The sequence below is a fragment of the Pinus tabuliformis genome, chromosome X (genome assembly GCF_031772625.1).
Source record: "Pinus tabuliformis cultivar Carrire ecotype Pingquan chromosome X, CPIR1, whole genome shotgun sequence".
Classification (NCBI taxonomy): Eukaryota; Viridiplantae; Streptophyta; class Pinopsida; order Pinales; family Pinaceae; genus Pinus; species Pinus tabuliformis.
Window position 1 is genome coordinate 1,479,330,131 of NC_142308.1, and position 144,179 is coordinate 1,479,474,309.

The window sequence follows — 144,179 nt, forward strand, 5'->3', positions numbered from 1 at the left end:
GAGATTTGGAATATAAAAAAAAATGTTTTTAATAATGTTAAAACCCTCATTCTTGCATAATGAAAGGATATATATATAAGATGTGACATAGAATCTTAAAATAGGCACAACATTCATTCTTGCTATAAACTTTTATCAATTTAAGCATTTTCAAAACAAGTTATATGTCACACTGTACAGATTGAGATTTGGAATATAAAAACAAATGTTTTTAATAATGTTAGAACCCTCATTCTTGCATAATGAATATATATATATATATATATATATGTTTTGTACAGTTCTATAAAAAAAATTAAGAAAAATATATTGTTAAAGTACTAATATAATGGAAGCATATGCATTACAATTTGAATAAAATATAGCATATTATTGTTAGAATTTGTTGATATAATCATGTAGAAATTCTATAAATACAAATTATATATTTAAAAACATAATTTGATTTCCTACATTTCATCTTTTTATATTATATTCAAATTCATTAAAAAATAAAGAGAAAAATTCCTCGAAATTATCAAATTATTATTCCATGTTTGTATTAATGTATCCTAAGAAATTATCATTAAATTATATTCACCCTTATATATTTAACATGAAATGGATTTTCATAAATTTCAAATGAAGTTTGGTCTATATGTTTTTAACTTGATATTTTATATATATGATTATTAAAAAAAAAATGTGAAAAGAGAGTGACTTAAAAATAATCTAAAACGTGAATTATCATATTATTTTATTATGAACATAATTATTTATGTAATATTTTAATGGATTTTGCTTTTTAAGGAAATAAAATGATATAGTTTTGAACTTTTCATCTAAATGGTTTACGTTATGTTCTCTAGGGTATATTTACACTTATATATCTGTAAACTATATTTCTAAAAGTGTTAAAAAAAATATTGTTAGGGTGAATGTTGTTATTAATAATTAGTATTGATATAATTATATTTTTTATTCATTATTCAAATATATGTTTAACCCAATTTTGTATTAATTTTTATATTTAAAGTTGGAGGTTTTACATTATATATATATATATGATCATTTTGATAAATTTTTATAATTTATAACTTTTTACCATTTTTATAATTAGAAAAATTTTAGTATTTTATCAATTTCAAAAATATTTAAAATATAATATAATTTAATTCACAATATTAATTAATAAATTTAGTGACTCTGGCGAAGTTGGATAGCGAGGGTTGGAGTTGAAGATAGGATTTTGGATTCAAGGTACCATGGTGGGGAGTGCAGGGGGGAGTGCTGCTCCCTCCTACATCCAAGCAGTCACAGGAGGAAGTCAGAATGCAGGAAAGAAACATTTCAAAAGACCACTGGACAAGATCTCAGAAACTAGAAGTCAAGGGACATCTCGAAGAATCGAAGATCAGGATCAAGAAGGGGATCAATAGGAAACGAGTAAAGGAAAGGATATTGAAGGCAGTAGTGAAAAACCAGATTCTAGAAAGACTACGGGAGTCTGCAAGCCCAAATCAGGTATTATTCCTCGGGTTGTATTAAGCGACCCAACAATACAAGATCATAGAGATCATATGACGGAGCATGCAATTATATGAAAGTTCATGGGGCTATGGCCGACGGAGAGGGCTTTACATGTCTGGATAAGAAGCCATTGGAAGCCAAAGGGGGAAATACATTTACATCTAGGATCTAAGGGTTTTTTCGTAGTTGTGTTCGCAAGCCTAGAAGACAAAGACAGAGTGTTTGAAGGGGGACCCTATTTCTACACTGCAACAGGACTCTACATGCGGCTGTGGATGATGAACTTTGTCCCAGAATTTGAAACATTCACTTCAGTACTGGTTTGGATCAGAATATATTACCTTCCTCTGGATTATTGGTTGCCAGAATCTTTGAAAACCATAGGGAACAAGTTGGGGCATTTTCTAAAAATCTCAGACGCAACTCTGAAAGGAATATATACCTCCTTTGCCCGAATATGCATGGAAATGGATTTATCTGGAGCCCTACCAGAAGCGATAATTTTAGAAGTATATGATGAAGAATGGGTGCAGACAGTGGACTATGAGCACATACCATTCAGATGCCACAAATGCCATGAACATGGGCATCTATATAGAGACTGCCCTACAATCAATAGAGAAGATGATGAAAAAACCACTGTCGAGAGAGATCACGAGGGTTTCACCAAAGTTGGGAGTAAAGGAAAAGGAGGAAAGCGTCCACACAAGAAGGAAAATGAGGGCAAGGACATAAGGCAAAACAGTTTCAAGATCTTGGAGGAAGAAGAGGGGATCAAGGAGACAGTCCAGGACATGGAAAATGTAACAAAAGAGTAGGATAGGATCACTGAAAGGGAGGATATCACAGTAGATGACCAGCAAAAGGATGATCTACAAAGCCTGATGGAGGTCAGAAGGGACCAAGAGATGACTCCAAGTGAAGCAGGAAAAAAGGACCATGAATTGCAGGAGATTTTGGATAAGGAAAATCTAGATCTGGAGTAATTTCTGGAACAAGGTAAAGAGCTAGGAGTGGACTCCCTGCCAAAAGAGGATTATGATAGAGTACAACAGCTCTTTCTTTGGAGGTCACAAGCGAAGGGAGTGGGAGTCAAATAAATCATGAAAGCCAAGATCCAAGTGGGGTCAAGATGACGAAGAATCCTCAGGCCCAATCTCCAAAGAACTCAGGCAGCAAGAGAGGAAGAATTAGGCAGAATGAAATGCTGAGTGAGTGTGGAAAACTATTGATCAACTCAAGTAATATGAAACATCTTACCAGTTATTCATTTACTAATATTTATTAATGAAGTTCATAACCTAGAACATTAGAGGAATAGGTAATAGAAGGAAACAAAGAAATCTTAGTAACAGAATGAAAGAAGAAAAGCCAGGCATGGTTTTTATTCAGGAGACAAAATGTTTGATGGAAAAGATAAGATATATTCATAATAAGTGGATATTCAATTATGAGTATCTAGAGGTCAAGGCAGATAATTTGGCAGGGGGATTCTCACTTTGTGGGACCCCTAAAAATTGGGAATTCTGGATGCGGAAGCATCTAGGAACTACCTTTCCTTGATTTTTCAACCTGTAGGGGACAAGGATATATACATGACTACAAATGTTTATGGACCTCAAAAGCTAGCAGATAAGCTCAAGCTTCTCACTTCCCCGGAGGAACTTAGAGAGAGTGTTATGAAACCAGCTCACAAAAAGATAGAAAAGAGAGATCCACGCCTTAGAATTCAGCCTCTTCGAGGGGGCAACCTCCTTTACATTACATAAATGAACAATTCTTGGATGATACAAATGACAAAACCTCCTTTCTATATATAGGAGTCTAAGGAGTCACAATATAATCCAGCCGACCTAACAATAATAATATAAAGCCACAAAAATAACAATAGAGGGATTCTATGGGGCACAGAAATAACAATATGGAGGTAATAGGGCACAAAAATATAAATAAGGGGTATAACTACAATAGTAATGGGGTAATCACTAGTATTATAGGGACCCAACATGCCCCTCTCCTTCAAAAAAGTGTTGTCCTCAACGCTTGAGTAGTTCTGGATACTTCTGCATAAAATTCTCATCCTCCCATGTGGAATCTTCAGCGGATAAGTTCTTCCACTTGATAAGATACTTTGAAATTGATCGATTTCGTAGCTGTCGAGTTCTTGTTTCTGTGACTGCTTCCGGTTCCAATATAATTTTTCCTTCCTCGTCAAGTTCTGGCAATATTGTTTGAATTGGGAGCTTGTCACCTATAACCTTCTTTAAACATGAAACATGGAAAACTGGGTGCAATCGAGAAGCTGCAGGAAGCTCCAATTTGTATGCCATAGTACCAATCTTTTGCAACACCTTGTACGGACCATAATACTTTGGTGATAATTTATTATCCTTCTTAGCTTGCTTTAGGGACATTTGCTTATATGGTTGTAGCCGTAGGAATACCCAATCACCTACATCAAAACTTCTTTCACTGCGATGTTGATCTGCCTGTTGTTTCATTCTATTTTGTGCCAACACGAGGTTATCCTTTAAGAGTTGGAGGACTTGTTGTTGATGTTCGATGTGATGTTCCACTGCCTGAACCTTAGAATTTTCTCTTAAATATGATGTGATGGATGGTGGTTGATACCCATAAAGTGCCATAAATGGGGTCATTTTTGTTGTTGTATGGAAGGAAGTGTTATACCACCATTCAGCCAGAGGCAACCATTTGACCCATTGTGTCTGTTTATCAGATACAAAGCAACGAAGATATCCTTCCAAACATTTGTTTACTATCTCAGTTTGCCCATCAGATTGAGGATGATAAGATGAGCTATGAGCTAACTGAGTACCAAGACAAGAAAATAATTTTGTCCAAAAATTTCCAGTGAAAATGGGATCTCTGTCACTTACAATAATCTTTGGGTTTCCATGTAGCTTTTGAACTGTTTCCATAAATGCAGTAGAAACTGTACTGGCTTTAAATGGATGTGATAATGCACAAAAGTGTGCATACTTGGTAAGTCTGTCAACTACCACCATGATGACACTCTTTCCCTCAGACTTGGGTAAACCTGTGATAAAATCCATTGAAACCTCCTCCCAACGTTGGCTTGGAATGGATAAAGGTTGTAATAGACCCGGTGTCTTAATTGTTTCAACTTTATTTTGCTGGCAAACCAAACATTCCGCCACAAACTTTTGAATATCTGATTTAAGGCCATCCCAAAAAAATTCCTTCTTAACCCTGTGGTAAGTTTTTAAAAATCCTGAGTGCCCTCCTAAGGGAGAAGTGTGCAATTCCATAAGAATCTTTTGTTTTAGCTGGGAATTCTTACAGAGGTATAAGCGATCTTTGTACCATAACGAATCATTTTGCCAGCTAAATGTATCAGAAGTACTGGAATCTTGTTGTAGCTTTCGAATAAGTGCCCACACTTCTTCGTCATTCTTCCATTCCTCCCTTGCTTCGTTTATCCAATCTGGTTGGATAATAGAAATGGCACACAACAATGCTTCCACATCCTCATCCTTTCTTGAGAGTGCATCTGCCACCACATTTTGCTTCCCTTTTTTGTAGATGATTTCAAAGTCATAACCCAACATCTTTGTGACCCACTTTTGTTGCTCTTCAGAGGATAATCTTTGTTCTAAAAAGTATTTAAGGCTATCATGATCCGTTTTTACCTTGAAGTGTCTTCCCATTAGGTAGGGTCGCCATTTCTTAAGTGCATGGAGTATTGCCAACATTTCCTTCTCATAAATAGCTTTGCTTAAAAACTTTCCCTTGATTGGACGACTTTCAAAAGCAATGGGTCTTTCATCTTGCATTAGAACGCACCAATTCCATTTCCTGAAGCATCACATTCCACAGTAAAGGTTTTTGTGAAGTCCGGTGTAGCTAAGACCGGTGCTTGGCACATTGCCTCTTTAAGATGTTCAAAGGCCTTTGTTGCTTCCGGAGTCCATGAAAATGAATCTTTCTTCAATAATGTTGTTAGAGGTGCTGCTATTCTCCCATAATTCTTAACAAACTTGCGATAATACCCTGTCAACCCAAGAAATCCTCGCAGATGCTTTATGGATGTGGGGATTTTCCATTCCTTAATGGCTTTAATTTTGCTAGGGTCTACCTTAACTCCTTCATGAGATACAATATGACCCAAATATTCCACCTCTGGACTCCAAAGAAACATTTGGATCTTTTTGCATATAATTGTTTCTCCTCCAATAGTTGTAGCACCTTGTCAACATGTTCAACATGATCCTTCCAAGACTTGCTGTAGATTAGTATATCATCAAAAAATACTAACACAAATTTTCTAAGGAATGGTTTGAAAATTGAATTCATCAAACCTTGAAATGTTGAAGGTGCATTGGTAAGGCCAAAAGGCATGACCAAAAATTCATAATGACCCTCATGAGTTCTAAATGCCATTTTTGGAATGTCTTCAATCTTCATTCTGATTTGATGATATCCCGAACGAAGATCCAACTTGGTGAAGTAAATTGATCCATGCAATTCATCCAGTAATTCATCAATAACAGGAATGGGGAACTTATCTTTAATAGTGAGCTTGTTGAGCTCCCTATAATCCGGACACATGCGCCATGATCCATCCTTCTTGTGCACCAATACTACTGGAGCTGAGAAAAAACTTTGACTCGGTTGAATTATACCAGCCTCTAGCATTTCTGCAACCATACGTTCAATTTCACTTTTTTGGGCATAGGGATATCTGTACGGCCTGATGTTTGGAGGAACACTTCCTGGAATCAGATGAATAGCATGATCATGATCACGCATAGGTGGGAGACCTTTTGGAGTCTCAAATACCTTGGAATGATTGTCCAGGACTTTTTGGAGATCTGGAGAAATAGATGATTCCAATGTGGAAACATCTAGCGAACATAATTGTGCAATTACACCTCTTTGCTCCTTTTTTAGAAGCTTTGTCATGCCATTAGAGCTGATTATCTTTCCTGGTTTCCCTGCAATACCCCTTAATTCAACTTCCTTTCCTTCCGTAGAAAATTTGATGAAAAGTTCTTGAAAATTAAAAGCTATTGTACCCAAGGATTGTAGCCATTGGACTCCTAGTACAACATCAGCACCTCCCATTGGAATGGAAAGCATTGGGCTAGTCAATACATATTCTCCCATGGATAGCTTGATATTATGGCACTTTCCAGAGCAATTTATTGTTCCTCCATTTGCAATCATCACTTGACACTCTGGTGCTGGATATAGGAAGCAATTCAATTCTTTTGCTACCCTACAATGAATAAAATTGTGGGTGCTTCCTGAATCAATCAACACTATTACCTTTTTCTTCTTGATTTGTCCTTCTATCTTGATGGTTTGAGGAGTGGTAATTCCCGCCAATGCATTACAAGATATGGTCGGATTTATTTGTTCTTCATCTAGGCTTTGTTCCTGGAGTATATCTTCTTCTTTTGACCTTTCTTGCTCCTTTTCTTCTTCCTCTTCACAATCTATGTAGAATAATTTCTTCTCAGCACACTTATGACCTTTAGTGTATTTGCTATCACAACTGTAACAAAGCCCTTTTGCTCTTTTTTCTTCCAATTGTTGTGGTGTCAACCTTATAGGTTGTGGAAGACTAGGGGCAACAACACTTCCGTCTTTATAGTTGTGAGTGGTATGCTTCCTGGTTGCCATAATTTTGCTTTCCATTTTTCTTGCTAACCTGAATGCCTTCTCTAATGAATCAGGTTCCCAAAGGCGAACATCATGTTGGATATTATCCTTTAAAGACCCTATGAACACATCAATCCTATGCTCCTCTGGAATATCTTTTACCCTTATGTTCAATTTTTGGAACTCCTCAATGTGCTCCATTACTGAACCCTTTTGTTTGAGACTTATCAATTGGCTAAAAAAAGTGTTGCTTTTTGTATCTTCATAATGTGCTATCAATTCTTCCATAAAAATTTCCCAAGTGATAAATTGTTTACGAGAGCAAAGCCATTGATACCATACAAACTGATTTGGTTCCAAATATACGATTGCCATACGTACCTTTTGTGCGTTTTGCACATTATTGAGATCGAAGAATTGCTCCATCTGTAATATCCATGTGGCGGGATCCTTGCCATCAAACTTCCTCATATCGATTTTTGGAATATGGTGATTCTTCGATCCAACATTAGCGTCTATGGAATCATGATTAACATTTCTTTTGTTCTCATCATGAGTTTCCTTTACTACCTTTTCACCATTAGTGACCCTTTCTTGTAGCAACTTCTTCAATTCTTCCATGTCTGTCTTCAAATCTATCTTCAAATCATCCATCTTAGATTCCACGCCATTTATCTTAGATTCCACGCCATTTATCTTAGATTCCATGCCACTTGTCTTAGCTTCTGTTAGCTTTTGTGAGCGTGACATTTGTTGCACTTGTTCTTGTAATTTTGATATATCATGTAGCATTTCTTCCTCTTCTTCATGAGTCATGCTAGAGCTTTCAGGTTCCTTACTAGGTGTTTGCATTTTCTTTCCTTACGGCATCAGTTACCGATAATAATGCTTTACTATGCCCTTTGAATTCCGTTAAACCAAGCTTACACAAAAAAAAAAAACTACACACCTTTTTTTCACTTTATAGAAGCCTGATATTGAATCTGATGTATCTCTGTAATTTTGGATCATCCAGTTCTGAAATTGTGGCTTGTAGTAGCTTTCTGTGTCCTCTTTCCAATGCCACAAGTCTGACCCAAATTGGATTCTCCAAGGAAGAGTTATGTGAGATCTCCCACAGTGACTTGCTTTTAGACTAGTTCAGTAGAGCAAACTTGTACGATGTGCCACTAGTCACTGTTTCAACCTTTGAATCTGAAACACACATACAAGAAACTATAGTCTGTCCTCTTTCTGTACCTTCTTACGAAATTTCAATCCGATCCCTAGAGAGAAAGTTATGACAATTTTCCCTAGGTCACCTGTTTTGAATGTAATTCAGGAGTCTGCAAAAAGACCAACTTCCTCAGATCATATCTCCGCAAATATCGCGCGAAAAGCTCTGAAATTCGGACCCAAGGTTCAGCGCGATTTCTTCTCAAATGGGTTTTTTTTGCGACTTCTGAAACGTTACAGAAAAAAGTTATAGCGAAAATGCCACGATGACCTGTTTGGAGCAGCGAAACCCTAGAATCCAAAGCTCTGATACCAAATGTTATGAAACCAGCTCACAAAAAGATAGAAAAGAGAGATCCACGCCTTAGAATTCAGCCTCTTCGAGGGGGCAACCTCCTTTACATTACATAAATGAACAATTCTTGGATGATACAAATGACAAAACCTCCTTTCTATATATAGGAGTCTAAGGAGTCACAATATAATCCAACCGACCTAACAATAATAATATAAAGCCACAAAAATAAAAATAGAGGGATTCTATGGGGCACAGAAATAACAATATGGAGGTAATAGGGGCACAATAATATAAATAAGGGGTATAACTACAATAGTAATTGGGTAATCACTAGTATTATAGGGACCCAACAGAGAGACATCCCACTCTGCCCTAGATTGTTTTAGGAGATTTCAATATGATAAGATCTCTTTCGGAAAAAAAGGAGGCACTAGACAGCTAGGAAGAGACTCCATGGTCTTCCAGAACTTCATTAGGAACATGACGTTGGTGGATACTGAAACAATAAATGGAACCTTCACTTCGAACAACAAATGGGGAGTGGCCCATCAAGTCACTTCCAAACATGATAGGTTCATGATTTCAGAGGACCTCTTTCTCTTATGACTTGCCATGACAGCCTCCATTCTTCCCTTTGGAGGATCAGATCATTGTCCTGTACAGCTGGAAGCCACCTTTATGGGTACTCGGAGAAACATACCTTTCAGGTTTGAAAATGTCTGGCTCTCACATCCTAATTTTACTAATAATGTTAAGACATGGTGGAGAGAGGAGTTGAATATTCAGGGTTCAAAAATGTATATGCTCTAGAAGAAACTTAAACATATAAAATCTCATCTTAAAGTTTGGAACAAAAATGAATTTGGAGATATCTTCAAAGCCAAAAGAGAAACTAAACTAAAGCTCTAGGAGATCAATCAGATCATCATCACAGATGGCTTCACCGAAGAGAGGCAAAAATTAACTAACTCTCTACAGGAAGAATGGGAGAATCGATGCTTACAAGAAGAAATTTTCTAGAGGTAGAAATCAAGGATACAATGGATTAAAGAGGGAGAAAGAAACACAAAATTCTTCCAAAAAACCACCATAGCTCATAGGGTACACAACAGAATCACAAAGATCAAGGATTCTCAAGGCATTGAGCTAGTTTCTCACAGTTATATGGAATCGATCCTTGTGCAACACTTCTGCAACATTGCAAAGGAGCCTCTGGAGGATAGATCTAGGTTCATTGAACATTTCACTCAATATATCCCTCAGCTGGTCACCAGAGAGGACAACCACAATCTCAACAGGCTAGTTTCAGAAGAGGAAGTCAGTGAAGTGATTAAGGAAATTCAGAGTGGAAAAGCACCAGGACTGGATGGATTTAATGTAGACTTCTTCAAAGCCTGTTGGGAAACTATCAAACATGATATCCTTGAGGTGCTGGAAGACTCAAGAAGATCCAAAAAGGTACTAAAGGCTCTGAGTGCATCCTTCATAGCTTTGATCCCAAAGTAGGAAAAGGCCATGAATCTGGATGGCTTTTGGCCCATAGCCTTATGTAATGTGGTGTATAAAATCATCTCCAAAGTGATAGCCAATCAACTCAAACCACTGCTACCCTTTCTCATTTCGGAGGAACAAACAAGCTATGTGGAGGGAAGACAAATCCTCAACAATATCATCCAAGCTCATGAGGTGGTACACTCTCTCAAAAGAAACAAACAAGATGGCATGATCATCAGTTCGACCTTGCGAAAGCCTATGACAAATTGAGCTGGGCTTACATAAGAGCAATTCTAAAAGCCTATGGTTTTGATCAGAACTGGATAAGGTGGGTCATGGCATTAATTACCTCAACCAGTTTTTCCATGCTGCTTAATGGAGCTCCTTCTAGGACCTTCACTCCCTCCAGAGGGCTCAGACAAGGAGATTCGCTTTCACTATTCCTCTTCATCCTCGTGATGGAAGAGCTTAGCAGAGCAATTAAGATGGCAAATGCTGAAGGAAGAATTCAGGGTATCAAACTCACTGCAGATGGAGAGGCAACCGCTCATAAAAAATTTGTAGATGATACCATGTTGCAGGGCATACCTACCATCAGGGAGGCCAGAGAAATTAATTAAAAATATCTTAAATGACTTTGCCATGGCAGCAGACACTGAGGTAAGCCTTAGCAAGTCCAAATTTTTTTTCTTTAATATTAATATTGCTATTCAGAGAAATATTACCAGAATTCTTGGATTTCAAAGATAACAACTACCTTCCAAATATCTTGGCATTCCTCTTATTGAAAAACCGCTAAGCAAGAAAATGTGGGAACCCATTTTAAATAAACTTCAGGACAAGATCAGAAAATGGACTTGTAGATCACTAAATTTGGCAAGACGCCTTATGCTCACACAGGCGGTCCTGCAAGCCATTCCCGTTTTTATATTTTTAGCTCTTCCTGCTACTCAAGGAATTAAGCAGATAATAAGAAACATTCAAAGGGATTTTCTATGGGGCAGAGGGGAAGAAAAAAAGAAGTGGGCTTTAGTAGCCTGGGACAAGCTTTGTAAGCCCAAGAGCCATGGTGGTTTGGGGCTTCATGATATTGAGACCCTCATCAAAGTCTCGGGAGCCAAGCTTTGGTGGAGATGGATTAAGGAACCGAATGCCCCCCGGGCTAAGCTTTGGAAACAAAAATATGCCAAGCACTGACGGGAAAAGGATCATATTAGAATGTCAGGGAAAATCAGGGGCTCCCATATTTGGAAACTTGCCTAGGATAATAAAAAAATTGTTCAACGCCATTGTTTTTGGGAAATTCGGGTAGGGGATCTTGCTCGATTTTGGGAGGATAACTGGCAACAGGAACCCAACCTGTAAAGGGATGAATATGCAGATCTAAAAAATGACACAGACATCAAAGGCATGGTTCTGGTAAAAGACTTCTAGGATAAGGGAAGGAACAATGGAAAATGGAGGGAGTGGAAGGATCTAGGATACAATGATGAAAATCAGCTGAAAACCAAGGCAAAAGCCCTCACCCAGGAGCTCGAGCATAGAAGGATTCTTGTCTCCTCCTAAATGGATCAATTAAGATGGGGAAATAACACTGAAGGCAACTTTAACCTCAAATATGCCAAACGGGAAGTCACATGATTTAATTTTGTAAATCCTAATGATCTCTGGAAGAAACTTTGGCAAAGTCAGCATTGGATAAAAATTAATCTTTTCATCTGGCTAGTGCAACAAAGGAAGATCTTAACTTGGGAGAATATCCTCAAGAAAGGCTTCATTGATCCCTCTAGGTGTTACCTTTGTGGCGTGTATGAGGAGACGATTGAACACCTCCTCAACCTCTATCCTTTCACTTCAAAGGTGTGGGACTGGGTGGCTGCTATATTTAGACAAACTGATAGGGACATTTTCAGCATATCCAACACTCTAAATAACTGGAGGAAGAGCTTCTCAGGAAATGAGATAGTCAATAAATCCTGGATTCTAGTTCCAAGTTTTGTCATCTGGAGTGTATGGAAAGAACGTAACAATCGAATCTTCAAAAAAAAAGAGCACAGGCTCCAACACATAATTGAGCAAATTCTAAGGCAACTCAAAGACACAGTTAGAAGCTTGTTGAGGACCCTTCCCAAAGATCCTCCCCTGCCCCAAGAGGAGAGAATTTTACTTTAATTGGGGCTCTAGTCTATTAATCCTTTGGGAATAATGAAGACAATGAACCCTCTTAACATGAGTGCGACCATCTGGAAGCCTCCTTATGATTTCTTAAAAATCAATATTGATGGAGCAGCTAAGGGCAACACAAGTTTAGTGGGCTTTGGGGTTGCCATAAGAGATGATTAGGGACAAATATAGATGATATTCCATGGTCACTTGGGGAAGGCTACAAACAACATGGCTGAGCTCATGGCATTAGAGCAATGCTTGGAAATCCTGGTGAATTCAAGTTCACACAATGTTTTTTTTTGTTGAAGCAAGAGACGATCCTTCTATTCCAATAAACCAAAAATAATGTTACAACATATACAAAACCCTGACTTCAACATGGACGCCGGAAATATCCAGGGCATTTTTCCATAGATATGACCCTCCATTCTACAAAAAGTTAAGCTGAATTCTCAAATAGTACCTTCGGTTAACCATTATGATTTTTAACCCAAAGTTAAACTTTTCCAACCCTCACATCACAATTTGAATAGCCTGAAAGGACAAGTGGCCCCAAAAAAAAGCACGGCCAAATCTGACCATCGATACCCTCTTCAACATTGAACGGTGCAAAGAAAAATTGCATAGCCAAGATGCTCGAACATTAAAGCACGATGGAGGGTGGTATTCCTTACCACACCCTTGACACGTTGAGAGCCTAGTGAAATCGCTCTCAAAATTCCCATTCCACTTACCATTCAAAAGCCCAATGTTCGCCTGGAAACCGCTTAATGCTTGGTTTTCCATTCCGTACGAGGAATGCAGGAGAAAATCCGCCGTTGGAAATATCCAGATGCCTTTTCTGCGAAAACTTGCTTCGGCACTTGCATCAGATATATCCACTGGCTGTAAATTAAAGCCTGTGTTGCAATTCGAAGGAAAAGTGAGACTGATTAACTTACACCAAAGGATTATGCAATCGCTCTGAGTTTTCCCTTCTTCAAGGAACCAACCAATGTACTGTGTTTGAGCTTGCTTAGAAAGCTTCATTCCATGCCTTTCCCTCTGGCCCAATGTTTAAGAATTTCTTTGTCCTCTACTGCTTTTTCATTATAGAGAGATTTTAATCTAATCTGACATGTCTCCTACCATTTCATCTCAATCCTGCATTGTGAATTAATCACTCCTTGGTTGGCCAGTATATCCGCTAGTTTATTGGCTTTTCAACGAACATGATTGAAGCTAGTAGTTCGAAGACTCAGGAGATGTTTTTGAATTCTTTGGTACACTTGTATTAGACTCCAATGTTTGGAGACCCTCTTCAGCACTATTCCACAACTGATTCTCTTAACCATGTTTATAGAGATCTCTGAGCCTACTTCGGTAATGACATTTGAGCTGTGATTTAGCTTTAGAAGCTCTAGACATTGTTCCATTGCCATTAATTCAGCCATATTGTTGGTGGCTATGCTTAAATGGCAGTGGAATATAAAGATTATATTTCCTTCTTCATCTCTTAACACCCCTCCATAACCTGTTGTTCCAGGGTTGCCTTTTGAAGCACCATCAATATTGCATTTCAGATAACCTGTCGATGGAGGATGCCATAACTCCTTTTCCATTTCAAAATCTCTTTCCTTTCTGCTTAGTACATGGTGAATGATCTCTTCCACTCCCAAAAGCCTGAGAGTTCTCAATTCATTCTTTGTGGGAGGATTCTTGGGATAATTATGAACAGTGGTGGAAATCATCTCCTTAATCTATTTCAAGATCAGATCCATCAGGCGAAGAGGAGTAGTTTTTTCTTCCTTGAAAATTCGTTTATTTCTTTCTTTCCAAACATTCCAGATAATGAAGCTTGGTGTAAAGGTCCAGGCCAAATTAAGGATCTCATTCTTCGAAAAGTTTTTTCTCCACTTGTTCAAGGTATTAATGATACTTCCCTTATCTCTATTTGTCTTTAGAATAATGGTGTCAAAAGAATCCCACAACCAAGTGGTGTAGGTGCAGCTATTGAGAATATGCTCCATTGTCTCCTCTTGAGCTTCACATAACTGAAATCTAGAAGGCCCAATAACGCCCCTTTTCCGAATATTGTCCCAAGTTAAGATTTTCTTGTGATGAACTAACCACATGAAAAACTTGATCTTCATCCACCCTTGGTGGCTCCAAAGTTGTTGCCAGGATTTCGCCAAAACACAGGGATCTAGGTTCAGGATAATTCTTTTTGATTCCTTAATATTAAAGGTACCTTCTTTATTGAGGCCCCATCTTAACTAATCCTACCCATCTGTTACCAAGATCTTCCTTTGTTTTAACATGTTCATGAGTTCCTCTGCTCTTATCTTTATGTGGTTGTCCTCTCTACAATCTATGCTTCTCCAGTTTCTCCACTTTCCAGAGTCATGAGGAAGATTCCAAAAATCTTTAACTTTGATTAATCCTTGGGAGTCTATTTCCTTCTTGAGGCTCATAAAATCCTCTCTTATCAGCATTGGTTCTTGTTGCCATTTTTCTTCCCAGAAGAGAGCTAGATCTCCTGCTTTGATTTCCTAGAAACTGTTGTTTTGTACTAGACTTCTGTTTTCCCAGGCTTTATTCCAGATATAAGAACCTTTTATGTTTCCAGACATTCTTATAAGATCACTTGTTTTCCAGGAGCTTGCATATTTTTCTTTCTAGGTTTTAGCCCATTGAGCCTCTGGTTCCTTAGCCCATCTCCACTAGAGCTTGGCTCCTAAAACGTTACTTAGAATTTCCTGATCATCCAAGCCTAGACCTCCGTGACTTTTGGGTTTACATATTTTATCCCAAGAAACAAGGGCCCATTTCTTCCTTGTTTCCTCCTTGCCCCAGAGGATGTCTCTCTGGATATTCCTGAATTGTTGTAAGACCCCTTTGGGAACTAGGAGGGCTGATAAAAAAAAAAATAGGGATAGATTGCAGAACAACCTTTGTCAGAATCAACCTACCAGCTAGGATCAACGATCTGAAAGTCCATTTTTTGACTTTTTCTTGCATCTTGTTGATCACCAGTTCCCAAATACTTTTGTGCAATGGTCTAGCTATAAGGGAAATTCCCAAATACTTTGAAGGGAGGGAATCCCTTTGAAAGCCCAGAATTCTGGATATATTCCTCTGAATTGCAATGTTAGTATTTAAGAAAAAAAATTAATTTGGAGAGATTAACTTCCATACCTATAGCCAAGGTAAAGTCATTTAGGATTTGTTTGTACGTTGAAGCTTCTTTGACTATGGGAATACCTTGTAGCATGTTATCATCCACAAATTGTTGGTGAGTCATTGCTTGACCATTCTCCGTTAGTTGGAGGCCCTTAATCTTTCCCAAGGCTTTGGCTTGTATAATGGATCTGCCCAGTCCTTCCATCATGAGGATAAAGAGAAAGGGAGAGAGTGGGTCTCCCTGCCTGAGGCCTCTGGAAGGAGTGAAGATCTCTGAAGGCGAGCCATTCACCAAAATAGAAAAGTTGGAAGAAGTTACTAGAGCCATAACCCAACTGACCCAGTTGTGATCGAACCAAAAAGCAATAAGGACCTTCTTGATGTAAATCTAGTTCACCTTGTCATACGCTTTGGCAATATCTAATTGCATGATCATACCAACCTGCCTTTTGTTGGTTAGCATGTGAACTACCTCATGGGCTTGAATAATGTTATTCAGGATTTGTCTTCCTTCCACATAACCAGATTGTTCCCTTGAAATTAAAGAAGGAAGAAGAGGTTTGAGTCTGCTAGCCAAAATCTTGGATATAATTTTGTATACCACATTGCATAAAGCAATGGGTCTGAACTTATCAGGAGTCAGGGCAAAATCCTATTTGGGGATCAAGGAGATGAAGGAGGTGTTGAGGGCTTTCAGAATAGTCCTGTTTCTTCTGGAATCCTCTACAACATTCAGAATATCCTATTTGACAACATTCCCGCAAGCCTTTAAAAAATCTACGTTGAAACCATCTGGTCTTGGAGCTTTTCCATTCTTCATATCTCTGATAACCTCACTCACTTCCTCTTCGGTTACTGGTTTATTTAGGCTAAAATTGTCCTCTCTAGACACCATTTTAGGGATTTTTTTTGTAATTTCCTTAACGCATTGCTCTCTGTCTAGATTAATTTCCTTAGTGATGCCTCTGAAATGTTGAACCAACACAGCTTCTATATTCTTATGAGAGGTTTGGAGCTCCCCATTTTCATTCAATATCGAAGAGATTCTATTGTGTGCTCTATTGGCCATGGTGGATCTATGGAAAAATTTGGTATTTCATTCACCTTCTTTGAGCCATTGAACTTGAGACTTTTGTCTCCAAAAGATTTCCTCTTGTTTGCATAAATTCTCCCATTCTTGGTTGTTTTTATCAGCTTGCTCACTTTTGACTTTATCAAAACCATCTATGATCAGTGCTTGATTTAGTTCCTATAGTTTAATTTCCACTGATTTTTTGTCTACAAAAATATTATGAAAATCCTTCTTGTTCCATTCTTTGAGTCTAAGTTTTATGTGCTTTAGTCTTTTATGAAGGAGGAACATTTTAGTGCCCTGGATCTGCAGATCTTAGAACCACCATTTGTCAATGTTGCTGATGAAATATGGGTGGGAGAGCCAGATATTCTCAAATCTGAAGGGTCTATTCCTTGGAGAATCAATCCCTTTGATCTCTAATTGAATCGGCCAGTGATCAGAGCCCCCAAAGGGGAGAAAACTAGCAGTTATTTCTCTATTAGTGAGCATCAGCTCCTCTGAGATTAAAAATCTATCTAACTTGGAGGCGATCTGGGCCTCACCTCCTCTTTTGTTATTCCAAGTGAAAAGGCCATTGTGCGTTTCAGAGTCAACTAGTTTCATATCTTCTGTGAAGGATTGGAATGCTACTGAATCTTTACTTAGCATTTTGGTACCTCCTTTTTCTTCTAAAAGATATTTAATCATGTTAAAATATCCTCCCATGATCCACGGTATTTCTTCATGTCTGCTTCTAAGATCTACCAGGGAGTCAAGAAATCTGAGTTTCTCATCTCTTTATTGAGGACCATATACGTTAGTAACTAGGAAGGTGTCCAAAACCCCCACTAGTTGAATGATTACTGATAAATAATTTCTTGATGCCTCCACATATATTATGATGAATTTTTGGGGGTTCCGTAGAGTGAGAATGCCCCGAACCGTGTTCTCTGATTTAACTTCTAGAAACTCAAATCTATTAAGCCATTTGCTATGGATTTGTTTTAATTTCTAAATAGAGCATTTTGTTTCCTGAATGAAGATTATGTCTAGCATTGCTAGTTTCATTCTGTTACTTAGCATTCTTTGTTTTCTTTTACTACCTAGACCTCTGATATTCCAAGATATGAACTTCATAATTAAAGATTTGTAAAGGAGTAACTGGTTAGATCTTTCATCTTACCCGAATCTATCATTAGCTTTCCACACTCCATCAAGAGCTCATTTTGCTTTTTCCTGCCCCTCTTCTTTCCTGGATTTCTAGTAGCTAATCCTGGAGTTAATTTCATTGTTTTCACCCCTCTCTGCTCCAATTTATGAATGTTTTTACCTTTATACAACCCTCCTTCCTGAGTTTTCCATAAAAACAACTGTTGTATTCTGTTGCATTCTTCTTGAGGCAGTGAATCTATTCCTCCATTCGTTCCATGCTTCAAGAATCCTTCCAGATCTAGGTTTTCCTCATCGAGAATTTCTTGTAGTTCATGGTATTCCAGATCTGTTTCACTTTGGGTCATTTTTTGGTCCATCTCTATATCTGTTTGACTTATTATCGCCTCTTTTTGAGGACCAATTTCCTAATATTTTTTGTTGTCCTCTTCTTTCTCTTTTTCATTAGAACCTTCCTCCTGGTAATGGTATTCTTTTTTGATTTCTTCATTCTCTTCCAGCACTTGAAACTTGTTCTAACTGACCTTCTACCCCTTGTTATGTTGTTGCTTTAGCCCCTTTTTTCCTCCTTTTCCTCTACTTGCCACTTTCTGAAAGCTTTCACTGTCCTTCGTTGTATTAAGTTTACTTTTTTTGTCTGCTTTATTGAGAGGGCAATCTCTGAACAGATGTCCATGTTCATGGCATCTACGACATCTAAATGGGATATGCTCGTAGTCCACTATCTGCACCCACTCCTCATCAAAAAATTCCAAGATGACTTCATCCGGATGCGCTCCTAATAAATCCATTTCCACACATATCCTTGCAAAGGAGGTATATTTTCCTCTTCTTGTGGCTTCAGAAGCTTTGACGAAACGTCCTAATTTATTGCCAATGGCAGCTAATGATTTAGTTTGCCAATAATCAAGAGGTATAGAGTAGATCCTTACCCAAACTAGAACCAAAGAGAACGTCTCCCACTCTAGGACAAAGTTCATCCTCCATGGCCTCATATAGAGATCAACTGCTGCAAAAAAGTAGGGTCCTCCTTCGAATTTTATGTCTTTACCTTCGATGTTTGATAACACCACTGTGAAGAATCCCTTTGAACCAAGATGTAGGTCATTGCTCCCTTTGGGTTTCCAGTGATACTTGATCCACATTTGTAAAGATTTTTCAGTGGGCCATAGCCCCATGAATTTACAGATAACGTTGTAGGTCCCCATGTGTTCCCTGTGCGCCTGCAGAGCAAGATCATTTAATATTACTCTAGGAGTGATTTCTGCTTTTGGTTTACAAGGTCCTTTTTTTTTTTTGTCTCTTGATTCCTAAATTTTGTCTTCTTCCTCTTTGTCCTTTATGCTACTATTTTCCTTGGTTTTGGTCCCATCTATATCCTTTTCATATCCCTGTTCCTTTCGTTCGCAAAACCTTTGCTATTCACCATCACTATTTTACCTCTGCTGGAAACCGCATCTTTGTAGGAGGGAGCCAAGATCCCTCCTCTACCGCCCTCCATTAGAGACGATACCTACAATTTTCTATACCCTAATCGCTTCGGCTCTCCCACGTTTTTCACTTCAACAACTGCTTTTCGCATCCAGGTTCACACAATGTTACTATTGAAACAGATTCAGAATTAATTATTAGAGCGGATAAGAAGATCAATAATGGAACCTCTTCAGATAAAGTGTCCAAGCACTGGAAGCTCCTGAAGGTTTTTTACCGCATCTATTCTCACCTACGAACCCTCAAAATTGTCAAATTTTCTCATGTGAAAAGGAAGGCTAATATGTTAGCGGATTGGTTGGCAAATGAAGGAGTCACAAATAGGGATAGGGATTCTAGGCATGCTTGGGATTCACTTCCCCCAGGTAAATTGTAGGAAGATTGTTTATGTAATGCTACCCAGGATATGGAACTATGGACAAATAGGGAGGATCATAGAAACCCTGAAGACCAACAGGAGGTTGGAGAACTCCATACATTCCAACCCACTATGGTTCGGTAATTTTCCAAGGTCAAGTTTCCCTTGGATTGAATGAAGAATGGTAGCATTCATCATTTGGCTTAGGTGGTGGTTGATAGAGAATCCAGGTGAACGGGATTGGTTCAAGTACTGTTCGTTGGAAAAAATTAAGGGTCAGCACGTGGTGAATGGTCGGTTGGGCTTTTTCGCGAGTCAACAGGACCAATACCACAAGTGATATATCGGGTGGGGTCTGAATAGTTTACAGTTTTTCTGTGTTTGGCTCCGATTCCACTCATTGAGCGACACATTGTGGAACAAGGAGAGAGAAAATCGCCCGATGCTCGTGCTTCTTGTCCTTCCGATATCCATGATGACTGTTGGATCTTAATCATTGGATCAACAGTGGAAATTGCGTGTACGCATTGGTCGAACCAGAAAATATTTAGAGTGTTTTTCTTTAACTTCCTTCGGGTCCATTTAGTTGTTTGTCAGTTTGTTAGTTTGTTAGTTTTCAGTTTGACTTATGGTGGGACCTCTTACTTTGCTCCTTGTACCTTGTTTGGAGGTTCTCCTTGGTTTTCTGGTTTAGTTTCTCGTAGTTTTGGCAGATTGGTTGGCTTGGCCTGCCTGACTAATTGTTGAACTCTCGCAGAGTGGGTGGCTACTTGTAAATTATGTATTTTGACTAAGTTTAATAGAAGGTCCTGTTATCACCCCAAGAAAATCTCCTAGGTTTTATATCAGAGATGCTCGGGAACATTACAAACTCAACAAAAATGTTGGAAAATGGTGGATGAATGCAAGGAATGATGCATATTCAAGCCAGATAACCACTCCTACTATGCTTGACCCTAGACATGGGTGAACACCCCCAGAATACAAGGCTTTAGACCACTAATTACTCATAGTTTAAGGAAAATGTGATGATGGAGAATACTGATCACACCAGCAGATGCATAGGACCCTATGATGGCTAGCTGCAACCAGTTAAAAGGTCTATAAATCTATTTCCTATGCATAGACAGGATGACAGCTCTCTGGCATTAAAATAACCGAAACCTGCATACAAATTCAATGATACAAGCTAGATTCTAACACAGAGGTGGGATGACATCCCTTCAAATGTTAAACATCAACATCACATGAATAAATGCATAACAGGCATAGCCTGGAACAAAGAAGAAGTGGAAAGTGAGCAATTAACAACAAAAGAAGCTTGTATTAGCTGAAAATGAAGACCAGATGCTGCAGGTATCACAATAGTTACAGTCTCCAAAAGTTGAAGCTTACATAAAAATAACATTCATCAACCCTCAACAAATCTTTTTTTGGGTATATATGGAGGTTGATTACAAAAAATCTCTGCTAACCTATGCGTGGAGGGGTCATAACTGACAACCAACCGCAATTACAATCAGATATGGTCTTTGATACAATTTGATCGTTTTAATGGACAAAATGACCTTTCTGCTGCTTTGTTGTACTTCACGAACAGGTGAAATGCCATGTTTATCTGCTCAAGGTTGTCCTTCTCATCCTTGGCCACGCTGCTCTTTAAATGTGGTTGCTGGGGATTCATTGCACAAAGTACCGGATCATGGTTCCCTTTCTTCTTCATGTGCACCGAACAGGCCCAAAACACCGAAAATGCATTGAAAACGGACAAGGAGTTGAGAATGAAGGCTGACTGTTGGATGGCTCAGACGAATGACCGAGATCTTTTGGCGGGCAGCGTCAAGAGGATATGGAAGCACGATTGAACATAAGCCATTAGATCTGACAAATTGGACAGCGGAGATCAGAGTATGCGAGCTATCATAAGGCATATGGGTGGGAGGAATGTGGACCGTCGGATCATGGTTGGGCAGATCTGACAGTTGACGAGTGGCAGAGATGCGAGAGGGTTCGCGAGCGGGGACCATACTGGATGGCGGTAAGCGGTTTCCCCGCACTGCTCATGGGAAAAGGTGGTTTACGTACATGGAGGGGCGATTGAGTACGAATGAGACACGTGGCTAAAGGGATGGAGGGGAAACCACTTTCCCCGCAGGATATCGCATGCGCACGTTTGCGAGGCGGGAGCTATGAACACCATCAGATCTTGTGGTGGATGATCAGATGGTTAGGCTCTAACGCACACATTTGTTAAAGGATGTGACATGGGAAGGCTCCGCGACATTGATTTTTGTACACACGGGGTTATGAAGGACTAAGACCTTAGCGCTAGGGTTATAAGACCATGGTTTGATGTGTTAACCTTGCACCCGGGACCGAAGGGAAAATGAGTTAAATGGGGTTTACAGGTTTTATAGAAGACAACAGGAATAATGGAGTTAGGAGTGTAAGGAGAATGAAAGGAAAGAAGGAAATGGAGGTAGCGGGGTTATAAGGGAATAATGCAAATGAAAGAGAAAGAATACAATGAACTGCTATGAGCTCTTTTGCAACCAAAATCAGTATTGCCCAACCTGTTTTATCCATCAAAAATTGAAGAACATGGCAGAGCTAACACTGGCTCCTTCTGGGGATGAGATCCTCCCTGTGAGGTCTCAAGAACCTGTAGACCACTGCCTTTCCAGCTGAAAACAAATTAGCAAAAATTCCTAGTGTTCCATTGGGCATGGAGTCTACTGCACTTATACTAAAACTGATAAAAACACAATATTTACAACTTTTAAGGCCAAATACCTTAAATCACATAAACTTTCAAAAACTGCCCATTAACTGGGCCATCAAAAATTGCTTCTCCTCCCATACCTTTCAGCATGAAGGTGTTGTTCCCTTGAATCTGTGAAATAATGAAAGGGCCTATCCAAAAATCATCAAACTTACCATGATTGCCTTTCTTTTCCTTCAATGCATCCCACTTCAAAACCAAGTCTCCAATCTGAAAATTATTTGTTTTTGCTTTCTTGTCAAAGGCTTCCTTGATCTTTTTCTGATGTACTGCAACCTTTTCAACTAGTTGTTCTCTAATCTGATGTATTTCTACTAAATCAGTGATCCTCCTTGCCATGTCTTCTTCTTCATTCTGTTCTGTTTGAAGGAGTTTTTCCATCGAGAGAGTTAGCTAAATTGGGAGTACAACTTCAGTGCCATATACTAGCTTGAAAGGAGAATTCCCTATGGATTTTTTAATGGTCACTCTGTCAGCCCACAGTGCATACTTGAGCTTGGAATCCCAATTCTTTTTATTATCTTCCAGCAGCTTCTTAATTATCCTAATCAGGCTTTTATTTGAAGATTCTGCTAGACCATTTCCTTGAGGATAATATGAGGTGGAATCAACAAGTTTAATACCCATTGAATCACACATTTCCATCAATTCTTTTGCCCTGAACTCTGTTGCATTGTCCGTGACAAATTTGTGTGGAAAACCAAATCTGCTGAAGATATTTTCAATTAAAAACTTCATGACCACACTGTGATCAGCCTTCCTAGTAGGGACTGCTTCAATCCAGTTAGTGAAATAATCAGTGGCTACTAATATCCATCTATGATGGCCACTGGAATGTGGATTGATTTCTCCAATAAAATCTAAACCCCACTGTTGAAAAGGTCCTTTTGTTTGAATTGGTTTTAGGGGCAGGGATTTCAACTGTTGTTTTCCTTCAAATCTTTGGCACCTGTCACAAGATTTAACAAAAGAAAATACATCAGAAAATAAAGTGGGCCAATAGTACCCAGTTCTGAGAATTTTATCGGCAGTGGTTTTCCAATAATGATTCCCTCCACACATGCTGGAATGAAATTGCTGCATGACTTCTATTGACTGTTCTTTGTCCAGACACCTCAAAATCACTCCAGATGGATCCCTCCAGTAGAGCAGATTTGCATTGATGCAATATTTAGCTACCCTAAGCTTTAAAGTTCTGGCTTGACTTGCGCTTAAGCCTGAAGGGATTTCTAGCTTCAACAAGAAATTAATTATTTCAGCATACCAATTACAAGAAGCTAGTTTCTCGGTCACTAACTGCTTTCCCTTTGTTTTAGCTGCTTCCTCTTCTTTATCTGCCTGACCATTTTCTACAATTGTGCATAGAAAATCAATATCTAAAGATCTGCAATTTTCTTCAACCAATAACTTGGCAAGACCCTGACCTTTGACTAGTTTAGTGACCTACAGTTCTCTATTAAATTCTATCATCTTTGCAATCCATTTTTCCCTTCTTCCATGAGCATCAGGTTGTGTTAAAACATATTTCATTGCAGCAGAGGGTACATATGCAATTATCCTGGAATGCAGAATGTAAACTCTGAAAGCTTTCAAGGATTTGATAAGAGCATATGCCTGTTTTTCAATAATATCATACCTTAGTTCAAAATCCCTCAAATTCTTGCTGAAAAATGCTACTGGATGTTCTGAACCTTCTTCATGTGGCTGCAATAAAACTGCTGCAATTGTGTCTTCGGAGGCAAATGAGAATACATGGAACTCCTTGCTGTAATCTGGACTTATCAATGTGGGAGCCTCCATAATGGCTTGTTTAATAGACTCAAATGATTTTCTTGTTACATCAGTCCACCTGACCTCTGCTCCTTTCTTACACATGGAGGTAATATGTTTCACCAATTCTGCAAAATTTGGAATAAACCTCTTTACAAAAGTAAGTTTGCCCAGAAATGACTGAATATCTTTTTTTGATCTTGGGATAGACAAGGTCTGTATTGCTTTTACTCTTTTTGGGTCAATTCAGACACCTGCAGCAGAAACAACATGTCCTAATAGCTTGCCTTCCTCTAAAGAAAGTTGTTATTTTTTAGGATTGACTGAAATCCCAAACCTTCTGCACTTCACGAACACTTTTTTCAAATGCTGCAAATGATTTTGATGGCTGCTGGAGTAAACTGTTATGCCATCAAGGTATATAAGGACAAATTTATCCTTCTCTCCTACGAATTCTATATCCATAGCTCTCTGAAAGGTGGCTCCAGCATTCATCAACCCAAAAGGCATCTTGGCATACATAAAAGTGCCCCAAGGAGTTGTGAATGCAGTCTTCTCTTGCACATCAATCTGATTAAACCCTGAAAAGCCATCCAAGAAAGACATCACTTTAGCTCCTGAGACTCTTTGCAACAAATGCTCCTTTTTCGGTAAGGGATAATTATCTTTCTTTGAGCATTTGTTTAAATTTATGAAATCAACACACAGTCTGATTTCTCCACTTTTCTTCCTCACCACTACTAGATTGGCTACCCATTTGGAATATCTAAGAGGAACTATGATCTTGGCATCGAGCAATTTTTTAATTTCTTTTTCAATTAGAGGAAGAAACATAGGATTTATTGGTCTTAGCTTCTGTTTGAAAGGAATGGTGTCTTTCTCTAAAGGGATTTTATGCTGAATAATCTTCTTATCATATGTTTTCAGATCACTATACTCCTAGGAAAACACATCAGCAAATTGCTTCATTAAATTACAATATTCAGCACTTTGATCAGCAGATAGATGAGTGGACAGATATATGTATCTAGGCTGACCTGGACTTCCTATATCATTCTTACAGACTGCAGATTGGTCTTCTTTTTGGGCAGCCTTGTAAGGTACATCATTCTGGTTAAACAGTCTTTCTAGAGGAATTAAACCCTTAGGAATATGATTGCTGGGAAGCTGGACAATGCTTTCTTTACCAATTTTATTTCTAAGCTAGGATTTGGGGTTTTCTTCCAAGGCATCATTATCTTGGTCAATTTGCATTTCGGAAAACTCATCAATGACTTGAAGAAACCTATTTATCTCATCATCATCATTAAAAACTTTCCAATGCTGGACAATATCAGTCAAGGATGGTCTATACTTCATTTGGACTTCATAAACTAGTATGGGAGGAATGGGAGGAATAAATAGACTAGCTAACACATCAAGCTGATTTTGGGCTCTAGGAATATATGAAATACAGAAATAATCAAAGGAATCTCTCATTCTCCATACCTCATCTCTGTATGCTTTAAGCCTTGGGTGCTTTGCTTGAAACATTTTATTTACTTGCTGAATAATCAAATCAACATCTCCGAATACCTTCAGATTCTTGATTCCTCTGTCTTTTGCTACATTAAGGCCCAACAGTAGAGCCTCATACTCTGCTATATTGCTTGTGACTTGAAAAACCAGCTTAAAAGACATCTGAATGCTTTCTTTTTGTGGAGATACTAGCACCACCCCTGCTCTTGCAGTCCCTCTGGAACATGCTCCATCAAAGAACATCTCCCAAACTTGACTTCCTTGCTCTTCTTCGGCCTGAACTGTTGGTTTCCTGAGCTGCATTAAGGCCTTATGAGATTCTTCTATTTGGAGAATACATGCTCCAAAATCAGTGTGCACTGCATATATGCGGTGATTGGTAGGATTATTCTTATTACTGATGATGTGTGCCAATTATGCTTCTCTATACAATCTCCTGCTTTCTCCTCCAAACACTGGGACAGTGGCATAAGATAGATCATTTTGTAATGTCCCACCTAGCCTCTTAATCCATCCTCTGGACAATAGCATGCCAAACTTAGGAGGGACATCTGCTACCACAATATCCATCATCATACTCTTCATGGGCAGATGAGTTAGGGTAATGGCTAGATCTTTAATCAATCCAAGACATTTCACCTTCCTTGAATCAAAAGAGAATAAATCATGATAGGGTTTGGTGATATCAAGGCCTAACTCTTCCATGACAGCTTTAGGCATTAAATTGTGGCTGGCCCCTGTATTTAGTAGGCAGATGTGGAGGATTTTGTCATGAATGGTCAATGAGACATAAAAAGATGGAGAATTATTATCAGCAGGTTCAATCATAGGACTGAGCACAATGGTAGGCTTGTCATCTTGCAAATTGACAGAGTCGGTGGAGGTTTGTGTAGTTTCTAACCCAAGGGCTTCAAGGATAGGCTTTCTAAATACTTCACTCTTCACCAACTCTACCAGAGCCACAGACATTTTCAACTTCTGAACTTCTGACTCTAAGCTGAAAGAAGAAGATAACTTATCAGAACCTTTTACCTCTTGAACTGGAGCTTTGAGGATGATTGGATCAGCTACTGGTCTTCTTTACCTGGTATTCTGTGACTCTATTTGGACAGCAGCTCTTTGGGCAGGATTCTCTTTGATATTTTTTACATTTGACCTAAGGTTATATCTTCGCTGCTCCTCGGCTTGTTGGACAGCTTCTCTATCCCATTTTTGATTGTCTCGTTGTTGAAGCAAAGATTCTTCATAAGCTGCCAATGTCAAAAATGCATCGCTGCCTTTATCTTCGATGCAGTGAATTTCATCCTTATCTTCTTCAAATTGATTCTCCTCCATGTGTACATTTTGGAAAGGAGCTTTAACTTTCTGATCTTCTTTTGTTTCTTCACCCCTATGCATTACTTGTAACTTCTCATTTGCTCTTCTGAATGGATTGTGATTTCTTGGAGCAAATGTGTTCTGCTGCTTTGTTTTTCCTAAATTCTGCTCAACCTTTAGCTTAGAAATTTCAGCAGCCAATGACTCTATCATCTTAGTCATTTTGTCTAATTTAGGCTCTGAAGATGAAGCAGAAGAAGTAGAAGTCTCACCTCTCTGCCTCCTTCTATCAACTTGAATTTTTAACTTTTCTGCAGCCATGATATTAGAATCTACTTCTAGAGCTACATCTTGCATGTCTGCCAACGTAACACATCTTGTTTCTCTCAATAACAGGCATAAATCAGAGTCAAAAGCATTGGCATAAGTGAATTTGGCAGAGGTGGGAGTAGGCTTTACCTCAGCTGGTATTTTACTATACATACAATTGAATCTTTTATTAAAATCAGGCAAAGATTCACCATTTTCCCTCTTCAGGTTACCAAACTCAGTATGGTAATACAACAAGTCCTTTTTATCTCCCCATTGCTTCAAAAATGCATCATCTAAGGCTTCAATATCTGTTATAGATCTCTGGGGTAATTCTCTGAACCACTTCCTGGCCTCTCCATCAAGGCTCTGGACAAAAACTCTCATCCATACATCATTTCCACTAATATCTAAATTATCAGCATAACTATAAAAAGTTTCAAGGTGTTCTTCAACTGTTACTCCCTCTGTGCCATTGAATTTAGGCATACATTTTTTATATTCTCCCATAGGCATAGGATTCAAAGGAACAGGCAAGACCAAGGGTCCATATCTAGCAGCAATAATTCTTTATATCTTCGTGGGTGCTTGCTGGCCTGCCATGATTGGAATATGTGGAAGAATACCGGCAGATTGAATAGCAGGAAATAATGTGATGGATGGCAGAGACAAAGGGATATTTTGGATTGAATGGGAAGCTTTCTTTGGACTGAGATTCAAAGGGGAACGAATTGCACAAGGGGCTGAATTAATCTTTGCATGTATTTATTTATTAATAGAGCTGGGTTCTAAATCTTCAAACTGAATAACTTCAGCTATAAAATTATCTTTCAGAGATGAATGAGATTTCTTAGGCTTACCTAATCCTGATGCCCCTTTCTATGATGATTTCTTCGATTTGACAGTCCTCTCAGGGTTAGGCACTGATTCAGCTGGTGATTTCTGAGGATTTCTTCGAGTATGTCTCACAAACTGAGCCAGAACTTCAATGTGGAGTCACCAAAGGATGGTCTTCCTCCAGTGGAATCGCCAGATAGATGATTACAACCAAAAACTGTGTTCAAACCTTATCTATCATCAAAGTTTGAAACTGTGTCGTTCTCCCAGGGAAGTTGAGCTTCAATTCTCCTCTCCCAAGCAACGACGCCAATTAATGTTATCACCCTAAGAAACTCTCCTAGGTTGTATATCAGAGATGCTCGGGAACATTACAAACTCAACAAAAATGTTGGAAAACGGTGGATGAATGCAAGGAATGATGCATATTCAAGCCAGATAACCACTCCTACTATGCTTGACCCCAGACATGGGTGAACACCCCCAGACTACAAGGCTTTAGACCACCAATTACTCACAGTTTAAGGAAAATGTAATGATGGAGAATACTGATCACACCAGCAGATGCACAGGACCCTGTGATGGCCAGCTGCAACCAGTTAAAAGGTCTGTAAATCTATTTCCTAATGCATAGACAGGATGACAACTCTCTGGAATTAAAATAACAGAAACCTGCATACAAATTCAAAGATACAAGCTAGATTCTAACACAGAGGTGGGATGACAGCTCCTCTAATGTTAAACATCAACAACACATGAATAAATGCATAATAGGCACAACCTAGAACAAAAAAGAAGTGGAAAGTGAGCAATTAACAGTAAAAGAAGCTTGTATTAGCTGAAAATGAAGACTAGACACTGCAGGTATCACAATAGTTACAGTCTCCAGAAGTTGAAGCTTACATCAAAATAACATTCATCAACCCTCAACAGATCTTTTTCTAGGTATATATGGAGGTTGATTACAAAAAATCTATGCTAACCTATCCATGGAGGGGTCATAACTGACCACCAACCGCATTTACAATCAGATATGGTCTTTGATACAATTTGATCATTTTAATGGACAAAATGACCTTTCTGTTGCTCTTCTGTACTTCACAAACAGGTGAAATGCCATGTTTATATGCTCAAGGCTGTCCTTCTTGTCCTTGGCCGTGCTGCTCTTTAAATGTGGTCGCTAGGGATTCATTGTGTAGAGTACCGGATCATGGTTCTCTTTCTTCTTCGCGTGCACCGGACAGGCCCAAAACATGGAAAATGTGTTGAAAATGAACGAGGAGTTGAGAACAAACACTAACCATTGGATGGCTCAGACGGATGGCTGAGATCTTTTGGTGGGCAGCGTTGGGAGTAAACGGAAGCACGATTGAATATAAGCCGTTGGATCTAACAAATTGGACAGCGGAGATCGGAGTATGCGGGCTATGCGCGGGAAGAATGTGGACCGTCGGATCATGGTTGGGCAGATCTGACGATTGACGGGCGATAGAGATGCGAGAGGGTTAGCAAGTGGGGACCGTACTGGATGGCGGTAAGCGGTTTCCCCGCACTGCTCACAGGAAAAGGTGGTTTATGTACATGGAGGGGTGATCGAGTAGGAATAAGACACGTGACTGATGGGACAGTGGGGAAACCAATTTCCCCGCGGGCTATCGCGTGCGCAGGTTCGCGGGGCGGGAGCTGCGAACGCCATCAGATCTTGTGGTGAATGATTGGACGACTGAGCTCTAATGCACACATTTGGTAAATGATGTTACAGGGGAAGGCTCGGCGGCATTGATTTTTGTATGTGTGGGGTTATGAAGGGCTAAGACTTTAGTGGCGGCATTATAAGACCACGGTTTAATGTGTTAACCTTGCACCCGAGACCGAAGGGAAAAGGAGTTAAACGGGTTTTATAGGTTTTATAGAAGACAACAAGAATAGTGAAGCTAGGAGAATAAGGAGAATCAAAGGAAAGAAGGAAATGGAGGTAGTGGGGTTATAAGGGAATAATGCAAATGAAGGAGAAAGAATACAATGAACTGCTACGAGCTCCTTTGCAACCAAAATCAGCATTGCCCAACCTGTTTTATCCATCAAAAGTTGAAGAACATGGCAGAGCTAACAGGTCCGTTTTTTACTTGATCAAAAAAATAAATCTAAATCTAAATAATATATTTATCAACAATTAATAATTTTTATTATTATAATTGGGTATACATAATAAAGGATATTGGTTATCAAACTTCATATTATATGACATTCCCATACAAATTCTGATATTTTTTTAATTAATATAATTATATTTTTAGATATTTATTATTTTCTCTTTTATATAATTTTTTTTTACTAATTTCATATTATAAAATTATATTCACTAAAAGAAATTAATTTTATATTATAACTTATATATATTAAAAGAATAGTTAAGCTAACATTATAAATTTTATATTATAACTTATATACATTAAAAAAATAATTAATCTAACATTATAAAAGTAAGTTTTAAAATCATGAATGATGTTTAAAAAAAACAAAATTAATAATTAAAAAAAAAAAAAAAAAACAAAACAAAAAAAAACAAAACAAAATTTTGTTTTAAAAAAAATAATTTAAATTTTTTTTATTGGTTTGTTTTTAAACAAACAATTAAATTTTAATTAAAAAAAAGAAAACACATATTTTTTATAAGTTCAAAATGTTTTTGTTTTTGTTTTTTTTAAAGACATGTATTTTTAAAATTTTCATTTTTTTGGCATTTTTTTTGATATAATTTTAGTTTATTTTTTATTTTTTAGCATGGGGCGAGGTTGCTATTCTCCCATATCCTCTCCTTTTTCTGCCTGATTTCTTCCCTATGTTTCTAGCCCAGTGCGGACAAGCAATCAATTACTTTGCCCGGTGCGGACAAGCGACCACGTTCCTTACCTTACCTTCTAGCTCTTTTAGGGGAATAAAGAAAGGGGACCTTACCTTCTATAAGGTACAAGATACCCTTTTTTATCTCAATCTAGCAAAAAAAAAATCGTTAATTTTCTAATTTTTTTTTTATAATATAGTTTGTTTTTAATTTTTTTTTTTCTTAGTTTTTATCAATGTTTTTCTTAATTTTTTATTTTTACTTATATATATATATATAGATATAGTTTTTGTTTTTCCAAATTCTTTTATGGTTTATGAGATAAATTTTTTTTAACATTTTTTATTTTTTTTGTTTGTCTTTATACATATATATATATTTGTTTTTTTAAGAAATCAACATTTTAAAAATAAAAAATAAAACAACTTGAAAATTAATCATAATTTAAAAAAAAATGGACATAATAAATTTTAAAGTGTGACAAATAAGTTCTCTAAAAAAATGTATGCATCAACATGTTGCATCTACACGTTTCAAAATTAGCATGAAAATCGCTAATATTTAAAAACAAATATTTATATTTGATACATAAGAAAATTTAAAATGTCAAATATATGATCCCAACAAAAAGAAATGTATTCTGCATAACCACTTTTGAAAATCGAGTCACGTTTTTACTACCCCTAAGAAACGGGTAATCGTATCGGTTATCTAAAGTGCCAAAAACTATACTCTAAAAGAAATATGTGTGTGTTCTGCATCGCCCCTTTCAAAATCAGGTTAATTTTTTACTATCTCTAAGAAACAGGTAACAGTATTAGTTCCTGTTTCAAAGTTTATGTTGTTTATTGTGTTCATTGATGATATATCAGTATATTCTAAAAATGAGGAAGAGGATGACGAACATTTAGCAACTGTGTTGAGGTTGTTGAGGGAGCATCAATTGTATGCTAAGCTCAACAAGTATAGTTTCTTTCAAATTGAGGTGGACTACTTGGGACATGTTGTCTCCAAGAAGGGAATTGCAATAGATCTAGAGAAGATAAGGGCCATCATGTAGTGGATAGCTCCTAAGTGTGTGGATGAGGTGAGATATTTCATGGGTTTGGCAAGCTACTATAAGAGGTTCACCAGGAGCTTCTCGTAGATTTGTTATCTCATTACATTGTTGCAAAGGAAAGGTAAAAAGTTTGAATGGACTGAGGAGTGTGAGGCTAGCTTTGATCAGATTAAGCAGTTGTTAGCACATGCACCAGTACTACAGATTGCAGATCCGGACAAAGAGTTTGCGGTATGCACATATGCTTGCAAGAGAGGGATTGGTGGAGTCCTTATTCAGGATGGACATGCGGTATGTTATGAGTCCCGGAAACTAAACGAGCACGAGAAGAATTACCCGCCACATGATCTTGAGTTAGTAGCGATTATACATGCACTAAAGATGTGGAGGCACTATCTTCTGGGTAGGCAATGTGTGCTTATGAGTGATCACATTAGGTTGAGATATTTGTTTGACCAGCCAAATCTGAATGCCAGGCAAGCTAGATGGTTGGCCACAATCAACGAGTTTGACTTTGAGATTAGGTACATCAAAGGTAAAGAAAATAAGGTGGTAGATGCTCTCAGTAGATGGATACAGGTACACCACTTGGCAGTTATGAGCTCTTATGGGATAGACTTACAGGATAGGATCTTTCAAGCAGGATAGCAATATGTCAGGTATATGGATATTGTGCACAAGTTGCAATAGGGTGATAATATAGGTACAGGGACAGGTACATGTAGTGGTACAAGTACATGTGGTAGTACTTGTAATTGAATGATCAATGTATCTATGACCTAATGGATGGAATGACAGTTGATGTGTTGAGTCATCAATGGTTCTTAACGATTCCCAACTAAGTATGAGACCCCTATGCTCAAAACTGTTAATTACACATGTAGATTACACATTTGCAATATGTTTGACGAAAATGCCTGTCATGGATAGTAGGGGTCTAGTTAAGGTCTTGAACAAGTATTTTCTTTAGTACTGTCACTTCCATGTTAATTTACTGATCTAAAGAGATGGTTCGATCTTGGGCAGTGAACAGGGCTCTGGGCCTGAAACATTGGCTCAAATCCTGGAGTCGTTGGCATAACACTAACTATTTTGGTCTTTGGTTGCTAGTAGGCAAGCCTGTGAGAAAGATTTTGAGTTTTTGGTCACACTCATGCCTATAGCATGCGATAAACTGAGCCTCAAATTGTCCAAAAGCTTAGTGGGACCACAAGGCAAGATGTCTAAAGTATTGGATTGGTTCTTGAGGGTCTTGTAGCTGATAATTAATGTCTGTATGTTGTGTTTCCATCAATTCCATTTCCTTAATGTCACTTGGGAGGTCGAATCATATCATAATGGCCTCTCGTCACATGTTTACCCCGAGTGGATGGGTGCTTGGGTAGATGTGGGAGGAGGGTATTACAACTGCCAATCTGGGTCAAAGTCATAGCAACAAAGTTCAGAGCATGTCATTCATACATCACTAATGAACTCCATGAATAAGTAACTGATTTATCTATTTGAAATTATTTTTTCTTATTAGGAGTTTTTTCTTATATAGCCACCATCCTATATGTATTTTGTATTTTGTATTAATTTTAATGTAATGGAGTCCAAGACACACATGTGGGACGTGAAAAGACACATGTGGAATATAAAGGTCATATATGGAATGTGAAAGGTTATATAGAAGCCCATAGGACATAGAAGTTGAAAAGTCATGAGGAAACTCAAAATTCATTGTCATTTATTATAAATAGTTGCTCAGAACTCAATAAAGGGGCTTTGATTCTTAGTGCTTTTCCTTGGCTTCTCTTGTCTTGCATAGGAGGTAAATCATTCTTTGGAGAAACAAGTTGAAACTTCATGTTCCACTACTCGATCTAGTGTTTCACCTATGTAACTGTGTACTTGGAACCTTTCATTAATCATTAGAAGCTCTTTGAGCCAACACTTCTTCATTCATGTATTGTGAATGTAGTAAGACTATTTTTGATATGTTTGCAGTATATGTTGGCATAACACATACTAAGACTAATGAACTATTTTTTTGCTTAGATATGGATATTATTGAATGAGTGTTGTTATGCTTTTACTATTGTTGTTTATCTTGTGAAATAATTTGTATGTTAATCAACAAGTTTTTCTCCTCCACTCGCAGGTCTCTCTTAGGATTGTACTATTACTTCCCTAATCAGAGGCTTATCTATCATTACAACCATGCAAGTTTCCTGTACATTATGCATTCGGTGTCACACAAAGCTTACATATTTTCTACCGCAAAGAGGTGTTTATGATCTCTTGTGTATGTGTGGTAACCAAGGCGCACCTCTAAAACCTTTCGCAATGGTGGCTGAACTATATAATGAGACGGGACTCCTACACCAAACGGTGTGAGGTCTAATTGGGACCTCATATCGAGGATATCCCTGGTATGTTGGCAGCATCTAACATCGTCAACAGTTTTGTAAATGATATGCATGCTTTGTTTGTTATGCTAGGCACACCAAGGGGGTCAGTTAGGGCCCCCAAATTTGAGGTTTATAGGAGGAAGCATTTAACCACATATTTTGGGATGTTCCTTCAAATGTTTAAAAATTATTATAAATTAATGTGCATTCTTGGAAAGTTTGTGCATCCTTTTTATTTCAATATTTTTGGGGTGGAAGTGACAACTCTAGTACATGCATGTTAGTTAACCTGGTTTCCTTGGATTTTTTTGAAAAAAAAAACTTCGTAGTTTTGGTTGAAAATATATTAAACCTCAATTTTTCTAAATACCTCTCAATAAAACTAATTTTTATGTTAGTTTTACCTAAGCTATACAAATTTGTCACTAACAAAATTGTAAACATATGTAGGGTTGCTTATAAAAATTTCATATATGTGTGTGTGTGTGTGTGAGAGAGAGAGAGAGAGAGAGAGAGAGAGACATAGAATCTTAAATTATGCACAACATTCGTTCTTGCTATGAAATTTTATCAATTTAAGCATTTTCAAAACAAGTTATACGTCACACTGTATTTGGAATATAAAAAAAAAAAATGTTTTTAATAATGTTAAAATCCTCATTCTTACATAATGAAAAGATATATATATATATATATATATATATATATATATATATATATATATATATATATATATATATATATATACACACACACACAATTTTATAGAAAATTTTAAGAAAATTATATTTTCAAAATAATGGAATGGAAGCATATGCATTATATTTTGAAAAAAATATAGCATATCATTGTTAGAATTTTTTGATATAATCATATAGAAATTCTATAAATACAAATTATATATTTAAAAACCTAATTGGATTTCTTACATTTTATCTTTCTATATTATATTCAAATTCATTAAAAAAATAAAGAGAAGAATTCTTCCAAATTATCAAACTATTATTCCATGTTTGTATTAATGTATCCTAAGAAATTATCATTAAATTATATTCACCCTTATTTATTTGACATGAAATGGATTTTCATAAATTTCAAATGAAGTTTGGCCTATATGTTTTTAACTTGATAATTTATATATATGATTATTAAAAAAAATTGTGAAAAGAGAGTGACTTAAAAATACTCTAAAACGTGAATTATCATATTATGAATTATCATGTTATTTTATTATGAACATAATTATTTATGTAATATTTTAAAATAAAATGATATAGTTTTGAACTTTTCATCTAATTGTAGTAATGTTTACCTTAAGTTCTCTTTATTTTTAAGAGTGTATACTTACACTTATATATCTGTAAACTATATTTCTAAAAGTGTTAAAAAAAAATATTATTACGGTGAATGTTGTCATTAATAATTAGTATTGATATAATTATAATTTTTATTCACTATTCAAATATACCTTCAATACAATTTTGTATTAATTGTTATATTTAAATTTAAAAGTTTTACATTATTAAAATATATATTTAACACACACACACACACACACACATATATATATATATATATTATTCAAATTATATTAAATAATTTCGATAAATTTTTATAATTTATAACTTTTTGCCATTTTTATAATTAAAAAAGTTTAATATATTTATCAACCATTAATATTTTTTATTATTATAATTGAGTATACATAATAAAAAATATTGATTATCAAACTTCATATTATGTAACATTCCCATACAAATTCTGATTTTTTTAATTGATATAATTATATTTTTAAATATTTTTTTTTTCTTTTATATAATTTTTTTTATTAATTTCATATTATAAATTTATATATACTAAAACAAATTAATTTTATATTATAATTTATATATATTAAAAATTAATTAAACTAACATTATAAATTTTATATTATAAGTTATATACATTAAAAAAGTAATTAATCTAACATTATAAAAGTAAGTTCCAAAATATTTTCTATTTTCTATTTAACCTTTGTTTAATAATTACTTTCCATAGTAATGATTTTCCACTTTGACATAAAAGTTGGTTTATATAAACAATATCAATACGTAATATAATATAGCTGCAATATAACTTTAACGATTCGAAAAAAAATTGTTTTCCCTGTAATTATTATGTATTACCTGTAACCACTCAACGAGAAATTTCAAAATTTAATGTATCGTGAAATTCCTTAAGTTTCATTGTAACTCGTGCAATATAACTTTAAAATTTTGAAAAAATCTGTTTTTCCAATGATCATTATGTATTACCTATAACCATTTAACCAAAAATTTCAAAATTTTATGTGAGATTCTTTAAGTTCATTGTAACTAATGCAATATAAAAAAAATTATTTTCGAATGACTATATATTACCTATAACCACTCAACCAGAAATTTCAAAATTTGATGTATCATGAAGTTCCTTAAATTCATTGTAACTAGTACAATATAACTTTAACAATTTACCAGAAGAAAAAAAAAAAAAAAACTTTAACAATTTACCAGAAATTGGAAATTTTATCGTATGAGTGATCATTACCCTGAGATTACCTAAGTTCATCGTAACTTCGGTGAATTATAACAAGTGAAAAACATCACCACTTCATGAGTCGTAAAAGCGATATCACATTTACAAGGTTGAAAATTTATAAAAATCTTCTGGTAAAGGACAATCATGCGTATTCGTGACCTTTGCTATTTTGAAATGATGCCAACATTGACACCTTTGAAAGAGCAAAAGAATATGAATATGGTGTCTTTGCCACTTATATTTTTAACTCTCTAGCATTTAATAGCCTAAAATGCGACAAAAATATTACAATAGGAGATGAGACTGGGCAAGTGCTAGGGTACTGTAAACTCCCTTGTGTGGAGTCAGACAGTCCGATTGCACATTTACTCCACAATTACTGGAAGTTAAACCGTGGGCGATTTTGTCGTTGTTGGGAAGCTGTGCAAGTTCGGATCAGATGACTCCAGCCGTTCCATCAGAGCCCTATGCTTAGCGGCTATGTAAACTGCTTTGAGCAATTTACCCTCCTGGAAATCTTGTGCCCATTTAGTGCAGTTATCCATTAATGTGGCCGATACACTCTCTATGCAATCACCTATAATGTCTGCTAGTGCACTCTGCAATTCATTCACGACTTCCATAAAATTCCCTGTTGAACTGCAGTTTATACTATTACATAATTTGTACAAAGCGTTCGCTGCTCCTGCCTTCTTCCAATCCAGAGAATCTCCTCCATCTTCAATCACCTCAACTTTCGCTTCGCTTTCTTTGGCAAGATTCTCGATTGTAGCAGCTACACCTTCCATGCATACTATGCTGCTAGTATCTAAAGAATCCTCTGCAGTTTGTTCCTGTAATGTTTTGAATACACTATCTGCCGCTTTACTCTGCAAGCTATCGCTTGCCGGATCTGAGTCTTCAACCAAATCCATCAATTCGGATGCCTCAGCGTATGCTTTTAAAGCAATTCTCCCACATACAGGTGACAGCCGAAAAATTATATTGATCAATGAAACCGCTGTCAGCTTCGATGACGGTTTGCTTGCATATATGTAATCCTCTTCCACCTTTAACCCAGGGGCAGGATCTCGTTTCCACCAGAACTTCAAACCTGTTCTATTTTGTGATGTTGCAGGATCCAAACTCCGTATACCCACATTTCCTGTCGACTGTCTATAGTCTGTCAGAAATTCGATCAGGGTATCGCAATTGCTGCCATCCTTGTTGCCCTCTTCCATAAGCTCCTTTGCTTGCTTGATGGAATTCCGATTCGTTACAAACACGGTCCGAGGAGCCCCCCACAGAAGGTCCACGTTCTCCAAAATTGCTTCGTATTCTAAAAAAGCTTGGTCCTCTGTTTCGCCCTGCTTTGATAAAAACTTTGAGGATATGCTCTGCATACACCAATTATCCAGCACAAACTCTGCAATAAACCAACATAGTTTACTAGTAAAAACCATAAAATATTGTAGCCAATACACACATCGCAGAAAAGCCCCTAAGAAAGGTATTTCCATTCCTTCCGAGCCAATCATTTTATTTACTTTTTCATCAACTTTACTCTTCTCCTTCGTCGAGGCTGCTTCCTGCAACTCAAGAATATACCTGGTCCAAAAGTCCTCTACCTGGAAATAGGTATACCATCGTTCATCCGGATTCCAGCTTTGCCATCTTCCATAGTAGGCTACAGAGGTAAGAGATCTCCAGCCAAGGATTGCCCATCCTACAATGATGAATATTACTTCCATGAGAGTTGTTATGAATTTGAACCGGGCTTTGGGATCAGGAAACAGGTGTATGACTGGCCCCTGAATAATCCATCCAGCGATTGAAGTCACACTGCATATTGTGACTGCTACTGTGGCTGCTGTGGCTATCACCGATCTCGCAAAGATGGATTCAGTATAACATGCGCGGGAGACCATCCAGGATTTGAGAACATGATCTTCTACTGCTTGCGAACAGTTCTCTGTAGCGTCACCTTGACTTGCAAGAATTATGGGAATTTTTTGAGCAATGATATCCCGGATGCTTTTATTGGCTATTGTTGCAGAGCTGAGGAGGAGGAGAAGCCATCCTAACGTAAACGTAAATGATATTATTGCACTCGACACTAAGAAGGAAAATTGAGTAACCTCGTTGGTGTATGACCAGAAATAGAAGGAATAGGTGACGAGAGGTACGCGAGACTTAGCCAAACGACGATGCACAGTGAACAACTCGGAGAAGATGTGGACGAACATAGTTGGTCCCAGAGCTGTTAATTTGCCCCATGAATCTTCATAGCCGGGACGGGCCACTCCTGGCAACAAGTAAGCTAGTATAACACATAACATTACCCTACTGCTATGTATCATATACAAGTAACCCTTAACTAACTCACCGTACAATGGCTCAGGATTGTCCAATATCTCTTTTAGTATAGTGCTCTGTGCGTTCAGCAAGCCCATAACCTGGATGGTGAGAGCACTGAGGACGAGCGCATGCCCAGGAACCCAATGTGCTCTCTTCTTTCTTGCCTTCACTATATCCACTCCCAGAAGAGTAATGAATACTACCACTCCGATGAAAAGCCCTAGTACCTCTGCAAACTGATCCAAGGTGAGGGGTGGCTCCTTCGTGGGTTCCTTATACACGCCCCGAACTTCCATGATTCAGGGGAACACAACGGCTGATGAGATGAGGATGGCGGTGAATCGATGGCTTCAATACATCTACCACACCATGTGCCAAATGTAACGGCTTCTTCCATCTCTTCTAATGCTTTTATGAACCAGAAAATGCTGACGTCCTCGGATAGACAATAGCGTGTACGATCCTCCGGATTTAGAAAATCCTGTTCCTGGCGTAACGTTCTTAACTTTTGGCTTTTTTTAAGTATTCGATGGCGAGTAAAAAAATAAGGAAACTTGGCCTTTTAAAAATATTTGAGGGTGAGTAAAAATTCTGAAACAAAGGAAACTTTGAAACCGTGATTTGAAATTCAAAATTTGAAACTATAGTTTTGACATCCGAATATTGAAGTTACTCACCATAAATTAGAGTCGCTAGTTTACATGCAAAGATAGAGTTAGACATTTATCATATACTTGGTTACGATATTCATTTTTGTTATCATTTCATCCATCTATTTAATCGAGTGAGAAATTTAATCTAGTGAGAAAAGAGAAAAGAGAATAGAATATTATTTAAAAGGTAATTTAATAATATGAAAATTTTAAAATTCATTATTATCGAATAGAATAAATCGAATATCTGTATTGTTTTTTATTTGATTAATTATATAAATAATTAAATAAAATATCTGTATTGTTTTTTATTTTATTAATTATATAAATAATTAGATTTTAATAAGGTAAGAATCATTTTTATTATTGCAATATGTAAAATTTAGAAATTATATTTTTCATTTAAAGTATGGGGGTTTTACGCAGTGCATTATATTAGATATCATTTTGGGATTCAACTGCGTTAAGTAAGATCATTCACGTATGACCATTTCCATGAGAGGTAGTCGTAACTGACTAATTTCTCATGATTTTTGAATAGTTCACTTAGCACTCATTGCATCGGGTGATGCTCACAGGGGTGAAGAAGTGGGATTGAAACTAGTGAAATGTGGAGAACGAATCACATAGCATCAATCATCACTTCCGGGGCTTGCACCCGGTAACCAGGACTTCCCAGGAGGTCACCCATCCCAGAACTCCTCTGGCTCAAGCGCGCTTAACTGTGGAGTTTTTCCCCACAATCAAGCCCACTTAGCTTGCTACCCCATTTGCAAAACCTTAGCAAGTATTGTGCCTCATGAACCATTCATGTAGAGATCCCTTGACTCTTTTTGAATTAAAGTATGGGGGTTTTACGCAGTGCATTATATTAGATATCATTTTGGGATTCAACTGCGTTAAGTAAGATCATTCACGTATGATTTGTGAACTATTCAAAAATCATGAGAAATTAGTCAGTTACGACTACCTCTCATGGAAATGGTCATACGTGAATGATCTTACTTAACGCAGTTGAATCCCAAAATGATATCTAATATAATGCACTGCGTAAAACCCCCATACTTTAATTCAAAAAGAGTCAAGGGATCTCTACATGAATGGTTCATGAGGCACAATACTTGCTAAGGTTTTGCAAATGGGGTAGCAAGCTAAGTGGGCTTGATTGTGGGGAAAAACTCCACAGTTAAGCGCGCTTGAGCCAGAGGAGTTCTGGGATGGGTGACCTCCTAGGAAGTCCTGGTTACCGGGTGCAAGCCCCGGAAGTGATGATTGATGCTATGTGATTCGTTCTCCACATTTCACTAGTTTCAATCCCACTTCTTCACCCCTGTGAGCATCACCCGATGCAATGAGTGCTAAGTGAACTATTCAAAAATCATGAGAAATTAGTCAGTTACGACTACCTCTCATGGAAATGGTCATACGTGAATGATCTTACTTAACGCAGTTGAATCCCAAAATGATATATTTTTCATTTTAATGTATAAGAAATAAACAACTACAAATAACTAAACATATTTTTTTGATCATACACAAAAAAAAATTATAATTATATTTTTTAAATCATAACTTCTTAATAATTCACAATTTTTATAAATAAACTTTAATAATAATTTCAAGTTAATTTATACAGCTTATTGTTTTATAGTTAAAAAAAACATTCTTCATGCTTTTCTGTTATATTTCCCTAATTAAAAGAATGTTCTCATTTAAGCCTCGTTTCTAAGATGTCATAACTTTATAAATTCACTTATATTTAAATATTATTTTTCTTATTATAAAACTAGATTTATAAATAAAAATTTTATATTTAAAAATATAACAAAATTTTAAATCATAAATATATATAAAATAATAAATAATAAATAAATTTAATAAACTAATAAATATAAATGCCTCTAGAATGCTCATGAAATCACGGTAGTCGAATTGAGTCTATCTAACACGAATAACCTACTTCTGAAAACATAGATAAATATAAAATATAACAAACATCAAACAAATAACCTATTTCTCAAAAGATCAATAGATTAAAAATTAAAAATAAAAAATATAACCAACCTTAAAAAAAACATGAGAAACAAATGGCCACCATTAGATTAAACCACCTCGATTAAAACGTTTGACGAAGTGAAAGCGGTTGGCGATTACATACGGTTGCGGGTTACCTAAGTCTCCCCTTGGTAGTGTTTGTGTATTATTTTCTTTTATCCTTTGAATATCATAAAAACTTAATCATCATATGTCAAATCAATCATTAGCGTGGAATATTATATTATTCACCGTGTGGATAATAAGATATTAAGATCCCGAAAATTATGATTTATATGTTTATATGTTAAATCAATGATCAGTGGAATATTATATTATTCACTATGTGTATAATAAGATATTAAGATCCCGAAAATTATGCTTTATATGTTTATATGTTAAATCAATGATCAGTGGAATATTATATTATTCAAAATTTGTATAATGAGAAATTAAGATCGAAAAAGTATGCGTGATGTGTTGAAACAATAATTAGTGTGTATTATTTTCTTTTATCCTTCAAATAACACCCAAAACAGGATAATATATGATAGGTTAGATGAGTGATGAGAGTAAATCATTTTCATTTAGTTATTAGATATCATAGTATTCACAGTGCAGATGAAAAAGTTAAACTATTTATCATTACTTTAATACATGATATATATATATATATATATATATATATATGATTTACACTGTACCTTTATCTTTAATAAAAACCATTTCAACACTCGTAATATTCCATTTAAGCCTGACGCCGATATGTTCGAAACAATTTCAACCAACATTATGAGAAATAATAAAAAATAATAATAATTTATAACATAAAGAGATTCCATACAGATTGATTAAAATCGTGAATGACTACGACTGATCATAAATGTCCGAAAAGATCGGTTGAAATAAGATTCTGGGTCCAATAATATGCTCTTCACTCTTGAATATAGACACCCGTGCATACAGAAGAATAGTGTTTTTCGCTTTATTTTCCAGTTAAACGAAAATATTTCTCAACACATATTTTTTTCGGTGGTATCTTAAAGTGAAAAGTACACTCCGGTATTTTCGGAGAAAATTCAAAATTTTGTGCATTGCGCATCACGTTACGGGGAATTTTCCATCGGTAAACGGTTTGTCAATCAACTATGATTAAAAAGTTGGTCAAACGATTTCCCCATCAAATATGACTATTACTAGGATTTCCAATATTCAATAAATAATTGGTCCATGTGTCCACATTCAATATGGTTAAAAGGTGTTCAAATTTTCAATATTTAATAAATAAATTTTCCATTTAATATAATTAAAAGTTATTTATTATTATCAATATTTGTAAAATTATGTAATTTATTTAAAAGATATTTTTATTATGAATATAGATTACAAAAATTTAAAATCCAGTATTTTTTAAATTATAAATAATAAGAATATCAAAATTTTTAATTTAAAATTTCAACTTTAATTTCATTTTTTAATATAAAATTACAAGTATTTTTATAAGAATTTTTTTATCTCAAAATTTATATGTTTATATTAAAAGGTCATATAATTAGTTTTATTTTTACGTCATTATACATATTTTTATAATATGTTTTGATTTATTTGAGTTTGAATTGAGTAATATAATATTTATTGTTTAAAATATTTTAAATAAATATATTTTTGAAAGTATAAATAAATTAAATATGCTAATAATTTTTTAAATATTTAAATTATATAAATTAAATCAATTGAAAAAGTTTAATTTAAGACATCTTCGCAAGAAATTGATATTATGGAATGGGATAGAATCTAAGTTGTCCAAAAGGCTTAGATATGAGAATATTACATCACCACAAATTAGTAGTGGTTAGAGTAGCAATAAATGGCAAGTTGGTGAGTTTAAAGTGATGCCTTTGGAAATGGAAATTTTGGAAGTGCATATGTATTTTTAAATATGTATATGAATTAAAAAATAAAGTTGTAGGTTTTATGTTGTTTTAGCATCATGTACCGTATTTTTATAGAAAAATATAGTATTTTAGAGCATTAGGGTAGTGAATTTGATTGTGATAGGAAAAAGAAAGTTTGGGATTGGTCTCAACAATTTTAGAGATATATTTTTTTTATTCCTTCAAATTTAAGGTAGGTTTTTTTTTTTTCCTAAGTATTATGTTTACGTTTATAAAATTGTATGAGCTTACAAAAGAAATAAAAATGTTTTGTTCTTATTCAGTTGGACTTTATTAATTATTTGATATGGGACATATACATGATAAAATACAAAACCTTATTCTAAACCACTAATTTGAGATGTAACCACAATAACATTAAAACAGTTAAAAATCTAACTAGTTATCTTAGAGAAATAGTGTGTCTTTTTCTTATTTTATCTTTCGAGACAATTTTATCTTCCATTACCCATTTTTGAGGCAATTATCTAATATTTTGGAATATTATAGGACACATTTAGATTGGAACGATGTGAAATATTGATATCACTACTACATTGTAACATGTTTGTAGTGTCATAATTAGCACAATCTCCCACTGGAAATTTCCTACAATATTTTTTTTTCAATTTTGATGATAAAAACATGATTCTAAGGAGTGTGTTACTGTTAGATCTAAGACTTTTGTGATCCATAATGTAGATATTAGTCTTTCGGATTAATCACATTGTTAGGATTCTAAGGGGTGTGTTACTATTTACATCACGTTGGATCACATATACAACATATTTTCCAACATGTGATGTATAGTGTCATATTAATGTGTTAGAAATTATTACACAAAACACAAAAAGAGTTATGATTGTCTCATCATGCATTGGCTATTATTGCACGAGACTATATAGAAGGTATCATGTTCGCATCAAATTTGTATTGGAAGCATATATGTTGCATCGTCTTGACATCTTCAAATTTCATAATCAACGTCATCATTGAGTCATACTAAGGTTTTTTGTTTCGAGGAAATATGACGCAGGAGCATCTAGGCCTAGCCAGTACTGTGATGCTGTGGTCACATGTTGTGGCTAATGAAAGTTTGGAGGAAGAATTGGTTGTTTAATTTGTATTAATTTCAAATAAATGTAAGTGGTTGATTTGTTGCCTAATTCTGAACAGAATTGGGAATAAATGGCAAATGGTCCTTCCTGCATGGAGATCAAGCCAATTAGTTATATTAATTAGTTAGAGTAGGATATGGTTTCTATTAATAGAGTAAATTCCTTCATTTGTGGAAGGAACCTGTTAGATATGACATATATGTAATTTCCTTTGTTTTCTAGAAAGGGGATTCGAGAGAGACACAGAGAGGATTAGAAAGGATTCGAGAGTATTGTAAGCCTACGGGAAACATAGGAGGAGAAGGTTGCTAACTAGAATAATCAGGCCAGGGAGGGGGCAGAGAGCCTCAAACTTGTAATCATTTGTTTATGTGTGTATATACAGAGAAAGGAACGAATCGAGAGTGAAAGAGTGTGAGTAGAGCGAGGAGGAAATGTATGCAAATCAGACCATCAAGGCTGAGAACCATAACTCTGTTAATTTGATATTCTTTTAAATAGCAGTAGTAATAGTGTGTAGGCAGCGTATCTACGTTTTTATGCATTTTCCGGTTGTGTTGTGTATATGTTTGAATCATTTAAAATCTCCTTTAAAGGCATGTTAATCGACCATCGATCACTATAATGATCGATGGCGATACATTGATTAATGGAATGAGTGTTATATATACATATTGTGTTTGAATTAGAGTATGGCAGAAACTTTGTTTCAACACAGAATCCATTAAAAAGAAGCGAAAACATGTTAAGGAGGAGATAGACAGAGAGCGCATAGGATCCAAGGATCTTATAGATCATTGGCCCAGATTCTATCGCATAAAGCAGAACTATAAATATCGCATCGGTGAAGTTCATGCACAAGGGGTGGACTTGAGGTCTTGGACAATCGCAATATGCAATCGCTAATAAATCGCATCGGCAGAAGTGTGATATCGGAGATGGGCTTTAGAACATTGCAATTTTCGATAGCGATGGACTTGAGTGATCGACGATCAGAGTAATCGGTGTTTCGGAGTCGGAGCAGTGGAAAGAAAAGAAGTGAGGAGCGGACTCAATAATATTTAGATTGTGGTGTATAAATTTTGAAATCTGGTCTCAAAGCTTTCAGTCGGGATTTCGATGTATTTCCATGTATTCATATATTCTGATATATATGAGCCTACGATGGTCGTGAAAGCTATATTATGATAAATCAATGGTAAAGGGGAAAATGTGTCTGGATAAGGTGTTTAGCATATGGAAGCCTTAGGGTTGCATGATTTTGGTATCAGAGTAGGAAAAGGGAAGAAAATTTCCTGCGAGAAGGATGTCTTGCGTATGAAAGTTATGATATAAAAGGTATGAAAGTTGTAGTAGTTAAATGAATGGCAATGTTGGGCATAAAAATACAGTACTAAGACTATAGAAGAACTTTTGGAAGTTCTTAGAGATTGTAGCATAACCTCATTCCAGCTGAGTCTTGGAATAGATAGGGATAGAGGAGTCCTTAAGAGAAGTGAGTGGAGCAACTAGAGAGAGAGAAAGAGTGCTCAGTGCAAGTTCTAAAGAAAGAGGACTTGGAGACCAGGTAGAGGAGAAGCTTGGTGAGAAGATCAACTTAGAAGGAAGTTGATTGGTTGCAGGTGCAGAGCTCACTTAAAAGAGAAGATGGCTATGAAAAATCATATGGAAGGTTTAGAAGAAGACTACAAGATGAAGGAGAAGAGTGCTCAAACAATCCATAGCAAATAGATGAGTCAAGCGGAGATTGACAAGGAAATGATTGAGATAAGAAAAGAACTCGATGTGTTAGTGATGTTGTTAGAGGAGAACCAAAGACAAGGTTGGGTCTTGAAGAGGAAGCCAGTGAAGTGGCCTAACTTACAGAGAAGGCTGCAATAAGAATATGTAAAGTGGTTGATGAAGAACCTCATAGAAGCAGAAGAAGAAATGGAAGTTTCCATTTGTAAACTAGAACAAGGTGAAATGTTGGGTGAAGAGGATAATGGAAGATCAACAAAAGATCTCATGGACTATTGGCATAGTTCAGAACAACTCGAAGATATGTTGACAAAGGGAGCAGATGAAGCAATGAAGCCTTGTGATTTTAATTTTCATAGTTTGTGTATGTTTACAGGATATGCAGAGAATGATGGACAATTTGGTGAAACTGCCACAAACAGGAATGAAGCTCTTGAGGTGAAGTATGATGGAGAATGCCTTTTAGAGGAAGAAGGTGTTGATTATTGCAGCAGAGAAAGTTCATAGATGAAATTATGTTTGGTGTAAAATAGTCAGATGAAGCTGATATGGACTAGAATTCTAATGAAAATGCCATAGTGATATTACAAGAAGGTAAACAAATGAATTTTTTTAATGAAATTGATGAAAGAACTTTGCAATATGGTAGTGCAGAAAACAGGATAATTAAAGAGGATTTCCAAGAAAAGAATGAAGCTAAGAATGGAAGTTGTAATGAACTGCTGGAGAGATTTCACATGGAATAGAATTCTTGGAAAGATTTCTCAAGGAACCTAAAGGAGAAATGAAGCTTTCAGAACCTAATAAAGAGGATATTATGGTAACTATGCATGATAAGAATGAAATGTCTCTAACATTTATAGAGTTAAGTAAATTTTTTAGACTCTTCAGATAATGATGTGACTGCAGGTGTGGAAGACAGCATTAATAAATATGATGCTGAAATCAGAGAAATTGAGCAGAGATTATTTGAAGGTGAAATAGAAGATCAAGAGCAACAAGAAAGCTATGTCCTCAGAGACATGAAGGAGATAGAAGTATCAATTCAACAGGATAAAGATGGAAGAAACCAGCAATTTAAAAGAGATGATCAGCAACATGAGAGTGAATTTGAGGAAGGCATTAGATTGCAGGAGTATATCAACTGGCAGCAGAATGAAGAACATGAGATTAGCCTGGAAGTATAAAGAAAGACGAGTGAAGATCGAAGATACAGATGGAGAATGAAGAAAAGGGTCAAATGGAAGCTATTGTAATAGAGGTGGAATGGCAAGCTGATGAACGAGTTCAAGGAACTTGAAAAAATTCATATTGATTTGTTAGAGAAGGAGAGACTCAAAGAAATGGAGTCACGGCAAGAAGGATCTATTGAAATCCAAAAGATCTATGATGGAAGATTGGTGCTTGAAGCAAAAAAAGAGGATGAAGGGTATTGTATTTTGAAAATTGAAATTTGTTGCGTGTTTGCAGGTTATGTAAACTTGAGGGAAAACAAACAGTTATTGGAAACTATTAGATTAACAGGTGAAGAGATAACTACTCACAGCCATGTGAAGAACAAAGAGAAAAGTTGCAATCAAGTGAAGGAAAATGTCCATTCAGATGACATTCAGGGGATAAGTCAAAAGGAGGATGGCAAAGGAATTATTGAGATCAAATGAATGTTTGGAAAGAAAGAGATCCATTCACATGAATATGGAACAAACAGTTTTCTCAGGAAAGCTGATGAAGCTAATACAAAGCAAATGGAGAATCTTATGAAGACCTTGGTATCTCATAGTTCTAAAACCAATCTTTTGTGTGTAAATGCAGGATACACTAAGGTAAGGAAACTGTTTAGTGTTGTCATAAGGTAAAGGAAAAGAAAAGATACGATTTTTCAGAAGTTAGAAGAAGGAAATTCACATAATCTTGTGACGCAGAGGAACGAGCAGCTGTTAAACATAACTGTAGTGAATTATGCAAATATTAGACAACTGTTGAAGACTGAATCCAAAGGAGAACAAATACTGAAGGTTGATATAGAAGACTTAGTAGATGTTAAACAATTATTGAAGATCATTGACCTTGAAGAAGGCCAGAGTAAAGAAGGACTAAAGATAGATGAAGATCATGCAGAGCCCTTGGGATAAATTCCAAATGACATGAAAGATTTGTGGCATGAGTCAAGTATGTTGAAGAAGAGGCAAGAAAATCAAATAACAAGTGATCAGACTGTACGACTAGAATTGAATGAGAATGAAGAAGTTGTCATGGAAGACAAATATGGAAAAAAAGTTGTCAGAACTATTGGCATAATGAGGAAGCAAGGTAAAGTATTTGTGTTTAATGAATTGCCTGAATTTGATGAAGATTTATATGTAGGAACAAGACAATGCGAAGTCAATTTGAACCAAGGAGCTGATTCTGAAGATCAGATAAAATTAATGAAGGGTGAGATCAGAATGTCTCAGAAAGATGGAATGATGTTGAATCTGTGGTATGGAATTGTTCGACTAGAGATGAGTTCAAGAGATGATAGTAACATGATTACTATTGTACCACAAAAATTTATTGATGAAGAAGAGGCTGAAGATGAAATTTCAGAAGTAGACAAGCATGATGCCATGATCCTTAAGTGTGCATAATTTAAGCTACTAGAAGAAGAGGTAATCCAAGTACCTAAGCCAGCAAGAAGGATTCTTAGTCTACAGAAAATTGTGGAGTTGCAGGTATACTGGGAATTGAAGTAAGAAATGATGAAGCCATGAATGAGAAACCAGAAGAAGGAACTGAAATTATTGCAGGGGATCAATGGGCAAGGCATTTGTACATTTCAGAAATGTATATGGAAAAATATTGGCACAGAGATTATGGTGTTCTTATTCAAGGACACATCCAATTGCAGGAGAATAGTATTCATCATCTGAGAAGTGAAGTGGACAAATAAATTGATGAGTTGTGGAAACTCATAACACAACATTCCAATAAACTAAATGGAGGACAAAAGAAGGAAGGAAGATTGACTAGAAATAAAGGAACATGTGAAGGTAATGGTAAACTGCAAATTAAGGTGGAGAAGTCTAGCATAAACCATAATGATGAGCAAACAACAGTAGATAGATGAAAAGGACAATAGCAGAGAGTGAAAGCATAGCTAATGGGGCATTGCATCGTAAAATATGGAGACCTGGAGAACAACAAAGAACAACAGCAGCAACCAAGGACAAACTACCAATCCAAGTATGGGATCTAGGAGGACACAGATTAGAAGAACATGATCAGGAGATCATGATTATTTTTAACCTTAAGAGTCTGATGCAGGAGCATCTAGACCTAGCCAGCAATGTCATGGTGTGGTCACATGTTGTGGCTATTGAAAGTTTGGAGGAATAATTGGTTGTTTAATTTGTATCAATTTCAAATAAATGTAAGTGGTTAATTTGTTGCCTAATTCTAAACAGAATTGGGAATAAATGGAAAATGGTCTTGCCTGTGTGGAGATCAAGCCAATTACCTATATTGATTAGTTAGAGTAGGATATGGTTACTAGGAATAGAGTAAATTCCTTCATTTGTGGAAGGAAACTGTTAGATATGACATATATGTAATTTCCTTTGTTTCCTAAAAAGGGGATTCGAGAGAGAGACAAAGAGGATTAGAGAGGATTCGAGAGTATTGTAAGCCTACGAGCAACGTAGGAGGAGAAGGCTGCTAACTAGAATAATCAGGCCAGAGAGGGGGCAGAGAGCCTCAAACTTGTAATTATGTGTTTATGTGTGTATATATAGAGAAAGGAATGAATCGAGAGTGAAAGAGTGTGAGTAGAGCGAGAGGGAAATGTATACAAATCAAGCCATTAAGGATGAAAACCATAACTCTGTTAATTTGATATTCTTTTAAATAGTAGCAACAGTAGTGTACAGGCAGTGTATCTGTGTTTTTATGCATTTTCCAATTGTTGATGCAGGAGCATCAAGGCCATTTTTCATTTGTAAATATGTGATAAAGGGGGGTGTGACATTTTTATTATTTTATTAATTAATTTGTTATTTTTAATAAAATAGGAGATAATTTGGAAAAGTGAGGATTTTGTAAATATTCTTTTATTGAATAAAAGGATATGAGAGAAATAGTTTAGGAGCAAAATTAGTGATTAGGAATTCTATGTATAGGACTTTGTTGAATCCACACCTAAAATATAGATTAGTTGAGGATTAGGTGGAGAGATATTTTGAGTGAATTAAATACATTATCTATTGTTAGAGGAATTAGTGGATAAAATATAGTGAACATTGTAATAAGAAGGAGACTCTTTGTAGAGGTTTGGGGAGAGGAGCGAAAGCTCAGATTTGAGAGGTTTTCTGATTGGATGCCTTCGGGCAGTTTGTAGATGGCCTAAATGTTGAATATTCGGCAAAGACCAGTGCTGTAAGTATTTGCATTTGTTAATAATAAAAAAACAGTGTGTTTTCAGAATTGTGTGGTTCCATTTATGGAGTGGTTTTCTGTAACTGAGTTTTAAATTGAGAGTGCACATTTTATAATATTCGGTGTTGTGAAATCATTGTTTATGAGTTAAATGCAAAACTGTTGAAGATAGAATACTTTGAATCGAGCGCTGAATCTTGGTGTGAATGAGTGTTTTATTTATATGTAATTGAATCTATGATTTTGATGGATCGTTGGGTAAATAGTAAGGCTGAAAACTGTTTGATGTGTGGAACTGAATATACCTCAAATTGGACAAGTTTCGATTCAGAAATAGTTCTGCGAGTAGTAGAGTATTAATTTCTGCAATAGCTATAGCATTGGTGTGACAATTTGGGCATGGAATAACGTTGAAATCAAATGATATAGAAATCGTGTTAAATTCCCACTTGAATGGTTTTTAATGTATGTAAAAAGCGCTGTCTAGAATCAATAGTTGACAGAGGTCGATGAGCAAGTGAGTCAGTGGTAAGCTGGATGATATAAGGTTGTGTTAAGTTTTGTTTTGCAGGAGTGGATACAAGCAATTAAAATCTAAGTAATTATGGTGCGTTGGTGCATTGTTAAATCAGTTGTTTATAATTGAAATCGTGGAGCCAATCCACAACATCAGGAAAGGCATGGTTCCAAAGGTCGATTGTCATCGTGTTATTAAAACAAACGTAGAGCAGAAGGGTCGATGGAAGAAATCCTTGAATTTGACGGAATGGTAATTGAAATGCAATTGAGTTGAGAAGCAACACTGTAAATAGAACTATGAAATTGGGTTAACACAGAGGTCTGCGCTCTTTCAGTGAAACAGAAGGTATGTAAATTGTCTAAGCAGATTGTGGAACTTTGATTTTCTTTTAATCAAAATAAAATATGGTTGAAACGCTAACTGTGAGCCTCGACACCTGTTTTTTTAAGCCTGAGTTATGTAGGCCGGATGGAGAATGGGAAACACTCTGGCCTTGTTGGAAAAATCCACTATTGTTAAGTCGATAGATGTGTCGAATGAATTGATATTGACTTTAATCAAACTCTGTGTACATATGAAATGGGTAGACCGAAAGTTGAGATGGAGGTGTGAGAGCGTTGGAGAGGGCACACTCGAGTTTGCATAGATATTCATGGTAAGCATATCTGTATTTAATGTAGGAAGATCTATTGTTATATTGAAAAGAATGATCAATTGCAGAGGTGGAATCCTCTGACTAAGAATTGCCCTTGCAGAAGTGATGAAAATCGATGCAGCGTTCGGAAATAGAGAGGGGTATTAATTTCCAGTTTAAGGCGCATTTTGTTTTATTGTATTCTAAGATGATGGGCGCATTGTGCCAACTAAAGTATGTTTTTAAATGAATGAAAAGGTTGATTACTGGGTTATGGAGCTGAAACATATGTTGAAGATAGTTTCCACAATGATAATGGCAGGGGGTGAATTTGCATGGTATTAAAATTTTTATGCTGAGATGCATGTTGATGTGTAGGATAGAAAAAGATTTTGGGTATTACAGGTTGGTCCTGCATTAGTTGTGTTGTGTATATATGTTTGAATCATTTAAAATCTCCTTTAAAGGCATGTTAATCGATCATCGATCAGTATAATGATCGATGGCGATCCATTGATTAATGGAATGAGTGTTATATGTACATATTGTGTTTAAATTAGAGTATGGCAGAAACTGTGTTTCAACATAGAATCCATTAAAAACAAGTGAAAACATGTTTAGGAGGAGATAGACGGAGAGCGCACAGGAACCATTGGATCTTATAGATCAATGGTCCATATTCTATCGCATAAAGCAGAACTTTAGATATCGCTTCGACGAAGTTCATGCACAAGGGGCGGACTTGAGACCTTAGACAATCGCGATCTTCGGTTGTTGATAAATCACATTGACGTAAGTGTGATATCAGAGACGGGCTTTAAAACATTGCGATTTCCAATAGCATTGGGCCTGAGCGATCGGTGATCGGAGTAATCGGTGTTCCAGAGTCAGAGAAATGGAAATAAACGAAGTGAGGAGCAGACCCGATAATATTTACATTGTGGTGTATAAATTTTAAAATCTAGTCTCAAGGCTTTTAGTCGGGATTTCCATGTATTTTCGCGTACTCATATATTCCGATATATATAAGCCTGTGATGGTCGCAATAGTGATACTATGATAAATCAATGGTAAAGGGGAAAATGAGTCCCGATAAGGTGTTTAGCATATGGTAGCCTTAAGGTTGCATCAAAATATTTGGCCAGATCCACCCGAAGGGATCACATCCCACCAGCTTATTAGCAGAGCCTAACCCCGAGGGCATCGAGGAGAATTGTCCTCATGACATCCCTTTAGCAAGGTGATTTAGCGACAAGAACTCCAAACCAGGGTTATTATAACATCAAATAATATAATTTCCTAGTCATTTTGAGTCATATTTACATCTTACTATCATTGTTTTAAATTACTTTTACATAATCTATGTTAGCATCCAATATGCATCACTATTATCCATTGTTGTGTCATATTAGCATAATGTTACATTGTTTATGTGTTTTGTTAATGTCATGTACATCATGGTAAAAAAATTATTATCATATTAACATATCTTTATTGTTATAATAGATATGATTTATGTCTTATCAATGTCGAAATTGCATTTTAACATCAAAATGATAACATAATTATTTTAATAAAATAATTATTTTTATTAATTAAATTATTATTGGTTTTTAATTTTTAATTATTTATTATTAGTAATTAATTAAGTTATTAAATTATAATTTCATTTTTTTCCATTTGAAATATCTTTATATTCTATATTAGAAATACACATGTTCTAATTTTCAAGGGAATAGTTAGACTCAACAACAAGGCTCAAAGCAATTACAACAAGTTTCATCATGTTGCTTGCAGAAATTGATCCTAGGTGTAGAGGATAACAATCATTCCTCCTAACCACCTAGATAGACTCAATTCTCATTAAGTTATTAAATTATCATTACTGTGATTATTCATTTAATTATCAACATCATCATTATTAATTTAACTATTAAAGATTGATTGTTTTTAATATTAATGGAATGACTCGTTAGTATAAATCTATTTCATAACATACTAATCATGAGAGTAAAAACCACCAGGTACATATAAATGAAATATCCCACTAACTTCTAGTTAATTTCAAACTAGGCAAGGAAAAAACCATTTATACATAAAGATAGCTATAAAATTTTACTTTTAATTTTACACACATATAAATGATGATGAAGTTTAAATTAAGCTATAAAATAGCTATGAAAATCTTATGCCTATAAAATGTTACACTACTTTTTTTTGTAAGCTAAGTTTTTATTATATTAGGAAATTGTAGAGTTATCAAGCCCTTATTGTCTTTGGTTTTCCACTGAGGAAACTAGAACATCAATAAAACAACAAGGAATCTACTCCAAAATAGACTTTGAGTTTGAACCCGAGAGATAAAGACTGACAGAGTTTCATGGAAACATAAACATAAAGGACATTGAGGGTAGGCATGGGTATATAGTACCTAAACATAGGCATCCCAAACCAAAATTCTTTTTCCTAGTTATATTACAAATCCAACAAAATAGAGAAATCAAAGACATAAAATATAAGTAGAATTTGAGACATCCAAGTCAATGGGGTTGGGGCACTTTTCCTCTATAGCCACTTGGAATAGGGGCATGAGGAATTTTGTCTTTAATATTATGAAGGGGGAGCCTCATTTCCTTTTTTATTCAACACCACCTTATCCAAAATTAGCAAGATTTCATATCTAGATTCATTTTGATCCATATTCACCTTCCCAACCACATTTTCATATTCCAATGGAACTTAATGTTAAGGAGATATTGGTTTCCTTCACCAAGTGATGGCCCTTAGTATTGCAGTAACAATGTTTCAACTCCCAAGAGTCTCAACTTTAATTTCCAACCTTAGGTTCGTACAAATTTAAGAGGGGTCAGCACTGTATATGCAGTAAGCACTATCCTTTTTCTTGTTGAATTTTATATGGGTGGAAGTGTTGAGATGAGATTTGGTTACACAAAGACTATCCTAACTGTCATATGCTATAGGAAAAAACTTTAAATTACAGGGAATGAAAGAGAACATGTAAATCTATGCTAACTACAATGAAGGAAATAAAACCATCTTAATTGTAGTGAAATGCAATAATATATATTGTATTGTGCAAAGAAGAAAACACATGATTACAGTAAAAATTTGTAAATAGAAAACCCTAATTATGCAGGAAAAAGGTAATTTGTACAACAAACTTAGTCAAAGAATCTACTTGGTCTCTATGCTTCTAAATTCCATATTTAGGGTTTCAAGGATGTTGTAACACATCAAAGAAGATGAATCATGACTTGGATGCAAATTTGGGCAAGTTTTGGAAGCAAAATGAAAATTGCTATAAGAGTCTCTCTTTTGCTATAGTAGACAATGTAGCGAGTAGTAAAATGTGCTAAAGATGAGGTTGAGAAGAAAAGGAGGCTAAGAAGGCTAAGAAATGATAAAACACTTATCTTCATTTCATCACATCAGTGGCATAAGAATGTATTCAACAAAACATGTGGTTGTAGGGTTTCCTGTGGACATAATGAAATAGAAATGATAAACAATAAACAAATAACAGTTCTTGAAGTGAAAAAAATAAAAATAAATAAATAAATGATACTTGAAAAATATAACCACCACCAATGCTACCATCTAATTGTCAGAAGCTTTGCAAAGAAAGAATATTCATAAATTATCTAACTAATCAAGCATAAAAGAAATATTCAGAGATAAACTGGAAAAATGAAAAAACGCATAAAGAATAATGGTACAAAATGTATCTTGAGCACATGGGGTGGGCCCTAACCCAATGAAGCTCATATTCCTTAAGGATAAGTGGACTATAAATTGGAACCAATGCTAACTTTCATTAATTAAAGGATTGCTTGTACATAATAAAATGTTACAGACTTGAAAAAGAGACTTCCTAATGTTCTCTACTCATATTCTCATGTTTCGACTACATATATCTAGTGATCTACTCAAGCCCCTTATTTATAAAAATAAATTGGGTGTGGAGGGGGGAGGGGGGTTACTCCTTCAAAGGAGGACTGTTATCCATCCAAAGTCCTAGAAAACTAAATCATGCTCCCTTAGTGACCTTACAACTACATGGAGGAGTATTTATTGTCTCAAGTCATTAGAATTTGAACCTTTTGAAGCAAGGGATAAGTCCCATGAATCTCTCTTGTTGAATATTCTCGTAATTTTTGTAAAATCCTTTTAAAATCTTGTGCACGTTAATCATATTGGAAACATAAAGCATGACAAATCTCTTTAACCATCCTAGGAAGTCATTTAAGTTAAGAAAGTGTTATTAAGTGCAAAACAAAAGGCATAATATAGCCTTTATGTGCCAAAAAATGGTTAAGTCCGCCTTATGTTTTCATAATTTGGAGGCACGTCACCAGGTATGCCTTGAGTTGGGAATCTAATCTAACGTATTTGTCAAAACCTAAAAATATAAAATTGAGGTGCATTCCACAACTATAACAACTTCTAGCTCCTCAAGATCCTTGTGAACCAATTCTGGAATTTTCTTTTTTAAATATCGAGATGAGGCTTCAAGCCATGAATGAGTGTGTGACCCCCTTTCTTCCCAAACTACTACTTCCCATATGGAAAATAGCACTTTTTCCAACCATTTTGAAGTCCATATATTACTAATTACCAAGCTTCCAATGAACAAAGTCTTCAAAAAATTAAATTTTAAGAGAACTAGATTACTGAGAGGTTACACCCCTTTACCCGTGAAGAAGAAAGGTGGAGAAACCTCCTGAAAATGACTATGAGATAAAAGAGAGTGAAAAAGGAAACAACTACAAGGGAGAAAGAAATAATCATTTCCTCATTTTTCCAAACAAATATAGAATTATATTGCAATGACGATGGAGGGAAATGAGTACCCATAACCAACCACAATTTGGAAATGATGGGGAGGTAGTAATGGCCAATGACATCATATCATGCCTTTGTACAAGCAACATCAACATCAAAAAAACTAGTTGGAGTGTTAGCATTGTCCACCTAGAACCATAAACACTTGGAGTGGTATGTATAAGACAAGACGGGTGACACATTATCTATGTTGATTGTGCAATGTGGAAATGCCTCTAACACATCCCACATCACCCAATCCAAGGTAATGGTATGGTACTTGTTATCATCCTAATTTTCCCACTTATTTTATCTTAATAATTTTGATCTCATAAAATCAATTTAGTAACCTTAGCTATCATCTCCATCATTATTTGATTTTTATCTTGTCTTAATGAGATAAATCAAATTAGAAAATTTTCCCAAAGTTTACAGTATAGTATTTAACTCATTTTCTATGCATATATAACACATGAAATCTATAAAAAAAAATTGCACTATTGACCTAAAGTAAAAAATCATTACTTTTATAAATCATTAACAACATTGCACCTATAAAAATCTAGTGGCAAATGGTCAACCTCATCAATTCATTATTACTAATTATATTATTCGATCCAGTCTTCGTTAGTTATTATTTTCTGATTACTTCATTAGCACATTAGGATATCTCATGATATTGAAGCTATATCTAAAGGGCCCTCCTCATGGAATAATGATTTATTGCACATATGAAGATGATTCAATGATATATTTTTTCATTGACCTACGCTAAGGTTTGGAAGCTCATTGTAAAGCCTTATAAGTTCATGGCATGGTCTATGATATTAAAACATAGAGTATTAGGTCATAGTGTTTGGTAAGTTCTCAAAAATAATGATAAGGGAAGAAATAATGGAAGTGATCTCAACCTTCAAGGGTGCACTCATAGGAAGCTCTCAAAAGGGCTCTCAAAATGGCACAAATTGTTGGATGTCTTCCCACACAAGGGTTAGGAAAAATGATTTCTCTATGGGCGCTAGCATTGTAACAACAGAAAAATGAGGATTTAATTATAAAAACTAGGAATGGCACATATTAGTGTAGTTCTTCATAATATCTACGTAATAAACTAGAAAAAAAACTAGGAGTAAAGATAAACACACACACACACACACATATATATATAACTACGTAACACATGTAAACTCCATTAACCAAAGGAATACTTTTAATATATGTTCACCCAATGAGAAGGTCAAATCTGATAGTATCTCAGAAATGACCTCCTCCTTGGGAGGGTTTGTTTGTAATATTTGTTGCAACTTGTGCATTTCCCTCTCTCCAAAAGGTAGAATGATCCAAAACAAAAGAAAAATAAAAAGTGGAGAGCCTTTAGTGGAGAAAGATAGAGAGCTATAAGATCATAGGTTTTATAATGAAAATGGATCATGATAAACAAGGAGGAAAACCTCTTAATTTATAATAAAACCCTAGCTAGATTTGATGAGGTCAAATATAATGAATATTTGTTGGACCAAATCAAGATATAACTAATTTGGTATTTGTTATTTTTTAGAGTAAAATGTCAAAAATAATGGTTAATGACCTTTATGTGGGTAAATAAATAAAACATAATGATTTATTGAGTTAATTAATGGAAATTTGGTAAACTAATTAAAATTAATTAATGACCAATGGGTTTTTAAAATGAAGTCTACGTGAAATGGTAAAATATGCTAGAAATAATTTATAAAAAATGATTGAATAAATTATCTCTATGTGAATGTTTAAAATATTAAGGAATGATCAATAAATAAATTCTTTATTGAATTATTGCTATGTCAGTGGAAAATGTGAGTCAAAATATATTAGATTATTTCAACATAGATGGGTAAAATTAGGAGAATAACATAAAATTAATGAAATTATTGGTTATTCTCTTGTAAGTGGATCAATTAATGGAAATAACTTAGGAAAAGTGGTACCTCAGGCTATTTCATTAGGTGAAAGGGGTTTTTGATGTGTAAAACCCATACAAACATGGTGTATTTTGATCGAGCTAATGGTTTTTGCTAGGTGATCACTTTTTGTATAATAACAAATTTCCTCCCAATGTATGAGTGTTAAGAGCACATAGTATGACTAAAATACATTGTAATTTTTTTCGTTAGACATAAGTGGTGGTCATGGAGAGAGAGAGAGAGAGAGAGAGTCAAAACTACAAGGATCTGAACCATGAGAGGAGGAAGTCATTACCACTCAACAAACAAGAGTCTTCAAGTGGGTGTTGATGATCTCAATCAGGTGGGGGAGGCATACCCATACCTATTGAGACAACTGAGTAGAAAGAATAATGATGTGCCAAATGTTGTGGTTCTAAGTAAGAGAATATATAGTACATAAATGTTTTGGAATAAAAGCGCTAAAATGTGATACAATGAAATACCTAGTCTTATATACATGTGCTTATAACAAATTGGATAGGCTTGATATAAGAAATGTTGCTAAGTTGGGTAAATAAGACCAAATTCCCCTATGCTAATGTGAGCAGGTGATCTCAATCAAAGAAGCCATTGATCCAGATTTAAACAGGGACACAACAAATTACAGATATAACCATAAACACAGAGATGCAACAGAAATAATACTTCATTTCATTAATGTAAAATACTGAAATATGCTTACAAACAGAAATGGAAATAAACTAGCTAGGGTGATGGTAGCTTTATCTCTAAGAAGAGATGTGGCGGCTACATGCCTTTGAAGTGTGTTACAATGAGGCTCGAAGGCCTATTTATTGTTGAGAAACAATGGAAAACCCTTAATATCCGAAAACCTAATCCTAGAAGATGAAACGACAAATTGTGTGCCCCGTTTTGGGTAAGTTGGTACATCAACTTCCCGAGGGTTGTAACTTTGGCACCTGATCTTCGTTTGATGCATACAATAGATCGTTAGAAAAATCTATCCAGGCAATACAACTTCGGGAAGAGAAACAGCGGTCCATTGACCCATGTTGCTCCTATATTTACCAAAAAATGTCGTTTAGGGCCTCAAAACGGCTCTGGAAGTTCAGGACCCAAAAAACTACTAAAAATAGTAAATTGTGCTACAATTAAGGAAACTGAAAAACTAAAAGAGACAGTTGTGGGGGTCCAAGTGGGATATGTGGGTGGCCACCAACATCCACCCAGATCATTCCTCCCCCCTTAGGAAGCAATGGTCCCCATTGTGTTGAGTTCCTCCATCTGCTGAACTTGTTCTGCAATCTGTGATGTGTCCAGTAATGGTGGGAAGCATGGTCGACGATGGTCCACATTGAACACTTGGTGCAGGCGAAGGAATGGAGGAATGTTGTGCTCCAAAGCATTGTTCCCCACAGCCTTGGTACTACTGCAAGGACCATGTCAAAGTGGTCTGAGCTTCTGATGGGATCTTGTAAGGCATTCTTTCTTTAGATGTAACCAAACTTTGTCGCCCACCTGAAACTTGTTTGGTACCCTTGTCAATGAGGAGAAGTTGTTCCTGTGTTCTGTCATGACCGTATCCCTTTGTTGCTATTGCTGCATGGAGGAACCTTTCGCGAGGGTCATGGATGTAGCAATGATATTCCCCGTACTTTGGGAGCGAACCAGACAGAAAATAAATTTCATAGTCTGTGAGATGAGCTTTCTACCTTTCTTAGCAGCGATCAAAGAGGTGGTGGTAGGTGGGGCTGCCTCCGGTATCCAATATACTAAATTACCCAAAGAAATAATAATAGCACGAGGCCTTGACTCATACACAGCATATCGCCTCCACAAGTATGGTTGGCCTAATAAAACATCACAAACATCTAGAGGTGTAACATCACACAATACCTCATCTGTGAAGGGCTTGATGTTGTAGGGAAGGTGGCATTGCTGGCAGACTCAGAGATCTCGTCCTTCATGAAGCCACCTGATACTGTACGACTACCAGTGTGGTTTAGTCGGTAGGCCCAACTGCTTCACGACCTTTGCTGAAATGAGGTTCTTTTGGCTCCCACTGTCAACAATGAATTGTAACAGTGAACCCTTCACCCACATTTGTGAGTGAAAAAGACGCTCCCACTCCTCTGGGTCATTGGGCTCATTCTTCTGGATATTGGTGGTGGCAATAGTGATGTTAGGCTCCGCAACAATGATCTACCTCCCTTTGCTATTCCGCTTGTCGGGTTCTGACTCAAGGTCGGAACATGCTTCTGATTCGGAAGCCTTCAACTCAGTCACCAGCAACTGCTTGGTCCGACACTCACCTGTGTTATGAGTGGGACTCTTGTGGAACTCACACCACTTTCTTGTGTCCTTCTTCGACTTCGTGGTGTTGTTCTTTTCTTGCGGCTTCGATGGGTTTCCTTGGGTCAACCTGCCTTGGCTTTGTCCTTTGGTCTTCGGATTTACAGGTCCAAAGTCTCGCTTCTTCTGTTTAAACTTCTGCTCGATTTTGATAGCATATCGGTATGCTGTGCCGAGCGAGGAGATGTTAAGGAGCTCCATCTCTTCCTGGATGTACCTATGTAGGCGGGCGCGGTATTTGAATACCAACTGTAGCTCAGAATCCTTGATACCCAACTATGTGCGAAGGGTATGAAAATAGTGAGCGCGTACTTTCATCCTTCTGCTCACAGTAGGTTTCCCACCAGTCCTTGACGTGGGGGGCTACTTTGAGAAGAGCGAAAATGATCTTTTCTCGACTGGAAAAATCATGAACAGAAAAATACCCATCTAGCAGATTTAACCAGTTTTCTACAACATCTACATCTATTTGACCCTCAAAGATGGGGATTTCAAAATTAACTTATACGTTAAAGGGTGTGGCATTTCTAGAGTAGCTGTTGGAAGCCGAATTGCCTCTAGGTAGTCGCTGAAGGATTTGGGCAAAGTTGTCCATCATCGCATTCCTTTGTCGCTTGAGGGCTTTCTCGAGCAAGATTTTGATAGGATCTCCTATTCCCTCATCTTTCTTTTCATCTGCCATGGGAGGCCATCGGGACTTTCGAGGCTGGTCTTATAAAGGTTCGACCAGTTCAAGCCATAACTTCTTATATTCCGACCTCGTTGGGGACATGCAAAGAAAACAAAGAAAAAGCAAACCGCTCTGATACCACTAATCTGGATTTAAACAAGAACACGACAAATTATAGAGATAACCATAAACACAGAGATGCAGTGGAAATAATACTTTATTTCATTAATGTAAAATACTGAAATATGCTCACAAACAGAAATGGAAATAAACCAGCTAGGGTGATGGTAGCTTTATCTCTTAGAAGAGATGTGGCAGCTACATGCCTCTAAACTGTGTTACAATGAGGCTCGAAGGCCTATTTATTGTTGAGAAACAATGGAAAACCCTTAACATCCCAAAACCTAACCCTAGAACATGAAACGCCAAATTGTGGGCCCTGTTTTGGGTAAGTTGATACATCAACTTCTCGGGGTCGTAACTTTGGCACCCAATCTTCGTTTGATGCATACAATAGCTCGTTAGAAAGACCCATCCAAGCGCTACAACTTTCGGAACAAAAACATCAGTCCATGGACCCATGTTGCTCCTAGATTTTCCAAAAAACGTCGTTTAGGGCCTCAAAATGGCTCCGGAAGTTCAGAACCTGAAAAATTACTAAAAATAGTAAATTGTGCTACAATTAAGGAAACTGAAAAACTGAAAGAGATAGTTGTGGGGGTCCAAGTGAGATAGGTGGGTGGCCACCAACATCCACTTGGACCAGCCATGCTAAATTGGAAGGAGCTCTGAAGATCTGAATGAGCTAAGTAAAGGGAGGCTCATGTTGTGATTTGAAATGGGGGTTTAATAATTTGTTATGCTTACAAGAACCTCCCACTCAATTAAACAAATAAATGATCTAGCTTATATATGACATTTGCATAATTAAATACTTGAAACAGGTGTGTGTTTTCTTTTAACTGTATAAGTGCTTTAATTCCATTTTTTCTGCTTATATTAAACACATATAACAACCATATAATTCAGCAAATAAACATCCACACATAATAGCAAATTTAATCTAGGAGTTCACCCAAATATCATGGGCTACTTCTCCTTGAGCTTTTGTCATCTTGACTTGTCTTTGGGGGATTATGGAAACGTTTCTTTACAAGTTCCACACTTAACTACAAAGGTTACTGAACTGTACTAATGGGCTTAGAATACCATCTATATCCCTGTCATGGCTGTCATCACTCTGCAAACAGATCTAAGCTCTCTTAGACTTGATTTCTTCAATCAGTGCTCTAAGCTACCCTGAACTTCTTGATCACACTAACTCCTTCATAATTCTTTAATTGTCCTTGAAACTTCATCTCATGTCTCCAGCACATATCAAACACTGAAAATAGACTGAACATTTGCTCAAAATGAGCACTGCATCCCCAAACTAGGTCGTCCTCCATGGTTAGCACTAGGCTACCTGAAACTTCCCTGTAGCATCTCAACCTTTAGAAGTCTCTAAATGCTTCTATAAATCCCTCCAATGGATTCAGAAGGCTCATTACAATCAGGAATGACTGTTGGTTCATTGAGAATGAGTACTGGTAGCTCCTACAACTACCTCCAACTCCTGGTGGCCCTAAGCTCCAAAATCTCCCTAGATGAAAATCTCTATCAAGATGACTTCCTCAGCTTCTCTGGACTATTCCATTGGCTTCAGAAGGCTCCAGTTAGCCTAGCTAGCCTCTTGTTTCACGCTCTCTCTCTATGGTCGAAAACTGCTCCTCGAGTGCATTTAATCAATATCCCCTAGGGATACTCCACCTAATTTGGTGAACTGCACCTAACTCCAGTTAAACTTGGCATATCTGCCTAAGTTTAGCCACTCCACCAAGCTAACCATCGGAGGTGAGTTATTACAATAACCGTTTGGGCACGCATATGGGCTGTATAATCTTGGCGATCAGGGATAATCCTCACTGGAAGCATTTCAAATAGAGGAATCTCCACCATTGATCTATCCCACTTGTTCCAACGGATATCACGTCATCCACTCACCAACTAACCCGAACAATCTCCACCGTCGAAGTCACCCATCCAATCGAACAGCTGTCGAGAAATCTCATGCAAATTCTTGCACGACCGATATCAGGTCGAAAGCGTGTGATAAAAGTAGTTTTCTTGTGCTACGTGTCGACCACTTAGGTTAATCACGTAAAATCATAGAATACCATTTATAGCTTTTTGTCTGCGCGAAATACCATTTCCCACTTTCCGAATATTACCCATGTGCTCAATATGAAACTTAAAGAAAGATGTTTAAGGAAAGATTTAGCGCTTACCCCCAAAAGGGAATATTCCATGGAATATTAATCTTTTTTAATATATTAAAAAACCAAATTAATCTTGGTCAAATGTCCAAAAATTGCAGTTTACTGGACAGTTCAAATTGCAATAAATCCTTCATATGGTATCGGTTTTTTGAACTAGTCACGGCGTCGGAACCAGAAAGACGAGATCTATCCGATCCCTTAGGTTCGGCACTCTTTTGGACACTTTGAAATTTGAGCTATCATTTAGGTCATGGATCAATATCTCATCACTCCTCCCCATTAGGAATCTTTTGGACCCAAAAAATACTGATATAATGATCTGTATAGTAGATGAGAGTACAAAACCCTCTTCTTTTAGCCTCCATACACTTGCCTTGCATGGCTAGTGCCTTTGAACCAAAACTCAAATGTAGTCAACACTTCCCTTCCTAGACGTGCTTGTCCTCCTATTAAGAACTATCTTCCTTGAACTCATTTAGTATTTCTCTTGAGGAGTTTATAGAAGGTAGTTGAACATCGCTTCCTTGATCATTGACCCAAGGTGGCTCAAGCAAACGTGAGATTACATCATAAATATATGCATACTTAACTAAAATTTGCATGTGTACCAATGAAATTATGTTTTACTGTGTCAAGAAGTCAAACCACTTCTTACCAAGCCACTTCTATGGTGACTTTTGCTGTTGCAAATATTCTTTTGCCATCTTGTCAAAAACAACATAATGAAAAAAAACAACTTGACGACATAAATTCACATCACGTGAATCATCATCATGTCTCTTACATCTTATGTACAATTAATCGACTAAATCACAAGCCGAGAAAAACATGCCTTTTCAAACAACTGACTCTCCAATTCAAGCATGTACAAAAAGAACTTGATGATTCTTTTTCAAAGTAGAAAGAATTCCACCTCTTGTGAAAACACTTCACCATTATCTCCCTTTTTCAATCTTGGAGACAAAATCAACTTTTCCAAGTCGATATGACATTGCATGCATGTTTAAACCAAGAAATCGACCATTAAGTCAATTACACTTACAAGATCCTCAATCATATGTAAATGTATGTACAAAGCTGAAATGATCATAATTTTTCTACAATAAAGCGAGTCTCATACTCAACTTTTCCATTCACCTTTTTGGTAAAACCCTGCAACTTGCATTCCATTGGCAAAGAAATGTATCAAATCAAAAGACATCCATCCTTTAATTGGATAATAATTCTAACCATTTCTTACCAATCCACATTAAAGGTGCTTCCTTTAACTGCACATTGACATCAACTTGTGAGTCATCTTGAAACACATCCATTATGGAAACTTCCTTTCCATTCATGCCATTCTCTTTTTCCACCTTCTTCAAATTTCATGGAAGCATTTTTGGATTCAAAATCCAACACTTTTCAACAATATGTCCTTGATTGTGGTAGTAAGTGCAACACATGTCCATCCTCTTTATGACATAGTTTGCCTTGTCCAATGGACCTTTGGCTTCTTTCCTCCTTTTCTTCAAAATTTTCCTGTATGTGGCCATTTTCTTCCAACATCTAGAAACACTATGGTTAACCAAACCACAAAAGGAACATGTGATTTTTTTCCAATGCTTATGTGGAAATTTACCATGCTTAACATGATTAAAAGAAATATGATTGAAATCAGATTTATACCTTTCTCTTTCACCTTTGTTGCCTTCATGAGAAGGTGAATCAAATGAAGAAGTGGCTCCCTTCAGAACACCATCAATCTCTTCAATGATTTTAGAGCTTTCAAAACTCCCTTTTTCAAGTGCATGCTTATGAACACCTTCTTCCTGCAAAGTATGTTTCAAACAATTGCATTCCCCACGAATACAATCTTTACAAACTTGACGTGGAGAACCTAAAATGAAACTCCTTCTAGGAATTGTTTCAATTGCCTTCATGGCTGCTTTGGAAATTTCTCCATAAGATTGTCCATAGCTAAGACCCAAATACTTAGGCCATTCCTTAGCCATTATTGGCTCAACAATTCCCTATGCATGTTTGCACAATCCTTTTCCTTCATAGCGCACTTTTTACTTCAAATTGGATCCTATGCCTCTTGTATGTTTTTCAAAAGAACCAACATAAACATTCTTTGAGGAAATTGAAGACAAACTAGGATTGTTTACCTCTTCTTCAAACTGATTCTTGACTAAGGCTTCTTTGGCAACAAGGAGTTGTGTCTCCAATTCATGCATCCCTTCTAGGTTCATATTTGCAATATGAAGTTGGGTCTCCATTTCCTGCAACTGGGCAAAAAAGCAACTGATTCTCTTCCTTCATGGAATTCAACTACTCTCGAAGTTTTGTGCTCTTCCTTTCATCTTCATACATTTGTTTCGCCATATCCATCATGATGAATAAGTCCCGCTTCATGTCTTCATAAAAGAATCTTGTGACGGAGGAGGATTTTGAAAACTCACTTGTAGAAGTTGTCATTATATAAATGAACAAAAGAACTTCAACAAAATTCACAAAGATTTCAAAGAACTAATGGTTGTAGAGTCAAAATCCTATTCAAGCAGTCTTTTTCAAAGGGTTGCCTTGAGGTCCTTTGGGTAAGGAGAATTCCTTCAGCCCTTCTTCCTTCATAAACTCAAGCAACAGTTAGTATAAAAACAGTCAAACAGTCAAATTCTTTGTACGGTTTAAACACCTTTCAAGTCAAACAAGCAACCGATTGCTCTGTCAATCAAGAAACTTGCTCTGTCAATCAAGCAACTTGCATTGATACCACTTGATCTAAAATGGGGGTTTGATAACTTGTTATGCTTACAAGAACCTCCCACTCAGTTAAACAAATATATGATCTAGCTTATATATGGCATTGTGGAATTAAATACTTGAAACAGATGTGTGTTTTCTTTTAACTTTTTAAGTGCTTTAAGTCCATTTGTTTCTTCTAATATTAAATACATATGAAAGCCATATAATGCAACAAATAAAAATCCACACATAACAACAAATTTAATCTAGGATTTCACCCGAATATCGTGGGCTACGTTTTCTTGAGCTTTTGTCATCTTGACTTGGCTCTTTGGGATTATTGCAAAGTTTCTTTTACAAGTTCCACACTTAACTCCAAAGGTTGTTGAATTGCAATACTGGGCTTAAAATACCATCTATATCCCCGTCATGGTTTTCATCACTCTACAAACATATCTAAGCTCCCTTAGACTTGGTTCCTTCAATTAGTGTTCTAAGCTACCCTGAGCTTCTTGATGGCACTAACTCCTTCATGATTCCTTAATTGTCACTGAAACCTCATCTCCTATCTCCAACACATATCAGTCACTGAAACTAGACTGAACATTTTCTCAAAATGAGCACTGCATCCCCAAACTAGGCCTTCCTCCATAGTTGGCACTAGGCTACCTAAAAATTCCCTGTAGCATCTCAGCCTTTAGAAGTCTCTAAATGATTTTGAAAATCCCTGAAATAGACTCAGAAGGCTCATTACAGTCAAGAATGATTGTTGGTTAACTAAGAATGAGTACTGGTAGCTCCTACAACTGCCTCCAACTCCTGGTGGAACTAAGCTCCAAAATATCCTTGGATGAAAATCTCCATGAAGATTACTTCCTAAACCTCTTTGGACTATTCCATTAGCTTCAGAAGGCTCCAATTAGCCTAGCTAGCCTCTTGTTTCACACTCTCTCTCTCTCTCTGGTCGAAAACTGCTCCTCGAGTGCATTTAATCAATATCCCCTAAGGATACTCCACCAAATTTGGTGAATTGCACCTAACTCCAATTAAGCTTATCATATCCACCTAAGTTTATCCGCTCTGCCAAACTGATCGTCGGAGGTGATTCGTTACAATAATAGTTTGGGCACGCATATGAGGCAGTATAATCCCTTTGGTTAGGGATAATCCTCACCGGAAGCATTTCAAATAGTGGAATCTCCACCATTGATCTATCCTGCTCACTCCAACAGATATCGCGTCATCTGCTAACCAACTAACCCGAACAATCTCCACTGTCAATGCTGGTGGGCTCCAGTATTGTAGCAATAATGCTACAACTCCTGGGGCTTCCTATCTCTAATTTTATCAACCCGGTAGTTCGTACAAACTTGGAAGCGACGGTGCTGTATGCACAAGTACTAGCTCTTGTCGCAGTTGTCACTTGGTCAGCTGGCACAAGTCCGCTAGGGCTCAAGCCAACTTCTATATACTCTCAGAAGAAGCTTTCTAAATGATGGACGAAGGCTATCTCAAGGGAAATTGATCTACTTTGCAAAAATGAACTGAAAGCCAACCAAAGCATGGAAACCCTAGTAAACCTTAATTTGACTAGTTTGACCTCTATGATACAATAGTGAAAGTGCAAATGTCTAAAAAGGATGCCATTACTTCTAATGATGTGAAATGCATGAAATCAAACTACTTCTATTGAAAAGAACATTGTTTTTGTATTTTTGCTTAAGTGGATGGAGTGATTATGGTTTTGTTTCTTATTAGGGTTTGGCTGTGCAGAGGTGGTGCGAAGGGAGAGAAAGCTCGGGAAAGGTCAGGATGGCTGGGAGAGGTCCCAGAGGGTCCCTAGCATCAGTCCACAGAATTCTACAACGTTCAGATGCTCGGCAACCAAGTTTGCAGGCTTCTACAGGATGTCTGCAGGGGATCCTACAGGAAACTCAGGGATTTCTACAGGAAGTCTGCTAACTTCTACAGGATGTGCTGTAAGTGGAAGTTTTGGGTGATGGTGAAGTGATGGAACGGTATGGGTGGATAGGTAAGGTGGAGATGGAGCTTGTGATGACTCAGGGGCAGAGAAACAGGATGGAGAAAGAGTGCACGAAGTTGGTTGGTGAGTAGAAGGATGGAAACAACGAAAGGTCAAATAAATGAAGCTACGTGGCAATGGATGAGTTGGAAGGTAAACGAGCTGAACAGAGGTTGAGTAGGTGGCTTGAGGCGAGGTTAAGAAGAAGAAGAAGGAAGTGGAATGATATTGAGCAGTGTAAATAAAACAAATTGCTTATGTCTTGCACCAAAAACGAGAATTCATTAACCAGTGCTACCTGTGCTATTAAACCAATGAACAACAATGTAAATCATGAAGAAAAGTCGTGCATGGAATTGTAGTGAAGAAGTACAGCTCAAGAGAAAAATGCATGGAAGGATCCACGATTAAAACGACTGTGTTGCAGCTTGCATAAAAGTAGAAAAAGACTGCGTTTTTTTGGTGGTTGGTATAGACTACACCCCAATCCCTAAACAGAGATGGCAGTGGAGACACTAACAACCTTTTCTTGGAGCTCCAGTGGATTACAAACCTCCTATCCTCATCTAAGCAACTGAAAGTGATTTAACCATAAGCTAATCCTAGTCAATCTTATTAAATAAATCAAATCAGCAGACTGTGTTCTTGAAATGCATATCAAAACAAGGAAACAAAGTGCTGGAAAGAAAGGTAAATAACACTACAAGAAGAGGAGATCTATTGCTCTCAGGTTGGGCCCTAACCTGAGAGCTATAGCTCCCTTAAAAGCTCAGAATTAGATCCAAATCTGCTTGCCTTTATTCATAATCAAAAGTCTAATGTCATGCCAAAACTGGCTTACAAAAACAAACACCGAGCTGTGCTCAGAAATTACAATATCAATCCCAAAAGTTCAAAAAGCTCCTAACAAAGGCTACGGCCTTCATATTTATAAAAATGAAGATCAAGCTGGCTTCCTCCATTCGTGGAGCTTGGTTGTCCAACTGAAAGTCAAACTGCTGTAAAACTGCTGATCCTGTAGAACGTGTTGGCTGCCTTTAAGCTCGGTGGGGAGAACTGTTAGAGCTCGGAGTTAAGGTGAAAATCACGAGGAGGGTCATCAAGACTGTGGACAACCTCCCTATGAGCCCGCAATGCCACCTTTGCTGTCTCCTTGTCTCCTTTTGCGTGGTCTTTTGCTCTCTTTAATGCCAAGAACCTGAAATCATCATGTATTAGTCACATAGATATAATGCCTGCCCTTCTTCCTACAAACAACACGAATATACTAAGAAATGAATGCATAAGTGGTAAAAGATGAATGGTTGAGCAAGGTAAGTAGGCCAATATGAGCCCAAATTGTACCAAAAATTGGGGCTCATCATCACCCCCAGCTAAACTATTTGCTCATCCTTGAGCAACTTTGCTCCAGCTCCTTGTCCTTGGCCGAGAACTAGGGCCCGGAGCATGCTCTTCCTTTCCTATTCTTGGTGGCCCTGCCTTTTCTGCCCCTGGTGGTGACGAGGGTGGCGCTTCCTCCCCCTTTCCCGTTTCCTTGAGCCGGGCTTCGGAAGCTGATTGGCCTATCCTTCGTGTCCAGGAAGTTATTTTTGGGCTTCCCCTCTCGGGGGTGGCTGATGTTTTAGAGGGGGAACTTTTACTGGGTGAAGTAGGGACACCCCCTGAAATGGTTTGGCTACTGGGTGGAGGCTGCGGCTTACCCGTGTTTATTCTCTTACTTCTCTTGGCTTCAAAAGGTAGAGGGATCTCCCTCTCTCTCTTCTCCTTCGGCTTTGGAGGTGTACTGAGGGCGGCCAGCGCAGCTGCTGCCTCCTTTTCGAGAATACCAGCCTTCTCTTTATTGCATTTTGCTTTCTCAGGGCTCCTTGTAGAGGGCCCCTTCTTTTCAGAGTTCGGGCTTCCTGTAGAAGACCCTGCTTTACCCACTTCCGGGCCTTCTGTAGAAGATCCTTTCTTTACCAATTTTGGGCTTCCTGTAGAAGACCCTGTTTTAGCCACTCCCGGGCTTCCTGTAGAAGCCCCTGCTTTGGTAATTTTCGGGCTTCCTGTAGAAGCCCCTGTCTCTGTTTTCGGGCTTCCTGTAGAAGCCTATTTCTGCTTTCCTATAGACACGGGTGTCACCACCTTTTCTTGCTTTGCTGCATGGGTTTTGCTTTTTGGTTTGGTTGCAGGTGCTGACGAGGTACTTGGGCTGATGTGGACCACCTCAGCTTTGTCCGTTCTGCTCTTCAACCTCTTTTCTCTTGCTGACAAGATGGGTGTGTCACCTTTTTGTTGGTCATCCTTTTCCTCATGCTTCTTCTTTTGTTCTTTCTTCTACACTTTGGTCGGGGTCTTCTGGCCTTTTTCTCTCTTTCCCTCGGCGACTGCTTCTTGTTCCTCACTGCTGGAGGAACCCGTTTCTTCAATCAACATTTTTATGTCTCCATCTCTTGTCAAATTCCGGAATGATTCCCATGAGAGGGGAACCTTATATGAATGAAGCACATCCTCCACAAGAAGTTTGATCAACCCATGGTGGGCTACCTGATCTGGTATGCCTTCTTTTAACTTTGTGGCACACTCAATTAGGGACTGTAGCAGGAAATAAGGAATGCTCAGTTTTTGTTCTACAGGAAGATCAATCCGGTGCCTCAATTCAGTGAGCAACCGAAAGTGATATGCGTACACGATGCTAAAATGGCCTTCACAGGTTATATACTTCATGATTTGCAGGCTGACTTCATTCCATGGTGGCAGCAAGCTGGTTCTTCGCACCCCATTTTTGTCCTCCGAGAATTCCTCCTCAGGTGGAAAGAATTCTTTCTTGGCCTGCTGGCTCAACTTCCTTTCCTCCTTATCCCATGGCAAACCCATCGGAAGTTCAGTAATTCGACTGATATATTGCGGGGTTAGCTTGAGGCTTAGACCCCTGAAGTTCACTGTGGCCAGTGTCTTGGATTTCGGCTTTAGAGCCTGCAAAAATTCTTCTGCCACTTCATCATCGTAACCCTGCAACTTGTCACAAAAAGATATCCATTGAACCCGTGTGAAGAGCTCTACCACTTCCTGGTTTTCCCTTAATTTGGTTGAATCAGTGGGTTCTCGTCTTATAAACCCACTCGGCATGATAAAACAGTTTTCTTAACCAGAGGTGGTGATTGTGGAAGAGATTTTGGTTTACTGAGACAGAGCGTAGAATGTCATGCACATAACCCACAAAACTTATCCCTGAGGAACTTAACACAGTTTAATTACTCGACATCCTGTAGAATGACAGTATAGGCACAGCAGACAACAATTTCACCGTTTTTCTATGACCAGACTGTGGACGACAATTCTGCCACCTTTAATAACCAGTTGCATGAAGAGTTCAGGGTTACCTCTTTAATTGGCCACCTTTTTACGTGAGGCACCCGCTTTCCTGTAGAAAATTGCGTTCCTGTAGGATGACAGCATTCCTGTAGAATGCAGCGTTCCTGTAGAATGACAACGTTCCTGTAGAATGCAGCGCGCGATTTTCGGGAGAGACTGCAGTCGGTCTGCGCCTTGGGTGTGCTTCTCAATCGTTCTGATAGCCAAAGGCTCGGCGTATCACACTGCAGAAGGATCAGGATAGCCGCTCGAGTTTAAAACGGTGGTTGATAAATGTATGAGTGCAATCTAGCCGATTAGATTTTAAATTCAGCGGAATTCGTGGCGCGGGGGTGAGCTGTCCCCGCCGGACCGTTGGGTGACGTCATCCCATCATTCAACTGCGCGTTCACTTGCTGCTGCATCAATTCCCGCAGATCTGTCGCCGCCTCTTCTGCTAAACTCGTTTTCTCGACGGGATTTCTCTCACGTGCGTGCTGCCCATTCTTTTTGTCACGGCCGCCACCCATACATCCAACTAGACCATTAACTGGCCGACGTGGCTGGCCAACTGGCCATACGGCCGCTCAACCCATTCACCTTTACACTTAAGCAATCAATCAAAGTAACATTCATGCAATCTGATGGAAGGAAGGGTCGAGACACTTACCTGCGTGGCTGCACACGATGTTTCGGCTCTTTGGACGATGATGAGTCGATTTACCTACTGCTGACGAACTTACACAGGCCCGGAGGTCCATGCTCACGAGCTGCCGACGATGGATGGAATGCTTTGGTTGCATGCGCCCACATTTTATTTCATATGGCCCGCGCGGTGAATGGTATCCACTCTAGCAGGCTTAACTGTTACAGGACTCCCGCGGGATGTCTTGGAACAGTTCTTCCTCCTTGGGTGCATGCTGCACGACGATGGATGGCCTCACGATCACGCTCTCGGAGCTTCTGGATAACTGGGATGCACATGGTGTGAGATCTCTAGCGTTTTTTTCCATTTACAATTTGCTTTTTCTCGAGACTCATCGATCTGCTTTGCTGGTGCAGGTACTTGGTTGCATGTCGACAAGGATGGTGGAGCAAGATAACAGCAATGTGCCAGGGTGACAACAGTGGCTTGCATGCGTCCAAACCGATCCTTAGCCGTTAGATCTCCTCATGAAATGAATTCTGGCCCGTTCTGAGCTTCTACAGGGAGTTTCCTGTAGAAATACAGCGCTTCTTGTAGAAAGGATGCGTTCCTGTAGAGAGTCTGCACCTTCCTGTAGAAGATCTGCATCTTCCTGTAGAAACTCTGCATTTTCCTGTAGAAAATCTGCGTCTTCCTGTAGAAGACTCAAGCTGTAATAAAATTGCACATACCTTGGAGAAAATGAGTATTCTTGGAGGAGGCGATGGTGAGGTGTCCTGACTGCATGATGAGGACCCTTGGCTTTGAGTTGAGAGGCTTCCTCTCCTCCATAGAACACCTGCATGCAATTTTACATAATGCATCTGCTGACCTTGTTTTTTCTTGTGTTTTTTTCTTCTTTTTCTTTTTTCCCTTTTTTTTTTTGAAAGATAACAGGGGCGCCTCATTGAGGTTTTCACCTTTGCCATCTGCCTTAATCGCTTCAAAGAGGTTTTCACTCAAGGATCTTTTTCCAATCTCTTTTTTTTTTTTTTGAAAAGACAATAGGGGCACCTCCATGAGGTTTTCACCCCTACCACCTGCCTTGGGCGCCTCAGAAAGGTTTTCACCCAAGGATCTTTATTATTTTTATTTTTTTATTTTTTTTATTTTTTAGATTCTTCAGGGTATGCCCAAAGCAGAGGCAGAACCCTTCTCTATGACCAACACTGCCTTCTCCATAGTTTTGATGAACTCTTGTCTTGAGGGAGGCTTCCTGTAGATCTTCAATCGATGCCCATTGACAAGCATGGGGATGGCTTCCTCATCAATGGTCCGAATAAGAACAGATCCATTGTCATGACATTTTTCCACTGAATATGGCCCTAGCCATTTGGTTCTCAGCTTCCCCTTGAAATCTTTGTATCTGGAGTCATACAACAAAGCCCAATCTCCCGGCTGAAATTGCTTGTCATGGAGATGTTGGTCATGCCACACCTTTCTCTGAAGTTGAACCACTTCTGAGTGAAGGAGGGCCTGCATTCGGTGCTCATCCAGGACATTCAACTGCAATAGCCTTTCTTGTTGTGCATGGCTGAGATCTAGGTCCAGTTGAGCTGCCATCCTCAAAGTGTTGTATTCAAACTCAATGGACAACAAATCTTTCTTCCCATAGACCAGCTCATAAGGTGTGAAGCCGGTGGTGGTCTTCCAAGTGGTGTTGTAAGCCCATGTGGCTTCAACCAGGCGATCTGCCCAGTCCTTTCTGCTGCTGCTCACCACCTTAGTCAAGATCCCTTCTAATGCTCTATTGGTGACTTCCACCTGCCCATTTGCTTGAGGGTGATAGGGGGTGGAAGTCCTATGCTTGATCTTGTGATGAGCTAGTAGATCTTCAACCAGGTTGGAGGTGAACTGGCTCCCTTGATCGGTGACCAGCTCTCTTGGATAGCCAAACTTATAGAAGATGTTTTCTCTTAGGAACTCGGCCACCTTTTCTTCTGTTGCTGCTTTGATTGCTTTGGTCTCTGCCCACTTTGTCAGGTAGTTAGTGCACACAATAATGTAAGACCTTTGCCTCGAAGGAGGGTTGATTGGGCCCACAAAGTCCATACCCCACTTCTCAAATGGCTCAAGAGTCACCTGAGGTTGGAGAGGCATCTCATCCATTTGGTTCGGTTTCCCCATTCTTTGGCATTGGTCACACTGGCTGACATATCTTCTGACATCTTGATGAAGTGTGGGCCAATAGTAGCCTGCCTGTAGGATTTTGAAGGCAGTTCTCTTTGCTGCAAAATGTCCTCCACAAGGCCCATCATGACAAGTGAGGAGGATATCAAAGACTTCCTCCTCCCTTACACAACGCCTTAAGATCTGATTGGGGCCAAGCTTGAACAGATTGCCCCCGATCCAAGTAAATGAGGCACTTTTTCTGATGATTCTGCTCTTCTCTCTGGAAGATAGGTGCGGAGGGAACTGTGCTGAAACAAGGTAGTTTGCTATATCAGCAAACCATGGAGAGAGTACTGAAATAGCAAACAGATGTTCATCGGGCATCTGGTCATCCACCGTTCCATCCTCATCTGCAGACAAATCCAATCTAGATAAAAAGTCAGCAACAACATTTTCTCTACCTGGTTTGTCAACAATGGTCAAATCAAACTGCTGCAATAGAAGTAACCATCTAATAATACGAGCATTCACATCTGGTTTATTCATTAAATATCTAATTGCAGCATGGTCTGTATGTACAAAGGTTTGATAGCCAGTAATATAATGTCGGAACTTGTTCAGTGCATGGACCACAACCAAGAATTCTTTCTCGGTTACAGTGTAATTCAGCTCAGCTTTGGACAAGTTTTTGCTAACAAAGTAAATGGCATATGGAAGTTTTTGCTCAACTTGTCCTAAAGCTACACCTATGGCTTTGTTCGAGGCATCAGTGTGGATGTGGAAAGGTAGGGCCCAGTTTGGACCTCTCAGGATTGGGGCTGACACCAACTTGTCCTTCAATTCATTTAAAGCCCTTTGACAATCGTCAGTCCATTTAAACTCCACATCTTTTGCCAACAGGCCAAACAATGGCGAGGCTAGCTTGCTGAAATCTTTAATGAATCTCCGGTAGTATCCTGCTAATCCCAAGAAACTCCGAACATCCCTTACCTTTTGAGGAGGTGGAACCTTCTTGATGAGAGCAATTTTGTTAGGATCCACCTGCAACCCTTGGCGAGAAATGGTATGGCCTAGCACGGTCCCTTCAGTCATTAGGAATTCACATTTTTCAGGACTAAGGGACAAGTTCATCTCAATGCATTTGGTTAGGACTTTTCCCAGATTGGACAATGCTTCCTGGAAGTTGGCCCCATAAGGAGTAAAGTCATCCATATAGATTTCCACTGCATCATGGACCAGCTCCGAGAAGATGCTTAAGACAGCTCTCTGGAAAGTAGCAGGAGCATTGCATAGCCCAAAGGGAAGGACTCGGTAGGCAAAGGTGCCCCAAGGACAAGTGAAGGTGGTCTTATCTTGGTCTTCCGGGTTGATTTGGATTTGGTTGTACCCGCTAAACCCATCCAGGAAAGAGAAGAACTTCTTTCCTGCCAATCCATCCAACACTTGATCTATGAAAGGTAGAGGGAAATGGTCTTTCTTGGTAGCTTTGTTCAGTTCTCGGTAGTCCACACAGATTCTCCATTTCCCATTTTTCTTGGGAACCAACACCAGAGGGGACACCCATTCACTATCTGAGATGGGGTAGATGAATCCGGCATCCAACAGTTTTTGCAATTCTTCCTTGACAATGTCCTTAAGGGCTGGATTCATTCTCCTCTGGGGTTGCCTAACCGGCTTACAATCCTCTTTGATGTATATGTGATGGGTACAGACCGAAGGATGGACTCCTTTCATCTCCTTATAGCTACAAGCAAAAGCATCTAGGTGACTGGCCAACAGGCTACACAGCTCCTTTTCCTGGGAAGGAGATAGGGAGGAGCTGATCTTCAACGTTCTCTCAAGGCCGAACTCCACATTCTTGACTCTGGGAGTGACAGGGTTGGTTGTACAAAGATCCACTAAGGTGCTAGCTTGGGCATCCTCCACCAATTTCTCTAAGGATAGTGCACTGGAAGGTGGATTCTGGATCAAGGTCTCAATCAAGTCATCCTCGGTTGGGGGGTCTCTTCTAGTGGTCTCTAAGGTGCACAGAGGTGCTGAGTACACCTCGTCTTCCTCTCCTTCCTCTAACCAGAGTGGTAGGTCATGCTCTAAGGAGGGTTGGGCAGGAGGGTATAGGACTAGCTGTTTGGACATAGGACCATTTTTGATGGTCATATTTCCTGCACGGCAACTTATGTAAGCATCTGCAGTGGCTAACCAAGGCCTTCCCAAAATGAGAGGATATCCAATAAGCTTTGCCTTGGGTTGCAGAACCAAGAAATCTGTAGGGTATTCCCAAGAGTCGATAGAGACCAAGACATCCTCCACAATCCCTTCGGGAGTCACAGTGGAGCGATCTGCTAATTGCAGTACTGTCGAGGTCTTCCTCAAGGAACCCTGAAGATTGAGTTTGAGCATGGTGTCCCTGGTCATCACATTAATGGCAGCCCCCAGATCAATTAAGGTGTGAGGTATGATGGTGCCATTGATGTGGACATCTACTACAGGACTTCCAGGGTCTAGGTACTTTGGGCAGATGACTTGTCCTAACATAAGGTCAGACAGTTGTCCTATGACATTGATGGTTGAAGCATCTTTCTTCCGCCTGCTTGGGTGTTTGAAACACTTTTCCTTAACCAGTTTGTTGTATATTGGCACATCCTTGATGGCTTGGCGAAGTGGTATTTTTACACACAACTGCTTGAGCTCACCCAGGAGCTCATCCTCTTCTGGGTTGGGTTGTGTGGTGGCTGTCAGTCTCTCAGGAAAGTGTGGAATAGCCTTTGGTTCACTTTACTGTTTATCTTCCTCATCCTCTGGGGGAGGAGGTTGGCGATCTGGTAGAGTCTTTCCAGATCGAAGATTGATCTCCTGGATCTCCACATCATAGGTAGGGCATGAGGTTTCCCCAGTGTATACCTGCTGGGCCTGTCTATTGTTGGGGTTCGGGTTCGGTTGAGCAGGCATTTGAGGTTTCCTTGGAGGAGCAGGAGGTAATGGCTGAGGTTGAACTGGTGGTGGAGGCAAAATGGCAGGAGGAGTATTGTACTGGGGCCTCCACACCGACTGAGGTGCATTCCACTGAGGCTGTGGCTGGGCATGTGAATGATATGAATGAGAAGTAGGTTGAGTAGGGTACTGAGGTGGATAAGACCATGGAGGAGGCATGGACCAGGAAGGATGAGCAGGGGGACCCCAGGAAGGCATAGAGTCGATTGGTTGGGGCTGTAATAAGCTTGAGGTGCCCCTTGCATTCCCTGCTGATAAGGTCTAGATCCTTGTGGCCTCCTTTGGTTGAGGTAATAGAGAGGTTCAGTGGGAGCTTCTGTCCCTTGGTACATGGCTTTAAACCAAGGTAAGGTTGGACACTGATTTGTGGGATGGTCCTCCTCACAAACGAAACATACTTCAACCGAATGCAATGGGCATTCGTTCTTAGGGTGTCTCCTTGTGCACCTAGGGCAGAAGACAGCCAAGGCTCTCTCAGCTTCTTCTTTCTTCTGCTGGATCCTGAAGGTGTCCAGCTGCATGGCAATGGTCTGTCTCACCTCACTCTTAAGATCTTCTAATTGATTTGCAAGCTCATGTTTGGAGAAAGGGACACTAGTTGAGAGGAGGTTTCCTCTACCTCGTTTCCGAGCTGCCCTGGAGTGATTTCTAAACACAGTCTTGATGTCCTCATAAGGCAGTTGGTAAATGTCCCCCCTAGCTAACATGTGAAGGGTATCTAAGAGGTCTTCAGAGACTCCTCGGAGCAGGACCAACTTGAGGGATTCAGGGTCAAGTGTGCACCTGGCCCGCTTATAGCTAAGTTGGAACCTCTCCTCATAATCCTCTAAGGACTCATCATTTCCCATGGCCATCCGAAAGATTTCTCCCTTGGTTTCCTTAGACCTACAATAATCCCTGTACTTGGTATTGAAAGCTTGCTGCATCTGAGCCCAAGTGGTGATACTATTCCCAGGTAAACCCATGAACCAGCGTAATGCTGCATCCTTAAGAGTTGAAGGGAAGAGTTTCAGCTTTTGCTCATCTTCAGTATAGTCATAGGTTCTACAAAGGACAGAAAACTCAAACAGGAAGGTATCAGGATCTTCAGTAGTCAGTCCATGGAAGTGAGGTAAGGCGAAGGGGCTAATGTTCTTCATTTTCATCTCTCCATTGGTCTCTCGGATGGGGAAGGCACCTTCTATTCCCTCATCCTCTCTTCTATTGTCAGCCATAGCTTCAGATGGAGTGGTCTCTAACTCTTCTTCTACTATAGGATCTTTGTATATCTCGGGATGTTCACCTATAGGTTCTTCTGGGTCACTGTCACCAAAGAAGAGAGAAGGGTGACTCAGTGATGTGGTGGGGGTGTTGGGTAGGAATTTGCCTGATTTATCTCGGTTCCTACGAGGCATGAAATGGAAAAGACTTTCCTTTTTTTTTTATTGTTTTTGCTTTTTTTTTTCCTTTGGTACCTGCAAAACTGAAACAGATTGATCTACAACTAACTAAAAGCAGGAAAGAACTAATCTACTTTGCTCAAATGAAATTGCAGGAATGGAAATGCTAGTCTACGCTTGCAGAATTGAAATACTAGTCTACGCTTGCAGAAATGAAAGGCTAATCTATGAAAGCAGGAAATGCTAATCTATGAAAGCAGGAAATGCTAATCTATGAAAGCAGGAAATACTAATCTATGAAAGCAGGAAATGTCTATGCTACTTTTGCAGAATGGAAATGAAATAAACTACTTAGCAGAAGATTGTAGTGGAAAATAGAAGAAAAGCAACAATTACTAATACTCTGACGCTTCCCCGGCAACGGCGCCAAAAAGATGGTGGGCTCCAGTATTGTAGCAATAATGCTACAACTCCTGGGGCTTCCTATCTCTAATTTTATCAACCCGGTAGTTCGTACAAACTTGGAAGCGACGGTGCTGTATGCACAAGTACTAGCTCTTGTCGCAGCTGTCACTTGGTCAGCTGGCACAAGTCCGCTAGGGCTCAAGCCAACTTCTATATACTCTCAGAAGAAGCTTTCTAAATGATGGACGAAGGCTATCTCAAGGGAAATTGATCTACTTTGCAAAAATGAACTGAAAGCCAACCAAAGCATGGAAACCCTAGTAAACCCTAATTTGACTAGTTTGACCTCTATGATGCAATAGTGAAAGTGCAAATGTCTAAAAAGGATGCCATTACTTCTAATGATGTGAAATGCATGAACTCAAACTACTTCTATTGAAAAGAACATTGTTTTTGTATTTTTGCTTAAGTGGATGGAGTGATTATGGTTTTTTTTCTTATTAGGGTTTGGCTGTGCAGAGGTGGTGCGAAGGGAGAGAAAGCTCGGGAAAGGTCAGGATGGCTGGGAGAGGTCCCAGAGGGTCCCTAGCATCAGTCCACAGAATTCTACAACGTTCAGATGCTCGGCAACCAAGTTTGCAGGCTTCTACAGGATGTCTGCAGGGGATCCTACAGGAAACTCAGGGATTTCTACAGGAAGTCTGCTAACTTCTACAGGATGTGCTGTAAGTGGAAGTTTTGGGTGATGGTGAAGTGATGGAACGGTATGGGTGGATAGGTAAGGTGGAGATGGAGCTTGTGATGACTCAGGGGCAGAGAAACAGGATGGAGAAAGAGTGCACGAAGTTGGTTGGTGAGTAGAAGGATGGAAACAACGAAAGGTCAAATAAATGAAGCTACGTGGCAATGGATGAGTTGGAAGGTAAACGAGCTGAACAGAGGTCGAGTAGGTGGCTTGAGGCAAGGTTAAGAAGAAGAAGAAGGAAGTGGAATGATATTGAGCAGTGTAAATAAAACAAATTGCTTATGTCTTGCACCAAAAACGAGAATTCATTAACCAGTACTACCTGTGCTATTAAACCAATGAACAGAAATGTAAATCATGAAGAAAAGTCGTGCATGGAATTGTAGTGAAGAAGTACAGCTCAAGAGCAAAATGCATGGAAGGATCCACGATTAAAACGACTGTGTTGCAGCTTGCATAAAAGTAGAAAAAGACTGCGTTTTTTTGGTGGTTGGTATAGACTACACCCCAATCCCTAAACAGAGATGGCAGTGGAGACACTAACAACCTTTTCTTGGAGCTCCAGTGGATTACAAACCTCCTATCCTCATCTAAGCAACTGAAAGTGATTTAACCATAAGCTAATCCTAGTCAATCTTATTAAATAAATCAAATCAGCAGACTGTGTTCTTGAAATGCATATCAAAACAAGGAAACAAAGTGCTGGAAATAAAGGTAAATAACACTACAAGAAGAGGAGATCTATTGCTCTCAGGTTGGGCCCTAACCTGAGAGCTATAGCTCCCTTAAAATCTCAGAATTAGATCCAAATCTGCTTGCCTTTATTCATAATCAAAAGTCTAATGTCATGCCAAAACTGGCTTACAAAAACAAACACCGAGCTGTGCTCAGAAATTACAATATCAATCCCAAAAGTTCAAAAAGCTCCTAACAAAGGCTACAGCCTTCATATTTATACAAAATGAAGATCAAGCTGGCTTCCTCCATTCGTGGAGCTTGGCTGTCCAACTGAAAGTCAAACTGCTGTAAAACTGCTGATCCTGTAGAACGTGTTGGCTTCCTTTAAGCTCGGTGGGGAGAGCTGTTAGAGCTCGGAGTTAAGGTGAAAATCACGAGGAGGGTCATCAAGACTGTGGACAACCTCCCTATGAACCCGCAATGTCACCTTTGTTGTCTCCTTGTCTCCTTTTGCGTGGTCTTTTGCTCTCTTTAATGCCAAGAACCTGAAATCATCATGTATTAGTCACATAGATATAATGCCTGCCCTTCTTCCTACAAACAACACGAATATACTAAGAAATGAATGCATAAGTGGTAAAAGATGAATGGTTGAGCAAGGTAAGTAGGCCAATATGAGCCCAAATTGTACCAAAAATTGGTGCTCATCAAATGCAACCTGTCCAATTGAACATTTGTTGTGCAAATTCTTGCACGACCATTATCAGGTTGAGAGCACATGAGAAAAGTAGTTTTCCAGTGCTACGTGTCAACCGCTAAGGTTAATCGCGTGAAATAATATAATACCATTTACAGTATTTTGTCTACACAAGATACTGTTTCCCATTTTCTGAATACTAGCCACGTGCTCAATACAAAACTTAAAAACGACGTTTAAGGAAAGGTTTAGCGCTTACCCCAAAAGGGAATATTCTAGGGAATATTAATCTTTTTTAATATTTTCAAAAACCAAATTAATCTTGGTCAAATGTCCAAAATTGCAGTTTACTGGACTTTTCAAATTGCGATAACTCCTTCATACGATATCGGTTTTTAAAACTATTCATGGCACTAGAATCAAGAAGACAAGATCTATCTGGTCACTTAGGTTCGACACTCTTTTGAACAATTTGAAATTTGAGCTATCATTTAGGTCATGGATCAATATCTGATCATGTTGTGGGCTCTACAAATGATGGAAATAAATCTAGTCAAATCTAGTGCACCACATCTGAGGTTAGACCATGAAATTTTGAAGTCTAGGCATGTAAGGCACTACCTAAAGGGAAACCTCCTCCTAAGGCCTTGTAACATCTCACACATGCCTGATGAATGTTGATACAGTCTACTGAGGCACTAGACCATCAAGTGTATGTTTCTCGAGCTTTCCATAATGAGCTAAAGTAAAGCACACAAGAAACAACCAAGTTAAAGGGAACTGAGGTCTCTCTCTACTTAATCGAAGGTACCCATTAATGAGGAAACTAGATCCAAGGTACATTTTCCTCTAGGCCACTCCCCTAGAATACATGTTTTGAAGTTGATAGAGGAAATCCTATTAATGTTGAGGCAATGAACAATCCCCAACAGAAGCAAGAGGTACATAGTATAATGTGATTGACAGAGAAAAACATCAACATGGGAAAAGAGTGGTTTGATGGGTGGGCTTACAAAATCCCTTGTCAGAGCATAACATGCAAGGTTGACATAGCAACAACTAAAAAAATTCCACAGGGAAGAATAAATTAATTGGACAATAGCTTCTCAAAGACATATTAGTAAAAAAATGGGACATATAGAGGTAAAATAATAACAATATAGGATGGGTACAATACATGAAGTGGATAACATATAGTAACAAGACTTAATGTGGTTTTGAATAGACTCCATTGGAATTGATGGTGACTCACCTTTCATGCTTTGAACAAGGATGACTTAATGATTCTTCCATTGAATGAACTAAGTACGAGTGGTATAAGGCCTTATTAGAGTAAACTAAGAGGTTATAAGAGGGGGGACTCTAGGGGGACGTGGGTTGTCATCATTAAAATGAAAAATGTATATGGTGTTGGATACGAGATGAAAACAACTAAGACTCCCAATCCAAAGGGGATTGATTGGTGAGGGAACCAAATTGTAGAAGGGGAAATGATGCTAGAGTGTCCATGTGAGGAAGGCTCTAACACATGATAGGCACAAAATGAAAATGATGGATGGGTTGATCCACCTATCAAAGTGTGGGGGGCCGTAAGGTGATATCCATTGAATGGTAGGAAAATGCAATGGATGGAGTGAGGCTAGTTATATGTGAAATTCCTTAAGGAATGGGTCCAAGGTAGACCCTATAAAAGTGAGTGTAGGGGGGTTACTTATGATGAAATTCCACATATGATTCAAGTACAAAGACAAGGTGGTGTTAGAGTAAGAGTGAAAAATATGAGGAAGTTAAATTTGAAAGCAAAGGAAATTGACACCTTAGGGAAAAAATGGCTTCCCAATGAAGTATCAAATAAAAAAAACTAAGGAAGACCCATTTGGGAGATTTGAGATAGATTTCCAATGATGTTAGAATTTCATCAGATGAAGTCAGGATGAGCTCATAATGGCCAACTAAAAAATTGTGGATTTTTTTATAAAAGAACTTTTCCCTCCAATTCCAAGTTACTTATGCATTGGTTTGTCAAGATCTTGGAGAGGAGGAGGAGGCCCTAAATCCTAGTAAGCTCATTGAGGAAAAAATGACTATCGAATTTCGTGCTATGACTTTCAAGTGGAATTACTTGTCTAAGAATAGTTCAGAAAGGGCCAAAGTGGCCAATGGAAATTACCTTAATGCTTCATGGAAATATGTTTCTTAATGAAGAAAAAAAGTGATAAAGGATGGAGGCATGAACTACAAGAGGAGGCATGTAGTCATCCTCCCCTCCAATCAAGTCAAATACAAGAATCGAATGGTAAGTGTGGCATCACATACGGTATAATGTTTCAATATATGGTGCCAATCATCTACTATATGCAATGCATAGATGGCTTTCCAAAGAGGCCAATAGGATAAAATACCTAATGAATGAGAGGATAATATACCTTACCTAAGTTGTTGGGGCCTAATACAAGAGTCAATAAGAATCAAATGGAAAATTGGCCAGAGGGACCATCATGCCCCAATGCATGAGATGTTATCCTTTAATAGATTATGAGAGAGTGGAATTAATCGGGTATGCAAAGGAAATATTTGTGCCCCTACTGGATGTGTATGTAACATGTTAAGGGAACACCCCATGTGGTCGTCATACACACATGCTCTAGGGGTGTAGATTTATAAATAATGTGATTATTTGGGCATGGGATCCTCCATATGAGGAGGATTAGATATGTGGTGAATGTTCCCCCAAGTTTTAGCATGATATGGACATACAAAATTTATCTAGAGTAGTGGACACCAAACACTTTCTTGATGATGATAATAGATGGTGGTATACATAATGTGATTATGCATAGTTCTATGTTTGGTTTTGTTGTCATTTGGTTTATGTTGGTTATATTATTATGCAAAGAAGGGATGAATACAGTGGGAGAAATTCAATGGTGGAGTGACAATCTCACTTGGAACTACATGTGTGAGTCAAACGGACTAAATGTGTAGGTTCACAAAGAGGTGCCACCATAACAATGAGTGGCTTGGGCTATAGTGAAAAAAATCTTATCTAAACAAACTAGGGATTAACATCATAATTGTCATAGAAACTAGGTTACTAAGGTAAGAAGTAGGAATGATTAGATGAATTATCCCCAGGGGGTGGTTTGGAGTGATATGGGACACTAGAATGTCTTTGAGATAGGGAAGAATAAGGGTACGAGAGTCGAAACTAACAAATAGAATATGGGATCTCAGGATAATTTCTTTTTCTATACCCTAAAAAAAGCATCTCCCCATAACTATACATTGTTCAACAATGTCATGGCCATGAGGAGGATGTAGTCCAAATTTCTAAGTTCGAAATAAGGGGTTGTTAAACCATTCTACTTGACCATGAATGAATTCTTTTGATTCCATAGCATATTGGTTGAAGGGACTTGGTTCGTGGGGTAAGAAATAGGAAAGATGATGCATATCATCCCATGGATAGTTTGGTGTGGTAAGGAACTCCATAATGTCCTCATTAAAGTAGAAGAATAGAATGGGATATCAAAAAGGATGACATGAAGAGAGAGACAATGGAGAATTATTTGAATCATCATCATGAGAGATTGGTTCACATGCACAATGTCTAAATAGATAGATTGAAGAATAGTGGATTCAATTTCCACTAAATTTTAGACCAAAGCAACATCAAACATAGAAGGTATGTTTGATTGTACACAATAATTACTCTCATGGGTTCTAAAGGTGTCAATCCCATACATGATGACAAATAGAGGATATGTCTGGTTTTCTCAACATTTTCACATCTAGGGGACCAATCTATATGATTGGTGTACTAGCTCCCTACCCGAGCATAGAAGAGGTTTCAGATGCCATACTTAGGGGAGTGGAAGCTCCCTTACAAGAAACATCAATTTCAAAAGGAACAATGAGTGTATCATGAAAATTTGGAAGATGAGGGAAGCGATGGGAGTAATTTCTATATATTTTGCACAAAGTGCATGTGTGATTAATGCTTAACATTTTATTCTTCTTAGATGACTCAAGGAGAATTACTTGCACATCATGGACCACTAGGTATGATTGAATCTCATCCAAGTTGATGAGGCCTTTTAATTCAGAGGGTTGGGGATATTTGTTCATGGCATGGACTTAAATATTGCACAAAGTAGAAGGAGGTCAAGGATTGGGTCCAAAATTTTCATTGGGCACAACTAAAGTTGTCTTCTTAGTGCCCCCTTTCTTCTTGGCCTTGCCCCGCATTCTCATTCCTTGGATAGTAGGATCAAAATCTCTTGTTGAGGTTTTAGTGGAACTGAATCAATGGAAGGAGTTTTCAGGATAGGTTTGATGGGAGTTAAAGTCATATAAGGTTTGAGGTAGTTAGGGGGTGTTAAAAAGGAGGATATAGTTACCAAGCTAGAATCCCCAATGTGAGGTTAGGAAAATTCAATGTATCAATCAGGGATATGCTGACTAATCCTATCAATGGTAACAATAAAGGTATTTGATTGAATGGATAGTGACTAGGGAGAACACCCCCAGACAGAGAGGAGTATATGTAGACCCCAAGACTAAACATAGAGAGAGAAGGAATTGTGTGTTTTCTAATCATTGAGGAAATGACATTATTGGGATGAACCTGAAGCTTCAAATCATAGTATGTTAGTTGGTCAATAATGACAATATTCCCATTATTGGGTAAGCTGATGGTATAGTAGATAGATGAGCATACCACTTTCATGGAATACATGAAACTATGTCCTAGAAGGATAATATAGTCTAGAGGGGTATAATTAACCTCCACGTCGATCAAGACTTGCTTGATGGCTAACTCAATATAGAAATTCTAATAAAATCCTTCAAGTTGCAAGGTATGACCATTATATGTTCAAATTGTTATCATAGATGGTATGAGTTGTGGTGATCCAAGATTTTTCTAGACCTAGGAGGAAATCACACATGTGTATGCCATTTCATCAATGATACACTGCTAGAGATGGTGTTGTTGATGGATACAAGGACCTGGAAAGCAACAGATGGGGGTAGATGAGGAAAATCTCCTTTATCAACATCAATGTCAATCACTCAATAATCATAAATATATGTTGTACCCAAAGTGGAGAGTAAAGCATTACGTTTTGAAGGAAATGTCTAGAGGACATCCAACACTAACATGGAAGCAGGTGACAACACCAAGTCAACTTCGATGCTATATTTATGGGTGGCCTATGTAAGGGAATTGGTAGCATTTTGACATAATGTTTCCTTCGTTATATTAGGAGGTACCTAAACCATTAGTTCAGGGATTTGTAGGGTGTCATTTGTTTATGAAAAATATTCTGTGGTAGGTGTTGATTTCTTCTTAGGTGGAGGTTTGTATTGAGGCAACCGTGTGGAGAGGTTGATGTTAACATAATTCATCATTAGGATTTGATAGATTTCATTCCTAGGCTGGTTGGTCAGTGGAGTAGGAGGAGTTGTTTGGCCATCATGAGTGGCCATGTACCCTTGGTTAGGTAATGAGTTCCAAAGCACAATTGACTAGAAGGCGGAGGGGGGGAGTGGAGGTAGAAGGTGGATGGTTACCCCTTTTCACATTATCTTAGTTTTCCCATAGCCTACACATATCATGGAGGAGGGGACACTCATGGGTGTAATGACCATACACACCACAAAATGTACAAGGCTTGTTCATTCAAATATCATTGTTTTTCATGGGTTGGTTTTCCTGTTGCTAATTTGAGGTATTTGAGTTGTCTCTCAAGTTGGTATTGGGTTGTTGGCCCTAGTTACCTAGGTTTCCCTAGTGTTGGGATTTTTTTTTCCCTTCCCCTTATTTATTTTCTTCATATTTGGAGGGTTAATGGAATTTTGTTTGACATATAACTAACCTTGCTCGGGAGGTTCATGTTGAGGCATGGGAGATTGAGTTGTTAGTGTCAAAGGGGTTGAAGCACTAGGTTGTGGGAATACATAGTTAGGGTTTTGCATTTATATTGTGGTAGGTGGGTCAAGTAAATGCTTTCGCAAGCATAGGCCATTGTCGATGGGAATAATCATAAGAGGTGGTACTACCCCCTTGTGATATAAAACAAAATGGATCCTAGGGAGGATAATTGTAAGAGGTATTGTTCCCCCCTTGGGGCCGGACATATCACATGTGTGTTGGAAAGAATGGGGAAGGTTTCAATTGATATTTTTATGGATCTAATCACACAATCAGTGGCATGGGATGACCTTAATGTTGATTTTTCACCTAGTTGATAGTGTGGAGCATTGGGGATGACAATGTATAGATAAATTTCTCAGGCATAAATCAGATCATATTGTGTGGCCTTATGAATGACCTCTTCCTTAGTTCTATGGGATTTTGAAACAACATTTGTTATGAAACCAACTCACAAAAAGATAGAAAATATAGATAATCGACTTCAAAATCAGCCTCTTCGAGGGGGCAACCTCCATTACATTACACAAATAAACAATTCTTGGATGATAAAAATGACAATACCTCCTTTCTATATATAGGATTCTAAGGTTTCATGATATAATCAGAGTCGACATAACAATAATAATGTAAGGGCACAAACATAGAAATAGTGGGCTTCTATGGGGCACAATAATAACAATATGGGGACTACATGGGCACAAAAATATAATAAGGGGGTTGCACTAATAACAATAAGGTGTTACACTAGTAGTATAAGGACCTAACATGCCCCTCTCCTTCAAAAAGTGTTGTCCTCAATGCTTTAGTAGTTCTAGATGCTTTTGTATAAAATTCTCATCCTCCCATGTGGAATCTTCAGCGGATAAGTTCATCCACTTGATGAGATACTCTGAAATTGATCAATTTTTTAGTTGTTGGGTTCTTGTTTCCATGACTGCTTCAGGTTCCAATATAATTTTCCCTTTGTTGGGGGCACTCGGGAAGGTGCAGGACACTCCAATTTGTATGCCATAGTACCAATCTTTTGCAGTACCTTGTAAGGACCATAGTATTTTTGTGATAATTTATTATCCTTTCTAGCTTGCTTGAGGGACATCCTTTTGTATGGTTGTAGTTGTAGAAATACCCAATCACCTACATCAAAACCTCTTTTGCTGCGATGTTGATATGCCTATTGTTTCATTCTATTCTGTGCCAAAGTGAAGTTATCCTTTAAGAGTTTGAGAACTTGTTGTTGATGCTCGATGTGATCTTCCACTGCTTGTACCTTAAAATTTTATTTTAAGGATGATGTGATGGACAGTGGATGATAAGATGAGCTATGAGCTGACTGAGTACCCAAATATTCTACCTCTTGTACTCCAAAGAAACATTTGGAGCTTTTTTCATATAATTGTTTCTCCTCCAATAATTTGAGCACCCTGTCAACATGTTGAACATGATCCTTCCAAGACATGTTGTGGATTATTATATCAATGAAAAATACCAACACAAATTTTCTAATGAAGGGTTTGAAAATGGAATTCATCAAACCTTGAAATGTAGAAGGTGCATTAGTAAGGCCAAAAGGCATGACCAAAAATTCATAATGGCCCTCATGAGTTCTAAATGTTGCTTTTGGAATGTCTTCAGTATTCATTCTGATTTGGTGATATCCTGAACGAAGATCCAACTTGTTGAAGTAAATTAATCCAAGTAATTCATCCAATAATTCATCAATGACAGGAATGGGAACTTTATCTTTAATAGTAAGCTTGTTGACCTCCCTATAATACAGACACATGTGCCATGATCCATCCTTCTTGTGTACCAATACCACTGGAGCAGAGAAAGAACTTTGACTAAGATGAATTATACCAACCTCTAGCATTTCTACGACCATACATTCAATTTCACTCTTTTGGGCATATGGATATCTGTAAGGCCTGATTTTTGGGGGAACACTTGCTAGAATCAAATGAATAGCATGATCATAATCATGAATAGGTGGGAGGCCTTTGGGAGTCTCAAATACCTTGGAATGATTGTCCAAAACATTTTGGAGATCTGTTGAAATAGATGATTTCGATGTAGGAACCTTTAGTGAACATAATTTTGCAATTACGCCCCATTGTTCTTTCTTTAGAAGCTTTTTCATGATGTTAGAGCTGATTATCTTTCCCGGTTTCCCTTCGATACCCCTTAATTCAACTTCATTTCCTTCCCAAAAATATTCAAGAAAAGTTCTTGAAAATTAAAAGCTATCGTACCTAAAGATTGTATCCATTGGACTCCTAGTACAACATCTACACCAACCATTGGAATGGAAAGCATTGGACTATTCAAAACATATTCTCCCATGGATAGCTTGATATTATGGCACTTTCCAAAGAAATTTATGGTTCCTCCATTTGCAGCCATACTTGACACTCTGGTGTTGGATATAGGAAGCAATTCAATTCCTTGGGTATTTTATAATGAATAAAATTATGGGTACTACTCGAATCAATCGACAATATTACATTTTTCTTCTTGATATGCCCTTCTATCCTGATAGTTTGAGGAGTGGTAATTCCTGTCAATGCATTACAAGATATGGCAAGATTCATTTATTCTTTCTCTGGGATTGGTTCCTGGTTTATAACCTCTTATTTTGATTTTTCTTGTTCATTTTCTTTCTCCTCTTCCCCATCGATATAAATTAATTTATTCTCAGCAAACTTATGACCTTTAGTGTATTTTCTATCACAATTGTAACAAAGACATTTTTCTCTTTTTTCTTCCAATAGTTGTGGTTTCAACCTTGTAGGTGGTGAAAGGATAGGAGAAACAACACTTCCATCTTTATAGTTGTGAGTGGTAGGCTTCCTTGTTGCCATAACTTTTCTTTCCATTTTTCTTGCCAACCTGAATGCCTTCTCCAATGAATCAGGTTCCCAAAGGCAAACCTCATGTTGGATGTTATCCTTTAAAGTACCTATGAACACATCAACCCTGTGCTCCTATGAAATATCTTTTACCCTTATATTTAATTTTTGGAAGTCCTCAATATGCTCTGTCATTGAACCCTTTTGTTTGAGATTTATCAATTGGATAAAAAATGTGTTTCTCTTTGTATCCTCATAATGTGTTGTCATTTCCTTCGTGAAAATTGACCAAGTGACAAGCGGTTTACGAGAAAAGGTCCCTTTATACCATAAAAATTGATTCGGTTCTAAATATAAAGATGCAGTACGTACCTTTTGTAACAGTTGCACATCATGTAGATCAAAATATTTCTCCATCTATAGTACCCATGTTATGGGATCCTTGCCATCAAACTTCCTCATATCAATATTTGGAATATGGTGGGTTTTCAATCCAATGTTAGATTCTATGAAATCATGATTAAAATTTATTCTTTTCTCACCATGAGTTTCCTCTACTATATTTTCGTCATTAGGAGGCCTTTCTTGTAGTAGTTTTGTCCCACCTTCCTTCAAACCTTCCATGTCTTTCTTCAAATATTCCATGCCTTTCTTCAAATATTCCATGCCTTTCTTCAAATATGCTTCCATGGCACATAAAAACTATTTATCTTAGCTTCGATTGCATTCTTCAAATCATCCATCCAATTTTTCATACTAGGTGTTTCTATTTTCTTGATTCGAGTGATTTTGTTTCTTACTTTTAGCAGCTCGATATTAAATTTGTTGTATCTCTAAAATTTTGGATCTCCAAGGTCTAAAATTGTGACCTGCAGTATCCCTCTACATCCTCTTTCCAATGCCACTAGTCTGATCGAAATTGGATTCTCCAAGAAAGAGTTATGCCCAATCTCCCAATATGGCCTGATTATATATTTTTTTAGTAGAGAGAACTTGTACGAAGTTCCACGTGTCACTATTTTGACCTTCGAACCTAAAAATAATACATAGAAAGTACAATTCATCCTCTTTATGTAACTTCTTACGAAATTTCAATATGACGCTCAGAGAGAAAGTTATGATGATTTTCCCAAGGTCACCTATTTGGTAGTTAATTTGGGAGCCTGCAAAAACCCTAAATGTCTTGGACCATATCTCCAAAAATATAGAAAAATAAGATCTAAAATTCGGACCTGAGATTTAGAACAATTTTCGGTCAAATGGTTTTTTTTAGCTTCTGAAAGTTCATACGGAAAAATTTATAGTGAAAATTCCATGATGACCTATTTGGAGCAGCAAAACCCTAGAATCCAAAGCTTTGATACCAAATGTTATGAAACCATCTCACAAAAAGAGAGAAGAGATAGACAAACGACTTCAAAATCATCATCTTTGAGGGGGCAAACTCCTTTACTTTACACAAATGAACAATTTTTGGATGATACAAATGACAAGGCCTCCTTTCTATATATAGGAGTCTAAGGGGTCATAAAATAATTAGAGCCGACATAAGAATAATAATGTAAGGGCACAACAATAGCAATAGTGGGCTTCTATGGGGCATAATAATAACAATATGGGGACTACATGGGCACAACAATATAATAAGGGGGTTTCACTAATAACAATAAGGGGTTACACTAGTAGTATAGGGACCTAACAACATCCTTAGAGATGGGAGGAAGGAGTGACTTCAAGAACTAGTCCATGAAGAATCAATTGTTGGGTTTTGGAGCATTGCACATGCTCCATTGTGTACACCACTCCTAAATATGATCAATGTTGTGAGAAATGGTGGTTTGACAATAAGAAATTAACATCTCTATAATGGAATCGTGGAAAAAATGTAATTGAAAGTAATAATGGAATGTGTTTATGATGATGGCGAACACCTGATGGTCATGGCATTGGTCGATATCATTTCATTGTAGCACTATTCAATGTGTGTTGAAATAGACAAAGGTGAACCAAATATTTCATGGAGTTCGAGGAACACCACATATGGAATGACCATATATGATTTCTAAGGTCCTCTCCTACATTCCTCTCAAACTTGGGGATATTTGAGGGAATTTTGGTCGGCATGGGGGGTCATGTCAGATCATGGAGAAGAGGATCATTAATGAGTTGGCTTAAATTGAGTAGATTCAAATTTGTTGCGAAGGGGAGAAATAGTTGAGTGACACTCATTTCTGTAGGTGCTCCCATACGTTTTTTAGGGTTAGGGCCTAAGTTAGTAATAGGATTAGCGCCTATATTTCCTTCATTGTTGGCACCCACAATGGGATCGAGGTTATTTTAAGGTTAACAACTACCATGGTAGTCAATTGGTTGGGTGGAATTAGAAGTAGAGGAACTTCTAGAAGATTTAGAGAAGCTATAACCTGAAAGTGGTCATTAGGGGATTTTTGAGGTCTGAAATGGGCCTCCTAAGGAGATTATAAAGTAATAGTAGAAATAATAAAATAAGATTAGATGACATCATCAAATTTTAGAGGGAAAAAAGAAAAAACTATTTTTCAACTCGTATTTTCAACTTCTCTCCCTATGGGTTTACTCAAATTTTGAGCGGAAACACTCTTTGGACGCATAATTTGATTCCTCATCCAAGGAGTACCCTTGTTGCATACTTTCGATGGACCCTACTACACGAAAACTAAGAAATACATGAAAAATGTGATTGCAATCACATTTTTTCATGTATTTATCATTTTTCCTATTGTAGGGTCCATCGAAAGTATGCAACATGGGTACCCATTGGATGGGGAATTAAATTTTGCATCCAATGAGTACTCCCACTCAAAATTTGAGCAAAACCTTCAGGAGATAAGTTGAAAATATGAGTTGGAAAAGTAGTTTTATTATTTTATTATTTTTTAATCTTTTTGCTTTTTTACTCCAAAATTGGTGGATCATCCCCCATGGTTGACATAATCATCTTGAATCCTATTGGTTCTTATAAAGTTTATTTTGGTTGTACATTTTTCTTAGGAGGTCCATTTTAGACCTCAAAAGTCCCCTAATGTTAGCGTGAGGGACCCTAACCCATGAAACATGTGTAACGAGTCTCGGAGAGGAAACTAAGGGTGAATACCTCTCAATCTCTATGACTAGCACTTTATAAACACTATGGTGTTAGGAAAGGGATGAGTTGAAAAGGATAAAGAGATGAAAAAGCAAATAAAATTAACAATCAATAGGAAAAAATTACGTGCAGTGGTAAAATATGGTTTCCTTAATAAGAGTATATGCTAATATAATTCAAGCAATCTTGTCTTATCAAATTAATAAAATCTATCCTAAAAGACCCATTATGCCTAAAAAAATTCCTAAGCTATGTTTCAAGATGGCCTTCTAAACAACCAAACTACTACATGATCAGGGCCAGAAACAAGGGTAAGTGAAGGTATGAATAGGTGTGATTTCTTCCCTCAATTTCCACCTAGAAGGTGGTTTTCCTACAAGAATAACCACTACGATTACCTTTTTCCAATGGGGGTGAGAGAATCTTAGCTTCTAGGTGTTAAATTTGGACCCAAATTCCCGACGAGGGGTTGGGAACCTCATGGGGAACCACCAATATCCACATAATAAGCCTTACCTCCTTCACAGGTTCTTCTATGCATTTGTTCTTACCATTTGATGGTCAAGGATTTCAAGCTCCCTATAGAAAACCATTATTTTTTTAATGTATAGTGATTGATGGGTGTTGTCTATATGATTATCCAAACAATCTTAACCTAACTAATAGATTGTTTTTATGCCCAAGTGGGCTTAATCAATGTGTGTTAAATCTTGGTTGATTTTAGAGGCTTAGCTTAGGGTCATGAACCAAGCATTTTAAATTAGTGTTGTGTGGGTGTGTGCAAGTGTATGTGTGATACAAATTGAGATAAATTTACTTTGCGCCGAAACCAAAGATAATAAACCACATAAGATAGAAAACAAAGTGTTGTAATAGAACATAAATGAATAATTTATCATAATCAATTTACTACCCAACATAGGAGGGTAACTCCTTGCAAATAAAAAGAGGCAAAAATCAGCAAAAAGGAGGCTCTTATTGGTGAAAGACAAATTAAGAGTGGTCATGGAATTTGATTTGATATCGTTTATCAAACTTTATGTAGAGGCTACGATAAGAAATATATATTTAGGGATACAAACCAACCTCAAACAAATCTACCAAAAGGGGAGTTCAAAAGAGGGAAAAAAAGGGGAGATCAATACTAGTCAAAAGAGGGGCTTTCTTAATTAGATATGTAAAACAATGATTACATGGGGCTAAGACTACATATTACAATATACTACTAGTTCAATCTTCCAAACTTAGCTTGGTGGAGAAGTAATAGAAGCAAGTAAAATTTAGGTTAGAAATTTATCTTAAAGTTTAGAAACTCTGGCAAATCTTACTGGTCCCTAACATGCAAAATATAAAATGTTTAGAGATATGTTTGTAAAAATATTGAAATTTTAATGATTTTATATATTCTTTGTAAAAAGTTAGTGATTTATAAGGTAAAATAATTTTATACAATAAAATTTTGATTAATATTTTTTAGAAAAATGGAAATTGGAGAATCATTTTTTTGGAAAAAGCATGGAAAATCTTCCCTCCTACAAATATTAACCCATAAAATTATCTCTGACTAGAAGCCCTCAAAGGGGTTTCTGTTTTCCTCCTAGGGTTTAGGAAGTGAATAAATCAAGGCTTACTTATTGGACATTGGGTTTAGCGCTCCCTGTGTGTTTCACAACATGGACTAACCGCCTCTCACGGATCGTAAGTATGGAAATTTTAGCAGAGACTAATGCCTACAAGATTTGCTCTAACGACAATCGTGATTCCAACAAGTGGTATCAAAGCTAGATTTCAAGTTCGAAACTCACCCGGCTCGCACTGGGGGCTAGATTGTTAGACACTGGGTTCAATGCTCCCTGTGTGTTTTGAGACATAGACTAACTACCTCTCGTGGAACCTAACTCTAGATATTGAAGCGAATACTAACTCCTGTGGGTTTTGGTCTAATGGAAATAGTCATTCCAACATTACTAACTAGTTCTATATAGGAGGAATCCCAAAACCATACAACCAAGAAATAATTGGCAAAAACAAGAAAAACCGGAATTTTTTTAACATATTCACCAATGCAGATAATCAATTTAGAAGTGCATTGACCAATGTAGATATTGGGTAATTTAATGCATTGAATAATGTAGAAAACATGTCAAACTATGTTCATCAGTGTAGAAAAACGGTCCAAAAATACATTGACTTCTCAAAGCCTCTATCTTTTAGGTTCTACTCTAAATTTGCTGTCTATTGTTGTTTCAATTTTTATGACCTAAAAACACTCCGCAAAGGAAAAAATGCACCAAGTTTCTCTCAAAATCACCAAAATTGGAAAATTACTAAAAATGGAAAGGGAGAGAAAGCTTATAGAATGCCCACCCATGACCTAAAGTGTTTAACTCCTTAGTTGAATTGACATTTGTTGGATTTCTCCCTACATAAGGAATAGCAGAAACAATTTCTCTACAAGTGCTATTAATCCAACAAGAGAAAAATGAGGCTTTTATTATAAACCCTAGGATTCACACAGATTAATGTAGTTGTTCATAAGATTTGCATAATAAACCAAAACATAAACCATGGAAAAATAGAAATGGATTTATATCACTATATAACATATCCAAACTCCATAAACCTAGATAATACTTTTTTTATATGCTCACCTGGTGAGAAACTCCACTTTGAGAGTGGCTCAAAAAAGACGTTCTCCTTGGAGGCTTTATGTGTAATCCTTGCTACAAATTGTGTGGTTCACTATCTCTATAGGGTAGAAGGATCCAAAAGAAAAGAAAAGTAAAAATTGGAGAGACTAGATAGTGGAGAAAGCTTAAGAGTTATAGGATCAAAGGTTTGACGATGAAATGGATCATGAGAAATGAGGAGGAAAACCTTTATATTTATAATAAATCGTTGGCTAGATTTGATGAGGTCAAATATAATAAATATATGTTGGACCAAATCAAGATTTAACTAATTTGGTATTTTATTATAACTTGTGAGAGGAAAAGGTCAAGAATAATGTTCAATGACCTTTATTTATGTAACTAACTCAAAAATAATGATTTTATTGAGTTAATTAATGAAAAATGAGTAAAATAGTTAGAATAATTAATAAATGATGAGTTTCTTAAATTACTTCTAGGTGAAAGGGTATATTAGGCATGAAATGTTTTTTTAATAATAATGATTTAATAAATTATATCTATGATAATGTTTAAAAGATTAAGGAATAATCAATAAATAAATGCTTTATAGAATTATTCCTATAGAATCGGAGAATTATTCCTATAGAATCGGAAAATGTGAGTGAAAATATATTAGATTGTTTACACCTAAATAGGTAAAATTATAAGAATAGCATAAAACTAATGAATTTATAGGTTATTTTCATATAAGTGGATTAATTAATAGGAATAACTGAGAAAAAGTGATTCCTTAGACTATTTCCTTAGGTGAAAGTGTATTTTGATGTGTAAAATCCTTACTTATGTGGCATATTTTAATCCAACTAATGATTTTGTCTAGGTCATTACTTTTCATATGATAACATAGATCATCTTGTTGTCTGGAGCAAAATATAGATGGGAGAAGTGGGCAAGGAAACCTATAATGTAGGGGAGTCTAATATGAAATAAAAGTAAGAAGGATTGAAGCTAAATAGTGATTGTCTAGTGTTAAACCATATTTTCCCCACTTGCTCAAAGATGTGCATATTGGGCTTATTGACAACATAAGAAGCATGTTAAAAAGTACCATATAATGTATCCAAAAGAAAATATCTATGGTCAACCTTTCAAACTTGTTGTGTCAAGGCTCGAGAAAAGCAAGGTGTTATACATTCTAAATGAGGGGGGGTATTCAACAGTTTGTGTGTGTGCAAGAATTCCTTTTTATAACACTCAAGAGCCAACATCTTGTTTATCTTAATCACCACACCTTAATAAAAAAGAAAGAAACAATCAACATAGTGTTATCTTCCCTACTGTATTTAAATAGTAACTATAAATAAATAATAATCTAACATATATCCATCTTATTCTTGTATTTATTATGCTTCAAGAGGGATAAAAAACATTAATTTTTTCCCTTGGATGTTTTATATTTCTCTCGATACTTAATCGTTATAAGGTCAAGATGGATTTGTGATAATAACATAGAAAATGGGCTAAGTCAAGGTCCACATCAAGGTGGGGAATCTACAAAATTATTCAAGTGATTCAAGTGCCCACACCCAAAATGATTCAAATGTCCATGGGATTATGAACAATGTGCTTTGCTAGCCTCAGTCTTTCCTGGTTTAATGATGATCAATCGCTTAGCTAGAATCAATGGTTGAGATTGATATCATGCCATAACTTTCCTAGACGATAATCCTCCCTTCCACTACCAACAAGATCCAACAACTAGGATCTCTTTTATCCTATGATTGAGGTTGACATCGGGCGAAAAGCTATATGATTATTAACCTTGCCTCACATGCTCATTGGGATTTTTTTTCACCTGAAAAAAATCGTGCCTAGAGCAGCTATTATGAATACATAGTTCTACCCAAGATCGTACCATGATACATGTGGGACCAAACCTCCCCACCTAACCATTAGATTACATCCTCGAAACTTCCCGTTGGGATTTATGATTGCGATTACTTCAATTGGATGACCCACATTCCACCACATGGCTCAACCACCTCATTTTTTATATCAATTTAAGAGTTTAACAGAGAAGTTCATGAAAATAATGTTTATATTTATCTCCTATTAAGATAATTGTATATTTTCAAAGTACATTTCTGAAAACCCTAATGAAATCATATTTCTTGGTTAAATTGAAGGTCTGGCAGATCTTCGGTGTGATTGCTCAGTGTGATTCTTGGGTATTGTGATTAGATTCCATTTATCTAATTTGAAGAAACAAAATGGAAGGATTTAGTAGCATTTCCTTTGAATCAACACATATATGGCCACTCTTTCAAATGATGAAAATATCAGGAATGCCTATTTAGTTTGGGTTGGAACGAACGCCAATTAACGATAGATACTTTCATTTGTGATGCTCCATACAATGACTATGCATGCATCCTCGAGTCCTGAACATAAACGTTGAATGTTATCTCATTCCAACATTTATCGATTATTTTGTTTTAAACCCTAAAAGGGTGCTTTCATCTTTTGAAATCGTGAGGGCTTCCACATTGGAAAGTATACACGATGAGAACGACAAATAATTAGTCATATTTAGGAAATGCTTCATTAAAAAAATGTGGAGCACAAGATTCATTCAAACTACATCCTAGAATTGAAATTATTTTGTATTTCCCAGTAGCACATGTCTAAAAAATTTCCAATTCGACCGGAAAATACTTTTATTGATCTGTTTTTCAAAGAGTGTAGTGTCTAGAGTGTGAGGAAGGTTCCAATTCACACCCATTTTTCTCCATAGGTGGGGCCAGCTAGGGACCGTGTCTCACACCCGATGTTGTGACTGGGCCCCATTTCTTAGGCAATCGGAGGCCATCGGGCATTGGATGAGGGAGTCATTGAAGGTTTTCTCGCTCACTAAATAACGTTGTAGTGCCTCATTTTGAAGAGCCATCGAGCTCCAAAGATGATCAGATCATGGGTTAACCATGTGACCTAATGGGCTTATGACCATCCATCTAAGAACAACCGGATTCGTTGATCAGAGGATCCACACTAAGGAACTGAATTTTCATTTGTGTATGAGGGAAAGAATAATTCGGTCCCATGGGAGTAAGCATGAAGCTACCGTAATCGGTTGGAGAGAGGAGTCATTTGTTACTTCAAAAAATTTTTGTATAGGATTTGTACGACTTATAATTCTTCATATGACGTTGCAATTTCAAACGGAACCAAGGCTCTTGCTCCATAAAAATTACAGCTAGCATCAAAGCCATATTTTAAGTTTTACACACGTATCCAATAAGAAAGAATTTAGATTTAAGCCGTTATGGATCAAATTCTAAAAAAATGGACTTAAAAAACTTCATATATAAAGCTATTCAAGATGGTGATGATCATTATAATGGAAATTTTGATTTTTGGCTTTTTATGGGCTTGCCAAATATTTTCTTAATAAAAAATCCCTTGACTTTGTCTCGAGGAACAAGAGATTTTTTCCCTATGGTCGAGTGTACCATTACTCTTTTCATCACCTTTAATAACTGTTTAACCTAGAAAGGTTTGAACGTATATGCACCTATTCTTGTTTCGATGCACTTGTCCTCATAACCCTAAATGGCATGGCGTGAGAAGTGTTGGGCACAACCCAACTTGGCTAGATTTTGGGAAAGGAATCTGAATTTGTGGGTAGATAGCGGGTAGATAGCATAGTAGAAAGCATGTCATGGAGTTCGAAGTGGACCATGTAGTAGAGCACAACGAGGACGGCACAGAAAACTCACTGCGTGGTGTAGGGGCTTCGTGGCGAAACCCCTCCCTTTTTGTAAAAGCACATAATATTGTAAAAATTGAATGATTTTGGACCATAGTCCCTTGTATTTTGGAAACCATGGTATTAGGTCTATGGTAATGTAGCGATGCAATACCTCAATGTAATAGTATATATAGGGATGAATAATAAAGAATGAATGCATCAATTGGATCCAGATCTATGTTTATGGTTGTATTTTTGTGATCTGTACTTCGGAGAAAGGGGCAAGGCTCCATAGCTGAGTGCATAGAGGCTTGTGTCTACAGCTTAATGTGCAGAATATCTGCAAGTATGTGCACAAACAACCTGCAACTGTGTGCACAGGTGAACTGTTTGTTGTACCAAATTCTCTATTATAAGCAACATTTCTTGTGGATGTAATCCCACATTGGGTTGAACCACGGTAAAATTTGTGTCTCCATGTGTTGATTTGCTTAGTCTCTGCACTTTATTTTAGTACTGTGAAGTTTATGGATGTTTATGATATGAGTAGGTGATGAATGTAATTCTGCAAACTAATATCTAAGTTTGAATTAGTTCATGAATGTGAAATAGTTTATAAGTGTTAAAGCATAAGAAAATACCACATTACCACATCGCAGTATCCCTCAAGTCTGCAGAAACCTGGTTCTATAACCTCCCGTAGTCACTTCAGTTGAGACTGCGACTTGCTTGCAAGTCGTTGCCAAAAGGGCCAGTGATTGAGGGTTCTGTTGGTGTGGAGTAAAGAATCGAACCTGGGTCATCCCATCCTAAGCCAACAAATGGTTCTGTTACCGGGACCGGGATCTATTTGAGGGATATGTTTATGTGGCATCCGTTGATGAAAGAAATTCAATATTGGGTAGAACAAAAGGATTGGAAATTTGCAGAAAAAGAAAATAGAAGCCCTCGTATATCAACTAAAAGGTGGTTGGAAAATTATATTTTTGAATATCAATACGAAATATTCTTCAGTTTGTTCCATGTGGAGATATATGAGTGGATATCAAGGTTGACCAAGATAAAATACTATTTTAAAGGAGACAAACCTAAGGAGTGGACTCATGAACTGATACAACAACTCAAAAACACTAAAAATAAGATCTCAAGAGCTCTTAATTTTTGAATTGATAGCATCTTGGGAGGATTCATTACTGAGTTTTCTGTAGACTTGATTGTGTCCTATAGTGAAGCAGAACGAAAAATTTTCAAAGGACCATGAGGTAAGTTCTTGAGATCTCTGAAAATTTGGATTAAGATTCTTTTGTGCGAAAAAGGGAATTTTACGAATGCAGCCATATTATTAGTTACTTATGTTTGGGAGAAGATTCGGAAAAGAAACTGGAACAACGCGAAGTGGAAAAAGATATAGAATAGTCACTAGGAAGATATCTCGTGGCCAATGTCAAAATACTTTTATAGAAATTGATTGTAGCCCTGTTTTAAGTGAGTCTGAAAGTGAAGAAAACCACCGTGAGAACCCCAAAGTAACTCTGTAGTATTCACCCTTCCAACTTGAAAGTTCGCCGAAACCAAAATCAAGTAGTAATAAGGGTACTTTTGGGTTTTCCCGTCCCCCTACCCCCTATGACTGCTGAAAGAAGAATTGATGAACCTCGCATAAGTATTGTTATGAGAAGTGGAGAAACAACTACAAATGATAAAGAATATGGAAAGAAAGAAACTGAGCATGCATGGGTTAGAAATACTACTAAAAAAGTCTATGTTTGATATTCAAAAGGAAAAAGAAGCCTTTTTGGAAGAAAAATGAAGCTTTATGGATGTAGGAGCTTCGACATCTAGCGCACAACAGAATCAAAAGAATAGTTGCAATGTATCATCTTTGACACAAGGCCAAGCTCTGAAAATACATGAACAAGATGTATCATATAGTATAGATACTTTAAAATATTTTCTTCAAACTTTTATGAAATTGTTACGAGATTAAAAAGTTGTAGAAGGACTTCGGGAACTGATAAATTCTTGTGCATCTAAAGAAGTGTCGTGGAGTGAGATGCGCTAAGTTAACAATTTACATAGACAAAAAAGAACTAGAAAGGAAATGAGGCTTACTGCACAAGTAGGAGAATATGACATGGACCAATTTATTTTAGATATGGGATCTGAAGCTAATGTCTTGACAAAGAAAACATGGGAGTTAATGCGTAAACCGAAGTTGTAATGGTCACCTATTCATCTAAGAATGGTGAATCAACAAAAGATTGTTCCTATAGGAAGATTATTAGGAATTACAGTGGATATTTGAGGGGTGTGCACTACTACTAATTTTGAAGTGATAGAAATTGTGGATGACAGTAACCCCTTCCCTGCATTACTTGGACTGGATTGGGAATTTTCCAACATGGCTATAATCAACTTGAAGTAGAGGAATGATATTTGAAAGCTACAATATGAGAGTGATTGTTCCCTTGGTTCCATTAGAAGGAGTAAGGTATATTGAACCAGTTAAAGAGGAATACATTACAGCTAATATAGATAAAATTTATCAGATGAAAGCAAAAGAACAAGATTGTGTTAACCCTACTTAAGGCAAGTTGAGTTGGGACCATGACAATTCATGTACTTCCAATTCAAAAGAAGAATTGGAAAATTGGCAAAAACATGTTACATGAAGTGTCTACAAGGGGATGTGCAAGAGTCACTAAAGCAGTTCATTGTATGACAACTAAGGTATGTGACTTACCTTTTAAAGATGGTTTGGATTATATAAATACTTTTCTTGAAGAATATGAAGAACAAGTACCAGAGTGTCAAAGATTGTTAGCTTTGGATATAGCCCTAAGAGTTACTCCTGCTAGATGGTGGGGTACACATAAGAAGAATATATGTACTGGGAAAGAATGTTGAAGATTGATATGGATAAGGTTTGGTCATGTAGAAATAACATTGGTAGATAAATATGATGGTCAAAATGATTATAGAGAGCACATCGAGCTCTGCATGAAAGCATTGAAGGAGATTCCATGAGAAGAATGGGTGCATGGGTTCATCCATACATTGGATACAATTCCTCAAAATTGGTACCTGGAAATAGAACTTCAACATGGTACTACGAATTGAGAAGAGATGGTTGATGGGTTTGTATTGACATTTAGCTTTGAAGATGATTGCCCGTATATATATTTAGCCCTTCAAATAGTTAAAAAGAGGATTTTGGAGAATGAAATTCCACTTACTATGCAACTTGATTGGGATGCACAGCTATAGAATTTACTAGAATGCTACAACATCACTACAGAAGAAGATGAAGACCCTCACAATATTGACATAGCAGAATCGGAAGGCTACCACGAAGTGAATGGACCTAAGTTAGAAATGCCTAATATAACAAATCAATTGAAGACAAAGAAGGTGAATATAGGATCAGAAGACAAGTCGAAGTTTGCAACGATAGGAGATTATTGGCATGAAGAAACAGTTAACAAAGTGACAGATCTTCTGCATGAATACCAGGAGTTATTTCCCACTAAGTTTTTAGATATGAAGAGAATAATAGGATATTTAAGAGTTAACAATATTCCTCTAAAGCCTTATGCGAAGCCAGTTAAGCAAAGGCCTTATAGAATGAATCCAAAGTACAAAGAAAAAGTGAAGAGAGAACTCGACAGAATGATAGCAACTGTAATCATTGAACCCGTGGAAGAATCAGAGTGGGCAAGTTCTATGGTGAAACAAGAAAAGAAAACACAAGGAGAAATTAAGATTTTTGTTGACTTAAGGAAGTTAAATGATGCATGTCTACTTGACCCATTCCCTACTCCTTTCACTGATGAATTATTAGACAATGTAGGAGGTCAGGAAACCTATTCATTTACAGATGGATTTTTAGGTTACCATCGAATTAGAATTGCACCAGAGGATCGACATAACACCACCTTCACTACAGAATGGGGTTCATATCAGTAAAAAATGATGGCTTTTGGACTGAAGAATTCCCCTACCATATTTTCAAGAGTGGTGGTTGCAGCTTTCAAATAATATATTCACAAGTTTTTAGAAGTATACTTCAATGATTAGATAGTATTTGGGTTATTGAAGAAACATGTTGTGTGCTTAATACTTATGCTCGACACATGCAGACAGTATTGGATTTCTCTGAATATCAAAAAATGCATATTTTGTGTACCTTTTGGTACATTGCTGGGACATATAGTTTACAAGAAAGGATTGATGGTGGATCCTGTGAATATTGTTATTATTGTGGATTTACCTCCACCGAAGACAATGATACAGGTTCGCACCACATTGGGACATACAAGATATTACAAAAAATTTATCAAAGGATATGCATAGATCACTGCGCATATGGAAAAACTATTGAGGAAAGGTGTTAATTTTCAATGGAATGAAGAATGTCAAAAGAGCCTTGGCACACTAAAAGAAAAGATGGTAACTGATACTATACTAGTATTCCAAGTTTGGAATAAGGAATTTCATGTTCATGTGGATGCATCATGCATAGCTTTAGGAGTGGTATTGGCACAACCTGGTGCAGGAGAAATCAATCACCCTATAGCTTTTGCAAGTAGGAAACTGTCTAAACAAGAGAAGAACGATATAACTATAGAAAGAGAAGGACTGGATATGTTATATGCTTTACAGAAGTTTAGACATTATTTGTTGGAATCACATTTCAAGATGTTTATAAATCACTTTGCACTCAAGTATTTAGTCAATAAGTCTATTTTAGGAGGAAAAATTTGTAGATGGATATTATTATTTCAGGAGTATGACTTTGAAGTTGTTGTTAAGCTAGGAAGACTAAATGTTGGACCTAATCATTTGTTAAGGCTGGAAATAGGAGAAGAACCAATGAATATAGAGGACAATATTCCTGATGCACAATTGTTTGCGATCAAAATCGTTGATGATCACTTCACTGATATTACTCAGTTCTTAACCACGGGGATGGCTCCTTCATAATAAACTACGTAGCAGTAGAAAGAATTGGTGGTTAAGACAAAAAGAATATTCACTAATAGTAGTACATTTGTATAAGATGGGACCAGATGAAACATTGCGTTGGTATGTTGTTGAGCACAAAAGAAATATAATTTTAACAAAAGTTCATAGTGGCGCAACTAGTGGACATTATGCAAGGAAATCTAATGCGTAGAAACTTTTAAGAACAAGACTATGGTGGCCTACACTATACAAAGGTGCAAAAGAGTATTTTTGATCTTGTGATTTCTGCCAAAGAACAGGAAAACCTTCAAGAAGAGATAAAATTCCACTAGTGCCAGAAGCAACATTACAAGATTTTGATAAATGGGCTATTGATTTGTTGGAATTATCAATCCAACAAGAAAAAGGATTGGTGTGAGGTATATAATCACTACGACTGATTATTTGACAAGGTGGGTTAAAGCATATCCAGTGAAGGATTGCAGCACAGAAACTGCTGCGAAGTTCATCTTTGAATATATAATGTCCAGATTTGGGTGTCCAAAGATATTGATAAGTGACCAAGGGTCACATTTCTTTAATAAGACCATTGAAGCATTAACTGAGGAATTTCAAGTTTACCACCAAAAGAGCACTCCTTATCATCCTGTTGGTTTAAGGGGGGTTTGACCTAGGTTCAGAGTGTATTGCACACCAACAAAACCTTCAACCACTAGCCCTTTCAGCAACGACTTGCAAGCATATCACAGTCTCACCCGAAGCAGTTATGGGAGGTTGTAGAACCAGGTTTCTGCAGCCAAATGGATCTCTGCATTGTGGCACCCGTGTGTTCACTTATGTCTTATATCTATATACAACTTCCCATACATGAATAACTTCACGCTAATGATTAACTTCACATATTGGTACTTAACGCATAAACATAACAGAGAACATTATAACATGTATTTTTTTGCATAATTTAGCGAAAAACATGCATGACAGTATTTATAACAATAGATAATGAACACAGATAGAGGCACAATACTTCACCAAAATGATTCTTTGTTGATAAGGATCTTGAATACATACACTTATCTAACCTGCGCACCCAGTTGCAAGTGGTCTCTGCACCCAACTGTAGACTTTTCCAAGGCCACCGTGGACTCAGCTACAAAGCCTTCCACAAAATACAAACCCAAGACAAAAAATCTGATCAATATATGAATTCTATCTATGCTTGTTAGATATATTCAAGTATTACATATTCTCTATATAGCTTCCCTTACTACAATACCATGGTCCACATACCAGAGATACGATAAAAAAATGGACTAATTCCTGATACTTGTTACAAAATAAGGGATTTTGAACCACCCCAAGCCCCTAAACACTATGCGATGAATAGATCTTCACCAGCTCTGCCCACTTCGCTCCTCAAAATGCGGAGTCTTTGAACAAAACGTGGACCATGTTGGGGTGCAACCAACAATCCCCCGACACTCACCTATGACTCGTTTCGAGTCACTCAGCTGCAGTTCCCTTGATTTTCACTGCAATTTCATTGTAGACTGCATTGTATTGTTGGACTGTCTCTGCCATTTGTTTCTCCTCTCGACATACCTCCTCCAACAATGCCTCTGTGGTTGGGCCAGCATCCTTCTATAGTATTTCTATCTCCATTTTCTTGAACTCTTTCAGCCTTTTTTCCACTACTGGAGAAAGTTTGAGGGCGTCATCTTACCACGGCTGAGTCCTTGCTTACAAAATTTTCTCCTTCCTCCAAAGATCATCTATCTTCTTTTGGAGGTTCTTTCCTTTGGTAATATTGGCGAGCCTCTGCAAGATTGGTAGGGTCTTTACAATTGCCAATATCTCGTTGTGTTGCTTCTGCTTCACCTGTAATTCCTCCTCAATCTTCTAGATGTTTGGATACTCCTGCAGTGAGGTCCCAATCGCATCATGTCATCTAGTAGTTTCCCGCAGTTCGCTACTATGTCGGAGATGTATTTCAATGTTTTTTCTAAGTATTTATGCCTCTGCTCCCACACTTCTATGGCATGGCTAGTTGCATCCTTATTTGCAACTTTGATATTTTCACTTCATACTCGAATTTTATATTTTTAAGTGTATTCTTTGGCTCCTTCATTGCGAGGGTGAGCTTCACAACCTTATTTGATGGTGGTTCCTCCACACCGACCTTCACGTTTGGGACTGTGCTACAAGTATCTCTGATGCCTTTTTCCAACTGCTATTGTCACTGGAATGCATCGTCTCTTTCCTTAGCCACCTACTCCAACTCCTTCTTCAACGCAACCTTCTCCTTTTCCACCTGCATTGTGAACATCGAGGTTTGTTGTTCCTGCTCCTATAGCTCGGTTGTTAAATTTTGATATAATTCGTGCAACACTTGCATGGGCAATGTATAAATATTCATGTTGATGGTATTCCATGCTTTGGCTTGTTCTTTTTCCTCTGATATGTAGAACTGCAATACCCCAGATGACACCTCCAAAATTCTAACACCGAACTGTGCCTCTATTCTTCACTCTACTTGCAACGGCTAAGTTATTTTTTCTGGTTGTTTCGGTGTTTGTGGCAACACTTTCAGCTCCATGATGCCCTATTGTACCTCAACCAAGATCACTCTATAACGGTCATCAATCATGTCCCAAGTCTCCACGACCATCTCCTGAACCTTCTCGTTGATCTCGGAGATGTACCCATCAATGAGGACTAGCGGTATTGCGCCCTTGGACTTATATGCTTTCTTATTTTTCCGCTTGCCTGCCATAGTTGTTGGTACTCTCTTTTTTATAATAAAAGGTGACTCCACTAATACTCCTACATCACTGAGGGGTTCCTCATGCTCCTGTTTTGTTTCCTCTATTTCTATTTCTGCATCCTTTCCACTTATACCTATATCTTGTGGAGTACCCTTCTCTGTTCCGACCACTCCACTGAGTGGAGTCATCCATTATTTTGGCAATTACTATACTATTACGAGAAAATCATCTTTGGTTACTAAGTATGGAAATCAGTTCCATGTCCTAGTCAGGTCCTTCATTGCCTTCACATATGCTCTATGGAAGTACGCTTTAAAGTCCCCAATGTGACAATACTGCTTATATAAAATAAGTGATAGCCTTTGATGTTGATTCACGACCATGTGTAGATACATTGACATCACCACAAAGAAAATCCTATTCTTTGTTGTGCGTGTTGACTCCTTAGTAAGCCAGAGGGAGGCATACCTCACTACTTCACAAACATCCACATTGACAGATGGAAATTGCGAGTCTTCTGGTTCTTTCCACACAACTAATGCAATGAGGCTTATCAGCCAAGCATAGTGGAATTTATTCCCCTCTTCCTGTGCTTCCTTACAATCTCTCAAAAAATCCTTACACCGATAAACAACCCTGTTAAATTGGACTCTTGTGTTGCACTATGCAGCCAAAGATACTATAGATTGATGCACCTCATTGGCCCTACACTTCATCATTATCGTACCTGCCAAGATGTGCATGACGAAGCACACCCCTTGGTCATTGATGGAATTGATATCATATCCATGAGATTTCTTCAGTAGTCTGAATTTGTCCTTTATCATTTGCGTCATCTCCTTGTCCTTATTTTTTCCCACAAATTCTTCTGCGGGATCTTTTCGCTAATGAGGCAATATTTGTGATCTTCTAATTAACATCCTCATTGATCAAAATCCTCATCCCTAGCTAGATGCATCCATCATGTACGAGTGCGAGGATTTTTCGCGCACAAGTTGTACTGGATGGGCTTCTACCGAAGTGTGGCACATTCAACATGTTCAAGAGGCCCGCTCTCTGCAATCCTGTAGCCCACTGGTACGACTCCAGCCTCGTGACTCCACTTTATGGGTACTGAACCTGCTTCAGATATCTACTTGGTTGAAATTATAGGTATTTTCTCTGATCGTTAAAGTCACAGTATTCCATAACAACTAAGGGATCTTCCAGAACACTTTGTCATCAAATGGCACTTCCTCCAGCAGCAATGGAGTGTACGCGATAAGCTTCCCCTCCTTTGGTTCCTTAACTGGCTTGACGCTTGGTTTTTGTGGTGGCATGTAAGGTGGGAGAACAACGGGAATCTCTTCGTCCCCTTCCTTCATCTAGTGAAATTCAGCCTCCTCTTCATTATCATTGATCTGTTGAGGCACCTCCTACTGCATCGACTTCTTTCCTTTTTGCACAGGCTTCTTCCCCTTATATTCTTTGTTCTTAGTTCTCACTTATTTCTGTGTTTTCTTCCTCGGGGATGTTCTTAGTTCCGCCCCAGAGACCTCAGCTCGTCTCTTCTCCTACTTCTTTTGTGGTTGTGGATCTGTGGGTACCTGATTTCTTGGTGACCTCATGTGCCTTGGGGACATGGGTGCATTCGTTGTTGGTGCCTTCATAATATCCGCTAATCCTCTTTCCTCAAATATTCTAACAAGTTCCTCAAAACTCTTCTCATACATACAGTAGATCTCTTCTCTTCACACTTAGATGTGATTCTCAAATTCTCCAAAAGAAAAGTGTCAAATATGGCACGGGATATGATTTTTATAATGAATTTGAATTCCCAGCCTCATTATTAGTCCAGGATTTGCTCATTTAATTTAGGTATGGGGCTAGATACAACCATTTGTGCTTCATAAATTCTCTTCTCCCATGCCCCTTAAAGGAAAATTCCTTTTAACGGTAGCTTTTTCCTTCCAACGGTCATATTTATGGCCAACTTCGATGAACCTTCCCTCATGTCACAGTCACCTTTTCTTTGTCGCAGTTCCTTCGAACTTTTTAATACTCTTGAGTATCAAACAATAATCTCCCGTCGACAAATTTCCTTTCTACAGAGTATTTTATAGTCCCGTGTCCACTTTCAACTACAGGTGGCACTAAGACTTTCCTCCCTTCACTTTTCAATGAGAAGCCCCAGGGATAGACTAGTCCATGTATCTCTTTAATCTGCTATTGTTCACTTGTCCTAGAATCAGCTGACCATTCAACTTCTCAAGCTGAACGACATGACCATCATATATGTGCTTGATGATATATGGTCCTAGCCAGTGTGTTTTAAATTTTCCTAGGAACTTCAAAATTTTTCTATCATATAATAATACAATATCTCCTTCCGAGAATGTCTTCTTCTTGATATGCCTGTCATGCTAAGCTTTCTCCTTTTCTTTCTTCACTTGTTGATCGAACCCTGCTATGAACATGTCTTCTTCTATAGCTAGTATTTGTGACATCCTTTTATTCATAATGTTAGGGTCTTCCATATCTGTGAAAGTTGCAATTCTCAAAGTTGGCACAATGTATTCCACATGCATAACTACCTCTTTTCTATATACCAGCCTAAAAGGTGTCTTCCCTGAAAATTTATTGCATGTTGTTCTCTATGCCCATAACACTGTTGGAATCCTTAAATCCTAGTCATCTCTATTCACATTGCCTACCTTGGTCAATGCATTCTCTAAAATCTTATTGAAAGTTTCCACTGTTCCATTTGTTTGAGGATGATAAGGAGTGCTCTTTTGGTGGTAAACCTGAAATTCCTCAATTAGTGCTTCAATAGTCTTATTCAAGAAATGTGTGCCTTGGTCACTCATCAAGATCTTTAGACAGCCAAACCTGGATAGAATATATTCAAAGATGAACTTTGCAGCAGTTTCTGCGTTGCAATCCTTCATTGGTTATGCCTCAGCCCATCTTGTCAAATAATAAGTGGCGGTGATGATATACCTCACACCAGTCTTCTTCCTTGGTGGACTGATAGGTCCAACAAAGTTAATAGCCCATTTGTCAGAGGCCTACAAGGTTACCTGTGGCACTAGTGGAATCTCGTCTCTTCTAAATGGATTTCTTGTTCTTTCACAGACATCACATGCTTGAAAAAATTATGTTGCATCCTTATGTCTTGTGGGCCACCATAACCCAACTCTCAAGATTTTTTGTGCAGTGGATTTTCCTACATAGTGCCCACTTGCGACTCCTCCATGAGCTTCTATCAGAATACTTTATCATTCGTGTTGAGGTATGTATCTGTGCAGTACTTCATCTGGTCCCATTTTGTACAAGTGTCCAGCAATCAAAAAGAAATCAACTGCTTGAATCACCAACTCGTTCTTTTGCTTCAAAGTGTTCTCCATAGGCACCATTTCTGTGGCCATAAACTGAATAATATCCATGAAGTGATCATCTGCAACTTTGATTGTGAATAGTTGTGCAATAGGCATGTTATCTTTGATGTTTATGGGTTCTTCTCCTGTCTCTATTCTTGATAGATGATGAAGCTCGATATTCAATTTCCTTAGCTTCACTATAACTTCGAAGTCACACTTTTGGAATAATAACAACCATTGACAGATATTTTCTCCTAAAACAGGCTTATTCACCAAATATTTCAGCATGGAGTGATCAATGAAAATTTTGAAATGAGCTCCCAACAAGTAGTGCCTAAACTTTTGTAATGCATATACCCTAGCTAATCCCTCTCTTTCTATCGTGCTATAATTCTTTTCCCCCTTTGACAATTTTCTGATTGCAAATGCTACGGGATGATCAATTTCGCTTGCTCCTGGTTGCGCTAACACTACACTCCATGCTATGCAGGCTGCATCAACATGTACATGGAATTCCTTCTTCCAGTCTGGGAAAACTAGACTAGGCGCGTTACTTTTTTCTCCTTTAGTACATCGAGTCTCTTTTGGTACTCTTCGTCCCATTGAAAAGTAGCACTTTTATTTAGCAATTTATCCATTGCGTAGTTATCTACGCATACCCCTTTATAAAATTTATGTAATAGCTAGTGTGTCCTAGTGTTGTGCAAAGTTGTACAATAACTGTGATCTTCGCGAGATCCATCATTAATCCCTATTTACAAACTACATTTCCCAACAATATACCAAATGGTGCACAAAATATGCACTTCTTCAAGTTCAATGATACCTGGTACTACCTACATGTATGCAGCATCAACCTTAAGCTTGCCACATGCTTCTTCAATAGCCCAAAGACTGTCCAATCATCGAAGTATACTTCCATAAAATTGTGTCTATATTCTTTAAAGGACACAACTACAATTATTGAAAAGATAGAAGGCACATTCTTCAATCTGAAAAGCATCACCGTGTATTGATAAGAGCCCCAGTTTGTAGCAAAAGTTGTTTTACGTCTATCTTCTATTGCATTAATTCTCATCTGATGGTATCCTGAAAAGCCATCTATGAAAGAATAGGCCTCTCGTCTTCCTACATTTTCCAATACTTCATCTGTAAATGGTGTAAGGAAGGGGTAATCAAGATATGCATCATTCAATTTCCTTAAGTCAACACAAATTCTGATTTCCCCTTTTTCCTTCTTTTCCTAAACCACCATTGGACTTACCCATTCAGATTCTTCAACATGTTCGATTATCCAAGCTGCTAACATTTTGTATAATTCTTCTTTCACCTTCTCCTTTTATTTTGGATTTAGTCTCTAAGGTCTCTACTTGACAGGCTTCACATCAAGCTTATCTTACTGACTGTGTCTTCATCCCAGTAATCTTGTATTGTTGTGTAATTCAACTCAGCCTTTGACCCTATATTCACCTTCTTCATATTCAATGGATTTGTTATATCAAGCATCTCTATCTTAGGTCCATTTACTTCATGATGACCTTCTGATTCTTTGATGTCAATATTGTGAGGATCTTCATCCTCTTTCGCAATGAGATTATAGCATTCCATTACATTACATATCTGCGCATCCCAATCAAGTTTCCAAATAACTAGAACTTTGTTCTTAAAAATATTCTTCTTAACTATATTCAAGGTTTCATCTATATGTGGACACTCATCTTCAAATTTGAGTGTCTTTATAAATCCATCAACCATTTCTTCCCAGCTATCAGTACCATGTTGAAGCTCGATTTCCAGATACCAGTTTTGAGGAATTGTCTCTAGGGTATGGATGAAGCCATGCACCAATTATTCTCGTGGAATTTCTCCCCAAGATGCCATATAGAGATGTATGTGGTCTCTAAGATCAGCCTAGTCATCATAATTATCTACAAGCTCTATTTCAACTTGACCAAACCTTACCCACATCAACCTTCTACACTTTTTCCAATCTCCTATATTATTCTTATGAGTACCCTAGCATCTAGCAGGAGTAGCCCTCAGTGCTTGATTCAGAGCTAACAATATCTAACATTCAAGTACCTATCTTTCATAATATCTAGAAAAAAACTTATATTACCCAAACCATCATACAAAGTTAAATCACATACCGTTGTTTTCATACAACGCACTGCTTTAGTGATCCTTGCACATCGCCTTGTAGACACTTCATGCAACCTGTTTTTCCAGTTCTATAATTCGTCTTCTGAATCTGAATTGGAGGAACTATCTTGCTCCCAAGTCAAATTTCCATCTGCAGTAGGCTTAATCCATTCTTCTTCTTTTGTTGTTATTTGATAAATTTTATCGATGTCACCCACGTTGTACTCTTCTTTGACAGGCTCAATATACAATGCTCCCTCCGATGGATCTAAAGGATCGATAACTCTCATATTATCGCTTTCAAATATCATTTTTATTTTCTTTAAGTTAATTATAGCCATGTTAGTAAATGCCTAGTCTAATCCAAGCAATGCGGGATAGGGATTATTATCATCCACAATCTCAATCACTTCAAAGTCAGTGGTAGTGCGCACTCCATGAATGTCTACTAGGATACCTGAAAATATTCCTAGAGGGACAATCTTCTGTTGATCACCATATTCAATTGGATAGTTGACCATTGCATCTTTGGCTTACCCATCAATTCCCAATTTTTCTTTGGCAAGACATTGGCATTAGATCCTAGATCCAAGATAACTTGATCCATGTTGTATTCCCCAATCTATGTTGTAAGTCTTGTTTCCTTTCCAGTCTACTTCTTGTGACTATGTAGATTATTCACTGTGCACATATCACTCTATAATACTTCTTTAGAAGCACAAGAGTATATCAATTCCTGCAATCCCTCCACAACCTTATGGTTTCTCAATGACTTCATGCAAGTCTACAAAAAAGAATTTAGGATATCTGAATCCATATCTTGTGTCATAGCTAGTACTATCTTGCACTTATTCTTCTGAGTCAGTTGCGCGGTAGAGGTCAAATCCCCATCATCCATGGAAATCCACCTCACCTCAATGAATACTTGATTTTCCTTCAAGATATCAAATGTAGGAGCTTTTTCAATAGTTTTCCTTATCCATGTAGCTTTAGCTTCTTTTTTTCCTTCTGCGTTATCATCTCCAGTCGTAACTCCACTTCTTGTTACAATACAGATACGCAGTTCATACTCCCTTGGCTCAGTGATCATCATTTGAATATTTGTTGTAGGCTGCTCGTTTATTTTCTCCTACATCTTTGCGATAAGGACAGGGAATTATTCTATCACATGATCAAAAGATTTACAGTAGTTGCAAGTTGTTGTAGGGTTTTGACAGTATCTTGCGAAGCGTCCTTCTTGTCCACAGTTATAACAGATAATCTGGCCACTTCGTTGACCAACTCCTCATCCTCTTCCTTGAAATACTCCTCGACCAGTGTGCTACCCTGGCTCCTCGTGTGTATCTCCTTCATGTTGCAGTCTATAAGCATCAACATTGTGCTCCATCAGCAAGTAATAACTTTGATAATTTTTCTGATCATGGCCTATTGATCTACAAAAGTTGCAAAATAGCTGCTTCAAAGTCTGCACATACTTCTGTAATAGGTATAAATCTTTAGAGCAATGTTGGCCTCTCGTTCTAAAAATCTCACACCATAGCTCTTGGTTTACTGGATTAGGTCCTCCACTTGCCAAATAATCTCTGAACACAAGGCGTTGATCCTTATAATGACCCTCTGCTCTGCATTTTGTACACCATACTTCTGATCAATTTTCTTTACCTTTCTTGAGATCTTGCAAATCCAAGGTACAATTGGCTAGTTGATTCTTAAATTGTTGTACTCCTACATGAGTATCCCCAATCGGCGAAGCTTCTAGCTTCATCGCAATCTCCAATGCTTCAGCTTGAGTCACGATCTTCTATTGTGTCAAAGGTAACCTAATATGTGGCAATAGCGCGACTATGAACCATTCCTTATGTTGTTCTAGGGGTATATTAAAGCTTACTTGACCCATCAACACCTTGAATCATTGATTCAACTCCCACACAGATTCAGTCATTGTTTGTTTGATTTCTTTTATCTCTATGATGTACTATGATTTTGATTTCAGCTTCTTGAATTCTGATACCAATGCTTTCTTAATTTCATCCAATGAAGCAGTCATATTAGTCACAGAGTAGTTCATATACTAGGTTAGCGCTCTTTCTCGCAGCGACGTGATGAGTTGCGCCTTCTTTATATCATCACTACTGATTTTCCTTGTTGTCCATACTACATCAGCTACAAACTAGAACTAATTAAGATCCTCTGATCCAAGTCCTTTAAATATAGACAACTTAATGTCATCGACCATTTTCCTTCTCTGGGGGCTAGGTGGTGGGGGAGGGGGTGGGGATGTAGGGGAATTATGGGGAGGGGGATGGGGTGTAAGGGGGGTGGATGGATGGGGAATCCCAAAGGCACCCTGATTTTTCTCAACTCCTAACTTCGACATGCCTTTAGGATGGGAGGGGGAATATCGTGGAGTTGTAGGGTTACTTATTTCTTCTTCGCTCTCAGATCCTCCTAACAAGGGGCTATTGTCACTCTCAATAAAATTCTTCGAATCTGTTCTATATCATATTCCACTTTGCATAGACCCTGGTTGAGGCTTATTTCCTCTGTGTCTAAACATTAATTTGAATGCATTCACATAATCCCCTTTTCACACAATAATATTTTAATCTAGATATTAAAAGAGTTTAAGAACTTACCCATCAGTCCTTTGAAAAATATTCGTTCATCTTCACTATAGGATATGATCACATCTATTGCGAATTCAATGATAAATCCTCCCAAAATACTATGGATCCAGAAATAGACAATCCTTGAGATACTATTACTGACATTCTTGCGTCGCCCTATCAGTTTAGGATTCCATTTCTTAGGTTCGTCGTTCTTGAAACAAGTCTCATGATCGGTCAACTTATATACCCACTTGTACAATTTAATGTGGAACGAACCAAAAAAAAAATTGTATTTCTCTTAGAAGATATAGCTCTGCAACCAGTCTTCAGTTGATAATCAAGGATTTCTCTTTTCTTTTTCTGCAAATTCTCTTTCTTTCTATTCAACCCACTCCTAGATTTCTTTCTTTGACAGACGCCAAAACATATCCCGCTCTTGGAAATGGAGCCATTTGTTGGTTTAAGGGGGCCTTGTCCAGGGTTGAGAGTGTGCTGTGCACCAAAAAAACCTCAATGATTGGCCCTTTTGGCAATGAATTGTAAGCAAATCACAGTCTCACCTGAAGTAGTTATGGGAGGTTGCAAAACCAAGTTTTTGCGGGTAGAGGTATATCTGCGTTGTGGTGCCCATTTTTTCACTTATGTCTTATATCTATTTACAAATTGGCATACATGAATAACTTAGAGTTTATGATTAGCTTAACAGATCAGTACTTAACACATAAACATAATATAGAACAGTATAACATGTATTTTTTCAAATAATTAAGTAAAAAACATGCATGACGATATTTATAACAACAAATAATGAACACAGAAAGATGCACAATACTTCACCAAAACTTCTTCTTTATTGATAACGATCTTCAATACATACACTTCTCCGACTTGCGAACCCAACTCCAGGCGGTCTCCGCACTCAACTATAGACTCTTCCAAGGCCTCTGCGCACTCAACTATGGAGCCTTCCCCAAAATACAGACCCAAGATAGAATATATGATCAATCTATGGATTCTATCTATGCTTTTTATCTATCTTCAAGTATTACATCTTCTTTATATAGCTTTCCTTACTACAAGACCATGGTCCACATACCATGGATCTGACAAAACAATGGACTAATACCTGATACCCATTACAAAATAAGGGACTTTTACCCACCCCAAGCCCCTTAACAATGCGCGGTGAATGGAAAATCGCTAGATGCACGCGCTTGGCTCCTCAAAATGTGGAGTCTTTGACCAAAACTTGGACCAGGTAGGGTTACGCCCAACACATCCTTAGGAAAATGGAACTGTGGAAGCATTCAATAAAATTTTGGAGAATGCACTAACCAAGGTATGTAATGTAAATTGGGATGACTCAGATCTTAGGATTCCAATAGTATTATGGGCTTATAGGACTACATGCAAAAATTTGATAGTTCATACACCCTTAGGTTGGTTTATCGCAAGGAGATGTGATGCCCATGCAATACATTATCCCTAGCCTAATAATTACATCTTTTATAAATATGGTAGACCCTGACATAATGGAATAAAGGATGTTCCAGTTGCTTTCTCTTTAAGAAGACAGGTTTATGTCATGATTTCATCAACAAGAACAAAAAGCGAGAGAAAATGCTTGACATGATAGGCACATTAGGTAAAAGAAGTTTCAGGTAGGAGACCTTTCTCTCCTCTACGATAGTAAGTTTGTGAAATTTCTAGGGAAATTCAAAACACACTACTTAGGCCCATATGTTATTAAGTATATTAGTGATGGAGTCTTAGTGCAGTTAGCGAATTTAAATGGAGAATTAATTTAGTGAAAAGTAAATGGAAGTAGGTTGAAGTTGTACAGGGACAGCCATACCTCTACAACTTCATCCTAAAGAAGAAATAAGGAAAGTCTTAGTGTCACATGCAGTTGAAAGTGGGTAATGTACTATAAAATACACTGTAGAGAGAGCTTCGACAAAGAAAGTACTTCGCTACTGTCGAGAATATGTCAAATTTTAGAGGTGTGCTACAATAGGGAACATGTCGAAGTTCGTCAGAAAGTAGAAATATGACTGTTAAAGGGAAGAGACACGTGCAAAGTTTCATTTAAGATGACAAATTGGAAGAATTTAAGGATAGATATGTATTTAATGACAAAATTTGAACAAAATTGGGACAAAATCAAATATAATGATGAGGTTTGAAGGCTAGAATTATTATAAATACCTTACTCCCACATAGATTAAGAACTTTTCTGAATCAAGAGCTCGAGTGAGTAATAATGCGAAGAAGTTGTGGGAGACTTCATTGTGTATGTTGTATGAGTGATCTTGGGAGCAGATTGTGTTGAATTTTCGTGAGAAGGGATTGTCTAGAGTCATGGAAACCACTCGTATGTCCACGCCAATAGTTGAAACATCCACAGTAGCAGCACCATCACCATAGAAACAACAGAAATCATCAAGGAAGGACCAAACCAAGGAAGAAAGAACCAAGAAAAAGAAAGATAAGAAACCTACCAAACCTGTGAAACATCAGAAGCAACATGAGTAGGTCAATATTGGTGAAGAAGAAGTGGAAGAAATATAGTCGAAGGAAGGTGGCACGATGTTCATCTCGCCTCTACCCTCATACCTCCCATTGAGGGACATTTACACCACTATTATCGGAAGTTGTGCCGTTTTCAGGAGAGATTTTAGGGAAAATTCCACAACTCAAATTTACCGATTATGATTTTAATGACCGGAAGAGGTACCCTTAGTTCGCACCAGACCGATACTTGAAGAAAATTCACAGCAGGAAGGTGGAGTGATGAGATTGGAACCTCAACAGTGGGCGAATGGGTTGCCGCAGTCAGGACTAATCAATATGTTGAATGTGCCACACTTCGGAAAAAGTTCAGCAAACACAGTGTGTGTGCAACAATTGTTGGTATTAATACATGATGGAAACCTATGGATGGGGAATTAGATCCCCATAGACCAAATGTTGATTTGGAGGATCATAATATTACCATACCAAGGGTGGAACCCCGCAGAGGAGTTTGTGGGAAAGGATCAGGATCGCACTTTGGCAGACAATATGAAGAAGAAGTATGGGCTGATTAAAGGAAAACGGGGCTATGACATAAACTCGATCAGTGACCAAGCAGCCCAATTCGCCGCACTTATTTTGGCCAGAAATATTATGAGAAGTGTCGCACAAATGAAGTTCCTACGTCAGTGGTGTCTTTAGCTGCATAGTGTGCAAATGGAGTCCATTATAATTGGGCTGGATACTTATGCAAGGAATTCCTGGACGAATTCTGCGAGGTCCAGCAGAAACGTACATCTTTCCACTACGCCTGGTTAATCTTGATCATTGCTATGTTAGCACGGAAAGAGATGGAGGATACACAGTTCCCTTCAGTGCCTTCAGATGTATGTGAAGCATTGCGAGTGTAGGTGATCCGGATTTAAACAGGAACGCAACAAATTACAGAGATAACCATATACACAAAGATGCAGCGGAAATAATACTTCATTTCATTAATGGAAAATACTGAAATATGCTTGCAACTAGAAATGGAAATAAACCAGCTAGGGCGATGGTAGCTTATCTCTGAGAAGAGATGTGATGGCTACATGCCTCTGAACTGTGTTACAATGAGGCTCGAAGGCCTATTTATTGTTGAGAAACAATGGAAAACCCTTCACATTCCAAAACCTAACCCTAGGAGATGAAACTCCAAAACTGTGGGCCCCGTTTGAGGTAAATTGGTACATCAACTTCCCGGGGTCGTAACTTTGGCATATGATCTCCGTTTGACGCGTACAATAGCTCGTTAGAAAGATCTATCCGAGCACTATCATTGTTGGAACGGGCAACATTGATCCATTCCATGGACCCATGTTGCCCCCGGATTCCCCAGAAAACGTCGTTTAGGGCCTCAAAATGGCTCCGGAAGTTCAGGACCCGAAAGACTGCTAAAAATAGTAAGTTGTGCTACAATTAAGGAAACTGAAAATGCTGAGAAAGAAAATGGTGGGGGTCCAGGTGGACTTGGCAGGTGGCCACCAATATCCACCTGGATCATTCCTCCCCCCTTAGGAGCAATGGTCCCCATTGCGTTGAGCTCCTCCATGAGATGAGGAAACTTTTGCTGAACTTGTTCCCTGGTGAGCCACTTGCCCTGCTGAAGGAGTTGGCCTGCTTTGACAACTTGATACAGTTGGATATTCTGTTGGCGAGTGTTCTTGATCTGTGTGTCCATGATCTGATCAGTTGCAGCTTGTTCCATGCAATCTGGATTTAATTCTGTGGGTGTGAGCTGTTCTGCAATGTCGGATGTGTCTAGCAATGGTGGAAAGTATGGCCGCAGGCGGTCCACATTGAACACTGGGTGCAGGCCAAGGAATGGGGGAATGCTGAGCTCAAATGCATTGTCTCCCACAGCCTTAGTAATGGTGTACGGACCATATCGGAGTGGTCTCAATTTCCGATAGGCTCCAGTAAGGCGTTCCTTTTGCAAATGCAACCAGACTTTGTCGCCCACCTGAAACTTGTGTGGCACCCGATGTTGATCATGTCGCTGCTTGTACTTGGCATTTGATTTCTCAAGAATGTCATGGACCTGCTGGCGAATATGTTGGATGCGCTCAATGAAGATGGTGGCCTTATCTGTTTCGGACTGGACATGAGCTGAATTTATGTGAGTAGCTGCAAGTGGCATGGCCACATCAATGGGGCATAGTGGCTGGAATCCCAAACCCACCTGAAAAGGGCTATGGCCAGTGGAGCTGTGAAGAGCTCGGTTGTAGCTGTGCTGAACATAGGGGAGGCTCTCGTACCATGTGCGTGGATGCTTTGAGTTATACATGCGCAGAATGTGCACAATCATCCTATTGACAACCTCTGTCTGGCCATCAGTCTAAGGATGGAAGGTTGTGGACTTCGTGAGTTTGGTGTCCAGCATTGACCAGAGACTGGACCAAAATGCGCTGAGAAACCGACTGTCCCGATCTGAGATGATAGACTGTGGGATCCCAAAGTGCACCCACACTCGTTCAAAGAAGAGTTTAGCAGTGGCTTCTGCTGTGATATTCTTCTTAAAGGCCACCATAATGGCCATCTTCGAGAACCTGTCGACGACCACAAAAACATAGTCATTTCCATGCTTAGTGGAAGGAAGGCCTGACATGTAATCCATGGAGATGGATTCCCAAGGTCGACTAGGGGTAGGCAACGAGGTATAGAGGCCGTGCTTCTTAATGGTCGGTTTGGCAATGGCACAGGCAGTACATGATCTGATGTACTTCCCGACATCCTGTCGAAGATTCGGCCAATACAAATAATTTTGCAGTACTGCCACTGTTTTCTAGACCCCGAAATGCCCAGCAGCTCGACTGTAGTGTGCTTCCCAAATCATCTTGGCACGCTCGCTTGAAGGAACACAAAGGTGACCGAGGTGGCATAATAGGGCATCCTGGAGGTGGAAATCTGCAACACGCCGACCCTCCAAGAGTGTTTGGTATGTGTGGCCGAATTCTGGGTCGCTTTTGTAGAGAAGTGGCCAATCAGAAGTCTCGTGCCCACAAGAGTTGAGCACGGTGGTTAACGCCATGATCGGTGGTCGACTGAGGCAATCTGCAACATTATTGGTGCTGCCCTTCTTATACTTGATATTCAAGTGGAACTGTTGCAGGTATGTAGACCACTTCTGATGGCGATCATTCTGCAATTTCCCTTGGGTCTGTATGAACTGCAGGGGTCGGTGGTCTGTGTGGATGACCGTTTCTTTCCCCAAAATGTAATGCTTCCACTGTCGGCAGGCCTGTACAATGGAATACATCTCTTTATCATAAGTGGGGTACTTCCGGACTGTGTCTGAAAGTGTTTCACTGTGATATGCCACTGGATGTCCATGTTGAGTAAGGACTGCCCCAATAGCATAGTCAGAGGCATCTGTCTCGACCTCATATGGTTGTTGTAAATCTGGTAACGCGAGCACTGGTGCCGTGCAGAGGTGATCCTTCAACTCCATGAATGCCTTCTGCTGAGATTCAGACCAAGAGAATTTTGCTTTCGCCCCTCCCTTGGTGACCTGACTCAAGGGCCAAGAAATATGAGAAAACCCCAACACAAACCTGCGGTAGAAGTTGGCAAGACCTAGAAAGCTGCGGAGCTCTGTTAGAGTGGTTGGAGAGGGCCAATCTCGAATGACTTGGATCTTGGATGGATCGACATGCATCCCCTGTTCATCAATGATGTATCCCAGATACTGAACCTAGGTCATGCCAAAAGTGCATTTCTCCAAATTGGCACATAGCTTGTGTTGCCGCAGTGTTTGGAGAACCTGTCGGATGTGGTGGAGGTGCTCTTCCCAACTCTGGCTGAAGATCAGAATGTCATCCAAGTATACTACTACAAAGGAGTTGGTGAATGGCCGCAAGATGTCATCCATTAGCCTCATAAAGGTTGCAGGAGCATTCGTCAATCCGAAAGGCATGACCAACCATTCGAAGAGGCCCTCCTTGGATTTGAAGGCAGTCTTCCACACATCAGAGGGTTCGATTGGTACCTGGTGATATCCTGACTTCAGATCGATCTTGCTGAAATATTTCGCCCCATTTAGTTGGTCTAGGAGGTCATCAATCCGCGGGATCGGGTACCTATTACGGACAGCGATCTTGTTTAGCGTCCGATAGTCAATACAGAGTCTCCACGTCCCATCCTTCTTCTGTACCAACACGATCGGGCTCCCACAGGGCGATGAACTCGGACGGATGTGACCTTTCTGCAGGAGCTCCTGAATCTGCCTCTTGATTTCATTGTTCTCCAGAACGGAGCGCCGATAAATTGGTCCATTGGGTAGCGGCGCACCTGGGGTCAGATCGATGGAGTGCTTGACTTGACAGTGCAGAGGAACCCCTGCCGGAGAGGTGAAGATGTCCTCGTACTCCTCCACAATCTTGTCCATCTGTAGTTGTCGTGCAGAGGGACCCCGTCTAGAGGCCGCGGCCACTGTCTTCTTCTTTCCTTGAGGGCGTATCATCAAGAAAACAAATTTCCTGGTTTTGGAAATGATCTTACTGCATTGTTTTGTAGTAATCAAAGAGATGGCGGCAGGTGGTGCTACCTCTGGTATCCTGAACAACTTATTTCCCAATGTAATAATAACAGCACAGGGCCTTGATTCATACACAGCATGTCGCTTCCACAAGTATGGTTGTCCTAGTAATACATCACAAACTTCAAGGGGAGCAATGTCACACACTACCTCATCCGTGAAGGGCTTGATGTTGTATGGAAGGCGACACTGCTGGCTCACGCGAAGATCTCGTCCTTGGTGAAGCCACCCAATGGTGTATGGTTGTGGATGTGCTGTGGTTGGCAAGCCCAACCGCTTCACGACCTCTGCCGAAATGAGGTTCTTTTGACTCCCGCTATCAACAATGAACTGTATCGGGGAGCCCTTTACCCACATCTGAGAGTGGAAGAGACGCTCCTCCTCCTCTGGATCTTCGGGTTCATTTTTCTGGATCTTTGCGGTAGCAACAGTGGCGTTGGGATCCGCATCAATGATCTGCTTCCCTTTTTCATACCCCTTATCGGGTTCTGACTCAGAGTCGGAACATGCATCTGATTCTGAAACCTTTAGCTCAGCCACCAGTGACTGCTTGGCCCGACACTCACTTGTGTTGTGAGTGGAGCTCTTATGGAACTCGCACCATTTTCCAGTGTCCTTTCTTGGCTTCGTGACGTTGTTCTTTGCTTGCAGCTTCGGCTGGTTGTCTTGGGCTGTCTCGCCTTGGCTCTCTCCTTTGTTCTGTGGTTTCGAGGCACCTTTCCCCTGCTTTGGATTCGCAGATCCAAAGTCTCGCTTCTTTTGTTTAAACTTCTGCTCAACCTTGACGGCATATCGGTACGAATCCCAGGTGGGTGCGGTTGAAAATAGTGAGCCAGTACTTTCATCCTTCTGCTCGCAGTAGGTTTCCCACCAGTCCTTGACGTGGGGGGCTGCTTTGAGGAGAGCAAAAACAATCTTTTCCCGACTCGAAAATTCATGAATAGAAAAATAACCCTCTAGCAGATTTAACCATTTATCTACGGCATCTGCGTCTATCTGACCCTCGAATATGTGGATTTCAAAATTAACTTGTACCTTAAAGGGTGTGGCGTTTCCAGAGTAGCTGCGAAGCCGATGCGTTGCTTCTGGGTAGCCGCTGAAGGATCTGGGCAAAGTTGTCCATCATCGCGTTCCATTGTCGCTCGAGGGCTTCTTCGAGCAAGATTTTGATGGGATCTCCTGCCCCCTCGTCTTTCTTCTCGTCCACCATGGGAGGTCGTAGAGATTTGCGAGGCTGGTCTTGCAAAGGTTCAACCAGTTCAAGCCCTAACTCCTTATATCTCGACCTTGTTGGGGACATGCAAAGAAAAACAGAGAAAAAGCAGACCGCTCTGATACCACTGATCCGGATTTAAACAGGAACGCAACAAATTACAGAGATAACCGTATACACAAAGATGCAGCGGAAATAATACTTCATTTCATTAATGGAAAATACTGAAATATGCTTACAACCAGAAATGGAAATAAACCAGCTAGGGCGATGGTAGCTTATCTCTGAGAAGAGATGTGATGGCTACATGCCTTTGAACTGTGTTACAATGAGGCTCGAAGGCCTATTTATTGTTGAGAAACAATGGAAAACCCTTCACATTCCAAAACCTAACCCTAGGAGATGAAACGCCAAAACTATGGGCCCCGTTTGGGGTAAATTGGTACATCAACTTCGCAGGGTCGTAACTTTGGCATATGATCTCCGTTTGATGCGTACAATAGCTCGTTAGAAATATCTATCCGAGCACTATCATTGTTGGAATGGGAAACATCGGTCCATTCCATGGACCCATGTTGCCCCCGGATTCCCCAAAAAACGTCGTTTAGGGCCTCAAAACGGCTCCGGAAGTTCAGGACCCGAAAAACTACTAAAAATAGTAAGTTGTGCTACAATTAAGGAAACTGATAATGCTGAGAAAGACAATGGTGGGGGTCCAGGTGGACTTGGCAGGTGGCCACCAATATCCACTTGGATCAGTAGGAGAATAGAATATTCTCCATATTATATCAAATGGATCTACACATGTTAGTAAACCAACATCCACACCTTTCATCGAGTTTGCACAAACAATACAGCCCTGTGGCAAGGTTCAAGGAAAATTTTCATAAATTGTACATACATGCATGCAAAGACACGAAGAAGAAATTGCATGCATTTCCATATATGGTCAAAGACGATGATCTAGCAGAATTAGTACATACATGGCCCACAGAGTGGATGACTCTGTTGGAGGAAGCAGAAGACAACATGACAGAAGAAGAAGAGTTGGACACTTCACAGCATGGCGAAGCCAGTGGAAAAGACAAGGAGAAGGAATCAGAGGAAGAGGAAGAGTGTTACACAACGTTTTTTCATTGTCCCTGTACTCCCCGTTCCACGATCCTGGAGGACCTCTATAGTGAACCATCATGAAGAAACTCCCATTATGTCCCTTTTCATGAGCATAATGATTCCTTTTGCATCATTTCCCAAGAATCTTCTGCCCTAGTTTATAAGACCGGTGCTAGTGACTAGTTTCCTCCTCGTGCCGATTTGAAGAGATTAAAACCAAGAATAGCGTCATACGATGCTACTGAGCCTTTTCTCATTCACGTCGATCATATTTTGGCAAGTTTTTTAAATATGGAGTCAAATCGTCCAGGTCTAGAAGCTTTGTAATGGAAGTTTGGTAAATGGTTGGGCTGGATAGAGCCGTGGAAGTCAATTTGGAATCCAAGAGATAAGGTCTTCTCCCATAATAAGTGGAAACATCTCCCCTCCATCCAAGCTATATAAAGCCCTCATTTTACAAGCTACACTAGTTTTAGTGTTAGCATTTTTGGAGAAACATCTATAGCTTGTAGCTCTCTAGCTTATGTTTGAGGGAGAATAGTTTGTTTGGTTTGGTTTGAGACTAAAGGGAAGAAGCCTTAAAACTTCCATTGTTGGGGTTATCCATGATATGCTAGCAGAAGTGTGGGAACCCAGATACGTCAGAGGAGACCAACAATGTCAAAGCATTAATTGTAATCTCTTTCTAAACTTATATGAATACTACTATTTATTATTTCCTACATTGAAGTGTTATCTTACATTTGGTGGCTTAATTTTCCTTGACCTATTAAGTAGGCTGAATGCAATTTGTATGCTATCACGTTTGTTGTTGTTGTTTGTTTGCTTGTTTCAGGTATTCGAAGGAAGGAAAACGAAAGTAGCTGGAGTAAGGAAGCAGGATCATCATCAAGGGAATAGCATTCTAAGAGGTAGGTCCTCTTATTTGATTCTAGCTTAAGGAAGTTTTCCATAGATTGTTTGTTTATGGCTAGACCCTCGGGCTAGAGGAATTGTTTGTGTTCGCACTAAGAATTTACGTGCACCACAAAGAGGAAGAAGGACACCATGAAGAAGAACACCACGATGAAGAAAACCATGAGGAGTACCCTCAAGGAGGTGAAGACACAAGTAAGGAGACAGAAAAGGCAGAAACAGAGAAAAATGTCGCGTAGAAAAGAAAGATCCGAGGTGAAGCTACCATTAAGAGAAGAAAGAAGCATAAGGTGGATAACAAAAAAGAAATCACATGAATGGTTATCAATGATGGTGACTTGGATCAAATCATAGACAAGGTTCACGGGATAAAAATGGAATCCTGGAATAGGGTGGAAGATTGCTATGGTAAGCTTATCAAAAGTGTGTAGGACAGGATTGTGGAGTTATATATTTTGGCATTATCAGTTAGACAATCTACACAAATAGAGAAAAGGGCTACAGAAGGAAGGTCGATAGAGACTACCCTTGCAATGAGGCTGACACAAATACCTACAAGGGCTCTACAATTTGAATCAGCAAAAACCCATCAGCAAGCCAAGGAGTGGGCGCATATCAACATGAACATCAGAGAAGTGATACTATCAAGACTACACAAGCTACACGAAGAAATTACAAAATAACTAAATCTAAGGGAATAGTAGATGTCCCAACTTATTATACAGGTGGAAAAGGAGTGGGTTGTGCTGTGGTAGAATCTTGAGCAAACAATACAAGAAAAAGAGTAGATAGAAAAAGAGTATCAAAAGCTCAAGGATGCAATGGAAACAACATTTAAGGAAATTCCAGACCTTGATGTCTTCAAGAAGAGCTGGCAGGAGACAAGGTTACCAAGCCGACCTTGTAGTCAAGGAGCATAAGGATAAAATTGTCGCAGTGCAATTCAAGTATGAGATGTTGATTAGTGAGCTGCAAATGAAGTTACAACCAACTATGCCTTAGGAGGTAAGAGACCAGAGGGGGATTGACGTAGAAACTGGGATCACTAGCATCTCCACAGCATTGCTAGACTGTGGAAAATTTTTGGATGAGAGCATGCAAATTTGGACTTCACTGTAGGAAGATCCAAATGTTCAGGGAATACAGGAGGAAATGTAGCAAAAGCAACATCAATTGGAGCAGACTCAAGCAATTGCAAAGACTTTTCCAATCTCACAGAGGCTCGCAAAAATTAATGAGTCAAAGGAGCTACAAATAAAATGGAAGAGTTGAAAAAGGAGGAGCAATGTTTGATAGAAAGGACTTAGCCTTGGTAGGATGAGGCCCTCTAGCTATCACAGGCAGTGGATGAGAAGTTTCAACAACTTCAACAAAGGGAGACAAAATTGGAAAAGAAGGTTGTAGAACATGTCACAGAAGAATTATTATAAGAAGTGCATAGCGAGGAAAGCAACTGGCAGATATTCTGCAACAATTCAACAAGGCGTACAACAACATTGCAGACAAGATCAGAGGAAAAGAAGCTAAGTGACTCGGGAAGAGTCACATGTGAGTGTTGGGGGCCTATTGGGTGCAACCAAACTTGGCTAGATTTTGGGCAAGGAATACAGATTTTTTCGGTAGAGTGCGCAGTAGAAAGGATGCCACAAAGTGTGAAGTGGACTGCATAGTAGAGCAGTGGAGCACAATGAGGACTGCACAACAAACTCACCACATAGTATAGGGGCTTCGCGGTGAAGCCCCTCCCTTTTTGTAAAAGGATATAATATTGTAAAAGTTTAATGGTTTTGCACCATAGTCCCTTGTATTTTGGAAACCATGGTATTGGGTCCATGGTAATGTAGTGATGTAATCCCTCAATGTAATAGTATATATACGAATGAATAATAAAGAAGGAAGGCATTAATTGGATCCATATCTATGTTTATGGTTGTATTTTTGTGATTTATACTTTGGAGAAAGAGGCAAGGCTCCGCAGTTGAGTGTGCAAAGGCTTGTGTCTACAACTTAGTGCACAAACAGTCTACAACTTAGTGCACAAACAACTTGTGGTTGTGTGCGCAAGTGAAGAACTGCTTGTTGTACCAAATTCTCTATTATAAGAAACTATTCTTGTGGACGTAGTTCCACATTGGGATGAACCATGGTAGAATTTGTGTCTTTATGTGTTGATTTTCTTAGTATCTACACTTTATTTTAGTATTGTGAATTTTATGGATGTTTATGATATGTGTAAGTGATAAATGTAATTCTACAAAGTAATATCTCAATGCAAAGTAGTTCATGAATGTGAAGAATTTTATAAGTGTTAAAGCATAAGAAAATACCACATTACCACATCACAGTATCCCTCAAGGCTGCAAAAAATTGGCTCTGCAACCTCCCGTAATCACTTTGGGTGAGACTCCGATTTGCTTGAAGGTCGTTGCCAAAAGGGCCAGTGATTGAGGGTTTTGTTGGTGCGCAATAAAGAATCAAACATGGGTCAGACCATCTTAAGCCAACAAGAAGTAAGTTCTATTATATGTTTTTGAGGATAGAAAAGCTCTTTTTCATTTTCTATCATTATCTTTGTTGCTTGCAATCCATCCAAAACTTGCATTTTGTTGTTTTGGTGGGGAATTAAAGATTGAAACCGTAAGAAGAATGCGGGAGGGGGGTGTCCTTAGTGGTTTTGTAAACAAATGGGGGGATCCATTATTAACCTATTTCCACCACGTTATCAAAAGTGGTATTTAGTAAATGACAAAATGTACTCCTCCCACCCCCACTCGTCGGGGCCTTGGGTGACGTCGCGGGGTATGCCCTATACAATATGTATACATCGTTGGATCAGTGAGGGATCCACTATTAAATAATGGTCATAAATTGGATGAATTTTATTTCCTATGATTTCATCATGAATGATTCAATCCTTTATAATGTGATATGAATCACGGAGCATCATCGACCTCCACACCCTTCAAAGAATTCCCTAATTTAACTTACCTAGTAAAATATATAACCTATGATGGACTTTTATAGTGATTGAGATCTACAACAACTCCTTTAACATTTTCAACATCTAAAGGTTCAAACCAAAACTTAATGCAGGAATTTTAATCAACAGTTAAAGAGGTTTCCCAATCCTCCTAAAATAACAAGAATAACAACCTTACAATGTTGATGCTCAAATCTAACTATCCTTTTGAACAATATGTTGATTTTATATTGAATTTGACCTGCTAAATAAAGATCAAAGAGCTAAATTTGTCTCATGACTAAAGAAGAATGCCTTAGATTTTCATGCTACACCAGCTTCCAGGCCACTGAAAGTCATGAAAATCTTGTTCCTAGGAAAGCTATCTGTAGAATCCTGGAGTCCAAACCCATATGGCCAATATTCACAAATGGGTGCTAGAAACCCAAAGACAAAAAATAAAGTAATGGAAAATGTTTCAGATACCATTGTGGTCTTCAACACCAAACATATAGTAGCCAAAGAGAGTGATATAGAGAGGAGTAGAGGTTAGTAAGTGTTCAGGATTAGGGTGCCCAACAGGTAGCTATAAATGATGAAATTTCTCTAGATATGATATCAACATAGATAACATAGGTTATACACATGAATATCATGCCTCCAATCCCAAAACCTCCAAGTCGAGATCTAGATTCAGTAGCAGATCCTTCAAATTCCTGATGATCTAGTTGTCAATATCGGTGATAAATTAGAGGTAAGTATACATCATACTCGTGACATATTTACATGTTGAAACGATTAGTTTTGTTGTTTCTTATGGGTTGATAAATCACATGTTGTTGAAGAGATATTGAGCAATGGAAAATACAAGAGCATTGAGCACATGCGCATGGTGTAGAAAGACTACTCAAGAATGTCATGGGCCATGTTTTACAACCCATTACTTGATGTTGTGGTCTTACCCAACACATAATTGATAGACGAGGAGCATTCTCCACTATACTAGGGAGCTTCTTATGGATAGTATCAGATGAATTTTTTCAAAAATGGTTTTGATGGAAAGGGCCATGTTCATGGACTGAAGGTGCTAGTAAATTGACCAGCAAATAAGGGAAAGCATTTAATTATTGGAATTGTTCTAGTGAACATAAAAATAAATGCATGAGGAATTTAATATGTTTCTAGGGTTTATGCATTGCATAAAACATTTTTGTTTGTCTCTTATTGATTGTTAAATAGGACATATATACTTTAATATGGTTTGTGGATCCCAACGCCAAATGTTGCAAACTAGGAATGTCACACAATTTTCTACATCGTGACCTTTCCTAAGTGCCCACCTTACATATAAAATATATGTAATTTAGCATAATACTTTACTTTATTTTGTTGTAATTTCTGACTATAACTTAAATCATTATGACACCAATCCTTGTTGCACTTCATCGTTGTACATCACCTCGTTGCCCATGCTTACATAAGGCATATACTTTTATAGGGGTATAGTTACACTCGACATGGGGTGTAACTATATTTCTCTTACATAGACATAGGATAGTTATGGAACTACAACTCTCTTTCCCAATATTGACCTAAGCACATGTTTATATTCAAAATGGCCAAATACAAAAAACTTCATGAGAAGACACTAGATGTAGGATAATCTATTGTGGTCGGATCCTAAGACATTATTTGTAAGTTTCAATTTACTAGAAATTTGTTATCTTACTAAATTGTGACAACGCCATGGATTTTTAACTTCTCCATTCCCAATTCCACTCATTGTCAAGAACTTGCCACTTCACGGCTTCCCTTGTTTTGTTTATTCTTAGCTCTTTCCCTAGAATACATTCTATGATAAAAAGTACATGGCCTCTAGAAAAAATCAGGACTACAATATTTCCCTCACATATTGCCTTTAGTCCCATGCTCCACCATTTTCCTCTCTCCTCTAATGTCCTTTCCTCAATAGTTGAGACACTAGCTTCAAGAACTAGTTTTAGATTAAGTACAGGTCGATCTAAACAAAGCATAGTAACAATTAAAACTTTATTAGCTTGGAAAATATCAAATACATAAGATAAGTGTTGGAAACATTTCATTCAATAAATATATACATATCCATAATTAATCGCATCAATTCTATCCATGAGAATGAACAAGTTGAAGAAAAGTGAGTTATAACTTCTTAAGAACTAAAATGCATCACGTAAAGGATATAATTATGTTCATGAAAATGGGCTTTGTTTACCTCAAAAATGGATTTACTTCTATTTTATGCTAAGAATTGGAAATATGAAGCGAGAAAGGAGGAAACAAGTATTCAGAAACGAGGACAACTAGGGTCCAATGCCAAATGAAAACTTGGGTAGAAATTTGAAACGTCAAGAAAGATGGAAAAGGGAAGGAAAATACAACTAAATGCCTTGAAGAACACTAGAAAGTTGAGTTAAAATCCATGCTACCTCATATGAACCCATAGAAACCCAAGGAAATTTGAAGAAAACAAAGACAGAAACCCCTCAAAATAGTTAGAAAATGCATGAAACATTTCTCATAAATTTCCAAGGTTTACCACCACCTTGGAACTATAACCAGTGAAGTTTCCAATTTTCTAAAGGTTTCCATCACTAGAAAGCAACCTCGAGGAGATCATAAACAATTTTCAGGTTGCATAACATTTTTTCCTAGACTGGAAGAGAAAGGGGATCCCATAAAATTGAAGCCAAGTGACGCAACTTATAATGTGCAGAAAGTCTAGTGAAAATTTGAAAGCAATTCCCCAATAGTATTTAGTGAAGACCTACATAGTTCTAGTTTATTTGGAAAATATTGGAAACCAAATTCATGTTATAATGCATCTAGATCAAGAATTTCTAACCAATTTTTGTTAAACAAAACTTGAAAAACTCAACAATTACATGACAAAATAGCTTATTAAAAGAACCCATTTATGGAATGCAGATTGTGAGAGAATTTACATTTAAAACCACCTTAGTTACATGTGATATAAAAGATGAGACTTCAAACTACTCACCACATTGAGCAAAAGATTCTTTTATAATTCATTCCACTATAAAACTAAATTCAATGAGGATATTTGCTTTAAATTTGAAATTACACCTAATAGCTAACTTTTCTATATTAACATGCCTCAGCAAGACAAATGAAGTATGTTCAAATAGAGAAAACCAAAAAAAAGAGAACTTACATTAAATTCAAAAATTAATATGCCTCAGCAAGACAAATGAAGTATGTTCAAATAGAGAAAACCAAAACAAAAGAGAACTTATATTAAATTCAAAAAGAAAATACAATTACATAAACCTAGGGACGGCATAAGGCATACAAGATTAGAGCAGAAAACTAGAGAAATCCATGAATTGCCAGTCGTTATGATTAAGTCATTATAAATAAAATGGTCTCAAGAATGAAACAATAAAATTGCTAATTAAAACAAAAAGTTATGAAACATGATCTACTCTTCATCAAAATCATAATTCTGAGTCTGAGACAAAATTTGCACCGCGTAACAGCAAGAGTTTGAATCTCTGGAATTGCTAACTGTTTATGGGGAATATGTGATACAAATATAATGGATCCATTAGAGATTAGAGTTCAACTCCTTCCATTACAGAAGGTCATGCTCATTAGAGTTCAACTCCTTCCATAACATGGAGGTTTGTTCCAGCACAACCTAAGTTGGAGTTGAAACTTCGTCCTTTGCTTACCCCGTTAATGTATATCCAAAACCCTCATGGCACGTAAATGAAGAACAATTCACCAAAATATTTTGAAAAATGCTTTAGTTCCTACATTAAAAATACCAATAGTGTAAAAACATGCTTGGCTCCTGATTAAAAGTATCTGGATTGATACTTCTAGGATCACGCAACACGCAACATAGGGATAATTGCATCTATTAATGCAATTCACACAAAAAAATACGTGCTACGGTGGTTTATATTTTATATATATACCATGATGAAAATGAGTCAAACTCGAAAAGATGGTAAAGATGGTTGAAGTTTGGCTATTCTCAAATATCCAATGGGTCGCGTTCTCAATATCCACTCCACGGTTGGCCAGGAAAGTTTTTGCCACTGAAACGAAATGGGAGGAATTTTTTTGCAAATGAAATAAAATGGAGTTTGATGCAATTAAATAGGATTTCATTTTCGCCAGAAATGCAAGGTAGAGTGGAAATTTTGGAAGGGGAAGGGAGGGTAGGCGGAATGGTCGAAATTTCACTAATTGGTTAATTTTCCATGTTTTTCCCTAAAAATCGCTGAGAAAAAAAAATAATAATTGGCCCATTCTTATTCCTAAAATAATTTCATCAATTTATTTATTTTTATTTTTTTCAATTAATTTTTATAAAAAATTTTAACTCTAAAACTTACCAAACTTACATAATGAGTGGTGATATTCACACACAAACACATCGAAAAGTGTCTCTCTTGGTCTTTGAGAATCAACATTTTCTAATAATAAATGGAGGTGAAAATGGCATTGTTTATGAGCTTGAGAGCAAGACAGTGGTATTGTATTTCTCTAAAGGGAGATCCAATTCCAAAGATTTCATGTCAAAGGCTTATATAGGAATACAATGAGTTTAAGGCAAGAGTAGCAATATTTGAGGTTGTTTTCCTCTCCATTAATTGTGATCATGACATAGTTCCCTCTACATACGCATGCTAAGTAGAGCTACCTGTGTTTAGTTTGAGATAGTATAGGAATGTTGAAACATTTTTATTCACTCGCATATTTTCCTTCAAACCTTTCAAACAAACAAGGTTAATTTCTAAATATAAGGTAGAGTAAGAATGCTCAATCATTTTCGTTCTCATGCAACTTTTCCTCCAAGCCTTTCAAAAATGAAAGGTTAATTCAAATCTACTTAATAACAAGAAAAAAGGTTTTGTATTGAATTTTTTATGGCTAAAAAGTTGTCACTTATTCATAGAAGTGTACTTGGGCTAAAGGGGTGAATCAAAACTAGTTTTTGAAGGTCGTTCTAAAACCATAAAAAATGAGATAGGGTTGGACACCAAATGCTATTAAATCTTTAAAGGCCGGATATACTTCAAATATCTACAAGGAAAAATACAATTATGATAATTTCAATTAAACTAAGGCAAAATATTCACCATGCAAGGAAAGTAGCACATACAACCAATCTATTGGAAAGATGCTACTTATCCAATTAAAACTATGACAAACATCCACATAAACAATAATAGACTTACCCGAATACTACCCAAAGCTTGAAGCTTGTACATGTAATTCATAAACTAAATCAAATTCCATGTGTATAAACAAGAAATCAACCCTCCTCCAACAAGTCACACATGCGAGCATAGAAACCCTCATAAATGCCTCCAAATACATTGAAAGTATACCTCCATAGGTGAGTGACTCTATCATCAATGAATAATCCATAATGTAACATCAAACCATAAATAAATGTTAATGTGCTCAAGCAATGAGTCTCCAACCCACACATCTGGATAAAATGAGATGTAATACATGTGTGTCTGCTAACTAACATAATACAATGTTCTAATAACTCCAAAAACTTAAGTATTTCACTTCATCACATAAAATGACCATAATGTGACATAATTAAACCAAGAGAATTTTGATTTTTCAAGCATCCTATACACTGATAATTACTTCTTATGATTTCTCTTAAGTTAATATTTTCTTATATTCATATTCATCATAGATAAATTACACAAAAGATGTCAACAGTAAACAATGCTAGTGGGATCATAAATACATAGCCAAACAATAAAATAAGATTTTTACCGTGGGAAAACCCACTTGAGGAAATCCCCAACAACCTTTTCCTTGAAGAAATTATTCAGGTCAACGGAGATACATCTAAGTCAAGTTGATAGCAATGGTCACACCTGGTCAAACTTCCCATAAGACAAGTCAATATATTGCTCAACAAATTTGGCCTAGTCTACTATGGAAGGAATGAACTTCGTGTTATCACTAAAAATACCTCCTCATCAACTCAGAGGAGACCATTATGCTTTTGGCTGAAATACACCTCTTTCTCTAGCCCATTTAAGATTGTAACACACCCTTTATGCCTAATATGATGCATTATAATGTTGGTTATCTATTGTGCAACCTTCCTTCTATTCATTTTTTTGCTTAAGCAAGAGAGGGTCCTTTTATTAACTTAGGTAAAAAATTATTTTACACATGTTACAACATATGCCCAGAGGCACAAACTCACCCAAAGGGGAATGAAAATACCCAAAGTACCCAAAAAAAATCCTCCAAAAATCAGACAAAGACAAGGCCAAGACTGCCCTGGAACCAAGAGTGGGCAAGTGGATCTGAAGTCCGCTCCCCAAGACCGATCGAGGATCTGTCTTCTAACAATCCAACGGTCAAGACCAACCGGCGTAAGGGCGAAGCCCCAAAAAAACCCTAAAGTTGCCCGATCAACACTGATCGTTGATCTTCTCCTTCTGATCCAACGGCTAGAGTCCATATTGCATGGTTTAAAAAGCCCGCTGAATACCGTGTGATGAAGGCAGTTTGCTTTTTCGGTCCTCTACCATGTGTTGCTTCCTGAATCGAATCACTGGCTTTTCCTTAAAACCGTCTTTGGATTGGAAGGCGCCTGACGAATGTGGTAAACCATTGATGGTTTTATCTTATCGGCCCCACCAACATGCACACCAAAAGGTGGTCGTTGATCTTCCCTCTCCAGATCTGACGGCCACAGACCAATCGTACCACACAACTACTCACAAAAAGACCTGAAGTTGCATGATCAACGCTAATCGTTGATATTTTCCTTCTAATCCAACGGCTCGAGTCCATATCGCGTGGCTTAAAAAGCCCACTGACATGCACACCAAAAGGTGGTTGTTGATCTTCCCTCTCCAGATCTAACAACTGCAGATCAATCAAACCACACAACTACTCATGAAAAAACCTGAAGTTGCACGATCAATGCTGATCGTTGATATTTTCCTTCTAATCCAACGGCTGGAGTCCATATCACGTGGCTTAAAAAGCCCGCTGAATACCGCATAATGAAGGCAGTTTGCTTTTTTGGTCCTCCGCCACGTGTTGCTTCATGAGTGGAATCGCTGGTTTTTCATCAATACCATCTTTGGTTTTGAAAGCGCCCGATGAAGGTGGTAAACATTAGTGGTTTTATCCGTTCGGCCCCACCAACTTGCACGCCAAAAGGTGGTTGTTGATCTTCCCTCTCCAGATCTGACGGCCACAGACCAAATCAGACCACAAAACTAGTCACGAAATACTCAGTGATGAAGGCGGTAATCACTGACCATCCACCTCCACGCATCGCCTACTGAATGGCATCGCTTGTCTTTCGAGAAAACTTCTCCTGGGTCAGAGGTCACCCGAAGAAGGTGGTATGTCTCGGGCAGTTTTTGACCCCATTGATCTCTTCCTTTGATGCCTTCATCTTCCATGGAATCATTCCTCCTGTGAACAGATATCTTCCGTCTCGATTACTGCCTATGTTTCTAGAAGCTCCCTTAGAAAACCAACAATGCATCTCCACTGAAAGGCCTTCTGAAATGAACTTATCCATCGTTTTCATGAAGTCAAATTCTTTCTCTTGATTTTTCCTAATACTATTGTCTGTCACTGAGGGCCCGAGATGAGCATTCCTCCTTCAACCTGTCATCTGTTACCTCCTCCCACCAACAGCATAGGTCGATATGCTTGTTTCGTACCCCCTCATTGGCAAGCCAGTCTGCAACTTTGTTGGCTCTCCTCCGTACATGCACCAACCTAAGAGTTCTCAGCTTTCTTAGGTGTGCTTGGATCCTTTGGTAGACTTGCAGAAGCCGCTAGTGTCCTGAGATTTTCTCTGGTGCAACGCCAGCATTTATCCTCTTCACTGAGTTAATGACTAATTCCGAGTCAACCTCAATGATGACATTGTGAATGTTGTACTTGAGCAGTATTTCCAGGCATAATTCCATCGCCATGAGCTCAGCCATATTGTTGGTTGCTTTTCCTAGATAATTGTATAAGATGAGTTGTATGTTTCCTTCCTCATCCCTCACGACCCCTCCATACCCTGCTTCTCCCGGATTCCCTTTTGTGGCCCCATCTATGTTAAATTTTAAAAATCCATGTGAAGGGGGTTGCCATGAAGCCTTTTCTGTTGAGGTATTCTTGTTGATCTACATAGAACCCTGAGGGGGATGAACCTTGAGCTCTAACTTCTCCAGAATTCTGGCCTCTCTTTGTCTGATGGGTTTTCCAGTAGCAACACCTCCTAGGATATGAACAATCTCTTTGAGTTGTTTAAGGATTAGCTTAAGGATGTTGCTCACCGAACTCACTTTATCCTTGAAAATCCTGTTGTTGTGGTCCTTCCAAACATTCCAGATTATGAATCCTAGGGTCAGCATCCTGGCAGAGTTAATGATCTCATTATCCGAAAAAAATTCCGCAATTTTTTCAAAGTAGCAATGATATCATTTACATTTCTATCTGTCTGCTCGAAGAATTCTCCAACCCAATTCCAAAGTATTATAGTCAAAGTGCATCTATTCAGGAGATGATTTTTAGTTTCTTCCTATTGTCTGCATAATTAACATCTGGAGAGGCCAACAAAGCCTCTTTTTCTTAGGTTATCCCATGTCAGAATATTGCCCTGTTGAACCAGCCACTTGAACAATTTGACTTTCATCCAATGAGGATTATCCTAGAGTTCTTTCCATGTCTTATCAATGCTTGGAAGGTTAGCCCCTGAATCTATCCTTTTGGCCGCCTTAAGTTTGAAGAGACTTGCCTTGTTCTTTCCCCATCTTAGTTTATCGTCCAAGGTTGAGTTTAATATTTGCCTCTTGCCTAAAATACCTTTAAGGGCTATAGCTTGAGTATTCAACATGCCCATTCCATTGTAATTTAGAAGTTTCCAAGTTCTCCATTTCCCATTGTTCCTTGATTAGTCCCAATAGTCATTTACCAACCTTAATCCTTTGTTGATGGTATCAGTGTGAATGTCTACTAATTCTTCACTTCGGAGATTGTCCTCCTGCTGCCAATTATCCTCCCAGAACTAGGCCAGATTTCCATTTCTGATCTCCCAGAAACTGTGATTTTGGACTAGGGCTCTATTATCCCATGCCCGATTCCAAATTACAAAACATTTTACTTGTCCTATCATTCTGATGAGGCTCTTCTCCTGCCACTCTCTTGCATATTTTTGCTTCCATAGCTTTGCCCAGGGGGCTTGTATTTCCTTTAGCCATCTCCACCAGATTTTGGCACCAATAACTCTGTTAAGAATTCCTGGGTCATGAAGATCCAAGCCACCATGGGACTTAGGTTTGCATACCTTGTCCCATGCCACAAGGGCCCATTTCATCTTTTCTTCAACTTTCCCCCAGAGAAAGTCTCTCTGAATGTTTCTTATATTAGTAATTACACCAGTTGATGTCGGGATGGCTGATAGCATGTAGATAGGTATACTTTGGAGGATAGCCTTAGTTAGAATTAGTCTCCATACTAGATTTATTGCTCTATTTGTCCATTTTCTAATCTTACCTTTTAGATTATGAAGAACAGGCTCCCAGATATCCTTGTGTAGCAATTTGTTGGTGAGGGGAACTCCCAGGTACTTCATACGCAGTGACTACCTTTGAAAGCCCGATATTCTGGAAAGATTTCTTTGTATTAAAATATATTTATTGAAAAAGAAAATCTTTGATTTAGTAAGAATTACCTCTATGCCTAGTTCTCTAGAAAAATGTGTCCTCACCTTGAGTGAGTCTCAGACCTTGAATTCTCCCTTCCTCCTTAGTAGCTTTGATTGCTCTCCCTAACCCTTCCATCATTAGAATGAAAAGGAATGGAGAAAGAGGATCACCTTGCTTGAGACCTCTAGAAGGCTTGAAGGTTTTGGAGGGAGAGCCATTGAGAAGAATTGAACAACTGGTGGTGGTAACTAGCGCCATAACCCATTTAATCCAATTGTAATCAAAGCCATAGGCTTTTTGTCAGGCCAGGGTAACTCCAGAATGGCAGAGAAAAATTGATTGCATAATTCATTAGCTAACTATCATTTATATACATAAATGGGACGGATCAGTTCATCTTCTTGATGACTGTTCGCGTTCCAATTCACCCATCCGTTGAGGATTAGGTGTCAACATTCCCCCCCTTAATCTGAAGGGATATTGGTGAGTCCAAGCATCGTTCTGAATCTTTCAAGCTTTTCTCTTCCAAGCGCTTTGGTGAAGATGTCTGCAATTTGCTCGTTTGTGGAACAATGACGGAGATGGATTGTTTTGGCCTCAACATGATGTCGGATCAGATGATATTTAGTATAGATGTGCTTAGTACGATCATGGAACTTTGGGTTCTTGGCCAACTTTGTTGCAGAGGTGTTATCAATCATGAGTGGAGTTGATTGTATTTGTTTTACCTGCAAATCTTCAAGAATTTTCTTGAGCCACACAATTTCTTTCGTTGCTTCAGCTACTGCCACATATTCTACTTCTGTTGTGGAATCTGCTGGTACTGATTGTTTGCGTGATCTCCAGGAGACAGCTCCTTATCCAAGACTCATAGCATATCCTGAAGTAGATACCCCAGTTTCTTTGTCTCCATCGAAGTCTGAATCAGAGTATCCAATCAAGTTGAAGTCGTCCACCTGTGTATACTTGATTCCACGGTCTTGAGTTCCCTTCAAGTACCTTAGAACTCTTTTTGCAGCAGACCAATGTCCCTCACAAGGCTTTTGCATAAACCTGGAGAGGATTCCAACAGCAAATGAAATGTCTGGTCTGGTAGTAGTGAGGTAGATGAGACTTCCTACAAGTTGTCTATACTTTGTTGCATCCTCAAATTCCTTTCCTTCAATAGATGTGAGCTTCAAGTTTTGTTCCGTTGGAGTAGAAAGAGTATTGCACTCTGTCATGCCAAATCTGTTTAACAAATCTCCAATGTATTTCTTTTGAGAAAGAAATATGGATTTTGGATGTTGGGTTACTTCAATGCCAAGATAGTAATGAACATAGCCCAAATCAGTCATTTCAAAACTTTTTCCTAATTCTTTCTTTATGGATGCAATATAGCTTTCATTGTTCCCTGTCATTAAAATATCATCTACATATACCACAAGATATACAACTGTTTTGCCAACTTTCTTGACAAATAAAGTTGCATCATCAAGATCAAAATGTTTGAAGTTGAGTTTCAGAAGATGCTCAGTTAGTTTTTCATACCAGGCTCGTGGTGCTTGTTTGAGGCCATACAAGGACTTCACAAGTTTGCATACTTTTTGTTCATGTCCTTTCACAACAAATCCTTCAGGCTGGGACATAAAAACATTCTCTTTTAGATCTCCATTCAAGAATGCAGTTTTTACATCCATTTGATGGACTTTCCAACCGTTCTGAGCAGCTAGTGCAAGGAGTGTCCGGATGGTGGCCCATTTTGCTGTGGGGGAAAAGTTTCCTCATAATCGACCCCTTCTTTCTGTGCAAAACCTTTTGCCACAAGCCTAGCTTTGTGCTTGTCAAGTGAGCCATCAGCTTTGTACTTGTTCTTGTAGACCCACTTGCAGCCAATTGGTTTGGTTCCAAATGGAGGATCAACCAGCTTCCAAGTGCCATTCTTTATGAGGGCATCATACTCCTTCTGCATCGCTTCTTTCCATTCATCATGAGAAGCAGCTTCTTTGAAGGAAGTTGGTTCAAAATCTGTAGACAAGTTCAATTCACAATCATAAGTAACATCCATATCAACAGGTGAATTAGAGTTATCTACATCACCTCCATCTTGTCGGTTTGTATTTCTGGTTCCTGTTTTTCCAATTTCATCAGGATGAACACTTTCAAGTGTCTTTGTCAGCCACTTTGGGGGACCTTTCTGAGATGGTCTAGGCTGCTCTGTTGATTGAGTTGGGACTGAATCAAGATTGAGTCTCCCAATTCTATCAATTACATCACTTAAAGCATCATCCGTTGTTGGAGTTTCATGCAGGGGAGATTATTCTTCAGAAGAAGATTCCACATGTTGTTCTAGTATAGGAATCTCCCCTTCAAGATGTGGAATCTGATTATCAAACTCTTGAAATGATTTTGGTTTTGTGAATCTATCCAAGCGATCAAGTTGCCGCTCAACAACACTGTCAGATTTGGATGATTCAAGAAAAATGACATCTCTAGATACAACAAACTTTTTATTTACTTCATCATAGAGACGATATGCTTTAGATGTGTTTGAATACCCCAGGAAGATACACTTACGACTTCTAGCACCAAGTTTGTTTCTATGTACCTTTGGTATTAAAGCATAACAGGTGGAACCAAAAATCCTGAGATGTTTTACCGAAGGAACATGTCCATACCACAATTCATAAGGAGTCTTGTTTCTTATAGCACTAGATGGACATCTATTCTTTATATATGCAGCACATAGAACAACATCAGCCCAAAACATTATCTTTACATTTTTGAAGAAAAGCATGGATCGTACCATATTCAAAATTGTTCTGTTCATTCTTTTAGCTACACCATTCTGTTGAGGATTATAAGGCACAGTTGTTTGATGTTTAATCCCATGTTGGCGAAGATAGTGTTCAAATTCATTTGATGTATATTCTTTTCCATTATCAGTGCGAATAGACCCAATATGAGATTGTGCATCATTTTCAATCCACTTATGAAAATTCTTGAATGTTTGAAAAGCATCAGATTTGTTCTTCAATAAATAAACCCAACACATTCTGGTGTAATCAACAATAAATGTCATGATATATTTATTTCCATTTGCAGAAGGAACAGGCATTGGACCACATAAATCTGAATGAATGAGTTCAAGCTTTCTATGTGCTCTTGAATGTGAATCATGAAAAGACTGTTTGCTATGCTTTCCTAGAATGCAAGCATCACATTGCTTATGTTTTCTAGGAATTGTAGGAAAACCAGCAACACCATTTTTCTTCAACAAGCGGAGACTATCATAGTTTAAATGTCCAAATCTAGCATGCCATAATAAACTTGACGGAAGTGTACCTTCTTCATGATGAGAAATATATGAGAAATGTTGTGCATGAGCAGAGGTTCCTTGCAGTTTAAGGAGTCTTTCTTCTTCTATACCCCTCATGACAAGTGAGTGGTCAGATGCCTTTCTTACCTCAAGCTTTCCATCAAACATGTGAATGGAGTGACCTTGCTGGCGGATGTGGACCAGGGACAACAAGTTTCTCTTGAGCTGTGGGAGATATAGAACATGATCCAGAAGAAAGTCTGGAAGACCAGGCAGTTTAAGCCTGATTGTGCCAAGCCCTGATGGCTTGATTTTTGACTGATCTGCAAAGTATACTGCTCCATCAACATTATCAATGAAATCTTCAAAAAAATCTTTCCTATGAGTCATATGACAGGTTGCTCCTGAATCAAGCAACCAGTCATTTTTCGAAGAAGCAAGTGAAGCGTTAAACAAATCTTCATTTACTCCAATGTTACATTGTGCTCAATATAGTGAGCGGATTCAGGTGCTTTACCTTTGTATGTGTCATCAGTTTTACCTTTCTGCTGATTTCTTCTCTGCTCAATTTTGTCCCATGGTAGCTTGCATGTAGAAGCATCATGTGATCCATTTCATTTGCAGCGAATGCAATGCAGATCTGCTTTTTCTGCTTGAGAATGTCTGCCCCCCCTGCCTCTGAAGTATCTTCCTCTTCCTCTTCGTCCACCTCTTCCTCTTGTATAATCTTGAGCAGGATGCTTTTCTTTATGAGCAAGGCAAACAGTCTCTTCAGAAGATTCAGGGACTATCTTCTTTCCAAAGGCTTTCTCTCTTTCAGCAAACTTTTTCACAAGAGACTCAAAGGTTATGTCTTTAAGATTTCCATTTTCTTGTAAAGACTCAAGATAATTGGGGTAGGTAGGATAGAGTGCTTTGAGAAAGGCAATAAGAGAGATATCCGCTCAACCTTAGTGGATTTAATATCATGCATTATAGACTTTATTTCAGATGCAAGAGCAAGAGGATCATTATTTTTTAGTTCAAGAGTGAAGAGTTTAATCATGAGCTGAACAACTTCAAGTGCAGAATGTGAATCATAGAGTTCTTTCAGCTTTTGTAAAGCTTCAAAGGCAGTGGAATAGGATGAAATATGACGACTTACTTCTTCATTTACAGATGCTGCGATCAATGCATAGGCTTTGTTGTTCTTGTTTTCCCAAATGACAAGTTCTTTATCTGATGTAGGCTGCACAGGGTCTTTGTCTTCTTCTCCAACACACACTCCTTTCCACAACTCATTGTAGATGAGGGTGTGTTTTACCATCCGAGACCATTCAGAATAGTTCTCCTTGCCAGTGAGAACTATTCCGACCATAGAAATGATTGAATGTATTCTGTAAAAAAAAATGTCTCTGCTGATAAAAAAAAAACTTCTGTTGATAAGGAAAAAAACTTCTGCTGATATACAGTGAAGTGGTATTCAAAAAAAGGCAATAGATTTCAAATACTTTTATATCCTGTTTCTTCA